The sequence below is a fragment of the Aulonocara stuartgranti genome, assembly GCF_965226115.1.
Source record: "Aulonocara stuartgranti genome assembly, chromosome: 2".
Lineage (NCBI taxonomy): Eukaryota > Metazoa > Chordata > Actinopteri > Cichliformes > Cichlidae > Aulonocara > Aulonocara stuartgranti.
In genome coordinates this window covers 34,316,061-34,437,956 of record NC_138940.1, presented here as the reverse complement: position 1 = coordinate 34,437,956, position 121,896 = coordinate 34,316,061, and the positions used below count along the sequence as shown (strand labels likewise).

At 40.6% G+C, this 121,896-nt stretch overlaps 7 protein-coding genes across 15 annotated transcripts in view; 3 read left to right on the top strand and 4 right to left on the bottom strand.

Annotated features, from left to right (window-relative positions):
* Positions 1-741: 741 nt before the first annotated feature.
* Positions 742-62,055, bottom strand: ccdc88b (coiled-coil domain containing 88B). 3 transcript variants are annotated; one of them, XM_082547348.1, is made up of 29 exons: positions 61,871-62,055; positions 61,658-61,743; positions 60,411-60,559; positions 58,567-58,675; positions 52,320-52,389; positions 52,057-52,115; positions 51,275-51,358; positions 50,312-50,452; positions 48,004-48,149; positions 47,618-47,699; positions 45,947-46,105; positions 43,608-43,754; positions 43,225-43,399; positions 42,880-42,995; positions 41,732-41,800; positions 37,097-37,807; positions 34,324-34,503; positions 31,260-31,600; positions 30,944-31,103; positions 28,773-29,144; positions 25,558-25,719; positions 24,337-24,614; positions 24,019-24,162; positions 20,761-20,947; positions 14,127-14,272; positions 6,519-6,626; positions 4,866-5,023; positions 1,248-1,589; positions 742-939 (listed from the first exon to the last, which is right to left on the bottom strand). In XM_082547348.1, exons 1-29 carry the CDS (start codon positions 61,917-61,919, stop codon positions 869-871), a joined length of 5,001 nt encoding a protein of 1,666 aa, XP_082403474.1. In that variant the 5' UTR covers positions 61,920-62,055; the 3' UTR covers positions 742-868. The 3 variants fall into 3 exon arrangements, with proteins under 3 accessions (XP_082403474.1, XP_082403475.1, XP_082403476.1); XM_082547349.1 differs by lacking the exons at positions 61,658-61,743; positions 61,871-62,055 and adding an exon at positions 60,692-60,792; XM_082547350.1 differs by lacking the exons at positions 60,411-60,559; positions 61,871-62,055 and having other exon boundaries at positions 61,658-61,703.
* Positions 62,056-63,937: 1,882 nt separating this feature from the next.
* On the bottom strand, positions 63,938-69,852 carry rom1b (retinal outer segment membrane protein 1b). Its single transcript, XM_082508640.1, has 5 exons — positions 69,058-69,852; positions 67,593-67,835; positions 67,163-67,350; positions 66,421-66,667; positions 63,938-65,176 (listed from the first exon to the last, which is right to left on the bottom strand). Exons 1-5 carry the CDS (start codon positions 69,202-69,204, stop codon positions 64,904-64,906), a joined length of 1,098 nt encoding a protein of 365 aa, XP_082364766.1. The 5' UTR covers positions 69,205-69,852; the 3' UTR covers positions 63,938-64,903.
* A 1,203-nt stretch (positions 69,853-71,055) lies between these two features.
* LOC309690822 (uncharacterized protein) lies at positions 71,056-89,784 on the bottom strand. The gene is made up of 7 exons (XM_082508203.1): positions 81,245-89,784; positions 79,524-81,078; positions 76,492-76,520; positions 75,821-75,949; positions 75,131-75,197; positions 74,922-75,029; positions 71,056-74,221 (listed from the first exon to the last, which is right to left on the bottom strand). The coding sequence occupies exons 1-7, from the start codon at positions 81,361-81,363 to the stop codon at positions 73,592-73,594; spliced, it is 2,637 nt and encodes an 878-aa protein (XP_082364329.1). The 5' UTR covers positions 81,364-89,784; the 3' UTR covers positions 71,056-73,591.
* A 2,030-nt stretch (positions 89,785-91,814) lies between these two features.
* On the top strand, positions 91,815-105,006 carry scyl1 (SCY1-like, kinase-like 1). Of its 2 annotated transcripts, XM_082510276.1 has the most exons (18): positions 91,815-92,009; positions 93,322-93,462; positions 94,814-94,936; positions 95,020-95,246; positions 95,324-95,414; positions 96,248-96,403; positions 96,618-96,776; positions 96,947-97,054; positions 98,800-98,913; positions 99,020-99,175; positions 99,287-99,475; positions 100,430-100,505; positions 100,705-100,914; positions 101,705-101,853; positions 101,959-102,033; positions 102,362-102,673; positions 103,110-103,188; positions 103,617-105,006. In XM_082510276.1, exons 1-18 carry the CDS (start codon positions 91,902-91,904, stop codon positions 103,739-103,741), a joined length of 2,598 nt encoding a protein of 865 aa, XP_082366402.1. In that variant the 5' UTR covers positions 91,815-91,901; the 3' UTR covers positions 103,742-105,006. The 2 variants fall into 2 exon arrangements, with proteins under 2 accessions (XP_082366402.1, XP_082366403.1); XM_082510277.1 differs by lacking the exon at positions 91,815-92,009 and having other exon boundaries at positions 93,399-93,462; positions 94,783-94,936.
* Positions 105,007-106,666: 1,660 nt separating this feature from the next.
* LOC309716757 (phospholipase A and acyltransferase 3-like) lies at positions 106,667-110,144 on the bottom strand. Its single transcript, XM_082550766.1, has 5 exons — positions 109,999-110,144; positions 109,467-109,539; positions 109,193-109,301; positions 108,702-108,970; positions 106,667-107,415 (listed from the first exon to the last, which is right to left on the bottom strand). The coding sequence occupies exons 2-5, from the start codon at positions 109,479-109,481 to the stop codon at positions 107,296-107,298; spliced, it is 513 nt and encodes a 170-aa protein (XP_082406892.1). The 5' UTR covers positions 109,482-109,539; positions 109,999-110,144; the 3' UTR covers positions 106,667-107,295.
* A 2,260-nt stretch (positions 110,145-112,404) lies between these two features.
* ints5 (integrator complex subunit 5) lies at positions 112,405-117,639 on the top strand. Its single transcript, XM_082556607.1, has 4 exons — positions 112,405-112,781; positions 114,009-114,261; positions 114,364-116,340; positions 116,525-117,639. Exons 1-4 carry the CDS (start codon positions 112,687-112,689, stop codon positions 117,230-117,232), a joined length of 3,033 nt encoding a protein of 1,010 aa, XP_082412733.1. The 5' UTR covers positions 112,405-112,686; the 3' UTR covers positions 117,233-117,639.
* A 510-nt stretch (positions 117,640-118,149) lies between these two features.
* Positions 118,150-121,896, top strand: part of ganabb (glucosidase II alpha subunit b) — a 15,359-nt gene continuing 11,612 nt past the window's right edge. Inside the window, exons 1-7 of one of the 6 annotated variants that reach the window (XM_082554933.1) lie at positions 118,903-119,130; positions 119,345-119,420; positions 119,654-119,755; positions 119,852-119,960; positions 120,299-120,426; positions 121,012-121,191; positions 121,357-121,422. In XM_082554933.1, coding sequence (XP_082411059.1) covers positions 119,655-119,755; positions 119,852-119,960; positions 120,299-120,426; positions 121,012-121,191; positions 121,357-121,422 — 584 coding nt within the window. In that variant the 5' untranslated portion in view covers positions 118,903-119,130; positions 119,345-119,420; position 119,654. The other 5 variants (XM_082554935.1, XM_082554931.1, XM_082554934.1 and 2 more) reach the window with 5 other exon arrangements.

The window sequence follows — 121,896 nt, the reverse complement described above, 5'->3', positions numbered from 1 at the left end:
ACGTTAACTCATGGACTGAACATACACACACACACACACAATGGACAACTGTACCCTCAAACACACAATAATAACATGGAGTGAACCACCACTCACAACCACTAGCACTTTATATAGCCTCTGTAGAAATTATCCACACCCTCACTTACCTTAACTGCACTACTGTATAGCTCTGTGTAAACAATCATTCTGTACATACGATAATTTTTAACCCTACAACTGTTTACAACTTGCATAGTTCCCATTTCTGTATAGCTGTATATCTCAGATTCCTGTAAAGTTATTTATTTCATATTCTGTATAGTTTTTCATATTTATATCCTGTTCATATCCTGTACATAGCTTGTACTCACTACAGCCTGTACATACTTATAGTTATAGAATATTCACAACATACTTCATACCGTGTACATTATAACATAATAGACCCATTTCTGTAATATACTTACATATCTATATTATTGCTAATATATATTGTAATATATCTATATCACTAAGCACTTCTGGATGGATGCAAACTGCATTTCGTTGCCCTGTACCTGTGCATGTGCAATGACAATAAAGTTGAATTCTATTCTATTCTATTCTATTCTTTGAATTAAAATGAAAAAGAAAACATTTTCACAATATTCAGCTTTTTTTTATAGGTGCACTAGATATATAGATGGTGTACAGTTAATTTTATTTATAGTATGTACTAAGGAGGGTGTTAATTGCTTCACAAATGAGTAAGATCTCAAATGACTGATTAAAGCATTTATTCATGTATTCAAAAATACTAGGAGGATCTTGTATTTAAAATATGCAGACACACAAGAAGAGGCATGAAAACGGTTTCCATGGAGCACATAATATAAAACATTTGTTATTAATTCAGCTGGGGGGAGTCTACACTTCTGTCTTGTGCCGTTGTGCAGTCGTCACTCGAGTGCTGATTATCTGGAAGACAAAAGAAAAAAAATACTAGGTCTACCTTTGAGGGATTTTAGTTGGTGTGGTGATTCTGTGCAGTTTATTTTTCTTTACAGTTGACTTTCATTTGGCTTAATGTTTTTCTTATTACCCCAAAGATGTGCTCGCAGCTCACTTGTTAACACAGGAGAAGTTTGAAAATATCCATCTGAACAAGCTGGTAAATGTTTTTCTTCCGAATAATCCCCTTTGTTACTTATTTACAGTTTTCCTTCTTAAAGAAAAAAAAGAAAACATGAACATGAATCTTTCTCAGCCCCCTTTCTCCTCCGCACCTTTCACTTCATCCTCCTCGGCGCTCTCCTGACCGGTCAACGGGGCGTCTGCTTCCTGAGATGCACTTCTCTCTCCCTCCCATAGGACGGCGGCGTTGTTCTGGCTGGAGCTTAGCCGCTGGCGTGGATGTGTCTTCTGGTCGCCGGGACTAAAAGACTGTGAAACTCCCGAGCCTGCTCTGGCCAATCCCAACCCCCAGCCGTGACGGGATCCCAGTTTACGACGGCCCCCGGAGCCAGCGCGCGTAGCTGGTGCGCCGGGAAGAGAGACCTCCGGGTCTGTCTGGGATGCAGATTTTCTCAGGGGAGAAGGAGAGACCGGAGCACTGCGAGGGTCTGGAACTGTATGAAAAGGATTCATAAACTATTATAAAGGAAACCTTAAACAAAATATAAGTTCACTGTTGCAGTTGATAATTTTATCGTTAATCATTCATTCAGAAATATTCATGTACAGGATCCTCTGCATTTGTGTTTAGCCAGATGAGCCCATTTACAGCACAAAGATAGAAGGTACATTTTTTTCTTTTCCAGTGCCAAAGCAGTTTCAGGGACTCAGGACAAATATAGGTTCGAGAAAAAAAAGAAAAGATAACTGTGGCTCAGGTGGTTGGCCTGTATTGCCATTAATGGCGAGGTTATTAGTTTGATTCTTTCCCTCCTCATGTCTAAGTGTCCTTGAGCCACACATTAAGCCTGTACAATCTGCAGCACTGCCAGCCATCAATCCATGAGTGTGAGACCGACAAGTGATGTGGACCTCTTTGGTTTGATACAGCAGAAAAGCAGAGAAAAATCAGTTCCTAACCCTTCATTTTAAACATTTATTTAGCAATTATCAAGCCACTATGTTACATGTATAAACAACTAAATGTGCATGCTCTATAGCAGGCATTTGTGGCATATATGTAAAATATTCTATTCATTTGAAATGTTAGTCTCTTTTAATAGTTAGTTGTCAACATGCCAATAATTGCAGAGCAGAATTGATTAAATCCTCCTGTTCAACATTTAACATCAACTGTATGCAAACATATAACGGCTGGTTTATAAAATATTACATAACACGTTCATTAACAACAATAACATTATTAATGATGTATGATTTTACACTTTTAAAATATAGCATCATAACAAATTTTGGAATTATTGATTTTAAACACTTAAATGTGTGCTCATGCCTGTTTTCAGCTACATTAGTGTCTATTCTAAGCTGTTTGTTACGTATTTTTATGCACTACTAATAAATACTTAACAGTGCCGCCGAGAACTCGAGCACATTTTCAGCGCTAACAATAACAATGAAAATGCATCATTTAGGACATTAGGCTGAAAAAATGCTGCATCTTATCTTGTTCAGACTGGAGTCGAGTTCGAGTTATTTTCAGCAGAATCAGAGCTCACAGAGTGGATGATATGATATTTTATGTGTAAACTAGCATATCTCTCTTGCTATATGTATATATTCTTAGGAATTGAAATGCGAGGTGTGATAAGAACGATATCAACAACAAGTTATAATGAGCACTTTCCAATATTGCCTAGAACTTTACGTTTTCTTAAAAGCAGGGGTTAAAGTCGGCAAGAGTGCATTCTGACACCTTCATAAATCAGTAATTAAATGTGATAGACAGTTTAATACAAAATACTATAAATCAAGTTAATTTTTCATGCTTCATCTAGCTGATGCTGTGGAGACAGTTAAGTACCGCCTGTAACATCATCTTTTTTTTCCTCTCTTTTCTTTGCTGTCTTGCATACACACTACGGATGTTAACAAAGCTGTTTGTCCCAGTATTTCAGCATCTAGCGCTTCTAAAGAGAGAAGCGAGCATAAACAGACTAACCTTTTTCTTGAAATGGCAGGTATTCAAAGAGCTCAACTAGTAAAATCCAAAACACCACTTGAGCTGTGCAGTGTGGTGCACAATGAACCTGCTAGCTAGAGTTGTTGTACTTCTCAGGGGGAAGAAAAATATCAGCTTTCTTCTCTGAGACAGAGAAGGTTAGACAAAGATGTAAGAAAGACAAGACAGGAGAGGAAGATGAGAGATCATTTTTAAAGGTAAGGACAGCTCTGCAAGTCTTCTCCATCTTTTGGCTGCTTCCTTTAGAGGATCATCTGCCGCCATCGCACCCTGTCCCTAGCATCCTCCTCTGTCACACCAACCCTCTGCATGTCCTTCACTACATCCATGAACCTCAGAGGAGATGGAGGTGTTTATGCAAACCAATTAAGTGATGATAATTCCATGTTAGTTAAAGTTTAAGCTGGACAGTAGTTTGCAGAGTTGGGGAAGACTGATGTCCAAGGTGACATTTACTTTACATCCTGGCTAGCATCAGAGACGCTACCTGAGAGATGAGGCACTGAAACAATTCAGAATTAAAATTTATTTAAATCATATATATATATATATATATATATATATATATATACTCACTGACCATCAATGTGAAAGTTAGTTAATTTATATAATGCTTCAAAATAAGTGCCTGCATCCAGGAGGAGTCTACTGGGAGTCATCAGTTTGAATTTAAGCTGATGATGTTCTTTAGTAACAATTTCACTATCATAGTGGGTTAGTGTTGGAAAGCAGCCACGGTGCTGCTTTAAAATCTGCTTATATACTGTAGAAATGTAGTTGGCTAAATCCACAGAGAGCAGTAAACCTCAGAGAAGCAGCAGCAAAGGTCAGCTGATCACAGCTTGTACACAAAAAACAAATCTACTAGAGCTCATAGTAAAAGTTAGTTGACTTTGACTCTGCTGCACTGCAATACTGAAGCTTAGGGTTCCCCCACCTGCCAAATACACCTGTTTAAAAGCATAAATGATATAATAAAAATATTCCTTTCTAGATAATCTAATGCACCTTTTTTTTTTAACAAAAGAGCTTAGCATTGATACAAGCCTGATCGTTGCAAGCATACTACTCCAAATCCAACCTGTCATGTTAAACAGCTGTGAATCAGTTAAATGTTTGTGGTAAACGTCACCCCAAACATATTAAACAGGAAGCAGTTTTGAGAAATGTCTTAGCTGGCTCTTCACTTCAGGGAGTTTTTCTGCTTTTCTCTGCTTGTTGTGTAGATGAAAGATCAAGTCTTTCTCTGGCATAAAAAGAGACGAGTTTAAGAAATCCAGGGGTTTACAGAAAACACACTGCAAGGGAAATAAAAATTAAGTGAGAGACAATGTTGGTATGTCAGAAAGAGAGAAAACACATCAAGAATGCAGGTTGAGGATTGAATCCCGGCTTTGAAAGCGTCTGCAGAGAGTTGTCTTTCTGACTCTCAGTCAGTAAATGCATAAAAAGCGAATGAAGCCTCACGAATCTCTTTCCTTTCAACATGTGGTTAGCAGAGAAAGCCAGCCTCTGTGAGTCTTGGCACTCTATGGGGAGAGATCTAAGGAGAAGAGAGTGGTATCAATGCCGACCACACTTGGTAGTCATGAGATGATTTGTATGCATGCCTGCAGGCTCGCTTGATGGGCTGAGCATGTGAGCATATCTTTGTGAAAACCAGTCAGCTGCTGTTTGTGTGTTTGTCGTTGTGCAGGAAGGGCAGGGGGGTATAGTGAGCTTGGTTCTGTGGGTGTGTGTGAGATCTCACCAGGCTGAGGTGCGTGTGTGTCTGATGTAAATTCAGCGCTGTCGGCCAGGTTTTCCACGCTGCCCGCGGCGGTGAAGAGGGCGCGTCCCTCTCTTCCTCCTCCTCCTCCCCGGGGTTTGATTAGCTTCTTCATCCTATCTGCAATCCAGTTAGATTTCCTACGAGGACACAGGGGACAGGGACCATTTACAAAGAGATGAGCTATGGGAGTGTTTGTGTGTGCATGCACTGCACACCCTGATTTTTCCAGAAACAATGGGAGGAAGCCAAGTGTCAGGGGTTTCATCTTGTTCACAAAATGCTTTTTGTGCCATGTATCGTTTATGCGCCAGGATTTCACCTGTAGAAGGTGCAACTGGAAACGCTATAATTAAAATGTCACCACCATAAAAAGGTGTAAAGGTACAGGAAGAGAATGGTCAGCTGTCAACATGTCTGGATGCCAAAATCCACCCCTGACAATATGATTCTGTATTCTTCTTCATTGGTTTTTAACTGACACATTTCTAAAACAATACTGACACAGTTACTATCAGATATGTTATCCATCTCAAGTTAGTGTTTTATTTTCCTGTAGTGATGGATTTTGTGATAAAAGGCTTTATCAGAATCATGCAACATAACACGGCAACACTTTAAAAATGTATACTTTAACAATATCAAATGGATCTTCACAAAACACTTGGCTCGCCACACACTTAATAAACAGTCAATGTAAAACAATGCAGTGCAGCTACTCTGCAACTAAGTCTAATTTTCTGCAATGTTCTGTTTTTGTTGGCACTGTGAGATGATCTGTGACACTGTGCCTTATCCGTTTGGAGACAACTATCAGAAGACGGTACGCTGTGTCAAAGGAAAAGACAGGATCAGCAACTACATTCAGACAGACTGTGGTACTTATACGATACTCAGCAGGTACAAGCGTGCCAAGAAGATATCTCCCAAACCCTTACATCACCACTAGTCTGAACTATTGAAGCCAGGATGGATCCATGGTTTCATATTGTTTACACATGAAAGTCATGGCAGAAACTGACTCCTCAGTCCAGGCAACGTTTTCCAGTCTTCTATTGTCCAGTTTTGGTGAGCCCGAGTAAACTGTAGCCTCATTTTTCTGTTCTACTTTCTGTTTTACTTAAAAAAGTGTCTTTAAGTGTACATTCATGCACGTAAATAAAGAGGATAAAAATATTAAAGTAGTGGAGTTTCCATATTTGTAACAGTGGCTGAACTGTCCCTAATAAAGTGTACGAATCCAGATTGTATTATGGCTTCCTTAAACTTAAACTACGAGTTTACAAAATGTGAATTTACTTAGGTTTAGTCTTTATTTCAGGGAACAGTTGAGAATTTAAAGTTAGTGTTTACTCTCCTTTAACTATTTTTTTGTCTCCGCTACCTCCTGAGGGATCTCTCAGGCTCTTTCACTGCAACTTTCTCTGCTGTGTTCGCCGGCTAATCACTAACGGTGCCCATCTTTTTTGTGTCTGGTGGGAATCTGACCTACACCTATCATATCCAACAGCTTCAACTGCCTTTCTACATGAAATCAATATCACTCACTCCTGTATTATATACTGCACGGGTGTAATTAACAAATACATTAGCAGCTTGGTGTATTGTACATGTAAACAAATTTATATAATGTACTTGGCCTTGCTGGCTGGGGATGGCATGCTGGGCTCGAGGACTCTGTACTGATCCATAATCTTCTCCACCAACTTCTGCTTCTCCCGTCGGAGCTCGCTCAGCTTCTCCCTGAAGGAAAACACACGAAGCATCAGAACAAAGCAGCTCAGAGGAAGCGGGAGGAAAATTTACACATCGTCGTGCATGCATAATCAGTGCAAGTTAATAGGATTATTCTGGTAGTGTGCACGAACGTGGCTGTTGGTGTGTGATTTAACTAACGCCTAAAATCCTCTTGTGAGTAATGGAGACTTCTGGAGCTCGTTTCTCTTTTTTTTTTTAACAAGCACATCAGATACGAGACTGTGTGTTGATGTTATTGCGACCCTGTTGAGCTGCGATGTGCTCAAGTATGAATCTGCTGGAAAAAACAGCTTGTATTCTCAAATCAGTCTCAAAAGCAGGAGTAATAGATGGAACATTTAGTCCAGCATCAAGGTATCGGGACAGTTTTAGCCTCCCAGTGTTCACGGTGCTGTTGATGGCTATTCAATCACTCCTTTAGCCCACCACTTTTTTCCAGACTGAAATTTTTCAACAGCTATTACAGAAATTATAATTCAGTTACAAAAAATATTAACTGAATTATAATTTAATAAAAATAAAATTGTGTCATGCAAAGCTTTATGATTATCTACTTCATTTGTTTACCAAATTGACAGCTGTGCTTCTTCCTCAGAATTTGTATTACGACTACAGTATTAAAACTATGAACTAAGATCGAGACTCTTGAAGGAGGTTTTAATTCATTTTATGAAAGCTTCTCAGTCATTTTTACGTGTTTTCTCACTCGATTCAAAACATTTCCTCCTGCACTCGTTTGAAGGGAGAACATCGTTTGACTACAGCACTGGCTCTCAAATACTTTGCACACCCTTTCAAAGTAAAGTATTTCAGGTGAGCAGAAAACAAATCAGTTAAGTGCGATGAGTCTTAAAAACCACTGCTCAGAGGTATGCATCAATATTTTTTTCTTTCATTTGAACACAACTGGACTTTTCACATGGACGAATATGTAACCTGCATTTTGAAAAATGATTTGCAATTGGCAGCAGGTCTGTAATAGGATTGGGTGTAAAAATTGTTTTTCTCCAGAGTTTCTCAAAAGCAAAGATGGGCAGAGGTCTGTAAAAAAAATCCATCATCAAATTATGGAACAATTTCAGAATAATGTTCCACATTGTAAAATTGTGAAGACTTTTAACATCACATCATCTACATGGAAGATCATCAAAAGAGAGAATCTGGAGAAATCTCTGTGTACAGGTGACAAGGTCCAAAATCATGTCTGTGATCTTTGGACCCTGAGCTGGAAGTCACTGCATGGGCTCAGGAACACTTTTGGAAATTGCTGTCTGTGAATAAATATGTGCCATCCCCAAATGCAAGTTAAAGCTCCATCACGAAAGAAGAAGTCATGTGTGAATTCTGAATCACTGCTTTGGGCAAAAGTTTATTTAAAATGGATTGAGGCCAAATGGGAAACTGTTCTGTGGTCTGGCTTGTTATCAGCACTCAATTCAAAAGCCTGCATCCGTGATGGTCTGCGGGGACATTAGTGCCTTTAAAATCGGCACCGCATCTGTAAAGGTACCATGAATGCTGAAAGATATATCCAGGTTTTAGTGCAACATATGCTCCCATCCAGATGACGTCTTTTCAGGAAAGGCCTTGCATACTTCAGAAAGACAGTGCTGCGGCGTGGCTGAAGAGAACTGAAAACATTGGGAGCTTCATGAAACACAAAATACAACAGAGAAGATCCAGGACTGTTGAGTAGCTAGAATCATACATCAGACAATATGGGACAACATTCCTCCCCCAAAATCCAGCAGCTGGTCTCCTCAGCTTCCAGATGTTACGCACTGCTGTCAGAAGAAGACAGGATGCTACCATCTGCCATCAAATTCAAAATGACCTTATTTTTTCCTAGACTTGTGCATTTTCTCAGTTTAAACATTTGATATGTTTTCAGTGTTCTGCTGTAAATAAAATATGAGATTTGCAGCTCATTCTGTTCTTTTATTTACTTTAAAAAGCATCCAAACCAAAGAGCCTTGCAACTTTTAGATCAACTTCATCCAAGTACTATTACTCTAAAATGAAATACAAAATAATAATAATAATAATAATAATAATAAAATTCTATTAGAATTTCATTTGTAATCATTGGTATAGTCATATTTGATCAAGGCTACAGTCAAACCTTTTGGAATAAAACACCGAAGGTCTGAAGGACACCTCTGCTTTTCCAGTTTGATGCCACTTAAATCTTTACAAAATAACAAAATTGGTGCGGTCACCCGACGGGTCAAAACTGCTGAGTTTTAAACTGACGGGGTGAACATTCACCAGCAAACAGCTGCTTTTAACAACACTAACATCCATTCAGGCTCATATTTCGGGCCACCTGGTGAATATAAATTCTGTGTTTCTTCTTCTCCCTTTTAACTCGCTCTTTAACTTCTGAGGGAAATATCTTTCAGCAGCTTTTCAGCAGCTAAACACGCCTGTCAAGACAGCTATCTCAGTTGTTTTTATCTTGCGCACTCTGCCTCAGTCCCAAGCCATTTCTCATTTCACCCAGGCTCATGCATTTCGTAGGAACTTTCCCTCCTGCCATTCTCCATCTACCAGATATTCGCAGACTTTCCACACCGGTCAAATCCACCCGACTCCTACATCCACCTGCTCCTGGGTCACCACTAGAATATATATACCAGTCCCCTTCCCCCAGTTTTCTGTTTGTTTTTTTGCAACATATCCCCTGAAATGGATCCTGTTCCCATACCACACATGATCTTTTCACAGCTACACATTTTCCGATCGGCTGGCAGGTGATACCTTGCCTTTTTTTTGCCTTGCCTTTGTTTACTTGTCTGGTCTGTGTTCCTGCTGCTAAATTGTAAGACGCAGCCAATTTCAGTAAAATCCTGGATACATACCACACAGCGGGTTTTTAGAGGGGTTTGTTTTTTAGAAAATACTTGCCTCTCGATGATTTCACCATTAAACAAAGGGGGAAACAGATACTAAATCCTTCCACTGAGCCGAGAGGAGCTGAAACATCTGATGACTCTGTTTGTCACAAAAACACATTTTATAAATACCTGACAAACTGTTTTAGTCATCACAGAAAAAGACTATCGTTTCAATCTGCAGTAATTTATATATTTATTTCTAATGTCTCTTTTATATCAAAGGAAGTTGGTTAAAAAAAAAAAAGCAAAGCTTTTATGTTGCCTCTGAAGGGAATAGGTTATCTTTAAACGTCTGCTTCTTCCCATCTTTTCACTTATTGTGTGGATGCCGAAAGGCACACTATTGTTTTCCTGTTTCTCTTTATTCTTTATCCTTTATTGTGTGGATGCCGAAAGGCATCCACACTATTGTTTTCCTGTTTCTCTTTATTCTTTATCCTTTATTATTCTTCAAGTTGCCACTTTCTTTGCCGCTTAACTACTCCCTCAGTTTTCAGCCGTTTTTCACCATTCAAACTCTAAACTGTTCAGTTCTTTCTCCTGATGCCTGCTATGACTTTTGGTAGTCATAACTTTTATACTTTTTCAGATATTAAGCTTTTTATGTCATTTTTTGGCCCATTTTGCTGAATAGGACCACATTATCAGTGTGATCACAAGTTTTGCTTGCTTGGCTGAGCCATGTTTTAGCTCAGTGAGATAAGCAGCCGTTCTCAGAGTAGGAGGCCCGGGTTCAAATCCAGGTTGTGGCAACATTTCTTTCACTTAACAGTTAAACTTTTTTAACTCTTTTCAACACAAATTTCAGCTTTTTCACCGCTTATCAGCACAATTTTCAGTTTTTTCTGATGTTTTCAGCACAAATCCAAGCTTTTTAAGCTGTTTTCAGCAAAAAACCTCTTTTCAGCAGAAATTCTGCTCATTCAACTCTTTTCAGCAGAAATTCTGCTGATTAAACTCTTTTCAGCAGAAATTCTTCTTATTCACCTCTTATCAGCACAATTCTCAGCCTCTTCTGCTCATTTCAGCACAATTATCAGTCTCTCCACCTCTTCTTTGTCAGAAAGATGTTGGCGCAGTGAGATGAGAACCTGCCTTGAGTACCAGAAGGGCCAGGTCCGAATCCTGCTCAGAGCAACATTCTTTGCTTTTTTTTTTTTCAATTTTTTCAGCTTTTTTCAGCAGACATCTTCAGCGTTAAGGCATCCACACAGCATTTTCGCAGGAAATGCAAATTTTTCTAGTTCTAAAATCCTTTTTGGTCATTTCAAATCAGGTTGTTTATATTTTCATTGAATCACTGTTCCTTTCCTTTCATATTTTTTTTATTGTACTGCTCCAATGTCATCATTTACTCAGTGAGCAACTAGCTTTGTTTAATTTATATTTTTATTCAAATGTTATGCTACGTACTGTTCCATATATACAGTTAAGTCCACACATTTTTGTACTTTTGCCTCTGTACACGAACACGGTGGATTTTAAATCAAACAGTCAATGTGTGATTGAAGTGGAAACTTTCAGCTTGAATTCAAGGGGTTTAACTAAAGTATTTCATTAACTGTGTAGAAATTACAGACATTTTTTAATACAAAGTCCCAACTCAACATGTTACTGGACAATTAATTGGCACGCAGTTTCATGGCCAGATGAGGCCTCTTCTCTTGTTACTCCATAGCAGATTAAGCAAGTAAATGATCAGGAAGTTATTTTAAGTGAACTTGCATTTGGTCTCTTTTCACTGGAATGCTCAATATGAGGGCCAACGAGATGTCTATATAAGTGAGGAAGGCCATCGCTCATCTCCAGGTTAAAAAACAAAATAAACCAATTAAAGATTGCTAAAACTTTGGACTACAAGAATGTAGTGGCTGAAAGGCCTGAAAAGCCACCACAGAAGTTGTCCTTCTACAGTTGAGATGACAGAAAACATCTGAAAGAGCCCGAATAGATCTTTAAAAAGTCTTTAGACAAACCAAGATTAACTTGTACCCGAATGATGGGAAAGAAAAGTATGGAGAACGAGAGACACAGCTCATGATCCAAAGCTCACCACATCGTCTGTAAAACATAGTCGAGGAGATGTTTTAGCACGGGCATGAATAGCTGCCAGTGGAAACAGATCACTACCGTCTACTGATGATGTGACTGCTGTGAGACTCAGCAGGATGAATTCTTGAGCGTACGGGGCTCTACTCTCTGCTCAGAGTCAGAGAAATGAGGTGAGCTTAACAGTGCAAATGGATGAGAGTTTCTCAAGGGAAAGCAAAGGGATACTCTTCAATCGCCAATTGAGTTATCTGATCTCAACCCAACAGAGCATGCCTTTAGTTATTAAATACAAAAGTGAATGCACAGAGACGAACAAACAATCCACGGCTTCTAGACTTTAGGGAGTCACTGACTGCAAAGGATAAATAAATAAATTATAAAGGGATAGATGTTTTACATGTGTGCAGCAACTTTAGGCCGGCTAAAGCAGCTTAAACAGGTATCAGCTGAGCCATCACCTGACCTGGTCTGGAGATCACAATAATGCTACACTAAAATATTTTATATCATTTTGTATAACGTACAACATCCACTTTTTTATTGCCCTGTACTGATACACTGCTACGTAGATAACTTAAAGTATTAATGCCACACACTTTGGCTCAGTAAAAGAGACTCAAACTATCACCAGAAATGCTTTGCATGATATATTTTTATGTTCTTATGTTTGTGAAAGTGATATTAAAAAAAACAGCAACATTAAAACAAAACCTTCTCAGCAAAATACTACTTACAGACTCTGCTGTGTGCCTGTTAGGCTTTACTGTGCTCACTGTTTGGGGGATTTTTAGCCTTTATTGACACAGAAAAGCTCAGAAAGAGAATAAGGGGGAAGTCACGCAGCAAATGACCTCGGGGAGGATTCAAACCCAGGCCTCTGTGACAGCCTTAGAGTGTACCTTAGCGCTTGTTTAACCTGGTGAACTATACGAGTGCCCCGGTGCTCTTACTGTTAATTCCAGTTGCTTTGAAAGTTGGATACAATTTCTATTTACTCCCAGGACTGAATGAAGTGAAATGCATGCATAGAGCCCTTCACTTCTTCCATCACACACACACACTGAAATCTGCTCTGTCCTGTAATTAGGTTGTAGATGTAATGTGATTTCATTCTGCTGCATAAAGAATTGTGTTGATTTTGGAAGGAAAACAATCTAAACTGATTTCTGTGAGTTTGCAAAGTGCATGGCTTTTTAACATTCACTTGTAAGAGCTGTTATGAGATGATGCAGACCTCGCGTGGCAGGGTGATGAACCAAAATATGCCGTGAAATGTTAACAACGAAATCTGTGCCCGAGATTTAACGAAAAAGGCTGAAAAAAGTCATCTTTTCACACACACAAGCCTGAACTGAAGGCACAAAAAGATGTAATTTGCAAGAACTTTGGTTCATTAGACTTAAAGACTGAAGCCAACTCTGCATGCTCACTATTAGTTCAGGATTATTCTCAAAGCAGTCTATTAGTCATTCAAAAGGAAGACTACTGAGGGCCACTGGACTGTGAAATTGTTGTCTTTGCAGTCTCAAACCTTTATAGAAGTGCTTTTATGTGCTTGATATGAATACAAACTCTGTTACAGCCTACAAACGTAAACAATAGCAGTAAACAAAAGGCATTCACTGCAACTTATTACATGAAGTTAACTCCATTAATAAGGTCAAACTTCTTCAGTGCACCTCTGCTTTCATTACTGCAAAGCTCCCATACCTTGAAAATACATTTTATGTGTTTTTTACATTAACTTTTTTTAAAAACATAAATTTAACAGATTTTAATGTTTGTTTCACTGCAGGTTTTTTTTTTTTTTTTTTGGTACCATGCTTATATACGTGACATGAATTTAACACTGTGTTTTCTGAAAATCTCGTAAACACAATAAATCAAGAAACATGCTATCTAAGATTTTCTAATGTATACAATAGACGTATTTACTAGAAGGCTGGGGGAAGCCAGTATTTTTAACATGTGTGAATGTAGCGACATCACAGGTAAGTGGTGCGGGCCCAAACCTCGAGCGTGTTAGTGATTTTCACTCATAGTTTACAAGCTGTTTTTTTTATCTCTTAATGTGTTTCGGTGCAAATCTACACAGCTGCATTTCTGTTAGCTGTTTACATCCGTTTGGTTCCCTTCGACTGTGCCGGATTCACTGTTAATCCTTTCTAGATACACTCTTACTTGCCACTTCATTAGTTACACCTTGCTAGCACTATTTTGGACCTTTTCAGAAATGCCTTAATTCTTTGTGGTGCAAATTTAACAAGGCGCTCAGAAGATTTCTGAGTTTTTGGTCCATACTGATGTGATAGCATCACACAGTTACTGCAGATTTATCGGTTGAACAGCTATATTTTCATTTTTTGGACCATTCTCTGTAAACCCCGCAGACCCTTGACCCTTGAGCAGTCTGTGAAATACTCAGACCAGACCGTCTGGCACCAACAATCATTCTACATTTGAAGTTAATTAAAGCGCCTAATAAAGGTGATGATACCTAAAGAACTGGCCATTGAGTGTGTGAGTATATACTTACTGGTATTCCCTTTGCTGTGAATAATGCTGGTCACGGCGCTCCAGGCTCTGCTCCAGTAAGGCACGATTCTCCCTCAAAAGACTCTGATTCTGCTCTGCTAAGTGTCGATTCTCTTCCTCCATGTTCCCCTTCAGCTGGGTCAACAACTGTACACAAGGCCATAAATGCGATCAAGAATAAATAGCTTGACAAGAACAGAATATACTACTTGTTCTGCAAAAGTAAGCATGCCAAATGATATAAACTATGTGTGAGGATGTGTGAGTCATAGAAAAAAGGCCTGCAGACAGAAAGGTACGGACAGTGCTTTGTTAGTCATACGGTTCAAGTGAACACAGTGAAACTGACAAAATGCATCCAACTAGATCATTAAAAATTAAACGCATTTTCATAGCTTATAGTTTTAATGCATGTATAACAGTCCTACAATGTCTCTGCCGGGACCTTTGTGTTGAAATCTGGTAGCTTGCAATGAATGAAAGAACTCCTACAAACCGCCATTAACCAAAACAAAGGTGTATCATCCAAATGCAGGTCTGAACTTTGTAATTAATAATTAATAACTTTACTATCATACCAGATTCTCTCTACATAACAGCCTGCCAGTCCCAGTTACTGTTGCAGCAGCCAAATCTGAACAGAGTCAGCAGAATAGACAAAAAGCACGATCCCACTCCCTTTAGTGCCAGAGTCAGTGCACACGTGGGCCTGATCAATTAACAAGAGTTTACATTGTAGGAATAAGAAAATAATAATGTCAAGACTGTCACTCTCATCAGTTTGACTACTGAGCATACCTTTGCCAAGCTTATCCCTTATTAAGATTAGCAGAATGGCTGATTTACCAGTGTGCAAAAAAAATTGAGGATAAGACAATAACGACAATGATTATCTGCCTTACTGCAACTGTGCACAATATTTCTGTTATTTCCAGCTTAGTTTATTTGACTATATTATAGTTTTAATACAAATATGTCTTCACAATGGGGTACTACTACTACTACTACTACTACTTCTACTGGCAAGATCAAAAGATAACGCAGACTCTTTTTAATTCTTACACCGTGTCATCATTTAACAAAAACTACGCCAAAATGCCGAACTTGTACATGAAAAATAAGTACACGCCTACTGCTTCCATAGGAACGCTGGGTCCTACCGAGAAGGAAAGACATCAGCAATGATCTAAGGGAATCAACTGTTGGTCAATCTGTGAATCTGTGATGGGTTATGAGGCCATTGACACACAACAAGTCCATTAATCTATAGTTAAAAGAGTATTCACAAATCTTCCCAGGAGTGAACAATCCAGCAAAGTCACCCCAAGATCAGGTAATGCAATGCAAAAATACAAAAACCCCTGAGAGGTTCATGACAGCACAATTAAAAAAAATGAATAACTGTTTGAAATGTCATCGGGGAAAAGCACTTTCTATCTAAAAAAAAAATGGCAGCACGACTCAGGTTTGCAGAGTTGCATCTGAACAACCCGCAAGACGTCTGGAGCATGTTTGTGGAGACATTTGTCCGCAACACCAAAAAAACCAAACACATCATATCAGCACAAGCACCTCATACCCACTGTTAAGCACAGTGGTAGAGGAGTGATGATTTGCACCTCGCAAACTCTTCTACAGCCCAATGTGAGGCCTTCTTTCCAACAGCTAGAGCTCGGAGCAAATTGGGTAATGCAGCAGTATAATGATCCCAAGCACAGCAGCTAATCTACAACAGAATGGCCAAAGAATAAAATAATCGAGGTGTCGCAATGACCCAGCCAAAGTCTAGCCCTCAATCTGACTGAAATCCTGTGGTGGTAAACAATTACTTCACTTATTCCAGCTAAAGGTGATTTCACAAGCTACTGAATCATAGGGTGTACTTGGTTTTTCACACACTGCTTCTTAATTTTGGCTTAGCTTTTGTTAAATTAAATATAGTAACAACGGCATCTGTGCCATAGTGATTAGATTGAAATAATTTTGGAACCTGATAAAAAGAGAACATTTTTTATGTCCTGATATGTAAAACCTTGAAAGAAGGTATACTTTATTTTTTTTACCATGTCTGATATATTCTCTGACATGTATCATATATCTCTGTGTCGGCAAGGATAAATTATTTAATCAAGCATTTTTGAAAAACATTTCCAGCCTTTTGAAAAGATCAGTATAATAACAGTACGATGCCACCAGAATAAAGATGTACCGGAAGGTAACAGGTGAGTGTTTTCAGTCTTACAGAATTCGGTACTGAGTGGTCTGAATCAATAAAAAAGGCAATGAAGAACCTTTTGTAAGAGCGTGGGTGTGGGTCAGCTGCCCCCCTTGAACTTCTATAAAACCTGCTGCCATTGGACCCATTTGGACATAAAAGCACATAAACAAAACATATCTGCAAGGAACTCTATACAAACCAAGGATTTAGCTGAATAGCATTTAACATTACTGAATGTCAGCTAAAAGAGACACAAAGAGATTTGATGATCCCGTAGGGACTGAACTGTCACGTCACTGGTCTCAAAAAATTGGTAAATGATAATTGCTTAACTGCTTCAAGAGGTCAGAGCTTTTCATTATCAACTGACTGAAAGGCAAATAACCACAAACCTCAAGAATCACCAGAAGAAGAAAGGAAGTTACAACAGCTTCTCTGTGGAGCTGTCTACACAGAAAAACGAGCATTAGTTAAGAGATCTAGTTAAGTGAAGATATTAAGCTTAGAAATTCCCAAAGAATGCTTTTAAACCACGTTATTAAATCCTACACTCTCAAACACTTATAACTATTAAGATCATAAAAAAAATTAATAAGAAGGTATGGCCACACATTTACTGGACACCTCTTATAATTTCCTATTTGTGAATCTGTTTCCAATTATTTTCTTCTCATAACCCCAGTCCTGTTCAGTCAAAGCCCATTAGTTAGCACAGCTGCTGCAACAAGTTAATTGTGGGTCCACAGACTCCAGGATGAACTTTGTTAATTTTTCTCTCCATATTACAGCGTAATGAGAAAACTGGACTTCTGCATCCCAGCATACAAACCTATCAACCTACTGTGGGGGGCAGAACAGGCGTTGACATGATTTAGTAAGATATAATCCTCACAATGATTATATAAAGAATGTCATTTGTGTGCGTTAATGCATTCATTTGTCATTTATGATAGGAACCTCGCTTTCACTCACACAAACAATCTTCAAATCCAGGAAGCCTCCAAAAACCCTCTTTACAGTACTGCACCATGCAAAATTCTTGAGTCACGCCTCAGTTTCTTTATATTTTCTTTGCAAGGAGCCAAAATTTCTTGTAATTTGTTAAAGTGGTCTTGAGCAATACTTCTTTAGGCTTTCTGAAGGTGTGTTTTTCACTTAGTTTTAATCCAGTTGTTGTACCTGATCATTTTCAGAGGACTGTTTTTTGTTTTTGTTGTTTTTTATGTAGACCCACTTAACTCTAACCATCATCATTCGAACATAACAAATGCACCAAGCAGTTTTGTGTCCATATATAACAGACAACTTAACAAAGAACCAATTTTGGATTGTAATTTTAGGCAATTTGTTACTAGCGGCATGCTGCAAAAGCACATAATTTGTTCCCATTTCTTTAGTTGAATCTATGAAAAATGCCAAAGATAACACAGACTGACAGGCACAAAATAGCATTTTTGCACCAACAAGGTGATTCCCAAAGAGCTGTTAGTTCAAAATGAGGCACGTCTCGCGTTGTGTGCACTGTGTCCTCAAATAATTCGAGGAAAATGGACAAGTGGAGGACAAAAGAAGACGTGTCAGACCTGAAATAAACGTACCTACATCTGAAAGTCATGTCCTTGAGAAAAAGGGGAAAAAATCCACCATGACACAGGACCAGGGATGTGTATCTGTTGATCCATTTACTGTTCACTGAAGCTCCATCAGAATCAGATTGCCTAAAGAAGATGGAGCTTTGTGGGCATTTATGCAAGGGGAAAGGCAGCGTTGACTTCATTAATTGCTTAAACAGTTAGCCCTGACAGTTAGCCCTGAAGTCAAATTACTCTGTAGCGAGCTGTAGCGAGCTTTTATTCTCTTCAGCCACATGAGCTGTCATCCACAAATCAAGCTGGCTTTTTTAAAAAGTGTGTATGAATGCATTAGCCTAAATACTCATGTGGGATATACTCTGTAATCAGTGAAGTCTAATGAAATATAGCAACCTGCAACCTTGTAAGATTGAAAGTTTTAATTCTTGTTGAGAACTGGTTCCCAGTAGTTCAGTTCCTTGTAATTGTTAGTCTGCTTACCTGTTGGTTTAATTTGCACTTGTGCTACAGTCAGCTGATTTCAGTTCATGTGGTTAGAGAAATTACTTTTATTTTTATTGCACACAAGGACAAGAGTGCGACAAGATTTCATCTGTATCCAGGACAGAAACAACTGCACTATAGTGCTAACACAACTTCAGCGCTTTGCAAACACCTGCACAGACAGCATGCTAACGCTAAGCTAGCCAAGAACCCAGAGTGATGTTAAAGCTGATTAAATGTTGACCCCACCCAGCAGCCAGACCCTGAAGTTCAACAGTCAGGCTCCAGCCTCCGTTTCTACCTGTTCATGTTTCTACAGTAGAATCACTGTGGCGATCGCTTTAAAGTATCTTTACTATGAGAAAGACTGTATGTCTGTCCTCATTAGGATAGGGATTTGTGTTGGTGTTTGGGGCTTTTGCTTCAGGTTTATATTGTTAACTGGTAATTATGAGACAATGCATTTCAGGTCATTTTATAAAAATATGCGAAATTTATGTAGAGCAGTGTAGCAAAAGACTTTCTCTTGGGAATATTTAAGTAACACACTGCATTACTTTTAAGAAAAGTGTTCTGTGTAATACATTATATGTGTAATACACAGATGTACACATACAGTACATACACATCTGTGTGTAAAACGCATGCGTAATGACCCCAACACTGATCACAATAAAGAAGGAAAATACCCCCAACATAAACAAACATTTCATGACACAGTATGCAATTAATTTGCGCACATTCAATGTCTTTAATGCTGTTTAACGGTTAATCTCAGAGCAGAACCAATGAGAATCAATTAGGTATCAAATCGATAAGTTGTATTGATAATGGAATCAGAATCTCTAAATTCCCATCCCTAATAGTTAGACGAGTTATTATCAAACACTGACAGCATATTCAGTGTTTTTGTCCACAGCAGGCATCAAATTTGGCTTGATTGTTATTACATATTTATATAGGGGAATCTACTGTATCCTGGGGCCACCAGCCACGAGCATCTTAGCACTTGAAGTGCTGGAGCGATCGGTCATGAAAATGATTCAATTTAAAGAGGAAACACCTCCCAACACAAAGTCTGAAATTCATTAACACATTATTGCTTTTTATTCATTGTCTGTTCTAATCTTTAATCTTTGTTGGCTGGGTGGAGTTACTTCACTGTTAGCTGCCCATTACTTCCCATAAACTCACATCAAAAGCAATATAAGCCACTGAACCATTAATTTACTGGTATGTGGATTTTGTAGCTGTTGACTTGTATCCAACCTTCATGCTAAGCTAAGCTTATCTGATTATTTATGGTCCCTTTCACCTCCAGCGCCGACCTGCCTCATCATTTTCCTCATCATTTAGCTCTCTCTCCTCTTACTTTCTGCCTACCACTCAGCATTGCATTGTCTGCAGAGGTGTGGCTGCGACTGGTCTCACCTGGCTCAATCATCAATCACTCTCCTTCTGCATTTAAACCCCTCTCTATCCAACCAGTCACGCCAGATCATTCTGCTGGCTGAGTGGTATTATTGTTCAAGCTCTCTAGTGTTTACTCGCTGTAGTCTCCTGAAGATTTCAAGTGTGGTTTTTTTTTTCCGTTTGGGATGACCCGTGGTTTTTTTCCCTCTGCTTCAGCAAGATCTCCTCCTGTGCACCACCACTGACCCTGTCTACATTTACTTATGTTTGCAATACCCTGCCTGCTGCCTCTCCCTCCCACAGACCCCCCTCTTGGCCCCTCAATTGACATTCTGTTTGCAGTTTCTTGAACTTGTCAATAAATCATTTAAGGAGATCCAGGAGTTGTCCTCCATTTTTGAGCAGTAACTTTAACAGCCAACATTATATTTAGATGAAGTAGTTTTTCATGAGGTTCCCTTTTTTTCAGCTGTCTGCTCTCCTCAAACTATTTTAACAATACTCAGTGATGGCTTGACAGCACTGCGCAGAAGGATAAAGCTGTTTAGAAGGCAAAAGATGCCCCTGCTTTTTATTAGCTACTTGGTATTCATTTACTGTTTGGACCAATGTATCACTTTTGTCTGATATGTCAAGCTGAAATTGGCTTTGTATCATGTATTAGAAATCAGTCAGCCATTGTTTCCCACTGATGATATGAGACATGCTCAACCCAGACTTGAACTATGTAAAATGCTCTCTAAAACTTGCAGTGAATTCCTAATAAATGTTGTTTAATTGCCCAGTGATGCTTTAGATGCATTTTCTTTTATTTCAAGAGGGTAATGTCTCAAATGTGAAGCACTTAATCCTATTTTGCATAGAGGGCACCAGTATCTGCTGTGTGTTGGTGTGTGTGTGTGGATGCATTTCTGTGTATCAGCTCATACCTGATACTGGCTGGTAAGCCGAGCGTTGCTGAGGTCCAGGCTTTGGTGTGTTTCCTTCAGGGCACTGAGCTCGCCCTCCAGCCGAGTCCTCTCCAGCTGGGAGGCGTTCAGCTCTGCCCTCAGCACCGAGCCCTGAGCCAGCAGCTCCGCCTGCGACGCCAACCACTCCTTCTGGTGGGCCTGCAGCCTGCAACATCGACACGCACGGCCACTGTTATGCGCTCTCGTAAAGTGCTTTGCGTCATTGTTTACTCTGTGATTGAAGATCACTGTGTTATTATCCAACACAAGGAATCTACACAAAGCCAGACAACAACAAACAGGTATTATCTCGGACAAAATGTTTAAAGAGTAAATTCATTCGGCGTTGTTTGAAAAAGGAGTAATCATCTCAGTATCATTGTGTAATGAGGACGGAAAGACTGCAATAAGATGAAAACATCACTGATGGGAAAATTATACATTATTCACATAATCATATTGGAGGTAAGTATTTTATACACATTAAAACTAATCAGTCACAGTCATATTAAAGTAGAAACTTCAAGTTCAGTTTCAAACTTTTTATATTACACACACTTTATTAGGTACACTTTGCTGATACTATGTTGGACCCTGTTTTGCCTCCAGAACTGCTTTAATTTTTAATCGCATGGATTCAACAAGGTGCTGGAAATATTCCTCAGAGATTCTGGTCCATATTGATATGATAGCATTACACAGTTTGTCTGCTGCACATCCCATTCCACTACAACCAAAAGTTGTTCTGTTTGGCCAAATGAATAAATGATAAAGGGGTGGACATGGTCAGCGTAACTCTCAGGTAGGCTGTTGTTTTTTTTAAAAAAATGCTCAGTTGGTATTAAGAAGAGGAAATACTTTTATGCTGTTCATGAAATTTTCTGACCCTCCCATCAACGTGGTGGATCAGAAATCCAGACTCATCAGAAGAGGCCACATTTTTCCAATCTTCTATTGTCCAATTCTGGCGCGCCTATGCAAATTGTAGCCTCAGTCTCCCGTTCTTACACGAGATCCAACTGACAGGAGAGGGTTCTAGTGTAGTCTTTTGTTTTTATAGCCCATCCTTCAGAAATGCTCTTCTATAAACCTTAGTTGTGATCAGTCGTTATTGGACAAACTTTTGTCTTCCTAAGTAGCTCATTCTCCTCTGACCTTAAGCATCAACAACATATTTTCACCTTGAACCTAGAACTGCTGCTCACTGGATATTTTCTTCTTTTTCTGACCTTTATGCAACCCTAAAAGCATGGTCCACCATGTTTTCAACGTGATTTCACACTTGTGTCTCTCCAAAGCGTGAAATGGATGCACACGTTGTGTAAGCTGCAGTACCAGCAGAGGTAGATATTTTATTTCAACCCAACGTGAAAATAATCACAGGAAAGCAATTAAACAGACATTACTAACACATTTACATGGAAAACATATCAGCCACCTAGCGTAATCATTTCTGGCACAGAAACACTCTGGAATATACTTCATACCTTCATACTTTGGTTACTTAAATCAATTATCTCCACCTGCTGGTACCACAACTTCTGCATGCGTATCCATTTCATGCTGTGATATCAAGTTGCTTTATTCACCCTTGAGATGGTTGTGTGGTCAAATCCCAGTAGATCAGCCACTTCTGATATACTCCAACAAGACGCCATGTTCAAAGTCACATAAATCACCATTCTTCCCCATCTGCTGCTCAGTTTGAAGTTCAGAAAGTAGTCTCGACTAAGTTCAAATACACTGACTTGCTGACATGATCAGCTGATTTTAACAAGCAGTTGAACAACTGTACCTAATAAAATGGCCAGCGAGTACAGTTCAGAAGCCAAATATAATTCAACTGCAAACAGAGAAAACAAAAGTGCTCACATTGGACAGTTTGACTACAGGAAAGGCACACATGGCTAAATTCCACATTGGGGATGTTCTGGTTTTTGCGCTACTAGCCAGTTATTAATTCCACCTGTGCTTTCCCCACTGTGACAATTCAAAATATTTACTGTGTAAAAAGGTGTTTTGAGACTCTGGAAATGAGTTTTTGGCCACTTAAGGGCAGAAGAAATAAGTTATGTTAGGTAAATACAACACTGGCATTTTAAAGCCACTTGTTAACTAACCACAGCCATGGAGCAACGTTATTCTTCATTTAAAGTTGTTCCTGTCCATCCGAGGAACTTTCCCTCTCTTTGAATTGTTATAACAACTCCTGGTTGGAATGTCTGATTCTTCCGTTCTAATATGTTTACCAGCTAGTCGCTAACCTTGCCCGCCTGCAGTTTGGCATCCTACTGAGCAGGTAGTGCACAATGTTTTCGAGAGATGTGCTTTCTGTTACAAATTCCAGTTATTGTTGAAATAAAAAAAGACGACAATAAGAGAGCTGAGGCTGAACCAAAACAGAAGACAGCCAGACAAGTAAACAATGAGCTGAAACTCACTTTGGAGCAGCAGAATCTGCAGGTTCATCACTACATCTGATTCGTCCCATCATTTAATATATTCCTCAAAAAATAGGTCATAGCCATTGTCAAGAAATTACTCAAACGACTGAAATGAATTGTTACATTACACACAAGTCTAATTTTAATCTATTTAATATTGTATTTTTTGTGTTTTGTACAGTATTTTTAGTTAAATGCTGTCTAAAAACCACCAAAGGAGGTTTTTGTTTCCCTGCTTTGCCAGCCACGTATTTGCAAGAAGCAGTCAGTAATCAATTGCATCAAAAAGATGATGATGGTTGATTAACTAATTATGTCACACAAGTATCTTATGATTGTGGCCATTATTATCATACTGTATATCAATCAGTCACTAAGAGAAAATATGATGAGAAGTGTTCAAAATGGTCTCGAAGTTCAGTAAGCCTGATCTGCGGCTTCAAAAGACACAAAATGTTTATAACGAAGGAAATGGTTTATTAAAAGGCTGCTCTTCATAAATGTACCTGTTGCGTATCTGCTTTTAGAAAGAAACTTGAAAAAAAATTATTATTATCTCTTTTTCTCTTTTTTTTTTTGCACTATAACTTCGTTTTTTCGTGCTCAGCCCAGAGGATTTAGATCTGGAACAAAAATGCATTCTGCGCATTATATAGTACATTTGCATTCAAATTGATTCTTGTATTGCTCGCTGTGCTTCATATAGACATTACTGCTGCTGCTGCTGCTCCTCGTATTCAAATGAACAAGAGTGCCGTGAAAGGATGATCAGATCCCCGACTGGATTTGTTACCTGTCATTGTCTTCTTTCAGCCTCTCCAGCTCTCGTTCTCTCTCCAGCCTCCTCTGGGCCTCCGTTTCCATCTTCTCTCTTTCCGTCTTCATCTCCCGCTCTCTCTCCTCCAGCTGGGTTTTGCCATCCAAGAGCTCCTTGTACCTAATATTTCAAGCACAGGATTTACCTTCAACAAAAGATGATGTGTGTCTTTCATAGATCAAGATGTTTTTGTGCATATTTAATTTTGGGGGAGAAGTCCTTTCAAACATGGAAAATATGTCACAAATCTTCAAAGTGAAGATTTCGTGTCTTTAAGTCAGTGAGTGTTTGTACCTGCCCTCCAGCTCTCGATGCTGGGCCTCCAGGCTGCGATTGTTGTTCCTCAGTTGAGAGTGCTTTTCCACCAGCTCCTCCAACTCCACCTCCTGACGCTGTTGCAACGCCGTCATCCTTTCGTGGTCCCGCCTCAGAGCATCCATTCTGGCCGCGGACTCCTCTCTCTCCCGCGCCCACACCTTTGACTCGGCCTCTAGGGTGGCACACCGTGCCTCGCTCTCACTGCAGCGTGCCAGCAGCACTGCATGCTGGGAGCTCAGTGACGCTTGCTCCACCTATGTTTGTGTGTATGTGTGTGTATGTGACAGAAAACAGAGAGACCATGTCTGTAATTTAGCAATTTCAAAAGGTTGAGCTGAAAACCAACAAGCTTGAAAGTTAGTTTATTAACCTTTTGCCATGGGTCTAAACAAGATATTATGTGTGCAGCACTGGGCGCTTAAAGAAATGGTTTGACATTTTGGTAGTTTTCACTTTCTTGCTGAGTTTTATAAATAGACTGATACCAAGTATAAAGCCAGAGCAATCACAAGCCAGTCAGCAGAATGAATTAAAAACACTCCGATTGGCCTCTGTTGTCTAAAAAACGGATCCTTTCCTGTATCCTCCATCGGATGAGATCATCAATCTGATAAAAACGGATCACAGAATCTGTTTAACTACCCGTTTCTTCACTGGAATATTTTCTCCATCTCTTATGAAGACATTCATCACAGCTGTCCTTTCTCTCTGAGCAACAAATTCCAATAAGAACAGTTTACAATAAATTTATGTCAGACACCGAGGCATTATGATCCCAAACCGGACAGTCTGACATAAAGGATCGCAGTAACCCTTTGATACAAGGATATTTAAGTGAGGGAGATAATCAAATAGGCTACAGCAGAATACTTAGTAAGCTTTAAAAAACCTGGTAGGTAGTTTTTGTCCTTTGGACAGGGCCAGATGGGCTGTTTCTTCTAGTTTTCTGCTCTTTAGCCAGTGCTATGCTATGACACTGGCACTGAGCCTGTCATCTTACTCCCCACATTAGAGGATATACAAATATGAAATAATGTCCAATAATTTAACAGGTCCCTGCGCACTTTACGTCAAAATTCATTGCACAAAGACTGAATGCGTTTCACTTTAGGAAGACAAAAGGTTTAAAAACAATGTGCGATTTTGAACAAATCAACTTCAGGCATAACCACGCTCTGTGTCTGTGTGTTAGGTCACCTGTAGTTGTGTGTTGAGCGTCTGCAGTCTGGTGCAGGAGTCCTGCAGGCTGAGCGAGTTCCGACGCAGAGCCTCCAGCTGCTCCTCAAGGTGCTTACAAGCCTCCTGGGACTGAGACAATCTCGTCAGCAAAGCCTCATGCTCTGCAGCCGCCACCGCTTTCTGAGGGGGAGAAAAATCTCTTCTTTCATTTTTATAATGTCTGTGCTACATTTGGCTCTGGAAACATCCATAATATTTGAACATGGGCAAACTCTGCCGCTGACCTTTTAAAGTGCTCTCAGTCAGGTAGCATCTTTATGCGACATTTGTGCCACTCTATAAACACAGAGATGAAATTCCTCCTGTGTCTGACATAAATGTTAAAAATTATATTTCATTAGTTCACATCTGTTGTTTACGCGAGATTTCTGTCAGTGCAATCTTTCCACAGGCTTTAATGGTCCAATCAGAAAATCTGCGAATTTATTGATGACACATGATTTGGTGCAGTCTGCTCTGATAAATAAAGGAATGTGTTGATTTGGCACAGAGGCGGGTAGTTTAGAAATGAAAAGAAAACCACCTTATAAATTGCTGTAAAATCTGGTGTATTTCCCAAAATTAAAATTAACTTGCTGCAAACAACAAGTCAGCTGTACTCCCCCTACGCTGCGATTTTATTTGAACATTTTATTTGCAAGTACTGGAAGAGCGACAACACATTTCATGTGTGCATCGTCTAGAGAGTCTAGAGCTCAGTTTTGGCGTGGGGTTGTTATTTTTCCCCCACTGTGGAGTCTTCATGTACTGCTGACTGACTCATAGTGCTACACAGGGGATTTCTACTTTTTATTACAGTCACTTTTAGATTCTTCTCCTACTTCATCATCCTACCTCTCTCCCTTCTGATGTCAGTGGCACAAAATAACTACACTCACTGGTCACTTTATTAGGTACACCTTGTTAGCACTGACTTAGACCCCTTTTTGTCTTCACTGCTTCCTTAATTCTTCATTGTACGGATTAAACAAGGTGCTGGAAATATTTCTATTAGATTTTGGCCCAAACTCGCATGATACACTTACACACGGTTGCTGCAGATTTCGCTAATTCTACCAAAAGGTTCTCTGCTGGATTGAGATATGGTTACAGTACAGTGAACTCAGTCATGTTCAAGAAACCAATTTGAGATGATCTGAGCTTTGTGACATGGTCCGTTATTCTCCTGGAAACAGCCATGAGGAGATGAGTGCACTATCATGATGAAGGAATGGACATGGTCAGCAATAATACTCAGATAGGAGTACTAAGGAGTTCAAAGTCTGGCAAGAAAATACCCTCTCACATCACATCCAGCCTGAACACAAGGAAGGATGGATCGATGCTTTCGTTTCATTTTAGCCTAATTCGAACCCTACCTTCCAAATGTTGGAGAACAAATCTGACACTCATCAGATGAAACAGCATTTTTCTCATTTCTATCATCAAATTTTGGTGGACCTGTGTGAACTGTTGCCTCTGTTTCCTGTTCTTAGATGACAGGAGCGGCACGCCGTGTGTTCTTGTGCTGCTGTAACCCATCTGCTTTAAGGTTGCGCCTTCAGCGATGCTTTTCTGCATACCTTGGTTGTAACATTTGATTATTTGTGTTACGGTTGGCTTCCTATCAGCTAGAAGCAGTCTGGCTGTTCTCCTCTGACCTCTGGCAGCAGCAAGGTATTTTCTCCTGCTGCTCACACGCGTCTTATTTCCTGTTTGTTTTCCTTGCCTGTTTGTCTTGTTTCTATTTGTGTGTGCCAGACATGGATTGTTATCTCCTGTTCTCCCAATCAGCGTGCAGATTGGTGGTTCATTTACTCATTAACCTGCACTTCAGGCCAACTCCACCACAGAGCTATTGTGGTAATTACATCAGGCCTTCATCTTCAGTTTAGCTTTTGTTCCCCGTGTTTGTTTACCAACTTCTCACCATTCAGCTTGGGCCAGCTTTCATTCTACAGCTACAGCCACCCTCACCTGCCCATCTGCTCTAACTGCCATGGTCACCATATTCATTCATCCTCTGCCAGCACAGCTCTCCCATGATTTTGCTCCACCTCATCCTCCTCACTTCTGCAACTTGTGTACCCCAATAAAGACTTGTTGAGTTAGTATATCAGAGGGTCTCGCTTCTTTGCTTCAGATTACAGTTGATCTTAATACTGCTATTGCATCAGTTTGTGAAATACAAAAACCAATGATTCTAGCTTGTGATGCTTTATGATAAACCTTGGTGTCATGCTTCACCAAAGAGTGATTTCTCATCTCAGCTTCTGATATGGTTTCATTTATAAGAAACCCAGGGGGCCAGAAAGGTGAGATTTAACCCTAATATTTCAAGAAAAGCAAAAAAAAGAAAAGAAAAAAGCTTAGAAGGAGGTAATACTTTTTTGTTTCTTCTCCCATGATGACAGGTCTACTCAGTTTTATTGTTTGACACTCGAGGGGGTGCCTACTCAGTTATGACCAAGCGTGTACGAACAGGTGAAAATGAGCTCCCACCTCCAGCAGCTACAGCCAGTAAGGGGTGAACATTAAAATGCTACTTTAACTTTAGTATTAACAATCCTGCACACTATATCACACACAGGAGCCATTTTCCTGCATAATTTCCACTTTTAATATTTTAGGACAGTGCAGCTATTAATTCTATTTACTTAAGTAGAGCATTCTTGCATTTTTAGATGTGAAGATGTCTTCATCCGCAATCGTTGTTTGTGCATTAATAAGTGTAAGTGGAACCAGGATGTAGCCCGGATCTGTTTGTGCCTTAGTTCATCTAGACTAATCTACTGTACAAAACCTGAAAGCACTGACGTAATAACGTTCTGAGTGAGAGCCACACCGGGTGAAATTTGTGACCTTGGCAATGCTGGAAGCGCCCCTCACAGCTTGATGTTAGAGAGTATGTGTGAGTGTGAGAGAGAGACAGTAAGAGCTTAAGCAGAAAAGCAGCAGAGGAGATAAGGAAGATTAACAGTAGCCGGGGTGACATTTTAAAACCGATGAGCAGAGATAAAGCACTAGTTTTGGAAATAAAGTGCTGCACTCTGGGAAGTGGCCCACTGTGAGCTGATCGTCCTCGAGAATCCCTAGAGCAAGAATTTCAACATAATATACATCATCTCCCTCACAGGGAAGACCGAGCCCCCACACCAACCCCCAAACACCCACTCACACATTCAAATACAGACCTCTTTTTCCAGCTCGATCACCCTCTCACTGAGATGCCTCTCTGCCTCCCCCATGAAATGATCGCGGGTCGTGGAAAGGTCACAACCTTTGGCAGCCTCGGGGCTTTGATCCAAAGGTGACATGTCTTGCTTGTCTGTCGATTCTGAATTTGAATTAGGCGCACTCTTCACTTGTGCACTTTCCCTCCTCGTCTCTAACTGCAGAGATTCACTTTTCTTTAGGAGTTGGGAGAGAGACTCTATTCTCTCCTGTGACTGGTGGAGATAATCTTTTGCCAACTGCCGCTCGGCTTCGGATCGCTGTAGTTTCTGGCTCAGGTGTGCCACTTCAGTGGCCAGTTTCTCAGAACGAGCCTGCTCACGGGTTAGATCCTGATAAGAGAGAGAAAGAAATAGTGAGAAAGTATAACGATTAAAATCTCTGGAACTTGCTGTAAACACCACAAAAAAAACTAATCTAAACAGCCTGTATTTGTATAGCGCTTTACACTACATTCAGTCATCCACCCATTCACACACAGGTGATGGCAAGCTACATTGTAGCCACAGCTGCCCTGGGGCGGACTGACAGAGGCGAGGCTGCCGGACACTGGCACCACCCTCTGACCACCACCAGTAGGCAACGGGTGAAGTGTCTTGTCCAAGGACACACCGACCCAGACTGTCAGAGCCGGGGCTCGAACCGGCAACCTTCCGATTACAAGACGATTTGCCAACTCTTGAGTCACGATCGCCCCGAAACCTACATACATGTTTCCCCACAAAGGTTTGTTTGACTCAGCAGTCCTTATGCACCCATGTATGTTCTCCTTAGCACACTCGTCCCCTTCGAGGGACAACCCAGTTCAAATCAATACAAAGTTGTTGATCGCAATGTAGTGATAAAACATTTCAGTCTTCATGGGATAAAGATGTCACCATCCATAGGACAACTGAGGTCAGAGTGGTTTGATATATATGGAAATAATGGCTTCGCGGTCTGTACACTGCAACCTAGCTCAACACCAACAGCACATTTTAGTGTTTGACAGTGCTCACAAGCATTATTATTAAAACACCAAATGAGGGATTATGTTGTGAACGTGTGGTGTTTCATCCCTCCAGACTTTAGTCTCTTGGGAAATCAATGCCAGAGAATATTAAAGCTGTTCTGTTCAATATGTGGTAATCCAACACCTTCCTAGGAAACTTTATGTTGGTTTTTCCTTTCATTTATCACCCATTTACACTACGTTCTTAGTCTGTGTGAGAACCAGTCCTCATGTGAGTAGTTTGATACTAGTTGTGGTCCTAGAGTGGTTCAATCTAATAACATTATATCATAATTAGTATAAGTTAGTAATTAGATAGCAAATTAGTAGGCAAATAACTAATATAAACAACAAGAACACACCACTAGAACATTGCCTAACAAGTGCTGAATCTTTGTTTTCTTAGAATGGATGGATAGATGGATAAAAATCTATCTATCTATCTATCTATCTAATAGATTTCAATTGTAAATTCATGTAAATGGGGTATCCTCTTCCCATCCTAAAGCTCATTATGGAGTTCCACAGGGATCCGCACTAGGACCAATTCTGTTTACATTATACAAGAATTATATATGACTTATTTTGAATTCACACCAGCTACTCTAACATAGAATAAAAGAATAAACAATATGGATCTAGAAATGAGTATAGTAATTCAGCTTAAAACATAATTGTTTATTTACTTACTGTATAAGATTTTGAGTTTTTCAGAATGTATTTATTTTTATAGCTTTTTCTAATGTTAGCAGAAAGCAGTCGACATCATTTTCTTCATTCTGTTGTGGCCACACAGTATATAAAATCCACACTCAAATGCAACTAAACAAACACTTTAAGTATGCATACTTCACTTTATGTTGTAGTAAATAAAGTGTTACTGTTTTCCTTTTTCCAGTTTTGAGCACCATTTCTATTTTCATTATGCTCTGTGCTGAGGGACCACAGTGTCCATCAACAGATAAAAAAAAATACAATTTGAATCTTCTGCATTTCTCATTATTTTTCCGGTGTGAACACACTGAATTCATTTCAGTAATAATAGTCATTTCCACTGCTGAGCTGCCTGTGAATTTTCCACCACATCCCTGCAGCAGTGCTTACCGTTAGGAACTAAAGTACCACGTCACACATACACACCTGGGACAGTGCGCTAATCTTGGCCTGTGCTTCTGCATACTGCTCCTGCAGCTGCTGTTTACCCTCTTCCATGCTGCTTAATCGAAAGCTGAGCTCTTTCTCCAGGTCCTGCAGCTGAGCGCAGAGCTCCTTGGACTCAGACAGCTGCTGACACACACGTCTACACGCACACCACAAACACATTTTAGACACTGGTTGCATAAGACAGAGTTGACATTAAAGATAAATGTACTGTTCAGCACAGTGCTGTCTCTGGTGCCTTATAAAGTTAACTGCATGATCAAGGTTAACTCCATGTCCTTAGGAGTGTGTGTACCTGTGTTCAGCATCCAGAGCACAGGCTCTCTGGTTGCTGTGCTCCAGGGCCAGGGTTGTGCTCTCCAGCTGCTGCCTCAGTCTCCCCGCTTCCCTCTCTCTCTGTCTGCCCTCCTTCCGTTGGCCATCCAGCTCTGACTGACACACCTCTTTCTCTTGCTCTAACCGTGAAGCCTCCAGCAGCGCCTGATCTCGTGCCCTGGCCAAAGATTCAGCCTCGAGGGTAGCCTCGCGGAGCTCTGCCTCCAGCTCCTCCTCGCGACGGCGTGAGGTCTCCAAACTGCGGCCCTGACGCTCCAACTCTGCTCTGAGAGTCTGAGTAGTGAGCTCTAACTGGTCACTCTGGCAAAAGAGAAAACACAAAGGATGATTTCGGTTCTTAACGCCCGCTTTAAATAAGTCCCCCATAATCACAGAGGAAAGTGCAACAGACAACACGAAAGCATGTGGCCAATAAAACAGGCAATAAACATAAAATTAACTTTATCAGAGTACAAAAATTAAACCACTGGCACAGTTTTGCATTTGGGTTGTTGATTCTACTACTTTTGTAGTTTTCATCCCTCGTGTTTTTTAGTGTTTTCCTCTTCACTTCTTTGTTTCTCTCTTTTTGTTTCTTGTTATTTTATAGTAACTTCCTGTTTAATTTTGGCAGTTGCTTTAGTCTAAGAGTCAGCTGTTATCTGTATGCCCTATTTAGTTTCCCCTGTGTTATTATAGTGAGTTGGTTTTCTGTGTATTTATAGTACCGTCTCTAGTTATTTGTCATGATGTCTGTTTTCCTTTCGGCATTGTTTGTTTTGGGCCAGGCCCCAGTGCACCTCACAAGTCCTCAAGTCAACCTGGGCTGGACCTTGTTTAAGTTTTGTGCCTTTTAATTGCACCTTGGGCACTTTATCTGCTCATACTCTGAGATCTTTGGTACCTGGTGGATTTCTGTAGCTCCCACAGCTTTCATTAGTCCCGCCTCCTGCTGTGTGCCCTGCTTTTAGGTCCTTGCATTTGATTGGATCAAAACAGCAATAATATATTTTAAAAATACAGCTCAAAAATAAGTAATTCAAAAGTTTTCAGACTATTAAAAACATTAAACATTAATTTACCCTGAAACCAAACTGCAGATTGAACTCTATATAAATAACAGGAACTGTTTGCTTATCTGTTAGATATTTCTACTGTATAAGCAATACTGTGGTCTATAATTATTTTCCTGAATGTTAAAATGCTCACCTTTAAATCCTGTTAGGGAAATTCACCTAATTTATTAAATCCTGTACTTTAGTGAAGAGGATGTATAAAGAGGGACGAAATAGAAATTACAAGGATGTCAAGAGTACTTTAAAGCACTTGAGTAAATGTACATTTTTTTGCCGCCTACGAGAATAACCATACTTCACATTACTGCACCCCTCCACATCATCAAACGTGGATGTAAACAATGCAATTCAGAAACACTTTCAAAGCCCTATAGAACAAACATATTGAGTAGATTTTTGTTATTTCCAAGACACAAAACAGCGTCCTCCAGATTGTGGACTAAATCTAATTACTTAGCAGAAAATCTGATCAATTTTTCCAGGATATATGAGGGTTTTTAAAAAAATAAATAAAAATGCTTTAAAACAAACCAGTTCAGTAAACGTACACAACGACAGGGAAGCAAAAGGGAGAACGAGGATGAGACGTGAGTTCCTATTTTGTTTTTACTTACACCTACAGCTGAAAGAAGTACACTTCATGATTCATTTAACATGCACTGTTTTATTCTCATGAATTCTGGCTCTCTGCTTCTCCTGCTGGTGGTCGGAATGTGAAGTCTACCTCGAATGTAGCTAGAATCCATTCTGTGTCATGGGCTAAAACATCAAATATTGAAATGAACAAATTTTTAGTTGCTGCTGACGTCTGGCTGGCTTACAACTTAAGTTATTTTATTCATAAACCAAGTGACAGCAGAGTACTTTCTCAGCTCTAACATTATGAGAGTGTGCTGTTAGATTTAGTGTTTAGAAATCAAAGGAATGAGGCACTGTTTTTTAAAGATGCATCTCTGGTTTGATGCGGTGTCGTGAGAAGTGTGGCAGATCGGTAGGAAAAGCCCATCCAGAGTTGCACTACTTTTTCATGCAAGCAACTAAATGTACACAAAACAGGTTTTTGGGATGCATCATAGCGGAAAACACTTGTTCTAACGTGCTGTTTCTTTACAATAGGTTGTCAATTATATGTTGTGTACAGTTAAAGAACATCCAGTCTTGGTTAAGAAAATTGTAGTTTATTAGCCAGAAGTAATTTTAGTAGACATTTAGGCCAAACAGCCACAAAAAAGACTGATGTTTTCACTTTCAAAAAACTGGGAGGGTGTCACCAAAGAACATTACCCCATCAGATGGAGGGTTATATACAGCGTTTTCTGAGTGGGAGGTATTTATGAATCCCTTTTAAGGTATTTCTTTAATGCTGACTTAGCAGTGCTCTTTTCCTTAGTTTGCAGTTTTTCTTATGTGTTGAAATTTTTACTGCAAATTGCACATTAAATTGCACCATATTCACAAAGACTTCAATGACCCAAAGTGGGCTGTCTGAAGAAGGTGGCTCTCAGTTGGGTTTCTGCTTGAATTTCCATCTGCAGAAATTCACTGAATAAGCCAAACCAAAACATTCACCTGCTTCCCTCCTCTGTGTGCAGATGAGATTTTTGTCAATATCTGAATACTGCAGTTCAAATCTGATTTGCTCGCTCAATATAAGGTGGATAAAAATGTTAACATGCATCTCCGACAGCTTAATAAAACTATTCCACTTCATGTTGAAGCCTCAGTCGTGCAGTAAGGGAATTTGCTTGCTGAAATACTGAAATTTATTGGTTAAGTGGAATCCAGATGGGATGTTTTTATTTAAGCAGACCACAGAGGTTGACTTTAAGAAAATTTTGAACTCTTCTGTTTTTTATCTGCCCTTCTTCTTCTATTTCCCTCTTAAGTCCAGTGTCATCTGCCATGTTCATGGGCATATTTGGCGTCTTTATATTGTGTGTGCAAGTCTGTGGCTGTGTACTCTCCAACCTTGCGTTGGGCGGAGCGCAAGGCGTCCAAGGAGCTGCGCAGCGTGTCTCTTTCTCTCTCGAGTGTAGCCCGCTCTCCCTCCAGAGTGGCGATGATTGTGGTCTGCATCCTGTGAAGCTCTGCTTGGCTTCGTAAGCGACACAACTCCTCCTCCATAACTAGACCCTCAGACTGAAGAACCTGAGAGAAAAGCAGTTAGAAACATCTGAAATCTCGATGTATAGCATGTGCATTTACTATTACTACAAAACATTCTTATATTTTTCCAGTAATTGAATGAGTCTTGTATATATATGATTTCTAGGAAAGAACTACAAACCTACAGCTTTAAAGGAAGTGTTGAGTAAATACATTTCCTAATAATTCCAGTTAACTGGCAAACAACACAAAGGGTCTGTTGTTGGTGCACTGCAGGTTTGATGAGTGTGCAAAAGCACAAACAATCCCAGATACTCTTGCAGCTTTGCGAGGCTTTACTCTGGCACACTGCTGCCCTGAGCAAAATGCAAAAATGCTCACAAAAGCAACCTGGTGAGCTTCAAGTTCCACCATGTTTGCAAATATTTTCCATCATGCATTTAATGTAAAGTACAGCTAAGTACAAAAATCACCTTTTTGTATGATAATCATGACAGTGTAGATCAGAAACTTACCAAAGAAATTAAAAATTTTCATCTGGCTGAACAAATTTTTATGACAATCAATATAAAAGCTGTTTTTGTAATAGATATTTTAGTTTGGAGTGAAGAGCCACGCCACTGTTATTGCTGAAAACAATTCTGATGTGTGAACTTTTTGAATCTTTGTTTCTGTTATTTACTGAGTTACTTTAATTGTAATGTATATAATCAGAGACAATATTATGAAAAGAAACTGAAAAACCAGAAAACTTGATACCAATTTTGTAGTAGGATGACTCCATGCAGCTCATACTTATAACCAAAAATAACCCAATAACTTAAGAGCAGTGTTGGTCAAGTTACTTGAAAAAAGTAATCAGTAACTAATTACCTATTACTTCCCCCAAAAAACAATCCCGTTACTTTACTGATTACTTATTTTCACAAGTAATTAATTACTTAGTTACTTAGTTACTTTTTAAAAACACGATTTACAACCTGAATAGGTGATAAAGCGATAGATCTTTCAGCCCAATTCTACTTTTTCTACATAATCCATCATACAAAATGTAATCAAATGGAAAAGTCTCTTTTTAAAACTTGTTTTATTAGTTTTAATCTTTTAACTTTATGCATCAAGCAAAAATTTAATTATATGCAACATTCTCTGACTGGAAGAAATTTGATTAAACATTTAAACCTATTTTCTGCACATTCCAGCAGATAAAATAATTTTTTTTGTGTGTGTTTACACTCACTCTTTCAAACAGATGCAAGTAAAACACAGCAGAAAATAAATGAAATCAAAGACTAGCGGTCCTTTTGCTCTATTTTCACCTGTAAAGCAGAAGTGGCGTAGGCGCAGGTGTGCCCTGGTGCAGGTGTGCTGCAGCGGTCAGTTGAAGAATCCGCGAGTTTCTCTGTGAGTTTCCCATTACGTCGTAGCGCACTCGGTGCTTGCTTGGAAGTTTAGGGATTTTTTTCGCTGTAAAAAGAAGTTTTCTTCCCACGCACAACGGACGCTAATGTTTTTGTCACTTTTTATGGAATCAAACTCAAAATAAGGTCAGTACTTCCACGCTTTAAACGCTGCACGCTCATACTCTCTCCCACAACCGATATATGATCCATTGTTTATCTGCACACAGCTGTTGTCACGAATGTCGCACTCGCTTACGTCACTGTCATGAGACATTCTCGCAAAAAAATCACGGTTTTAGTAACGCAGTAACGTAGCGTTCCTACGGGAAAGTAATGGTAATCTAATTACCGTTTTTGCAATAGTAATCCCTTACTTTACTCGTTACCTGAAAAAAGTAATCAGATTACAGTAACGCGTTCTCTGCTTAAGAGTGAGCTTTAAAAATCACCTTCACAGTCATTGGTTTGTGCCACTTTCAGCGCTCCGCTGCAGTCTGGATTGTTAGGTTTTGACCACTTGCAGTGAGACATCTGCAACTTCACCAAGAGCATCAAACTGACTCAGCGTTGCATGACGAGGATCTTCACTGGCGATAAGAAACTGGTCTCCGGCTACAACCCAGAGACCAAAGAGCACGGTTCAGTGGAAAAGTTCATTTTATTTAACATTTACAGTGCTGCGCTCCATACAGTTGTCCATCATCAAGGTCAGACTGTTAGTGCAGAGTTGCACTGTAACTGTAAGCGTGAACTTTCCCTGACTGTGACACGTTTAAAAGTGACGTCTTTCACAGTACATTGAAAACCCAGACTTTTTTCCTATATTTACCATTGTTTGTGCCCAATACATTTGTCACTTACGACTCTCCCTTAGAAAATGTGTTCTCTTTCTCAAGATGAAAGCTAAGATCCATCATGAGTCACAGATGTATTACTGCAAGTGGTCAGAGAGGGATTTCCAAGGAGCGATCTAAACATGTGCTTAGCCCTGAAAGCAGTTTATAGCTGCACAAGGAGTCGATCATTAAGTGGCTGGCAGTCAATTTTAAATCAGTTTCAGCTTTTGCTTTTTATGGGTGTTGTAGCGGGAACATTTGATGGCGCTTTGCACACAAGAAACACATTATAAACACAATTATACAATAATATAACGCCCACGTTTTCACTTGTTTCACCGACCATTAATATCTACTTTCTACAGTCTCCAACTTAACCACTACAGCCAGCCATACCTCTATCTGCCTGCGGGCCTCCACCAAACTTTCTCCGGCTTTCTTCAGACGCTGCAGCTCAGCCTCGACGAGTACCAGCCGCTGCTCAGCCTCCCAGGTTTTCTTGCTCTGCTCTCCCAGTTTAGAGCGCAAGTCCTGGGCCACGTTAATCTGTCTTTCGGCCTCCTCCTGGGCCTCCTGGAGTCGTTTTGTCAGAAGCTCCATATCAGGACTAGTCAGGGAACATACGGCCAGGTGTGTAGCTATAGTCTCTACTTTATCCTCAACTGATTGTTTCTGTATCTCTGAACTTATTGGTAATTCAGTCTTTTCTTTCTTCGGCTCACTTTCTTTTTCCTGTTTCTCCCTTTCTTTCTGCCCTCCCTCAGCCTCTCCTCTTCTATTGGTCTGGATCACCTCATTGCATGGTTCATCTTTTCCCATCTGAACATGAAGAATCTCTTCACCAACTCCTGCTTCACGGTGAGTCCCGATGACTTCTCCTCTTTTCTCCTTCTCCTCCATCATTTTAACCCTTCCTTCCCCCTCTCCCCTGCAGGATTCAGATCCCTGGATTCCTCTCACCACCTTGTTTCCCTCCCCCTCCTCTTCCACTCTGTCTGGCATCTTCATTCCTTCCTCCTTCCTCTTGTCTTCTAGGTGTTGAAGTTTGGTCACAAGCTTTTCCAGACGCTGTTTCAAAGTGGCATTTTCATTCTTCAAGTTTTGAAACTGAAAAGCATAATTGGAGAGAAATTTAAAGACATTTCAAAGCTTTGAAATATCCCTTTTTTGTCACTGTTTTCTTTCATGTGCTGACAGTGATTGAACTTGAATGCATGGTGGGTAAGAAAACTGAAATCAACCCCTTTTCCTCAGAATACATCCAGTTTCGATACAAAAGAAAAGACAATGAAGTAGGGAAAAACGAGAGAAGGACAGACAGGGAAATTACTGATCGATTTAAATTATCTTTGGTTATAACAACACAATATAAAAGCACTCCTCCACACAAATAACTACAGAAAACTCAGTATGCCTGAGATCCGTCACACAGCACCATTCGCAAATTCTAGTATAATGTTGTGAACTGAGTAACATTTAATTACCATATTTCATCTGAGGGAATGCAAAGCACAGCCTTCAAGTGTCTTTTACGTGTCATACTCAGATTGGTTGTTTTAATCGTAACACATTTACTATTTATTACTTAAAATATTAGTTTTTTTAAAAGTGTTAAAATAATGTCAAATCACACTGTCCACAATAATACAATAATACATTATAAAAAAGTTTTATCTTGTGACATCAGTGACAAATCAAGGCCATATGTTTATGGGACACACACAACACAAACCCAGAGAAGCCTGTGAACAATAAAAACCAATTCAAATTCAATTCTGTTTGATTTATGTGGTGCCAAATCACAGCAACAGTTGCCTCAAATTGCCCTATATTGTAAAGTAAAGAACTTACAATAATACAAAAAGAGAAAACCCCCAAAATTATATGACCCCCTATGAGCAGCGGCAGTGGGAAGGAAAAACTCCCTTTTAACAGGAAGAACCCTCCAGCACAACCAGGCTCAGGGAGAGACGGCCTTATGGCGCGACCGACTGGTAGGTGAGGGGAGGAAGACATGACAAAGACATGCTGTGGAAGAGAGCCAGAGATTAATAATAACTAATAAGGAGTGTGTCAGCCTCCGGTGATCATTTAATCAGAATTGAATCTTCACGCTACAAATTTGTTTCACTCTTTGTTGAAGAGGCTGAGTTACTTTAGTTACTGTTAAACACTCATAATAACACTACCTAGGCAACCTTTGTGTTTACATTTGACTTGTGCTGTTGCACTGTATATAATACTGTGTCACTACAGTTGCACTATAGTGCTGCTGCTGCTGGTACCTTGTTGTGACAACAATTTCACACATTAACTTAAGTCTGGTACCGCTGTCATCAGTGACAGTGCTTCACCGGAAAAGGAGGACAGAAAATACCCTTCATTTTGTTTGCACTGATAAATGTTGCCACCTACAAGTTATAATCACCGCTAAATGGTTGTTCAGTATATATAATTTTTTTTAAATAAATATCATTATCCCTTTTTATCATTATCCCTAAATATTGTATTATTATTCTAAGGATATAGCGTCTGCCCCCAGATTTCATTTGGTGGGAAACCCCAAAGCTATGCGGACACAGTTAAATGCAGTATTAACTGCAGTTAATTATGTTTCCCTTTGTTTAAGCTAACATTCATTCCTGCGTTTCTGTCATATTGGGCAGCAAACAATAACAACACAACATTTCACCACACTTTACTACTTAAATAACTAACAGTTAATGAGAACTATAGAACAATATTTCTATACTTTTAGCTCTCTTATGGTGTCCACCAGCTCCACCTGTCAGTCATCTGGTGTTGGGAGGCTAACATACACAGTATTTTTAAATCTTTTTCACTTGTTCCTGCTGCTGGTAGAGGCAGATGTAAGCTATGAGGCTGTTACGACCCGGCTCAAAAGCCGCAACATAAAAAAAAGGAGATGAATAACAGAGTGTGGGTGAGAAGAGGTTTCATCCTAAAATGGAAAACCAGGTTGGCTAAAATGGCTGGTGCCACCAAGGCAAAGACTAGTGCACTGCCGGAAAGCTTGCCTCAGGTATGCTTTTATCCACACCTGACTAGGTGTGGCCAATTAGCACCAGCTGAAAACACTGAGACGATTAAAAGCTGCAGAGGGACGTAACACCTCCTCCCTTAAAAGGGTTCCTCTAGGACCCTTACATTTATTAAAAGCCCCTCTGAAGCCTTCAGTTCCTTGACCCACAAACCTGGAATAAAAGTTAAAGCTAACAGAAGCACAGTGTTCACGTTATAGTTGGCATCTCTAAGCATGGATGGGCATGAGGATTTGAAGTTGCCACACTGAACAGACAAAAAGTAACATGTGACCAACACAAAGGAGCACAACAGTCAAACCCAAAATGATTACCTGATCTGCTACAACACAAAACCAAAAGTAGCAACAAATAATCACAACCAAGTGATCTGTTGTCTCCACCACACAAACAGTCACATACAAGTGGCCCTATACCACAACAAGTTACTTTAATCCAAAAAGTTCAGTAAATCAAGCGTACTAGTGACCAACCACAAAATGGAGAGCTATGGCCACACAATGATCACATCAAGGGTGGCTCAGCACCCCACAGTGTTATTGCCATCACCTGGCCAACAACACTCACAAGTGATCCAACAAAATAGCCATATTCCCCACAACACTAAAAGGTCACATCACAAAACACTCACCTCACAAGGATCTCATTAGCATCCATCAACACTGACATATGCACACACATGGCGTACACACAATGCCAACGAGTTTGGTGCCACTGATTTACTATGTGCAACTCCCAGCCTAAAACACTAAAAACAACAAAACCCTAACTTTACCTACCCTAGTCTTCAGTGGTGTACCAGGCTCGAGGCAACTTTAAAACGCAAACTCGAGAGCAGGCAGCAGACCAGAGATATAGTCTCCTACCAAACTCTGAAGCGTACCCCCACCCAGGATAGCCACCAAACACAATAAACTAAAACAATAAAGCAAAACAACAAACAAGTGCTTCGATGGAAGGGCAGCACAGCCACCCAGCTGAAACACACTTACTAAAGGGAGTTTGCACAATTACAGTGACCACCATCACTCACCCACTTAAAAGCAAAACAAACTGACATTCAGTCTCCACTAAAATGTCCAAATATCCCGGACGAGCCCCCACTTATGTTACGACCCGGCTCAAAAGCCGCAACATAAAAAAAAGGAGATGAATAACAGAGTGTGGGTGAGAAGAGGTTTCATCCTAAAATGGAAAACCAGGTTGGCTAAAATGGCTGGTGCCACCAAGGCAAAGACTAGTGCACTGCCGGAAAGCTTGCCTCAGGTATGCTTTTATCCACACCTGACTAGGTGTGGCCAATTAGCACCAGCTGAAAACACTGAGACGATTAAAAGCTGCAGAGGGACGTAACAGAGGCTGACAGCCAAAACAGTCAATTCTCAGGCTGGAGGATGGAAACAACGAGTAGAAATTTAAAAGAAAAAAAAAAACACTGAAGGAGGGTTGTAGAGTCTGCGAGCAATCCATTTCAAACACAAGTGAGCCATTATTTTTGTAAAAATGTCGAATACTGCAGCTAATTTTCTGCTGATGATAAATAAATAAAAACAAATTGATTCAGCACCAGAATTCTGCTCCACTACAACACAACGCTGCTCACACATGCTATGAATTTATTATATATGGCTACATAATACATGTGGCAGAGAAGGGTTTTTACATTGGCTAAAAAAGCAATATTACTTATAATAATAATAATAATAATAATAATAATAATAATAATAATGGATACTTTATTGATCCCCATGGGGAAATTACTTGTTTTTCTCTGCATTTGACCCATTCACTCAGTGAAGCAGTGGGCAGCCCACTAAGCAGGCGCCCGGGGAGCAGTGTGTAGGGACGGTACCTTGCATTAGCGTCAGAACAATTTACTACCAGTCAACAATGTGACGGTAAAAAAAAGAAAAGATGATTGTTAGAACAGTAACTGTTTGGTAAAGCCTTCAGTTTGCTCTGTGCTCACCTCCCTAAATGTTTCCTGATGTTTCATCTCCAGGCAGGCCAGCTCATCCTTTGCATCTGGAGAATCAGCCTGCAGCGAGGGGAGATGGGTCTTTAATGCCTTCATTTGTTGCATCCTGTTTTTCCAGCTTCATTTACATCTTTAACAACTTAGATATATTCAGAGATGGCAGGCCTGCTGGTATCGTAATTAAACATTCTTAATTAAAAAAAATTTTTCCCAACATAATGATCATATCAATAACAAGACACGCAAGGGAAATGGAAAACTATATATAAAACCTGATTTGCATGTTATCCAGTTGTCATTTCTCTTCTGTCTGTGTGCATTACCGTGACCACTCGAGCAAAGTTACATTGTTACAACTACAAAGTTAAAGCTGCTGATTAATGTAAATGTCAGCAATTCACACTGCTGCGCAACTCACCATGCAGATGACCTTCTGCAAACTGCAATCATCAATAAAAGGCTTTTCAGTATTTTTTAAATTGTGAGAAAAATCCTAGTAGCAGATTTCCATGAAATATCGGGATTTTAAGGATATATCACCCAGGTTCAAGCTGAGCATCAGAATGGGGAAGAAAGGTAATTTCACTGACTCTGAATGGGGAATGGCTGGTCTGAGTATTTCAGAAATTTTCCCACACAATCATTTCTAGGGTTTAACAAGAATGGTCTGAAAAAGATGAAATACCGAGGTCAGGGGAGATTTGCCAGACTGCTTCAGGGTAATATGAAGGCAACAGTAACTCAAATAAATCCTTGTTACAATCAACATATGCAGAAGAGCATCTCTGACTGCACATTACATTGAACATTGAGTCACACTAGGCTACAAATTGGAAACTGAGGTTACGGTTTGATCATGGGTTCACCAAAATTGGACAACAGAAGATTTGAAAAACTGTGGCAGCAATCAGGTGGTAGCATCAGAATTTGGTGTAAACATCATTTAAGCATGGGTCCTGCCTGCCTGCCTTGTATCAGGCTGGAGGCGGCAGAGGTGGGAGATATTTTCTTGGTACACTTTGGGCCCTTTTAGTATTAACTGATCATCATTTAAAAATTCACAGGCTGCCTGACTATTGTTATTGAGTAAGGTGACATTTTTCTCTATTAGTCACAACTTGCGACCTCTGAACTCTGACCTCCTGCTGGGCCTGCAGCTCCTCCAGTCGTCTTCTCAGCTCTGCGTTCTCCTGCTCCGCTCCCAGCAGCCGCAGCGTCGAAGCCTCGCCCACTTCCACGCTCAGGGGCTTCTGATCTGAGGCGCAGAGAGGAGGAAATAAAGAATAAAACAAGAAAAAGAAGAACAGAAGGAGGGAGTGAGGCAGATAGGTGGAGGAAAGAAACAGAGAAAAAGAGAAATGGATATATGAGCTCAATTACTGTTGATTAATAACCTGTGGGTAAGTATTACGTCAAAATATTTTCTCTTATCAGTTAATTAGCATGTCTTAAATGACAAGGTGCAGAGAGGCGGGTGCTCTGACCAATCACTTCACTCAGCTCCTCGTCGGACTCCAGCTCTGATTGGAGGAAACGCTGCGGAAGTGAAACAACCGGAGCAAGGACGCTGCCCCCGCTGCTGCTGTGCCTCAGGTCAGCCTCGAGGCTCATGTTCATCTCCAGCAGTTCATCAACTCGCTGCCTCTCAGTGTCCCGCTCCTAAGCACATATAGACACACACTCAATGATCACATGAGCAAGAGACTTCAATGGTCCTCCACACAACATGCATGGGGTTCTTTCATGAAATGCAACCTTTCTGTCAATAAAGAAAATATTAGAACAATCTGCAATCTTCAGTTCAATTATAAGCTCATTTGTACGGGATGGACAGAAATGCAAAAACGGCATCATAGTTTCCACCCACCGCTTCCACTTCCATGATTCTCTGACGCAGCACAAGATTGTCCCTCTCCAGCTCACGTAGGGAGGAGCAACGCGCCCGAGCGTCCGCCAGCTGCTCTTCTAGAAGCGTTTTGGTTTCCTGCAGTGCTGCGCACAGTTGCTGCTGCTCCTGCAGGGGGCACCAAACAGAGACGATTGAAACAACACGATGACGTGCTCACTGTTTTCGTTTCATGTATTCTGTCAAGTCTGGGGGGTTTTCTGAAGCAACTTCCTCTAATCTGTCATATCTATCAATGCTTTGCTCCCATTCAGTTCTCTACTGTCACTTAAGTGCACAAAGCAACTTTAAATGGTTTTAGCTGTCAGCTGAATGTATTTTCTATATAATTTCCCCTTATTATACAGTTCACAGTAAAGACACAGACAAGTCCTGCTGAGGGAGTCAGAGAGGCTGACGTACAGCTGAGAAGCAAACTGCAGACATTGCAAGTACTAAAATATGATCTCCAACTGTGATCGTAGCTCAAGAGTTGGCAGTTCATCTTGTAATCGGAAGGTTGCCGGTTCGAACCCCAGCTTGGACAGTTTTGGTCATTGTGTCCTTGGGCAAGACACTTCACCTACCGCCTACTGGTGTTGGCCAGAGGGGCCGATGGCGCGATATGGCATCCTCGCTTCTGTCAGTCTGCCCCAGGGCAGCTGTGGCTACAACTGTAGCTTGCCTCCACCAGTGTGTGAATGTGAGAGTGAATGAATAGTGGTGTTGTACAGCGCTTTGAGGTTCTCGAAAAGCGCTGTATAAATGCAATCCATTATTATTATTTTGGAGCTTGCATCCGGCTACTTTAGTACTTTTAGTACTCAGTCTGATGCTCTCCAATGTTAGAGTTGTAAACTGTTGTAAATTGTGACATTTATATTTTATTATGTTTTTGTTAGGCTGTATTAAGTGAATTTAAACTCAGAGTAGCAGCTTGATAATAACAGGAAACAGCAAGTTATTACAATCTAATTACCAAAGTAGTAGCCTAGTAATTACCTTGTAACAGCGGTGGTTATAACTGATGTATATTGTATTGAATTTTATGTAACTGTGTACTAAACAGGCCACATAAGCAAGACCAATTAGTATAGTAATATAATTTTAAAAATATTCATTTTTATATCCTCATACTCACAGTAGTTACTTCATAAAAAAAATAAGGTAATACTTATTAATATCTAAATCCACATTAATAACCTATTAAAGCAAAATTGAAAAATCAGACAACATGGTGATAAAATATATCTTTCAAAATGAAGGAAAATAAAATATAATATAATACTAAGTCACATTTTTAAGATTTGTTTTAGACTTTCTGTGTTTTTAGTGAGACAAGTTAGCAGTTTAACAAGACTATAAAAAGCTACAAGGTGTTAAACCAGAAATAATCACAAGCAAACTGTCAGCAAACCTCTCTAGCTGTCTTGCTGGTCCTTTTTTGGCCAACTCGGTGTAATTTTTAGCAGAATCCACACTTACGCAGATCGCTGCAAACAACTTGTGAGTACGATGTTGTCACTACTGATAAAAAACGCAAATAAAACCCAACATGTAATGAAACTAATTTGACCTTCCAAACTGATTTTTATTTTTATTTCTTTACACGTAAACATTCGGCACCTTTTCCTCCCGATTCTTTACAGCCGCACAACAGTTCATTTTGAATTTCTGGAAACGAGTTCTCGGCACACACACAACATTAGAAAAAAATCACCCTTCCGGCTAACATGAGCAGTCACACTGATATTGAATTTAAACAGGATGACTCAAAAAAGACAGGGAAGGTGACGGTGAGGACACTGCAAAGTGTTTCACAAGGATATGAGCACTTTTTTTTTTTGCCCTGAACAGTTATAGTACCTCGGAATAAATCTCATTTGGGTGTAAAAATTCCAATAACTGTAGCTGCTCTTTGTCAATGAAGCAGCTCCAGGCGGTAAATCCCAATGACATCACACAATATAATCTCATTCTCCGGCTTTGAGCTTTAGAGTTGTTCGTACTCACTCTTGATTGAAACCCTCAGGGCCGTGTGAGGGAATATATGGCTTTTGAGATTAAGTGGTACTTCTTTTAAAAAATAATAGCTACTCAAAGAGAAAGATTAAAAAAGGGATCTTCTTGATGTGACCTTCGCCAGTAATTTTTATATGACGGCCTTTGTCAAGCTTGTGTGTGTGTATCAAAGCAATGTGAAAATGACTTTGTCTTCCCTGCATAACATTTTTTTTAAACTATGTATTTTGTAGTGGAGATGTAGCTGTGTTGCTTGATTTCTCTATGGTGTGCGATGTGTGCTTGGTGTGTGTGTGTACCTTCAGTTGAGTGCGTGTGAGCTCCAGGCTGCGCAATCTGTGTTTACAGCTTTGAAGCTCAGTCTGGAGCTGCTCGGACCGTGCAGCTCGCTCTCGGGCACAGTCCAGCTCATCCCGCAGTGCACGCATGCCCCTCACATCACCCTGCAGAGAACGGTTCTGCATGCGCGCAGACACACACACACACACGGAGACACAGATACACAGATACATTCATACACCAGCTGGGATGAGGTCAAAGAAGGTTGTGAACAGATCAGGAATGCAGTAAAGCAAATGTTGACAAAGTCTGATACATGAGGAAGGAAATGTGTGCGTGTATACAATCCTGAAATGTACTCACAAGGATAGAAAAAAATTGAAAAGACCCATATGGAAAAGAGCAAGAGCTTTAACTTGCATGTATTATAGTTTCAAATAACATTTGCATGTCTTCTGCTATTTTTTACAATGAAAGTGGTCGAATTAACTGTGAATCACGTAAGCAATATGCTGTGTGAAATCAATGCAGAAAAGGTCATGTAGAAATAACTGGCTTGCAATAAGTCTCTTGATACTTATATAATTCAAAAGTTGAATAACTGATTTATATTTGGGCATTTTTTACACACAGCACGTAACTTCATTTAAACTACTGGAGAAATTACTCACATACTTATATTTAAGATACCCCTAATGTCCACTGTCATTATTTAAACATCATTCTAAGGTACTATTCAGGAGGACTGGCAAGAGTCAGGCCAGTTACTGGCCAGTTACCCATCTGTAAAACTGTTTCCTTGTAGAAATTATTCCCACACAGACATTAATCATTTAACAGTAAAATCACAGATTTAAATTGTAATTATCTTGAGCATTATCAACAACGCTTATGGCAAGGTGCTGCAGTGCTTAGCACTGTCACCTCACAGCAAGAAGCTTCCTGCTTTAAATTCACCAGCAGGCAGGAGCACTTTCTGTGTGGACTTCATGAGGGTTCTCTCTGGGTACTCCAGCTTCCTCCCACAGTCCAAACACATGCATGTTAGGTTAACTGAATAAAGAGCGGTATGACTGTGTGGTTAATTGTGGCTTGTAGTCTAAAACGCATTGATTTGTCACTAAGAGGTGAAAAGTAAAAATCCAACAACTCAAGTAATATTTTTTAAATGAACGTTGACTTTAAAAATTATATCATAGATGAGTCCTTACAGTGCACTTCTATATGTAAGACATATTTGCATAAGTAAATGATAATGACAAATGAAGAATGACAGTGATGTATGGAGTACACTTAGCACTGTGACAATGGAAAATGAAACTAAATGACTCGTCAGTGAGGGAACATTAAGACTGTATATGTATGATCATACCTGTAGTTTTGTTATGAGTCTAAACTTTCAAGTTCAGCTGAGACAGTAACAGCCACCTCTTTCAGGTCAAAGTGTATTTGAATGGAAAGAGCACAATCTAATTTACGGCAGAAAGATGTTTTTATTCAAGATCCAAAGGGTTTTGGGTGATTCTGCACTATTATGATTAGGCCCAGTGAGCAATAGTCTAGCTGTTGTCAAATTAGTAATGTTGTATGTGTGGTAAAAGAACAAAAGAAAACAAAACAAAAAAAGAAAGAGAAGAAGAAGTCTGCATGAGATTTCTGTCTGTGTGCTGACCACTATTCCATGTCTGTACCTCTTTTTGAAGCTTCTGAAGCTGTTCCTCCATGGTCTCAATCTCCTGCTTGTAATCCAGTATCTGATCACCTTTATCTTCCCTAGAAAACATATCAGCACCGCAAATGCAATTACACAGTTTTTCTAAAGGCTTTTTCTTTTCTTTTGACTTGTATCTGTGATAAAGTGGCAGATAGAAATATAATTAGAGAAGAAAACGCTGTAATATTCTGAAACCGTACAGGCGTTTAATAAGCTGTGTGCGCTGGATTATACCTGTGAGCATCTCATCTGATCCCGATTCATTGCTCAGGTTTGCAAATAATTTTCTCTGTCTTGACCTTTGTCACAACTTTTTAAGAATTCTCCTGACTTCTATCATCTCGAGCACACACACAGACTCACAGTTGTTGTTTAAGCCGGCGCAGTTTGGCCTTGCTGTCTGCCAGCTGGAGTAGCAGACCTTGGGATGACTCCTCATTGCGGCCAACCAAGTGCCCCGTCGTGGAATCAGACTGGGCCTCCCGCTCCCGACACAGCTCTGCTATCCTCTGGGAAGAAGAGAGAGAGAAAGATCAATGATGGATGTGGAAAAGGATACAAAGAACAGCTGAAAAGAAAGACGTGGGTTGAGGACTAAAGGCTCAGAAACACATTTCTGAGGATCTGTGAAGGTGAAAACAGTGAGCCGCACATGGCAACTAAATAAGTATGTGCTTCAGTAGATGCTAGCAAAGGTAAGATACTAGTGTTTTGCTGTGTATGCACTCTTTTTTTACAGAGTAAGGAGCTTGGGCTGCTGTGATGTCTTCAGATGTTTTAGACTGTTTGACGCTTTGTGATGTATAATTTAAGTCAGATCAGTGTAGCAGCAGAAAATTCACACAAGGGTTAAATGTAGCAGGTATTTTTGCAAAGGGGGTGTATTTTATAAACATTAATGCAGAATGACCTTTTTATTCCTGTAATTTTGCAAACCAGCACAGCAACAGAACATTTTGATCTTACGCAGTATTCACATAAAGGAGAGCACAGTGGGACAGGGTTTTATTAGGGCCGATTTAAATCTGTGGAATTTATTCGAAACAAAATTTAAGATCTTACGTTGCTTTGATCTCATATTAAGGTTGTAGGAAATGCCTTTTAATCCACTAGAAGCTTAAGACAGATCTCAGTTAAATATCACTGGATTCAAGGATTGAGAATGTGTTTGAGATCAGAAGGCAGGAACATGAAGTGGAATCAGAGGTGCATTTAGAAAGGACTGTGGGGTCTTTGCTATTTCAAAGAAGCAAAGTTACTACGCTCCTTACACTAGTTTTTTTTTTTTTTTAAATACTGTAGTCTGTTATCTCCAGCCTAACAGCATGCATTTCATTTTCCAATTCATTGTTACTTAAATCACATTAAAACCTTTGACCACAATGCCATTTCAATCCCACTGTGCACTAATGTTTTATGAATTTTAATTAGTTCTATGGGTGGTTCAGCAGAGATTTCACTGATACCACCTTTTGTTGGTTAAAAAGCAGAATTATTACAACTGTAGGATGTAATCCATAGCTACAAAATGTCTGGGCGGCATCTGGTGTGAAATGTTGATCCAACTTGAAACAATGGAGGAACTGATTCACTTGCTGAAACTGATTTAGTTAATTAACTTTTAATTTCTTCAGGAAAACACATTTTCAATTTCCTTCTTGTCACGTCGGCGTGATTGAAAACATCATAAATGTCCAATTTTTTCATTTTCATTCATTACAGTTCTCCAGCAAAGAATCAAACAACGGACAATGATGGTAAATTCACTTTAAGGCACAATAACGCTCACACTATGAAGTCCATACTCCCACTGCTTCCATCTGTCTGCACAGTTGAAGAGAGCAAAAGTGATGCAGTAATTTGGTGTTCTTTCCAATCAGCTATTATAGTCGTTATTAATTTCTGTCTTATTTGCTCATTTGCCCACTTGCCTAGATTTAGATGAGCTGCTCAACACTATCATGTCTGGTGTATGTAGCTACCACCAGCTACCAGTTAGCCTAGAATAGCCCTCAGAAACAGGAAGAACCGATGGCCTGACTCAGCTAAGGGGTTAAAAATTGACCTACTAATGTCCTACTTGTTATCGTGTTTCATTATCAGAATAAAGGTTCTATACAACTCTTCCAAGCTACCTCCCAGTGCACGATCGAATAAATGCTCAACTTTAGGTAACCTTGGTACTAGTTACACCTTTTTAATGTAAACTGCAAACTGCTACCAAACTAGAAATCTTAGAGCTTAATATCTGATCTGTTTTCTGATTTTTGTGACTACTCGTTCCTTGTTCATTGCGTTGTTCTGTCGCGTCTGTCTGGTTATCATGCTCTTGTGAAAGTTTCTTGGTTCCCTTTTTGTTGAAAGAAAAAATTAATCACAATCAGACTTCCTGTTTAAATTAAAAATGACAGTAGGCTTTGTGCTAGAATCATTTCGGGATGTGCTGCTTTGCAAATTCAGGAAGTCACAGATAATTTCACAGGTGCTGGTGGGAAGAATTAGTTATATTTATATTATAACAGGCTGTTTCATTCCCCATGAGTTTCTATTTAGCCTAACAGCTACTGGCTGCTTCTTGAGATTGGTATCAATGCTGTCATTTATCTTTTGGTTAAAAAAAACAGAGTGTCAAGTGTCAAGCTATTTCTTTAAGGCTTTGTGTATTGCATACCTCCAACTGTGTGTCTCTCTGTGCCAGCAGGCTTTGGATCTGTTTGGCCATGGAGCTAAACACCAGCTGCAAGTCTGCACCTTCAGTCTCCACTAGCTCCTCCCACTGAAGTGGCAGCACCACACGAGGATCCTGAGTTACCTGCAACGAGGACCATTTTTTAGGCCTCTATGACAAGATCAATACACATCTGGGACACCTGACACAAAATAGCTCAGGCACTGCGAGCGCTGTGTGAATACCAAGCATTTGTGTACAACGAAAAGGAAAAGAAAAATAAATTCTCACACGTCTATGTGTGAAAGCTGTAGGAAAATGCACTAAAAAAATTCACTAGTGCATGCAAAGCTAGTGATCATGTTGACAGGTTTAAAAATCTCCTCGGGTGTAAGCCATACAGAAGGAAAGCAGGGGGTGCATCCATTCACACAGAAAGAGCACCTCTCACCTCTGTGATTTGTTAGGCTGAAAAACCTGGGGAGAAAAAGGCTGGGAGGCAGCATGCTGTTACTGTAATTCAGTCACGCTGCTGTGCAAAATGTTGTTTTTGTAATTCCAGCAATTATTCATGGGGGGTGTTTTTTAAAAGAGGCAGTTTGGCCTTTCTTCCTTATTGGAGCGGATGGTGGACAGTGACAGGAAAAAAGATGAAGGAGAGACAATGATGTGACAGAGGGGGGGATTGGAGAGGTGGACATGGGAGGTGGAGGATCCAGCTTACAGTGGCAGCAAGGGGCACCCAGAGGTCCTTAAAAGGCTGCCAACAGAATGACAAGTAGCTCATTTTCACAACTCAGTTGAAGCACAAGGAGAAGGTATAACAGTTTCATTCTGTCTGCCTACAGGCCAGACAGTGAAGGGACTCTTTGCTTAATCATGTTTGGGAACAAAAATCCTCCAAGAATTTCTTGTTCTTTTTTAATGAGTGAGGGATTTGGTTTGATTAATTCTGCACTTACTTACCTGCTGAATACAACTGGCAATGCCAGCCTGGGTTTCAATGTCCAGGGACTGGATCTGCTGAATGAAGGTTTCCTTATTCTCGCACTGTAGACACAGGAAGAGATGGAGTCAGGTGTGCATGCTAGATCAAAATACCAAAAACTGTGTTCATAGGTATTCCTGGAATTGGACATGAGGGACGCTTATTAGAAGACAGCAGGGCAGTCTTTGGGTGGAGGACTCCTGGACGACTGTCCTTAGACTCAGACATTTTGTAAACTTGCACTGTTGAGCGGTCGGGCAAGATTAGCACGCCACTTTAACGTGAAGCCTGAAATTGGCTCTTGTACAAGGTTGCCAGGGTAACACAATACAAGGCTAAGATTGATGCCAGCGGAAACTCTAATGAAACAAACAAAAAAACCAAACAGTATTTGAGCGCAATGATCCTGAGCTGAAATTAGAAAAGGAAATTAATCAAGTTCCTCTGGAATGAGTTTATACAAAATAGTGCACAACAATCTGTCTTATTTTATCTTTTCCTAGAAGAATGTTACCTTCAGGCCTTTCTGGTAAAGTTTAAACAACAAATCTGTGTAGTTAAAAATATGAGAAAAATTAGTCCAAAGAGTTCAAGGTGTGCAGATATGCACATTACTTTGAACTGATTTTGGAGGAAAGAACATGTACAGTAAAGTGAAATTTATTGTGTCTGTCCTCCCTCTTTGTTTTTAAGTAACATGCACAATGCTGCTGTGGTCAGCTTTGACCAAAGCATGACGGTCATATGAGCGTGTGATCACCTGCACTGCACTTCCTAGTAAGAGTAGCAGCAGTCGCCTGAGCTCCTCCACGGCTGCCTCTGAGGACACAGAAATAACCGTCATCATCATCATTATCATCATTATCATCATCATCTTCACCCCCCCCAGCACCCTTCTCCTTATCATTATCACCTTAATGTGCTTCACAGATAGCTGAGATATAGACTCGAACATAAAGTATAATTACTTTCTTCCTGCTGAGAGAGATTGGCACTGATAGGATCGTGTTGTTATCTTTATACCTGTTAGGGGGTCCTGGCCCAGAATGGCAACATTTGGGAGAGACATGAGTATCAACTGCTGCAAGTCTTCCTGAAAAGGAAAAGAAATGTAAAGAGTTCAGCACATACACACACACACACACACACACACACACACACACACACACACACACACAAAAACACCTCAAGTAATCACCTGGACCGTCCTGTTCTTCTGCCCTCAGTTAGCCGAGATAAACAAAAGCGCAGGAACTGATTTGTTGTGTAAACAAATAAGAGATCCCTGATAAAACTGCACTGTTTTGTTCTTACACGCTGGTAAGATTTTGTACAATTTTAGTTTAATATATTTCACTGCATCTTGTTCTCTACTTATTCTCAATGTGTAATAGAATCAAAGAAAAACAATATGATGATAGCAGTGAATAAGAAACCTGCAGCTAAACCACTTAATACTACTGGCAACTACTGCTGACCTTTTGGGTATAACATATGGGTAATGTGGGTGATGTGACAGCAATGCAGACGCACTGACATAATCTCAAAGGTCACAAGTGACGTCATAAACAACCAGAACAAATTACTTGGAGCGAATCAATCCAAGTATTAGTACTTCCAACAAACCTGACTGGTACATGATCATAGCCATTATTCATTCACTTCAGCTTGTAACAGATATATTAGTATTAGTATTTACTCAGGAAGTCTTAAATGGTAAATGGCCTGTATTTGTAGAGCGCTTTTCTAGTCCCTAAGGACCCCAAAGAACTTTACACAACCAGTCATCCACACACTGGTGATGGCAAGCTACATTGTAGCTACAGCCACCCTGGGGCGCACTGACTATAATAAGTGTATATAAACATTTTTTTGTCAAAACTGACTTTTAACAGATTTAAGGAACAGTCTCCTTAGTGGATCTGCTATGACAAAAACAAATAGGTCCAGATCAATCACCGGAAACCGTTTACTGCTGGAAGCAGCTGCTTGTCTACATTTAGCAAACTCTTTATTACACAGACCTGTTCAATTTCTTTCTAAGAAAAAAATCTAATCAGCCAATTACATAGAAGCAATTCAGTATATTTAGAGATGTAGACATGGCCAGAGAGGACCTTCTGAATTTCAAACCGAGCAGCAGAATGGGTTGTTGATGCCGAATGGGCTGATCTGAATATCCACAATCATCCTGCCTTGTATGAACAGTTCAGGCTGGGGGTGCCGTAATAGTGTGGAGAATTTTTTCATGTTCCCTGTAGTCAAATGGCGCCTACAGTCACCAGATCTCAATCCTCAGCTGACAGTCACCAGACCTCAATCAGATCTCAATCAGCTGCACAGCTGACAACTCTGCAGCAACTGTGTGACGCTGTCATGTCAGTATGAACCAAAATCTCTCAAAGATGTTTTCAGCACCTTGTTGAATCTATGCCACAAAGAATTAAGGCAGCTCTGGAGGTAATAGGGGATCCAACCCAATACTGATAAGGTGTACCTAATGAAGTGACCACTGAATGTAATTTCAAGAGAAATTTCAATAATTTTGAGTTGCTTTAATAACAAGACAGCTTGGTTGATTTTCTTGTTAACAACAATTCTGATCACAGAGTGTTAATAATCAATTTTTAGAAGTTTTTTTTCCAAAATATTTGTTTAATGTGTGTCCTTATTGTCTAGATTATCTAAGATTAACTACAATTCAACTGATCAAAGCTGGACTCTTGATGCATGTTGTCATATTTGCTCTGCACTTTATTTTATTTATTTATGTATTTTTATTTCTCCACTGCCAAAAAGGGAAAACATTCCTAAAAAAAGAGAACATCTTTTCATTGCTGTCTTGATTATCTCAGCTGAGGGACTGTGCATCTTACAGAAAACCATTTAAAAATTTGAATTCACTAAAGCCATTAAATCTCTGGCTCATCATTTTGGACATTTCCTGCATGGTCCAAAGTATTTTTAATGCTTTTCAAATTCAGGAGATTCAGGACGAGCAGAAGGCCCACCAACACTGTGTTCATCTTGTTTCAGCGAGTCGTAATTTCTGCTTTGAGCTCTTGGACAAATCCCCTGGCAGACTCAAATGACGCTGAATCAAGCTGGACCACAGACGCCTCAGACATTTCCCGTCCAGAAACCTGGCTTCTCTGGCAGCAGAAAGAAATATCTGTCATGTGACCCCACAGCGCCTCCCTCCTCCTACATTGCCATCCAGTGCATCACTAGTGTAGAGGGTAATCATTACTGTTACTTTGCCACTTAATTTAGTTGGTCTTAAACTTAAGAAAAAGAAAAAAAAAGAGGAGAACAACTTCACCGTTAATTAAAAACATTTCTGTCAGAGAGCCACACACTGTTGCTGGCTAGCTCCTTTCCCAACTGCTCAGAAAGCCTGTTCACAACCTCCTCACATCCATCAGCGCAAAATCACAAGAGTACAGATGTAAGTCACAATTACAGCTCTCTCAGCTGCTTACTGTAATTTATAAACTGTATGGGGAGAAAGGCAGGGACTCCCTTTAGCAACTGGCATGTGCAGCAAACCTTATGTTTCTGCTCCTTCAGGGCGTTTAGGATATTAGCCACTGTAGCTCTGAGTTGGTCTTCGTGCAGCTCGTGGCTGATGATGCCAAACAGACTTCTGCAGGAGATTAGCCAGACTGATAATTATATAGAAGCGCCTTGTTGTTGTTGGCACAGTAATGTCTTTGCACGGGCAATTCCCTGCCGGGCAGTACGGCCAAGATACATACTGGGTTGTATTTTCTTGAATGCCTCCTGCACTTTATTTCATACATTATTATTTATAATGCAATACAAAGAAAGAGGTCAAGAATATGAAAAATGTGCAGAGATTTCCAGGGCAGTCACACTCAAAGTTCATTTCTTAAGTAAGTAGATTTTTCCACTAAAGCAAACGCCCAAAAAAAAAAGGAATTAGCTATATGGAGCAGTTCTGAAAGTGGGATAAAAGCATTCATCACACTGCTGGCTGCAGTTAAGAAGAGAATTAAGTTCCATCTGTAAGATCTTTTTCAAATCCCGCCTTTTTATTGTATGTTGTTTGGATTGGTGTTGGCTTTAATTTTTGCCACAGACTTCCTTTTATTATTTATTTATTTTTCCCCCTAATTTTAATTTTTTGGCTTTATGCAAAAACAGATTAGTAGAGACATCATTTATTGGATGCTCGGCAGCCGTAAAAATGTCACGGTTTACCAAGGAGAGAGATCTTTAAAATGTGGAGGGTCAATAAATTAGTAGTCAAGAGAAATTAACATTTAAAATCCCATTAACAGAAAGCTGGAGAGCAAGTGTCTCATTCAGTGGCAGTAAATGGAGTTTAAAAAAAAAAAAGAAGAAGAATAGATTAAGAAAGACAGAGGGAGAACAGAATACAGTCAGCTAGAGTAATATACATTAGCATATAATGAAATTAAACCAGTAGAATAGATGCAGCATAGCACTCATAAATTTTACAGTAGGTTATATGAGTCCATACAGTAGACGTGCACAGCCTCCACCCCCCCCCCCCACCCCCACCCCCCGTGTCGTCAACACAAATAACTCCGTTTCTATAGAAGACAAGCTGAGGTCACAGCAGATATCAAGCCCTGCCAAGCTGCACACTGTTTCTGTGGCTTAAGCTCTCCACACTCTTGCCATTGTATTGCACGCACTCTCTCACATAAACACACAGGCAGCATTAAACAGCACAAAAAAATATAATAATAATTCAGTGAGAAGTAAAGCTGTGACTGATGTGGAACTAAATGTCTGCAGAGACACTGGAGCCTATTCTGAGCACACCTGCTGAAATTCTAGTGCAATGTCGGCTGATGTGAGCGTCTCAATTATTTGGCAGTGTGCTGTGCTGCTAGGTGCTTTCAAGGGACATTAGTGAGTCACTGAAAATTAGGAAACGAAACCTCGTAGACTCGTGTTCTTCTGTTGTGTGACAAGCAAAACAGTGCATGTTCAGTCCATCTGACTCGTACTTCGGGATGGTTTCCTCGCTCAGAGCAGTAGCTTTCTGAATCATCCTCCGGGGGTTGGAAGAATTGTGTCATTTCCTCAAATGCCAACGGCGCATGTGAATGCACATTATGAAATGCATGATACTGTGGGCTATTTGATAGATTCTCAGTCTCCTTCCTTCCTCAACCTCTAACCACAGCAGCAGCTAAAAAATGCAGCTCACCACTCCTCCACTTTTTCTCACCCCATTTGCCTGATAATAAGCAAGGACACGTCGACTGCGGATGGAATATTCTCTGTTTCATCTTTTCTCTTGTGCTAATATGCTGCCTCCCTGTGCATACACTTCAAATTTTCCACAATACCCCCAAGCAATATATTGCTAGTGTTAAGAGTGATAGTTGAGCCTCATCTTGTCCTCTGTTTTTACTACCTTGCAGCTAGAAAACTGCTTCTCCGGCCCTCTGCCATCAACTCGTCTCCCTCGCCATTTGTGTGGCTGTGAGTCATGTTTTAGAAAGATATTCTAGCGCTTTCACAAGACTTTTTTTCTCGTAATGAGAAGCTGGGAGTCATTTTAGTCCATCCACAAAAGAAGCCATCACACTAGTGTTTATGAAAACTTTTTTTGTTCTTGAAATTCTAGAGAAATGATTGGGGCCATTCAAGATAGGAGCTGGACCATTTACAAATGACCGTGCAGCCTGTATCACTGTGTCACACGTTTGCCTCACTATCTCGGTGTAATGACTTGTCCTGCTGCTGAGATATTAATGCCACAGTTTCACAAGGTATCAAACCACCCAATTAAGCTTTGTTGAAGCATGTAGCTACAGAGATGAAACTTCCAGAAAAACAACTCAAAGAATTAGTTTGACATTTTGGGAAAAACATGTATTTATTTTCTTGCTGAGAGTCAGATGAGGCGATCGATACTGCTTTCATGTCTGCTTGCTAAAAGCTGCCGGGGTAAAGTTAGCACCAGAAAGAAAACAAGGTAAAGGGGAAAAAAGAAAGTACCAGCTCATTAACTGACATATTCGATTTTCTTAATCCCTATATGAAGACTGTTGCTTAGCTGGATGCTGGACTTTGAAAGCTTTATACAGCAAAAATAATTATGTGTTAGTAAACTTAAATTGCAGCAAAGACAGGTTTCCAGCCACTGTGATGAGCTCAGCTAACCAACAGCTGCTTTATTGCATCAAACTATCTTGCAATCAAAGTTGTTGCAATCATACATGCAACAACTATCTATTCAAACACAAACACGTTTAGAGTTAAGATTCCTGATTTTATAGCACAAGTGATAGCACTGTTTTGGTGCTTATTCATAAAGAACCTAAGATTGCAAAATAAAAATAAATTCATACCAAATGTCTTTTTTAGGCATTTACAGTTGCAAATCTTCTAACATTTTACCAGTTTAGATGAACTTTTATGCAACATTAGGAGGCTATACCATCCAGCTGCATCATCAGCATTTTGCAGTCATGCTTCTGCTGACCCGAGGCTTCCGCTAACACCTGAGGGAAATACCTGGTGCTCTAGATGTTAAATGCTCAGCTATGTTCACTGCCGAGTCTCTAACTGTGCCTGCTGTTTGAAGTTGAGCAGGTAGCGTATAAAGCCAGTTTATTAAAGCTTTCTGGCTGAAATCAGGTTCCTGTTGCCTCTGAAAACAGGCTAATAAAAAGCACAGTGAAGCAGAACGGTAAAGCTGTAGTAACAACGGGCGAAGAGACACTGTAGCTCGAGCGGCAGACGACAAACCTCACGGGGGTTCAGCATTGCAAGTGCTCATTTTTACACTGCAAGGAGCTGTTTGCTTTGTGGCAACCCAGCAGCAACTAATGAGCCAATATTTGAACATTTTTGTCCAGATAATTATGTCCAGAGCTTCACTGAGAAGACTACGCGATGCAGGTGTGGGGTTTGCTTTTGTTTTCTGAATACTGTGCAAAAAGTATTCATCTGTCCAAGTTCTAAAATTAAAAAGTGCACAAAATGCAGTTACATAAAAATATGAGCTAAAAACAAAACTGTGGTTGCCCTCATAGCTTTCAAAAATTTCTTTCTTTATCACAGCCATGCCTGAATGGACTATACCGTTAATGGGTTTCTTCTTGTTATAGTGGGAATGTGAAGCTCAGGAGAAGTCCTGTGCAGGCTCTGTTGCCTTTCAGTACATTGCCCTGATTTCAGTCTTGATGATTTGATCTAACAGAATCTCACCAACCTCCCCTCATCCCCACCCCCCTCTCTCACCACCATCACCCTTCCCTACCTGGTAGAAGGCTCGCAGGTGTCGATTTAAAATAGAAAAATTCTGGACTCTCAGCATGTGGTCATCTCTCTCGCTGTTGTACAGCCGCTCCACCTTGGGGTTTGGATCTCTGGGTGGACACACACAAAAAAACCACACACACACACAATTACACACAGTGGTTTACACACTGCAGCTTGATCAAACAGCCCAGCAACATTTCTCTCCAGATGAGAAATTCTTATGCAACAGTGCATTTAAGCAGAGTGAATAAAATTTTAATGAGGTCTGAGAAGCAGGCAGTGAGAATCCACATGCAATTATTTGTTGAAATAATGTGGCTTAGGTCGGGCCAAATTAATCAGCCATTGAGCAAATCCTGCCTAAGATCTTGTCTTGCCAGTTAATAGACAAAAGGTTTTCTCCTGCTGAAACTTGAACACGAAGATAAGGGAATCAGTGGAGATGGCTTATAGGATGGCATGATTGTAATTTGCTAGAAATTTCAGAACATTGTGCTTTAACACACACGCACTGCAAAACAACATGAGGTTATGAAACCGAGTGCGATAAATGTTACATCACTTTTCATGCAAAAGAAAAAGAACAATACCAAGTGTTTGCAACCATGTTAGCACCTCTCTGATGCTGTGCTGTGGCACACCATAAAGCATAAGGGAAAATGTTTACCAGTTAGCATGATAGGGTTCTTAAATTACCATCAAACACAAAGTGAGGGTTGGTATTTTGGGAGATATCTGCGCATAAATCAAAGAAAAACTACAAAGTGGATGCGAAAAGTGATGGTGCCGCATTAAATATCACAAAAATTAAGACTCACTCGAGTTTCTGTCCCTTGAGTCATGCTGTCAGTTAAACTAAGCTGAAGTATTTTAGTGCACAACATTAAACTGAGGAAATTATCTGCCTTTATTTAATAGCTGTATGGATGTAAAAGGGCTAGATGCAAATACCACACTGCCAATACGTCCCAGTGGTCACTCAAAACACTGCAACAAAAAAAAAAAAATCTACAGCCCTTAAATTATTCTCCTGTTGCCCTATTATATATTAATATAGTGTCCTCCTATTACTCTTTCTATTATTAATGTGACTGTTTATTTGTTTAAGTGACATCATTACAACGTACGAACTGTGCGGCCACGACCCAGAAGGAAACCAGGACATTAAAAAAGCTTCTGTGGTTTATGCAAAGTGCAAGAACCATTATAGAAGCAGGCAAGACTTCCAGGCATACAGATAAAGGTGTTGTTGATTTTTTTTTCCAGTTGTCAGTAATGTTACTGCAACAAAAAAAAAAAATCCCATCCATCCAAACAGGCATTTTCTCCATATTATAAAAAGAGAGGTGTAAAATTATTGGCAGGACACAGCTGCTCACAAGGTCACTTTGCACTCTTTCTATTATCCCACACACTGTCCATCACCTTAACTCACTTCACTTAAGTTACATAAGCATCTCAATCACCAGGCCACCAGGGTGCCCAATTTCAGTGCTTTTTAATGGCTTTCACTCAAAAAGCAAAAAAAAAAAAAAAGCTGCCATGGAGTTTAAGCAAAGAATGGGTTGTGTGTACATTTCAGTGTTTCAGATTGCCAATAAAAGCCACAGGCACTTTTTTTGCAACTAATTGCAAGGTTGAACGGTTTATATTTTCCATTTACAAATGAGAACTTGTGCTTTTATTATTTTACATTTATATTATTACATTTAAAAGCAGACTGACTGGGTAAAGTTTGCAAAAGTTTATCAAGTTATCTTTCCCCCCTCTCTAATAGTGACGTTTATTGCAGTGTCCACGGCTAGGAAGCAGTGAAAGTGAGAAAATGTTGATGAATCTTACATGACCCTCATGACCTCATTGAGGAAAATCCCATTGGTCAGCCTCAGGTAGCGGTCTCGGGCGCTCTGCGAAACAGAGTTCACTTCCATGTACTGGCTGTAGTGAGGTGCACCGTCCTCACTCTCTACCATATTCTCAAACAGCAGCACCTATGAGAGACAGATAGAGATGATCTTGTGTGGTGACCAAAGACAAGGAAGAACCGGCACAGGAGCAGAAAATAGACACAGAGATGGGCTAAGGGAAAATTTTCACACAGGAAGTCACTTGAGTCTGTGCACCTGTCCGAACAGGTGGGATCTGTGCGCTCACACTGGGAAGCACTTCACAGCGACAGCCAGCCAAGCAGGACTGCAGCCAAGGTTTCTCTCTCGCGCGCTTCTAAGACGACTTGTGCCAATGCAAACTGCAATATAATGAGTTTTATTCCCACCTGCACCTTCTAAAAACTGCACAGTAGGTAAACAAAGTAACAAGCCACAGTTGGTCTCAGCTGATGAGGTGATACAGAGGAGACTGAGATGCGGAGGATAACAACTGGGTTGGGTGGCAGGGGATCCCTTCAGGGTGAAAAATCTCATGTCAGTGAAAAAATGACCTGCTGAAGTGGTCCAAAGAAAAAAAACAAACCTCTTCCAAGACCTGTTGAACCTGACATCTGACCAGCCCCCTCTTTGGAAAGGGGAAACAACAGCCAATGAGAACATCCCTATAAGACTTAGTGATCACATTATCCAAGCAGAGATCATTAACCAGAAGGGGGAGACTTGGTGACTTGCCATGTTGAAACCCCAGCTGGGAATTCAGTGTGTTACAGCTGTAGTTGGTTTAAGAGAGAGCATACTCTATGACTATTTTGAAATCAGAAGCAGCCCAAGGACACGGAAGTGTCGAAGCTGGGAGAGAAAAAGTTGGTTATTAAGAGGCGAGGGAAGCTGCCAAAAGGAGAAGTGTTTGCTTTTCTGTACACAACAGAAAAAAGGCAGGGCCGAGGCTGTTTGTGTTATTTATTCAAGTTTTATATGTATTCTGACGAACGGAACTGGAAAACAGACTGGTCTAAAAAATTTCACAAGCTTTCTGACTTGAAATTATACAGACTTTACTACAGAGTTGGTCACCGGCTAAGTCGGATTTTGTAATTTTTTTCACAACGTTTTACACCCTCCTGTTTTATTCTCACCTCTGCGCCTCTATAAATGATGACCTTTTCTCTAACTCAAAGTGATAAATGATAAATGACGTACCCATTGCGCCAACGCACTTTCCATGAATTCCTCTATTATCTCCTTAATGTTGGACTCCATTGTTGTGGCACGAGGGCTGTGAAACACTACAGAAGACAGCTAATTAAAGAATATCACCAACGCGGTGTATGTAATGAATCAGAGACAGAGAATCCATCTTGCGTCAAGTGAAGTAGTTTGACATTTGTGCGGCCCTTCCTCCCCTCCCTCTACCTCGTTTGCTGTCTCTTCCTCTCTGACTGCGTGTGTCAGTCAGTTTCATTGCAAAACCACACCGGAATTTTTCAAAACGCACATGTTGAGGGTTTTTTTTTTAAAACACACCCTCAAAACTTCACACAACACACACAAACACGGAAATATTTTTCTTGAGTACCGCAAAACACTAGAGTGCAAAAAAGGGACATTAACTTCGCAGAGGTGAAATATTAGGCCTATTTCCTCCTCTGCGTATTTATGTGCACATTTACCTTAAATGTGTGTTTTTACGCCATTATTTGCCTCAGTATCGCCTTGTTTTGACCTTAGACATGACATGTTGATCTAATGTGTGTTAAAAATGAGAAGGCTTCCATTTGAAGTTGTCAGAGGTTTAGTGTCTCTAACGTTCACCGTGCGTTCAGCTGCGCTCCAAGCACTGTGCAATAGTGACCTCTGGTGCTTCAAAAGGAAAGTTCATGCTTTCACATATTATTAATTACATCATCAAAGGGGAAGTGGGCTTCCTTACTTTGAGCTAGCTGCTGTGTATAATGCATTGCAGTATTTTCCGTTCTATAGCTGTCTAAACCTGCGGTATAAGGCTTCATCTGTCAAGGCTTTGATGCAAGTAAATGGGCAGGGGCGTTCCTAGGATTTCTTTAGGTGGGTTGATCGAACGCAGAGCAGGGTGGGACCACAGGAAATCAGTATTTTTAAGCAGAAAATGAAACCATTAGTGCAGAAAACACGTGGCACAACTTTCAGGTCCATGTCCAGCCCTGTGTTCTACTTATTATGTGATTTATTACGTGAAAAGTGCTGCACAAGAATTTACATAGCTTTTTTCTTTCTTTCTTTCTTTTTACTGGATATTTGTTTTGCAAAGTGGAAAAACAGTAACTAAACTAAAAGTTAAGTAAAAACGTCCCTATTAGAAATTATATACTGTATACTGTAAAATGTTCTCATTATGTCTGCTCTTCAGATTCATGTAAATACTAGTTATAAATGTTTGTTTCTTAAATGCTGCAGCTCGATGTGATTTTAATTACTTGTGTATTGCTGATCAATAACAGTAGCATGCTCAATAATCCAGGTAAGAAAATCGCAGAAAGCTCATTCTGTTCATCTGGACGTTGCCTTTTCAGGAGGAGAAACATTTCGTCAGTCATTCTAGTGAGTTCTGATCTTTCCTTATAAGGCTGGCGAAGGCAGGCAGCTGAGACTTAAATAGAGCAGAAGCAGAAAGTAGCACAACATAGAAAATACATAGAAATACTACTTCTGTAAAGTACTTGAGTAAATGTACTAAGTTACATTCCCATTGATCCTATCTATGCATCTCATCTGATGGTGGTGGGCATTGTAGGACTTATAATACTCTAGTGCTTTTTCAGTTCTTTATTTATAAAGTGTCTGTTAAAATGATGGTGGTTGACTTTTTTTGTTTGTTTCTTTATGTTTTATCATTATTTCCTGAAGTGGCTGTTACATTTTCGAACTCAAGCTGTATTTGTCAACGGCGCAAGGTTTAGCCTGCTATAAAGAAGAGTGATGATTTGTTGTTCTTATTGTGCAATGCTTTATCAAAGCGTGACATGGAGAGTGGATGTGCATAATAGTGGATTCTTTGTGGGTTTTGCACACAGGCTTCAAAAAAAGATACCAAGGGAAAGATATCATTGAAAAGCTGCCAAAAGGAAGCTGTTAGAAGATGTATGTGATCTGAAGATATGTGCAAATCATTATTATCATAGTTTCTGTACAGTCTCACCCTTAATGGTCTGCACAAGGCTTCTTCTTTATGTAATTAGGGAAATTTTATAAGGCCTGATGAGCAAAAGGCAAATTTTAGAAATTTCTTTCCATGTATTTTAATAATGTATTAATTTTATGATCCAATTTAAGGTTTTATGATACACTTTCTTTGAAGGTCAGAGCTGAGAAATGGACTGTACGCTTCCTTTGTTAATCTCTGCTACACTTTTTTTTTTTTTTTGAAAAAGAAAACATTTATTTTTCTGCAGCCACTAAATGGATGCTTATATATTTGGAATCAAATAAGACATTCATGGAAAATAGTCTGTGATACAGTTTTATTTAGGAAGATTGAGCACACATTGGATATACCTGCAGCTTGGACAGATCACCATATTTGTATATATAAATATGTTTTGCCACAAAAAGGATTTATAGACTGTTAGTCTTTGTAAAATAGTTTCCAACATGTTGCATCAGTGTGCTGTTTATGCCAGAGTGTGTTCCTGTGTGCTGTCAGGGTGTGCTGACACTGCTTGTGCAGCAGTTCTGGGATTAACTCTGCCAGGATTATCAGATTGTTTCAGAGCTGCCAGAACAGACACGATGACAGCTTCATATAGGGCACCGCACACACATATGCACGCAAACACGCACACTTAATCCAACTCTCCTTGCTGGACTCAGATAACCCATTGTCATATTCAAACGTGCCTCTGTTTTAGGACATGTACAAAAGGAAGCCGACACTACAAAGCAGTTAAAAACTTCTACTTTTAATATATAATTCATGTGCATTGCCAGTTTAACAGGTTCCTAAGCATTTCATTGCAGATTAGTACAAACTACAGCCGTGGGAGTAATGTTACAGTGCACATGGGATGAACTTGTGAATCTGAGCCAAAAAATTGTTAAATATGTTTTCGTGTTTAAGCTAAACCTGTTTAAACTGACTTTTCTAGACACAACAAGATGTACTACACATCTCCTGAACAGATTCGTAGACGGTGACACATACATGATGTCCTGCACAGAGGAGATGTTTGTTTGGTGTCTGTGCAGGGCTTGATGAGATTCCCTGTGTGTTGCCCTGTTTTGGCCATGTGCGAGGGAGCTGCAGATGCTGCTTTTGGTGGTACATAAATCAAGCCTAATGTGTCAAAACCCAAATGGTGCCCTACTTGCCACCACCCAACTCACACAACCAAAACAAAAAAAAGCACTGACACATCCTCCCCCCTCCCATCTCTTCCCCCTGAGCTTGTGTTTTTAAAAACATTTCTCCCTTTAGCTGGCAGGGGAGGGAGTAGGGGAGGCTGCCTTCTCCGTGGTGTTATCAGCTGGCTTCTCTGCGTCTTCAGCCCCGGGGGATCCTTCGGCGGCCGAGGGGTCAACCTGTGCAAACTTCAAGATGTCGAGGACATTCGCTTTAACATCCTCAAAGGTCTCCTTCACACCCTTCTCCAGGAGATAACCCACACTTTCACCCTCGGGGTCCTCTAGAGCTGTGGCTCCCTCCACAGCTGTCTGCAAGTACCTCAGGCTCACCAGCACTGACATCTGCAGAGAAAGAAGCAATAAAGATACTGTGAAATCAGGGTGTAAAATCTGTGCTCGCAGACAGTTTTTATCACAAAACGAGATGGTCAAAGGGTTTCGTAAGCTCACAAAAAAAACGAATAGAGGCATCAACTTTAATAAATCACGTAATTTTAAAGCTGCTGGGTGATCACACTCTGAAGGACTTTTATTCTGTACAGCTGAAAAGCTTGTGTGGATGTATTCTGACAGCTTGTACTGTGTTATATATGTGAGAGACAGTTATACACATTTTTTCTGATTTTGAATTCACTGTGGAAGTATTATCAGCATTATTAATTTTTTTTTCTTTAGGATTGTAACCATAAACATGATTTCACTCAAAATATTTACACTTATTTTGGAGCGATGATGTTCATAAACCATATTGGGACTTAATTATTATCTCAGAAGGCGTGTTATGTTTATATTTTCTTTTTTTAAAACTGGAGAAATCATGAGGGGTTTTTTTTACTTCCAACCTTCATATTGGGTTTTGCAATCTGAAGCTTATTCAAAATCAAATCACTATAAAAGTTAAAAGTTCAATTAAATCTATCTGATCATTTTCATATAGTCTCTTAGACAAATTTTGTCCAGTTTTTTTCCCAAAAGTGTGAGATCCAGTTTTGACTGAAAATTTGCTGCAGACTTCAGGACAACAATGTAGTGGTGATGCAGGAGTACAAAATATTTTTAGTATTATCTCATGCTCCCTCTATCATTTTTTTTGTCTGCTGTTCAGATTCAGAACAGGTTTTGTTAAAGTAAAATATCTTAATACCTTGACATGCCAAAGTGGACTAGAAAAACCACGCCACTGGTCTGTTGCGGTTTAGACTGTGTGATTGGCTGGTTGGAGCGTATAACAGTGCTGTGTTGAACATATGAGAAAAGCTTCCTGTTACAGGCTTAGTTTGGCTATTTAAACATGTGCTGTCAATGCTGGCATTTTGCAAAGGAATGAAAGTGCATGTTTGATTAAAAGTTGGAAATCAATGTAAACCAGTGAGCTTTTCCCTTCTGTCGGTTGTCATGGCAGTGTGTGCGTCACTAGACAGTCATCATTTAAAATTCTGTTTTTTGCTTCTTCTTTCTTTGTGTGTCTGTGTGTGTGAGTGTACAGAATAATTTCAGCGCTCCTTTCTGAACTCAAAGAAGAATTATAGAATAGCATGACAATAATAGCATAAAACAGCTGTTTGGGTTTTCTTTTTATTATTCACCTGTATTAGGATGACTGACAGCACACCAGGGCCAGTTGAATTCATCATCTCCATGTAGTAGTCGGTCAGAGCCTGCCTACAGCCACGGCTGTACAGGTTGAGCTCTTCTGCTTGGTAGTCGTAGCTGTAGTGAGCGCTGTTATCTGTCAGGTGGTACTGCAGGCAGGGGCGTGGGGAGGCCGGGTTACAGCAGCTGAACGGAACGCCATCCAGCAGGTAACGGCCATCCACGTTACTCCTGATACGACTGTAAACAGATGAAGGAGAGAAAGCGTGAAAACCACGAAGAGTGACAGATTAAAAAACAGAGTCTAGTGAGACAAGAGCAAGAGGAAGAGAAGTGAGGAGATAAAGTCATCTTAAAACCAGTTAAAGGCCGACTTTTAGCTCAGAGCAGCCCCTCTATACAAGTGTCATCATGTCACAACCTCTCTGTTTGTTCATTCCTTTTCACTTCCCTATCTTTGACCAACCTTTCTCTGCTTGCTGTACCGCCAACCTTTTCATCGATGCCTATCATTCTCTTCAAAAGTAAAGGCCAGATCTATTTTTAATATAGTCTTCCTCTACCCTTAATATCATTTCTCTCCCTCTCTTTCTCTCTCTGACATATTGTTTGACCTTTCTGGATGTGAAATCTGCTTATCTCTCACTCATGTAGACCTCTATTTTCTTTGCTTCTCTTCGCTGTATACCCCTCATCATTTTTTCTCTTTCTTTCTGTGGATCATCATTCACTCACTCCTTGACGTCCTTGGAGGTGAAGTCCAGATATCTATTGCTGACCCACTGAACCTCAAACCAGTCCTTGAAGTTGTTGTTTCCACAGCAGCGGAACTCCATCTGCAGACGATCAATGGTCTCCTTTTGAAAACAGCGGCCGGGCACGTCTGTGTCCTTGTAGAAGCGGATCCCATTCCTCAGTCCCACCTGACATTGAAGAGAGAAAAGTGTAGGAAGGAGAAGGTGTTATCTTTAAAAGTCGTTGGCGTTTCAGAGCAGTTTGAGCTGGTTTTAAAAATAATGTTTGATTGTTGGTCAAATTGCTCTCCCATTTTGGCTTTGTCTACAGCAACTTATAGGGAAGCAGGCGTTTCCTAATGTTTTGCTTGACACTGGAGGTAAACTACTTATACCCTCCTTTTAATCTTTACCCAGCCCAGTGAACCCACCTTCAGGGACTCTTCCAGGCGTCCCTGCAGGGCATAGCTGAGCACCACCACAGCAAGAAGGAGACAACAGAGTAACATGGCTACAGCAAACCAGGCCATCAGGAGCAACTTCCAACGGGGGAAGCGGCTCGCATCCAGGGAGTCCTGACACACACGAGTGGCAACCCAGTTGGTGCCAATGGAGACCAGGCCCACCATCATCAGGATGTTGGGTACCATGTGGATCTCTGTGTTGTCCATCACCTCAAGAGAAGAAGAGCAAAGTCAAAGATAAAAGTTGGCACAACACTGGCAGTCAGCTGCAGGTCTCTTTGTCATTTCCTCCTCTCAATTTAGAAGGCAATAATCCTCTGTTCAATTATCCTTATCTAGTCTAAAATGACCTTGGCAGCCAAAAGATTCAATTAGCTGCAAAGTCTACATGGAAATATGATGATAAATTTAATCCATTGCTCGTGTTACTGCAGAAGTCAATTATGGACTGAGTTTATTATTGGCTGAGTTTGCAAAAGCCTGCCAGCCACAAAGCACCTTTGTCCAATTGTTGTTTTAAAATTACCATTAAAAAATACCTTACATTTACAGTCTGGTGGCTAACGTGATCCTGTAAAATCTGTCCAGCCAGCTTGGCTTTAGAACAAATAATCTCTCTAAATGAAATTGCAAAGAAATATTTTAAGCTCCATCTAGAATACTCAGTTTTCCCACTGAGTGCAGTAGAGGGCAAAACAGAGTACACAAATGAGGTATTTGTCTACAGATGATAAAGGAGGATTATGCTCTAATGAATCATTTGTTAGAGCCTTAGCTTCCTGATTCCATTTCATCGGTTGGAGAGCAAATATGTCTTCTGTTTTTTCCCAGCCATTCACCACCACCTTGGGAAAAATGATTACCTAAGATTAGCTAAGAGCACTTTTCACTTTAGATCAATAAATATGTGAAGGTCTCCTCTCATTGCAGCTTTCCTGTGAATATCAGTTCACTAAGTCTGTCTAATTGATCACTGATCCATTAAGACAAATGGCTACAGTGCTTAAACAAAATGCACAATCCACACACACACAAACAAACACACACACACACACACACACACACACACACACACACACACACACACACACACACACACACACACACATGATTTTCATGGGAAAAGTGCTGACATTACAAAGACGTTTTTCAGCCAACTCCACCTACATGACTTAACATGCATGAATGTGCATGTTTACACTTGCGTGTGGTGTGTTTGTATTTGTCGATTAAACGCTGAAGCTAAGTTTAAAAAAAAGTGACACAGCAGGCTCAGTAAACAACACTTAGCAAAGGCAGATGCCTGAGCATACAATCCTATATTTGTTCAACCTTTAATACATTCATGCACTAGACGTTAGCTCCACCTGGCCTTCTAGCTTGCATTGCTTCATGTGTGTGTTTGCATTCATGCAAGCATCGCTTTCTGTACCTCTGCCCTACGAAGCAGCTCTGTCTTAAGGTAAACACCAAGACAAAAGATGAAGGCCCCACTCATCACTGCCAGCCAGGACATCAGCCACAGGCCCTGGGCCAGACGAACTCGCCTCTGCTGGGTGAACGTAATTTTCAGCAGCATGGCTCACTATTATGCACAGGCCACCACAGAGAAAAGAGAAAAAAGAAAGAGAGGGGGAGCTGGATGGAGCAGAGCAAGTCTATTCTGGTCAAAACTGATGCTATCCAGAGGTGGCCAGCTGCATTTATGGAGACAAACCCATGGAGCTCAAAATACGGTGGACTCAGTGTTGTTGGATTGGTCAGTGGTCAGTCCAGGCCTGGTCGTTTGATTAGTTATTAGTGCGTTGAGCTCATCTAAGTTGTTCCAGGTGGAGGGGATAAGCAGGTATATCCCTGAGATGGTAGAGGACAAAGTCGACCTTAGAAGATAATCCAAAAACTTTCACTGGGTTGACGAAATGTCTCAAAAAGTTGTTTTTTCTTAAATAATCCAAATCCGTGCGGATGAGAAATGTGAGAAAAGTGGTTATTATTAAAGTATGGTGGAAAAATGATAATCCTTTTCACAAATATTACAGATGTTTCCCTCAAGCAAGTGGTCACAACGCCGCAGTCCCCCCTCCAAGCTGAAATCAGTGATTTCTTCCCCTTGATGCGATGTTGTCTTTTGATGGCGCCCCTCCGGGTCTGTGCATATGCGGCGCCCCCCTAAACCGCGGTACCCATGGTTGGAGGACACAGACAACTGGCCAAAGTCGAGAGTTTGGAACCGTAATCCTCACAGTAGAGTCCCTGGGATCCTATTAGAGCCCAGGAACCAATGGGAAAGCAGGCCAGTGTCTGATCAGCAAACTTATCTGATGGACTCATAGTATGGGAGGGTCTATTGAACTATTATGACAGGTGAATTTACCTGAAGCCCATCAACACAGGCTTGTAGGTCTGAGGAAATAAACACAGGAAATATGTATTACTGTTTACCTAAGAGCAAGAATACGGTGGGGTCCAGCAGTATGGAACAAAATCCAATTTACTGTCAGCATCACTCAGAGTTTTCACTCTATTACTGAGCCAAGGTATTTTATGCAGTTAGAGAAGAAAAAATCTAAGACATTTGGAATAGGCCCACACATATGAGGCTATACTTGAAATACAACTGGAACAAATGGTATAGTTTATCTTTTACAATGCTCTCAGTTTATGCACTAAAACCATTATTCTCATAATTAATTGTAACCTTAAATTTTGCATTTCCATTTAAACTGTTTGTGTGAAGTTAAATATAAGAAACCTGCAGCCATTAATGATTTTACATTACAGTGACAAAGCAACCCACGGTATAGTGTTATTTTAAAAAAAAACACTATACTGTGGGTTGCACTAAAATGCATGTAATGATCAGACGTAAGGCAGATTAGATATCTATTGATTAATGGACTGACTGAAATAAAGAGAATAGGGTTCCCAAAAGGATCCTCTATTCTTTTTTGAGGTAGGTTAGGTTAGCTGCTTCATGTGCAGTGAAAGTAAGACCAGAGTTATGTTTGCAGGGGATTATGAATATACTGCAATAGGGAGGGAGGTGGGACTGGATCAATAGGATTAAACTGCTATTATAAGTATTTATGACAACCTGAATCAGAGCTATAGTTAGGCTGAGGCTGGTGTCACATTATCAGCTCTTAAAGCACTAATAATTTTCTACAGCCCAATCAATATTAACGTTTGCAGCTATATTTCTGAATAGTGAGACAGATTGAAAGCCATTTAAAACTTACAAGCAAACCTGTTTAGCTTTCTAGCAACAAAGATTTTAATGTAGCTCAGATATGTCAGCAGCATACATGTAGCACTTTTCTTCAATTCAATTCAATTCAGTTCAGTTCAGTTCAATTCAATTTTATTTATACAGCACCAAATCACAACAACAGTTGCCTCAAGGTGCTTTACATTGTAAGGTATCTCTACAATAATACATACAGAAAAAACAAAACAAAATCATATCACCCCCTATGAGTAAGCACTTTGGCGACAGTGGGAAGGAAAAACTGCCTTTTAACAGGAAGAAAGCTCCAGCAGAACCAGGCTCAGGGAGGGGCGGGGCCATCTGCTGCGACCGGTTGGGGTGAGAGAAGGAAAACAGGATAAAGACGTGTTGTGGAAGAGAGGCAAGTATGATTCAATGCAGAGAGGTCTATTAACACATGAAGAAGAAATATTAAATATATCATGGGAACCCACCAGAAGCCTACACCTATTGCAGCATAACTAAGGGAGGATTCAGGGTCGCCTGATCCAGTCCTAACTATATGCTTTAGCAAAGAGGAAAGTTTTAAGCTTAATCTTAAAAGTAGAGACGGTGTTCATCTCCTGAATCGAAACAGGAAGCTGGTTCCATAGAAGAGGAGCCTGAAAGCTGAAGGCTCTGCCTCCCAGCCTGCAGTGCAAGAGCGAGGTGCTCAAATGGGGTGATATGGTACTATAAGGTCATTAGAATATGATGGGGCCTGATTATTTAAGACTTTGTATGTGAGGATTTTGAATTCAATTCTGGATTTAACAGGGAGCCAATGAAGAGAAACCAGTATAGGAGAAATATGCTTTCTATTTCTAGTCCCTGTCAGTACTCTTGCTGCAGCATTTGGGATTAACTGAAGGCTTCTCTAACTGAGCACTCAAAGTGCTTTTTAGTACAAGCCTCATTCACCCATTGAAGCACACACATTCAGATGCATTTCTGTTCCTTAAACTCTGATTTCAATGAATGCAACACGGAGTTCATTATCTTGCCCAAGGTCACTTTGACATGCAGGCTGGAGAAGCCGGGGATTAAAACACAACCTTCCAACTGTTTTTTGGGTTTTTTTGCTTGTTTGTTTGTTTGTTTGTTTGTTTGTTTGTTTGTTTGTTTGTTTGTTTTTTGCCATATAAAAACATGCCATATATTATTTGAATTTGACAACAAGAAAGTGAGGAAGAAATCATCAATAATGAACAAATGTTTGTAATCTGATTTACTGCATCAACAAAACTATCTTTATTGGTAGAATAGATACAAATACACAAAGAAGAAGTATTTTAATGACAAAAAGTAGAGAGAGATTTAGATTAAAACAACATTAATACCAGAAGAATGCTAAGCACAGAATTAAAGGAACACATCGATTCCAGGTGTACACATGCTGTTAAGCTTATCAACACCATCACAATAGCTGTCTTTGTATTTTAACTGTACACATTTGTCAGTTACATCAGCTTGAAAGGATTTTCCCGTGTCAACAATTCAATTCAATCCAATTTTATTCATATAGTGCCAAAGCACAACAACAGTTGCCTCAAGGCACTTTGCATTGTAAGGTAAAGACCTTGCAATAGTACAAAGAAAACATTTCTGAATCATAATATTTGACTTTCTTTTTATGATTTAAAGACCTTTACACTGAATCTCTGGATATTTACACAAACCAATCAATGCACAGTAAACTCAAAATAGTATTTTTCATTGTACACTTATTAATTTTAAGAGGTTTTCACATGAGGGCTATTTAGACTGTTTGAAAAATCCAAAGCAGTCCCTGAAGAGTTATTTTTACACAAATATATAGCAGAAACACGAACAACTGAGTCTGGTTGAATTATTATGAACAAATGTAGATTAAAACAGTCTCCAGTGACACTGATGGTACAATAACCTGCTGCTTTAAGAAAGAGATGCCTTGACTCGAGACTTAAGCGGGTTCCAAAAGGGCATTAGCTTCCTTAATCATGTTGTTTTCTCGATGTCACTCAAAGTCATTCACTGAATATAGTTTCATTGTTGACTCAGCAGAAGGCCTTGAGGTATCCGGCTTTTAAATTCCCAGTCTTTCACTGTTTTTTAAATTTGTTAAAAATGATCGCATTTGATCCCATCAGTGTCAATAATCTATTATCAGAGACAATTAAACACTTCTGTAGTCTGTATAAAGTGGGCAGCATGGTGACGAGGTGGTTAGCGAGAAGGTTCGACGTGCAATTAGTGGGGTTAGGTGAACTGGTGATTCTAAACTGGCCCTAGTTGTCTCTCTGTGTCAGTGCTACGTCAGACTGGTGACCTATCTGCTAGGAAAGGCTCCAGCTACCCCCATGACCTTTTGCCTGCACTATCAATTTGGAAGAAAACTAAAAGGTAAAAGAAAATAGACAGTAAATTAATACTATAGAACTTATACATAAAGCATATTTTTAATAAAATAAATGGTTATTTTGTTATTTTACTGCCATTTTTCTCCGTTTTTTATGTAGCTGTGGCTCTTTCTTTCTTTTTGTGTATGAAAATCTTCTGACTATTATGCAAAGGCCTCCTTTGTTGCCCACAGATAGCCTAAAATAACATAATGTTCAAGTTTTCTTAACCACAGCATTTTCAAAATACAGTATTTCCATCTGACAGATATTCATGAGACACATGAATAAATGCACATTTCGAAGCATTAAGATGAGCGTCCACTGTGCCTGTGGCATTTTCACTCTGTTACTTCTGCCCTACACTTCTGCCCACTCTGTTGCTCCTTCCTTTCACCAGCCTCCTTGTGTAACTGCAGGTGCTGCATGAAATCATCCAGGATCTGCTGGGCTGACACAGAGTTCACATCATCAGTGTCCTGCTCCAAAAGAGTTACCTTTAACTCTTCCTTCCCGGCCCAGTTATCACTAGCTACATGGCCCTGCCTGAGGTCTGGAAGGGTGTCAGCATGATTAGTGGCCAAAGAGGACTGCTGTTGGCTTTGGGGGTAGATAGGCTGTGGCCTGGCAGCATAACTGGCAGCCATTTTCTTATAGATAGCAGTGCTGATCTCAGCCACAGAGAAAGGCAGGCTGTGGCTTGGCTCATGCTGACCCGAGAGGCCGCACTCATTTCCTGTTGCTGGTACACTCTGTTTAAAGGGTGTGAAAGCTGTGACCCTCTGTGGACCTGCCTCTGGTTTAGTCAGCCAATCATGTGCTGCTTTGTCTGCTTTAGGAGGGTGGGGCTGGCCATCTGTTTGCTGAGAGGTGGCAGAATGGCTGTTTGCAGCAGAGGTTGTGAGAAACTTCTGTACAGCCTCAGCGGAATCAAAATGCTTCTCCAGTAGTTCCTTTATCAAGCATGGCACCTAAATTTAAGAAAAAATATGTATAAGTAAACATTACTCTTTACATTTCAAGATTTGAATGCATCTGCTTTCAAATCTAATTCTGTTGCTTTAGTAACTTTGAAATATTTGCTTCATAAACAGCATCACCTGAGTGCTTCATCATAGTCTCTGGCGCAACATAGCATCTTTCATTGGTTGCTATGCGTTATTTAGCATATTTCAAGGAACATTTAGCTGATTATGCATGTGCAAGTTGATGGACAGCTATGCTTCAGTACTTTGTTTGCACTGACTGGAGATCCAGATGAGTAATGTCTCCTAATATGCTACAAAACACTACAGGGAAACACACAAATATTATAGATAACATGTTGTGCTGCCACTCTAAAAATACATTTATTAGTGTACAGTGGCATACACATGGCACTTTGCGTGTTTACAGTATATAAATCACACTCAGTATCATGAGTTCCTCAAATAGACGACAAACTATAATGTCAGTTGTACTTTTGCCTGAGTTGAAAAATTAGTTTTGATATTTAACTCTCTAAAGTTGAAGATCTCTTACATTTTATGTTATTTCTGGTTATAATGAAATGATAAACATTCAGTATGTCCATAGGTTTGTCTGTAGGCATTTCGCATGAAACTCAGGGCCTGAGGCCTACTGAGTAGAGAGAAGTGTGCACTGATGTCCACTAGATGTCAGTGTGCTTACATTAATGTTCTCCAGGGCTGCAATGGTCCTGTGGGCGTCTTCCAGCTCTGAGCTCAGGTTGGACACACGATTAAGCAAGTACTTCCTTTCACTGCTCAAGCTCTCGGACTGCAAATGCAAAAAATAAGGGATAACATGCATGAAAGTCAAACGATGCGTTTCATTTTATAGATTATTATAGATTTTTTATAAATCTCCAGTTTTCTCACCGCTATGTGCAGGTGCTCCCCCAGCAAGTTATTGGCCTGCTTGGTCCCAGTATGTGTTTGCAGAAGGCTTCAAAACAAGAAGGAAAATATGTCATTCATCTATTTTCTGCACTAATAGAATTAATCCAAAATCCTTAAATTTTATTTTTAACACAGTGCATAAAGGCCCATTGTTAAACGTATTGCCTGCACCACTGCAATCTTTGAGTCAAGTCAATGGCAGCTGTTTGTCAAGACAAATGTCAACAACAAACTCTCCTAATAAACTTACAACAACTGACGCACAACTCGTGTGCAGCGTGAGGCGACCATTCACTCCAGCTGCAGCAGTCTGCTGAAGAATGTTTGTTATGTGCCTGACTGCCAGCAGCAGTTGTTTGGTTATAAATATGGGCCTAACAGAATCTGGGTGAGTGTGAAGACGCAGTTTATATGTCACTGAATTTCCACCCACGCAAGGAGGAGATCTGTGGCCTATGCTGTTCATCCAGAATGTTCCACTGATCAATAAATCTATAGCAAGTATTAAGTAAAGCCAGAGATTGAGTTCATTCAATAGTGGCTCTGGAATCAATATGTGTGCACACGCCCTCTTGTAGAGGCAAGCTCAGTATTTATTTATGGACATGAGTCAGAGAGTTTAAGCAATGCACAGCCATCATGTGTGTTTTGAATTCTGTTTAGCCTAACCTTTTGTATTTCTCCTTGACATGACTGAGCTCGTCTCTGGTCCTCTGCAGCTCTGCCTCCAAGCTCTCAATGCAAACCACTGTCTGCAGCAAGTTCTGGTGGAGATCGGCATTCTCCTCCTGCAGTGCCCTGAACACAGAGGAAGGATTAGAAATAGAGGGTCAGCATATGTTAATAATGAAGGTTATTTTGACTTTCAAAATTTAGGATTTAAGGAGGATTTAAAGTCCAGAATTTGCTGAGTGAATTATTTGGGATGTGTCAATTGTGCTTTTTAAATGAAATGTCAAAGATTTTAACATTATTAAGGTAAAAATAAATAAATAATCATCAACACAACGGTGACAGGTATTACTGCTGATATGACAATTAGGGTTTAGTTTTAAAAGTAGTTCTAAAAGGTATTCACAAAGGTTGTTAAATGTTGGTTTCCCTGGCACATAAACATACTATTGACGACATATAGTTATGTAAAAAGGTTTCATAATGACACTTCATCCTGTTTTAACAGGAATGTGTGTGTGGGGGGGGGAGCCCATTAGTGTGATCAATAAGCACTGATCCATAACCGGATAAAGAGAGACAACCGAACGAGCCAGAGAGAAAGGTGTGGAGATCTGCAGTCAAACATGACATGTGCAGAGAGAGATTATATAAATACAGACACTTACTGAAGATGGTCAGCCTCACACAGCACATCCTAAAAAAGGAATAGAACAAGTTTAAGGAGGAGGTGGCTGAGATCAGGCTGTAGATTCTCTGTAGACACAGGTATTTTTGTTTTGTACTGCAGAGTGTGTTAGTTTTTCCTTATTGTAATCTTTGTTGAATTCATAATTAAGTTTAAAATCCTTCTCCTCAAATACAAAATCTTGAATAATCAGGTCCTGTCAAATCTTAAAGACCTCATAGTACCCTATTATCCTGAGAGAGCTTACTTGTAGGTCCTAAAGTTTTCATAAGTAGAATGGGAGCAAGGCCTTCAGCTATCAGTCCCTTCTATTATAGAACTAGCTTTCAGATCAGGTGATCCTGAACCCTCACTTAGTTATGCTGCTATAGGGTTATGTTCCTGAGGGCTTCCCATAATGCATTGAGCATTTCTTCTTCACGCATTTCTTTTCACTCTCAGTATTGTTTATACACTGCTTCTGCATTTAATCATTAGCAATTATTAAAACTCTCTCCTATAGTTTACCTTTTGTCCTGGATCTCTCTGCTCGCTTCTTTTCCCCTAAACCCCAACCACTCACAGCAGAGGCTGTCCCTCCCTGAGCCTAGCTCTTCCAGAGGTTTCTTCCCGTTAAAATTGTGCTTTTTGTTTGTCACCATCACCAAGTGCTTGCTCAAAAAGGGCTGTGTGATTAATGAGGTTTCTTTGTAATATTGCAGGCTCTTTGCCTTACATTATAAAGCAGGTGACTTGAGGTGAGGTGACTGTTGTTGTGAATTGGAGCTACATATTAAAACTGCACTAAATTGAGCAATATGAGTGGTATTTCTCAGGGACAGGGTCCAAGATGTTTACAACATTTCATTGATAAAATACATGAATGCAAATATTTGACATACAGTTACATAAACATGCCAGTCTCAACAAACATATGAACTGGTACTACAGGGCAGTTTTCTACTCTAACCCTCATTCCCCAACCGCTCGTAGCAGATGGCTGCCCTTCCCTGAATCTGGTTCTGCTGGAAGTTCCTTGTTGTTACAGGGGAGTTTTTCCTTCCCACTGCCACCAAGTGTTTGTTCATATCTGATTGTGGGGGTTTTCTCTCCATTAATGTAGGGTTTTTACCTTACAATATAAAGCATTGTGAGGCAACTATTGCTGTGATTTTCTGCTATGTAAATAAAACTGAATTAAAATTATATTGACTGCATTCCTCATTTAATCTTTTTAATGCTCAAATGCTTTGATATAAATTCAAACTCTAGTGAATACATGAGGTGCAAATCATAGACACTTTGACATGCAGTTTGGAAGAGCTGGGGATCAGACCAACAACGTTCAAATTAGTAGACAACCTGCTGTACCTCCTGAGCCACAGCCACCCTTTTGTATGCAATAGTGCATCCTCGGGCACCTATAGACTATAGGTGCATTTTGTATATTTTCACTTTATTTTAATTGGTTTTGTATGTTGTATCAATTCAAATTGTTATTTCAAGGTTCAAGGTTCAAGGTTCTTTATTTGTCACATGCATAGTTATACAAGTATAACACACAGTGAAATGTAGCCTGACACGCTCCTCGACATGTGCAAAAATTGGGGGTGGGGGGGGGGGGGGTGTATATATATTTTTATATATATATATATATATATATATATATATATATACACATATAGTATATACACTGGGTGAATGTGCAGTAGTAGCAGTTGATTATTTTTAGAGTGTTTTTAGTTAGTTAGATATAATAATGTTTTTTGTAGCAGACTCCTTAGTCTGTAAAATATGCAGTGTGATTCAAACATTTCTTGTTTTGTAATCCAACACATTCAATGTAAAATGAAACTTGAAGGTGTGGAACAGCTTTCAGCTTCAGTTTCCAAATATGAAAACTCCCCAAGCACCTTGTCGGAAAACCAGAACTTCACCCGCATTGTTTCATTTGAATTCCAATTGGCTGGATGAGGTCACATCACTTTCCAAAAACAACATAATTTCTATAACTATTCTTTACTATTTATATTCATAGGTGCTGGAGCCCGGCACGGGCTATATACCCGGGTTGGGTCACCATTTCATTACTGAGGACAGCTCAATAATAAACTATTGAGCTGTGGTAGACCTGTGCCAGAAACATAATCGATTTGTTCTGTGAGGCTAAACCAGGATGTTCCCCTTTGTACACGTACGTATATGTGGATTCAATAAAACAAATAAACCAAATGAGACCAGAATCTATACTGTTACAGCATGGAAAAAGGCAAAATTATGCAAGGCTCTGTGTGTGTGTCTGTGTGTGTCTATTAAGAACGACTGGATTCTACCTTCTGTATTACTCACACATTTTCCCATGAGGGAACTATGCAGATTTGTCTTTGTGATTGTATGTAGTTACGTCCCTTCAGGTCACAGAGCAAACAAAGAATCGAAACTGATATATCAAGGAGTGTCAAATGAATTTTCCCCTAAAAGCACTCAACGTCATTTGCTGCAATGCTGGAGAATGACTCAGCTTGCAATGCGCAGTGCTTGACACCATCCCACACGCCCTGTGACTCAGCAGCAGTGCCTCATTCTGCAACATTCTGTTCTTTTAATACAGATATCATTGATTTGATGCAGTGTAATGTGCGTCACACTTTGTTCTTCAGCAGCCCATCAAAAAAGACATGATTAATAATAAAAAAGAAAATAATTTTAGTATTATATATTTATATAATGCTAAATAGAAAGGTGCTGGCTTTCTAACTAGAGCTTTGGCTCATTAGGACCCTTATATCTTATCATTTGATTCACAAATCCATCCACTGAAGACCACTGGCTTCTCCATCACATTGTTCATGATGGATCTTACTAGTTATACTAGTTAACTTTAACTTCAAAATGAAAACACATACACATAGCAATGGTATTAGCAGGGTATAATATTTTAAAGGTGGTGAATAACAGCTCATGATTGATTTGACTCTCTCTAAACTAATTTGTTTGTTGTCATTTTAGTGTATCAGCTTAAAGTGGACTTACCCTGTGCTGCTGAGAGTGCCCAGCATGTTGTGGCTGATGTCGACCACTCTGATCTGAGCTGTGGCTGGTAGCTGTGGAGGCTGTGTCCCTGGCCCTGGATGAATCTGATTTTGTGGATGAAGACTCAGATCCGACCCCTGCCTCTGCACCTTGGGCTGAAGTTGGAGGCGAGTTGCTCGGTTCTTGGTGACCAGAGTCTAGATAGGACTGTTGGTGGAAGTGCTGGTTATGTGGATGCTGGCTATGCTGCTGTTTTTGGTGGTGGTGGTGGTGGTGGTGGAGTTGTTTGGACTGACTGGTTTCAGGGCTGGTGCTAGTTTCATCGGTGAGGTGAGGGCCACCTCTGCCAAATCTGTCTCCTGATGTAGGCCTCCTGTCCTTACGGTTGCTTCCGTGCTGTGGGCTTTGGCTGGCAGAGTGCGGGTGGTGACGAGGCGGTGGGCTACCGTGGTGGTTCCTCATGGCACATGAAATCAGTTTGTCAGGATTGGAGCAGTCTGAGTGTTTTCGAGAACTACTAAAAGGTGCTTTCTCCTGTCTGCTGGCCAGTTTGGGATGCTGACCCGTCTTCTCCTCTGGGGCTTTTCTGGTTTTTTTTGGTGGGAGCTGAGGCTTAACTGGGTTAGATGTGGGGGCTGAGGCAGATGTTTTTGCAGGAGTTTTATTATTATTAACACCCAAGCTGGTGAGATACGATGGACTTATAACGCTCTTTGTAATCTCATCTAGAAACGCAGAGAACTGTAATTTCTCCTGCAGAAAATTGGCCCTGGCTTGCTCTGTATTAGCTTGAGTAATTTCTTTACCCTTCTGCCCAGGACGTTGTTCTTTAGCAACTCTTGGGGACAACACCTCCATTGATTTAGTCTTACGAATGTCAGTATCAGTCTCCTTCTTCTTGAGGATCCCTTTGCTGGGTAGCTGGTTTGAAGATACTGCTCTCTTGGGGGCACCGGAGACCCCTAAAAGAATGTTTTCCTCACTGAAAGCCAGACATCGGTTCAAACTAGCTGACTTATACAAAGGCCCATAGTTATTTTGCTTAGATTGTTCTCTTCCACCACTATCATTACTCTGAAAAAAGGCTTCATCGCTTCGACTGTGACCTCTGTCAAGAGCAGAAAAGCCAGTGTTCCCTCTTTGCTGTGAGCTTTCATGAAGCAGCTTGCCTTTTTTGCTGTGTTTGACGGTAGCGAAGACAATGGGCTCACTGCATTCATCTTCCCGGAAACCTATGCGCACATCTGGGATATTGGAGCAGGACAGAGAATGCTGTGGGCGCTCAGCATGGGAAAGAGTGAAAGGATCATTTGCGCTTGACTCTGTGTACCAGGAGGAAGAGGATGAGGATGAGAGGGAAGAAGAGGAAGCCCTTGAGAGAGTTACAGGGGTGTCATGGTCGTAAATGATCTCATCCTCTTCACTGTGGTGAAACTGACGGCGATAGTGAGCATCGTGGCGAGGGCTTTCATGGAGATAGTGACTGTGCTGATGGTGGCGAGGCTGTCCTCGGCTGTCATCTGTGTTCCTGTCAGTGTCATCAAACTTTGAGTACCTTCAAAACAGGGAAATTGTGTAAACTGACCATGTAAAAAGGGACTGTGCTTAGTATATTTTGTCTAAGGCTGCAGATGTTCGAGCTCAATAAACTTGCAGATTTAATCTTGCAAATAAATTTAGACTAAAACACAATTAGATATGTGTGGAAAAAGCCATCCTACCTGTGTGACTGAGTGTCTTGGCTATGGTGAAGGTGATGGTGGCGATGATGGTGGATTTTCCGTGGCTTGAGCTCATCCAGCTCAGCTGGGCTCTGAACCGGTTTAAAATACTTCTCCATGACCTCTCGCTTTCCTGGTGGTAGTCTGTCGATGGGGTTCTGGTTGGGATGACTGCACTGGTGGCGCTGAGGGTGATCCGTGTTGGTACTCTGCTCTTTTTCCTCTGTAAAGCTACAACTTATCTCTCGATGTCAGTTACAAAGAGCAATCTTACTGATGAATGCAATCATTCTGAAGATGAAAAATTACCAAAGCATGCAAATTAATTTCTAATCTAGCTAAAAAGAAGTTCAGTCCTTAAAAGTCTCTTTAGTAATTATATCTTCTGTTAAAGGACTTGCATGACTATGTTTGTCTTCCTCAGGGTCTGGCTGCAGACTAATGGAATCATGGCTTGTGTGCAGGACTGTATGAATTCCTAGGTGGTGTTTTGACTTTGCATCACTTCTGATGTGCTAACAGCTGGGTGCTCATTGAACAAACTGAAAGAGCATGACCTTTGTCCTCATTCACAGACAAATGAATCAAACCCTGTGGAACACAATCTATAACTGGGCTCATTTAAACCGCCAGTTTTTGTTCTTTTTTTCTGCTTTTTTGCAGAATGGGATTTGTCCATATGTTTGTTCTGCCCTGTGGGCCAATTTCAGGCATCTATCCTATTACAAAGTACCAATATTTATTATTACTTTGTTTTCACTATCATTCTTTTTATAAATATACAAAAAGCACATCTAAGGGTTAGATATCTAAGCTACTGAACTGCACAATGCTACCTCATTGATTTTAAGAGGTTTCCTGCAACCTTTCCACTGACTCCTTTGTAATTACATTCTCTAGGGATGAGCGGTATTGCAGGAAGTAGTGAGCAATTAGAAATTGTATCACACTATTTTTTATTGTGGCAGGCATCCACTTTAATTACTGTTGGTAATTTGGTTTGCTGTGTGTGACTGATGGGTTTTTCATCATCAGCTGCATTCCCCTTTATGTTCCTGTTCTTTATACAAAAGCTTGTTATTTGATTTTGTACAAACTCTGTTTCATCAAGATCAATATTGTGATCTAAAATGACACTGTTAGTTGAGGACTGACGTCTGCTCATTATAAAAATTTCACAGCTCATCCTCTAACACCCATATAACCTCCATTTCCACTGGCTTTCTGTTTATTTCCACAGTTTATTCTTCTGGGAGGGTCAGTCAAGTTAATCACATCAAGGTCCCGATCACCCTTTGGAAAAGCTTTGTTTTTCTTGATTATCACTTGAATGATAATGCAGGGGTTTTCAAATCGCTGCATTGCATTGACTGCACCCTTTGTAGCAACTCTGAAAGAGATCAATTCATTCGGATTCGGGAGGGGGCCTGAAAGTAGCCAGAGGACAGCTCCCCACTCTGGATTGTTGCTGATCAGTGGCTTGCCATCATAATAAACATAGCTGCTTAAGGGAAGTTGCCCAGACTTGATATAGCATTGATATAGTCAATGCTAAAAAGCAGTCCTGTTAATGTAAACACGTGTGAGGAATATGGTGATCCCATTGTTATCCGAGGTACGTGACTAACTGCACGCACCCTCTGCTGGTAAACATCGGGAACTACTGCTTGGATCTAGTAATTTTCCACCTTTCCTCCAGCAACACATTTTAAGGCTCTGGTTGTTTCTAGACGTTTCTGGATTTATCGCGTACACTTTTCAGCCTATAATAACATTAATGTCTGAATTAAAAATCAAGTTTAACATCGTACAAACTATGACGTGGAAATTCATGAACTGTGAAAGCACACTATACATTTGATTTAAAAAAAAGACTGTAAACACCATCAGCTTTTTACAGTAGCTTCTAAATCTTACACAAAAAGAAAACCTTTATTGTACATTGGACATCGAAGTTAAAGGAGATGAGCTAGCTGTTTTCTTTTGTTATTCAATAAAAAAAAAACAGCATGTCACTGCAGTAAAAAGCAAGTAGATCCGACAACTCCGCTACGTTCTAGTTTGATCCGGTTTGCGGGGCCTTGTTACAGCTAAAAAAAATATTAGTCCGCGCACCATTTCCCGTGACGTCAGCTGTTGTGACCGTTAGTTTTTAGTAGGATTATTAAAAAGGTTAATTTTTTGTTACAGTATACCTCGCTGTTTTGTCACTCGTGTGTTGGCAAATGGTGAAATTAAGTTTAAATTAACCAGAAACACCCAAACAACGTGTTATTTGCAACGATTATTAGAAGGCTTCTAAGAATAGAAATCTGAATTATTTGTGCCTCATTACCGAGTTCAACAGTACTGCGTTTATTCACGGACACTGGTTCGTGTGTTATTTTCAATCTATAGCTAAAATAAACAAATACATGGGTTTGTTTTTGTTTAAAAAAGGGGACTACTTAAGCGGATGAGTACCACATTTTCTTGTAGCCGTATCACTATAACAATATAAATAGCGCTGGTGACGCTGTTGCAACTTACACCGCGCTGACGCTTTTCCGTCTTGTGGTTGGGCGTTGCAGGTTGACCGTATCTTGTTTTTTCCTTTTTTGATCTTTTTAAGTTCGGGTTTTATTTTCGAAGCTGTATAGCCTTGCTCTATCTAGTCTAATGTTTGCGACAAGTTTAATTTTAGCGTCTTGAGCATTATTGATCATTATTTTAATGCAAGTACTTTAAATCTCTAGATGTAACGTGTTTTCGGTTTGTTAAACGCTTTTTAGTACTGCTTTATTGCAAATGATTAAGATTGTAGAAGATAAACACAAATTCTACTTAGTCAGATCAAAGGCCTTATTCTTGTTTTTTTGCCGAGGGCTGTTGAGCTAACGCTAGGCTTAGCCAGCCAAATGTATAAATTTGTGCTAGCATTGTCAGTTATTCCGCAACAGTTGTTTTTTTTTAGCTGTCATGTTTAGCGTTTGTCTAGCGGTTATCTTGCTTTTTAAAAATATATTCCAAGTAACCATTTTTGGTCATACTAACAGCAGTTGGCTCGAGATGGGAGCTGTAACGTAGAAACGTGTAAACGTCGTCTATTGGCTAATTCAATTAACGTCATGACGTAAGTAGACGGCAGTGGAAAAGGGAGTGGTCAGACTGACGGCCATTATCAGCCTTCACGTAGTGCTTTTCGAGAAGGTGTAGAAAGCTTTTAGCAACAAAATGGCAGAGGAACATTTTTCATACTTTTGAAATTAATAAGGCAGTGAAGTTAAGTGCCTTATTAGGTTCCTAAAGAGTACTGACTTTGCAATGTGGTCTCTAAGATTAGATCACAATGTAACTACAGTTGACGGAGTCTGTTAAATATTCGAAAATTCGTTTTTATTCCGAAGAAAGAAAATAAGGATGTCTTGTCGTGATCAGACGCAGATTATGAGGAGTGCTAGTAATTGTATTTAAAACGGAGGGTTTATGTAAGCTCGGAGGTGCTATCGAACTACGATAGACTAGACCAGCCTGTGTTTATTTAAAAAAAAAAAGCATCAGGAACAGATTAAGTAACAACAGCGTCAAAGAAGCAATGAAGACGTTTTTATTTTTGTTTGATAGCTGTTACTTGGATGAGGTCCTTACCTCTGTCTTTTCACTCTTATCCCATTGATCGGGGAAGCATTTTGCAATGCGAAGTTTTTTATTTAATTTCTTTTAATCGACATTTTTGCTCAGTTTCCATCAGTCATTAGACTTGAAGTTTCAAGCTATCAATTCTGCATTCAAAGAAAGAAGATAGCATAAGTCAAGTAATGCTGAAGAATGGAAGCTTATCTTAGAGCTCTAGTAGTAGCTCAAGCAATATCAAGTTCAGATTTATGGACTTCTTGAGAAGAGATTTAAAAAAAAAAAAAAAAAAAAGGTTCATCACTTAGAGAAGACAGAAGATTTTTTTTTCTTGGGGGGGGGGGGAGATGGACTGAGTTATCACGGGGAGGAATGGACTTAGTTATTAGATGAAGATCGAAGGACGGCTTGGAGCGAGGTCGCGGGACACGGGGAGGACCACAGAGGAGCCAGCCAGGCAGGACAGGACCAGAGGGCGTGGGAGGACCAGTGTGGAGCCAGGCAGGACAGGACCAGAGGGCGTGGGAGGACCAGTGTGGAGCCAGGCAGGACAGGACCAGAGGGGCGTGGAGGGGAGGAGCAGAGGGGGCCAAGAGAGCAGGAAGCATCAGGAGCTGTCGGCCAGTGTGTACGCCAGAGGGAGCCAGAAACGCAGGGCAGTGTAGAAGCGCAGTGACCAGCCCCGATGCCGATCCAGTGCTGAGAGGGTGGGACAAGGGCGTGCAGACTTCTAGCGTCACAAGTTTAAAGCGGGGCTTTGGTTTGTATACTGGGTAGAGGTATTTCTGTAACACTCAGTATTTGGTTTTTGTACTTTCCAGAAACATCTGTTGTCGAACAACTTCTCGCACAGCTCTCTCTTCCTCTTTTCAGGCAAGCCGTGTAAAGTGTTTTGTACCGTGGTCACCCCTCCTGTTGTGCGCTGAAATGTGTGGTGGTGTCTGCTGTGATGAATGCCTTGGTAGTGTGCTGACGAGGAGCGTCTTAATGGACTTCTCTACCCCCCTGCGATCACAAGTAGTTTCCACAAGCGGAGGGAGAGGCAGTCCTTTTGTTGTTCGATAGGTCTTCCCCCAGAGAAGTTTTCTGCATTGGAGTGTGAAAGTGGATGGTCTCCCATACGGCCAATTGTGTATTCGGCAACTCTTCGGTACTTCAGCTGCGCCTCTTTGGTACAGATCAGCTACATCTACCTCTTAAACCCAAGCTGTGAGTTAATGCATGGAATGTACATGTGGGTGTAACTATCCTGTACATTAACTCATCATTACATTTCATAAGTATACAGTAATGACTTCACTCAAAAGGGAATTTGCATTGAAATGGTAGTTGATCCTGGTGGGTAAATATTTTTGGCTTAAGGGGAGGGGTGGGATGGGGGGTTGTTAAAACTTGTTTGGAGTCTTTCTTTTTACAGGCCTGGCCCCCTAACGCGATCATCGACAGAATCCCCCCCCTTTCTAGCTGCTTGGTACAAGTTGAGCTCATCCTATATACAGTAGTGATATGGATCGAGATCATGCGCATCCACTGTGCTTAAACGAGATATAGAAAGGTATTTGGTGTTCACTGACTCAATTAGTTTTCCTCTCACTTTTATTTGGAATATGTTGTAAATGGGCTTCCATGAATTTTTTTTTTTTTTGGGAGGGGTGGGTTGTGGGGCGTTAATCCGTCTCTTCCTAGACTTCACAGCTCCACATTGCCCAGTGCACATGGCTTGAATAGGAAACATCCAGGCGCAAGCAACAAGATTCAACTGGACACTTAACAACGCAAGATAGCAACCTCAAAAGTAGTCTTCTGATGTAGTGAAGCTCCTTTCCCCCAGGGAGAGTGCGGTAATACTTCTCCTTACTAGAAGTCATTGTAATTCTGTACAGGCTTTACGTTGCTTTGTGGGTTGGGAGGGGGCTGTGTATTTTTTTTGACTCTTACAGATTAACTTTTAAGGCCCATCCTTCAAAAAGCTACGTCCAAGTCCATGCCTACAGTTAAGGAAGGAGTCCCTCATACTCAGGCCTGTGGTATTTTAAATGTTTCTTATGGCAAATGGCTTCAATCTTTTGTGAATTGTATTTGTAGTCTTAAAGTTGGGCTTGTTAAAGCAGTTGCTGTAATCCCAGTAGTGTCTTGTAGTTTTCTACAATGTTACTTTAATGCCAGTGTTGTAGTTTTCTACCATATTGTATTAGGGCAGGGGTGTTGTGGGGAGAGGCTTTTCTTTGCATTTTTTCAGTGTGCTGTGTCCTGTGTGCTTTCAATACCCAAGACCATCAGGAACTCCTAACTCATTGTATGTACAAGTTTCCTTGCGCATCGAGCATCACGTAAGGTGGCTAAATGTGATCATTTACTTTAACATTCATTATTTGGCTAATTGCCTTCATTGCAATTCCTTTGCAATTAGTTACTTTGCTTTGTATCGCCAATACAATGAGTGAACTATCTGTAAAGGATTTTCTTACTGCATAATAAATGCATAGCTTGTTGTGATTGAATACAGTTTTGGTATGCATTTGTTCTTTTTGGGGGGGCTTGTGTGGGGGAGCTTTTCTTGTGCTTTTTCAGGTATGACTAAAGCTTGGAGCTTTGTAGAGCACGGATGTGACCTGGGCTCGAATGACTTCTATTTCAAAGTGGAAAGTGAAGGCAGATAAGTTGAATCCATCAAATATTGATGTCGAAAAACAGAAAATTCTCAGCCCTATAGGGGTCACTTATCTTGACTGGACTTGCGTGTCCTCATTCTTGAAATGAAAGCAACTTGCTATACTTGACAGTAGAAATAGCACTGCTGTGCTTTCTTAACAAGTCACTTGTGATAACGGGAAGATTTGATGGACCTTCATTGATTCTGACATTATCTGCAGTAAAGCATTTGGGTAAGGATAACAATAGTCAGTTCTACGATACTGTGGGGAGGGGTATAGGGGTGTTTCTTTTCTGCCTCTTTGCTCTTACAGAACAATCCAAAGGAAGAAAGCAGTGTACCTAGGAGAACACAAGAATCACGCTGCGCTTTGAACTCCACCAACATGCAGTTTGAACAAAAGGAGTCAGGTTTTTGATGTTTACATATATTAGAGCATTTAGCCCTCAGCTGCTTGCCCTTGTGCAACTGTGCAAGTGGCAGGTTGGTCACCTTAGCAATCGCGCAACTGTGCGAAGTTTCAAAATTTAAGCAGCTGAGGAAAGCTGCGCATGGTGCGGCTTAATTTGGTCTGAAATGCAGCGCAAATGTGCTGCCTTAGTTTCTATTGTGTTGTGGTTGGGCGTATCCCTACACTTCTCTTCACAGAACTCACAGTGCAAGACTGGTTCAAGCACGAGTCAAGTCCTAACCCGGAGCATGTAGTAAGCTGTTGGCTTTACTTGTCAAAACTTCTGCAATGTTGTAGTTGACAAAATGACATCTTGGAACTGGCTTTATGTTAACCTCAAATCATCAGTAACAATGCTTTACTAGCTTATTCCTCTTTGGCCTTGGGGCCCTATTGCTTTGCATCTTACAACCATAAGATGAGTAGAACCCAAATCTTTTGAGTATTGTGTGGTGGGTGTGTTGTGTAGATCACTCTTTGTTTCAGATCATTCTCGTCTGTCCACTCCGATCTCGCCTGCCTCTGAATGCAAAGCCATCTGTGGAAGCTGTCAGCGATATGAGTGTGGCCCCTGAATGAAGTACCAATCCCCTGTGCGCTTGAGCTTAAATCTGAACCCCTGACGTCCTTCGCAGAAGCCCCCGCTCTCTGTGTTTGTGTGCCTTTTTCTTTCCCTTTGGTTTCTCAGGTCAAATTACCCCAAATTCTTAATTTTTCATCTGGGATGGCCTAACCTGTGATGGAACACTGAGAATCCAGTCACATTAAGATCAAGAGCTGCAAGCTTGTTTTCGCTAATACTGCATCACTTCAGTCTCGTGGGTGCTAAGTTAAGTAATTTCGGTTCCCTTGATTTTTCTTTAACATACCATGGCTTTAATGTGTAACTCAACATGTTGCATGCACATCAGCTATGCATAACATTTTATTTGTAAAACAATGTTCATAAAGTCGTTGTCAAACATTGCAGTAGTATTATGGTTAGGAGGGTCTGGGGGGGGGGGGCAAACACTCTTCTTTCTCCCTTTTTCAGATTTCTCATTCAGCTTAACTTGCTACTGAACCAGAGAACTTAAAGGTCTGCAGGGAGTCATTGGATCACTTGGTACTGCCAGCCTCTAGGGTTCATTTAATACATTGAAGAGCTGAGCATCAGAGGAAGAATAGCTGTGGTAAATGCTGCATCAGCTGTGGTAAACTACAACAATGTTGATAAATTCAATCTCCCATCATATTGGATGAGTCTTGGTACAAGTGTGGGGTTTGGGTGGTGGTGGGGGGGGGCTTAAATTGTCTGTCTTTTTTCCCATTGCAGCCATAAAATTGGCAAGAAAGCCTTCACTGTCAGTTGACCCGCGACTCGTGCTGAATTGCAGAGGGGAAAATCGCTTTGACAAGGGATTCTGGTATCGTGGTTTTATTATGGCTAAACGGATTTCGTGGAATAATACACCAATACAGTGTCGCTGTGGGGAATTTTGGGGATTGGGGAAACCAGACGTCTCTCTGTTCTAGTTTCAGCCTCGTGACCAAGAGAATCCCCGTGGTGACAGCATAATTAGCATCCAGGTGTCGGGTTTTCTTTTCCTGGAAGAACAAACTGTTTTGTTCTTCCAGGTTTTGCTTTTGCCCTAACTAGCAAAAACAAAAAGCAAAAGACTCCGGTGATGGCACTCCTGACTCTGTCGGGACGGGGTTCAATTCCCTGCGGTGTCTTGCTTTTTTAAAATAAGCTTTGTGGGGCTGAAAGTATATTTAATAACACTTCAACTTTAAAATGGCTTCCATAAAAGGACAATGTCTGGGTGGGGAAAATATTTGTATGGAAATGATCAATAAAACTTTAAAACAATGTCTCTGTTTTTGTCTCTGTTCTATCGATAATTACATCAATATTCTGTAAATGACTTGATGAGGTGGGCATAATGCATAAAGATTACTTGACATTGTATTCCGGCTGTCCTGTGATGATTAGCAACAGCTTTATAAACCTCATTTTGCAGTCTGTGTCCTGGACACGACCCTTCTTGAGGTCCATGTCACATGATAACAAATGGAAGAGGTGAGGTCAGGAAAGAAGACCTGAGGGGAGCAGGCATCCAACAAAAGTCATCCTTGCTCTGGATCCTCTTTAGTACAACAGCATAAAACAGTCCAGCTATTGCTGTATGTTTTGATCTCAGCTCTTCTATGAGATAACTATGCAGAGTATCATGAACAATAACAGCTAGCTCTAAAGTAGCATTTTGCTATACATGTATGTTATTTTTGGGGGAGGATGGGAGGGGGGGTTGTGGTGTTTTGTTTTTTTAATGACACTGAAGAGCAGGATGTCTGATCAAGCTTAAAAGAACATGAATAAGGAAAACTTATTTGTAGACTTCAGCTATATGTTTTGTTGTGGGAAGTGTCACAACCTCATCAGGCAAATGGCAATAAAGGAAAGCGATGTCAAACCTTAAACAGTTTATTTAATTAGTTGGATATGTGGGAATGTTTCATACAATGCGCAAACAAAGAAGTTCATATTGTATTCTTGGGTATTGTATTACTTGTGGCCTGTGACAAAACCAGTAGATTCAATGTTTCTTTCATTGAATCTACCAAAAGTAACAGTTTGAGAGATATAAAATATTATTTTTGCATTAACAAGGTATTATTTTAGGTTGCATCAGTTTACCCTTCCTGTTAAAAAGGTGTTTTTCCTTCCCACCATTGTTCGTAGCGGGACATCTGAAGTTTATATATATTGTAGAGTCTCTACATTACGATATAACGTGTATTGAAGTGACTGTTTTTGTGAATTGGTTCGTATACATAAAATGTAGTTTAAGAAAAACAACTCACAATGGTGTGAATTGTGTGTATCTTTAAAGTATTTTTGTAAAATGGACAAGTGGAGGACAAAAGAAGTAATCTCAAGCATAGAAACTATCCACATTAGATGAAGACTAAAGTCAAATTCTTAAGAAATAGGAAAAAAAAAATCCAGCAAAGTCCTAAAATTGGACTCTAGAGATCATCAGACCCTTCAGATGATTCATTCACCGTTTGATGAAGTCTCATCAACAGTGAGCACAGTGAGGGTCTACAGCCATCTGTAAAACACGGTGGAGGCAGCATACTGTACCTTGTTTGGAGAGAAATATAAGGAAACGAAGAGTGGCCCAAGACTTTTTGCACATTAATAATGTATTTGATCTATTTGTTCTGTTTTTAACAGATGAAGTTTATGGTCCTAGTCCTGTCTGAGCTGAAAAAGGTTCACTACGTTTACTTGCTCTCTTCACATTTACATTGCATCTAATAAAAAACAACACAAATTATCTTATAAAAATATATCAGAGACATATGCTGAGTAAGGATGTCAGCTTTGACTTTAGATTTTTTTTCATACTTATAAGATCTTAAAAGTCCAACTGACTTAGCAGTAGATGGCTCTGATTCTGACCAAGGAAATCAGCTTGGCATGGTCAATAACTTCCTTTAAGGCATGTCTAAGAACACATATTTTTATGGAAAAATTAACTTTATTGCCCTTCATATTTTTTAAGGATTTAATTAGTTTGATTGCCTTTGTGAAGCACGTTTTAATCTGTAATAGAGAAGTATTCATCGGAATTTATATTTTGCTACACATATTGCAACCGTTTTTTGGACAGGTGACGTTTTTTTAATCGACATTATTTTATTACTACCCAAAGTTCAGTTTGAGGCTTTAATTTGGTGAGAGAACGAGTGAGGGGAATTTATATATAATAAATTAAGTCTTTTATATATATTTTTTTTTCTCAAAAACCTGAGTAAGCTTAACTTCTTGTGGAACTAATAGGCCGAAAAGTCGTTTCTGCGGAGGCATTTAACATCCGTGCCAGTCGCTAGCTAGCACTGTGTAGTTCATCTGTCGCTGTGTGTTTGATGAAGTGCGGAGCTAAGGGGAGATGTGGTCCTTTTTCGCTAGGGATCCCGTGAAAGACTTTGCGTATGAACTTCTTCCAGACAGCCAGGAAAAGTCCGGAATATGGACTCTACACCGGGGAAAGCGAAAGGTAAAAGCGGCATCCCGCTGCTGCTGATGCACTAGCAGTCAGCGTTAGCTCGATCGGTTGTGGGGCCTGCCAATAAGCTGACAAGTCAGCTTTAGAGCTTGATTTAGCCTTCAGATTAAATGTCAGCTCTGTTAGCGTTTTTCGGGTGTTTTTCATTCATTCGTTCAGTCAGTCAGTCAGTCAGTCTTGGTAGTCTTTTTTTTTTCTTTTGCTTGGTCTGTCTGTCTGATAATTGTCGCTGACTAGCCTAGCTCAGGGTTTTTGTTTACCCCCAGAGGCAGACACGTATTTCTCGCCACGTCACCCGTTTTAGCCGAGTAACGGCTCTTATTTGAGCTGTTTTAAAGTTAATGCTTTATTTCAGGAATGAAAGATTCCGTCTTAACTGCAGACAGCACTGCATACAACCCACTGCTTCATTATTATCACCGAGAAGCGGAAAGCTATAATCTCAGTGTCATCATCTTCACCGCGGGCAGCCGAGCCCAAACTTCCTACTTTCGTCATCCTCAGTCACATTAAATGTCTTTTCAAAATTCTGTATACAGTATTGACAGTTACTTCTTACTGGTAATATTTTCTGCACGATGGCTACATTTATATCTATATTTAATACAGCACGGATGTAAGGCCACGATACTGTTCACATCAGTCCGATGAAATGGGAGTGTTGGTGTAAGTCAAGCTAGTACATAATTTACCCTAATTTCTGGAATTTTGATTGTAGGGTGAATGTAGATTTTTTTCCTATTATAATTGCTTAAATATAGCTATGATAATATTACCTGTAAATTTATAACACCAGTGAAATATTACAATGGAAGGAAAATGGGAGTAGTCTGTTTGAAGAGGATAGCTTCACTTCAGATTAATTTAGTTTTATTTGTATAGCACCAAATGACAACAACAGTGGCCTCAAGGGCTTTACACTGTAAGGTAAAGACCCTATGATATTAGAGAAAAAACCCAGCAGTCAGATGATCCCCTGTGTGCTGTACTTGGCTGTAGTGTGAAGTAAGAAATGTCCGGCAGAACCAGGCTAAGGGTGGGGCAGCAATCTGCCATGATCAGTTAAAGTTGAAGAAAAAGAGAAGAGAATGGATAAAGTAGAGTATAGAGAGAACAGGGCAAAACAGAAAATACTGGAGAGACACAAAATTAAATGGCATGCAAGTAGTAATGTCTGTTAGTAACATGCATACTCAAGTTGGAGTAAAATTTTAGACTTGGACTACAACCACAAAATATTGGCTTAATTAAGAGCAATGGAGTAATTATAACTGGCTGCTCTTACTCCAATCTTTCTCCTCAGACCACTGGAGAGCCAGTGTCTGTGTTTGTATACGAGGTGGCTCAGGGCACAGAGCAGCAGACCCAGCTCGCCAAGGCTGCCTTCAAGCGTATGAAGACCCTGCGTCACCCTAACATCCTGGCCTATGTTGATGGGTTGGAGGTATGTATTTTATTGTGACTTAAATTTAACAGAAACCACTTTGCTTTAAACACACTTTTCTTGATATTTAGAGCTGAGATTCCATGTTTTGCTGTAATTGTCATATAATTAGTTGTGTCTCATTTCTGTCATCTGCTCTTCTCTGCATATTAAACATTAAGACAGAGGTGAGTGGGAATAGGTTTCTGTGGGTTTATAGTAGTTTTATAGTAGTTATAGTGAGTGAAGTAGAATGAAACTCACAACACACCTGGCAGAACATCATGTTATTTAGCTCGTCATATTCCAGCCACAGAAATTCTTTTGTCCATGAAACCAAAAAAGCTGCACTTTTTTTTTTTTTTTTTTTTTGCTTCATAGTCTGATTTTTCATAACTTTTCCGTTTTGTGATCGGCTTTTCTTTGGCTGCCCCTTCTTCACCCTGACCTGTCTTATTTGGCTGAGCAGAACTAAAATACCGGCTTAAATCCTGCTGCTTTTACACACACACCTGCATAACGGTCAGCGATTCTCTGCGCGATCAACCTCTCACATGTTTAAGCTTGCTGCGGGAGATTTCACTTGTCATGTCTGAATAGTAAGCTAATGAGTGATAAGACGATGCCAGAGGAATTGGTGCGCAATTAATCGTCACTCACCAATCAGTGCTGCCGCTCTCTACACACCGTTCGCGTGATTGCAAAGTGAAAGCAAAAAACAAGAGCAAATTCTAACGCGATTTCAATATGTCACATATTGACAGTGGCTCATTGATGCTACATTTTCAAAAGAATGCAAAAGCACTGACATATATTTTCCTATGATAGCCCGACGGGCAGGGCTGAGATAGATTTTGGTAGCCCGACTAGAAAAATCGCTAGCCCTGGGATGTCGGGCTAGTGATTTTGCAAGCCCTGCAAGGAGTCTCTTGAGAGAAAACATCTTTCACAAAGACACCTGGCAATGAAAGTACACAATGGCAAGGTTGGAAAATGATACAATCAAGCAGAGGAAAAACAGTCAGTAGATAAAAATAGAGCATGTTGAAGAACTGGTGCATAATCAAATATCCAGCAAAGCAATGGTAATCGCTTTTTCTTCTAAAATATCTGTGATCTGAACTCTCCAATATTCAGTAAATTTAGTATTAATTTATAGCATGTTTTTAATAGAGATCTGATGGGAAAATGCTGTGATGTATAAATGTGCTGTGCATATGATAGATAAATGCAAAAACTGTTGTGGAGAAGCTGTTTTCCTATGTCAAGTTACTGTTTAATGCAGTGACATAGAATAGTTTTGAAGTATAGTTTTGCTTTTATTTTTTTTTCCTTTCTTAGTTGATTGATGAGCTTGGTGTGGTTGTTACAGACAGAGAAGAGCCTCTACCTGGTTACTGAGCAGGTTACACCCCTGGCAGCCCATCTGAAGGCACGGGCAGAGAAGGGTGGTGTTGGGGAACTGGAGATCTCATGGGGACTCCATCAGATAGTGGTAAGGACAGGAGAGTTGAGCTGTTTGTGGCATCTGTCCTCTATTAGTCGTCTCTCACCGTCTCTTCCTCTGTTTGCTTACAGAAAGCTCTGAGTTTTCTCATCAATGACTGCCATCTGCTCCATAACAACCTGGGCATATGGGCTGTTTTTGTGGATCGAGCTGGAGAGTGGAAGCTAGGAGCCCTCGACCATGTGGCCCCTGAGCAGGGAGACCCAAGTGGGGTCTCGCTCCCTGCACCAAAGGCAGTTTACCCAGACATGGAGAAATATGACCCACCAGAGATGTCTAACAGCAGTGGAGAGAAATGGTGACATTTAGAGAAAAACTACCTGATGCGCTTTGGCTGCACCCTTTTGCACTGACCTGTGTGTATTTTTGTTACAGGGCAGGAGAGGTGTGGCGACTAGGTTGCCTGATTTGGGAGGTGTTCAACGGGCCGCTGCCACGTACTTCTTCCCTCCGTTCCCTGGGAAAGGTTTGTGTCTTCAATTGCTGTTTATCCAAACACCTTATGATTAAATATTGTCCTTGCTCCTTGGAGTGCATGCTCTTATTTAAGAAAAATGCAGCTTTTAGGAATATTTAGATTATGATGGTTGTTGTTTAAAGGAAATTACATGATTCTGCTTATGTAAAGAATCAGCAACAATAGACTGAACATATAGTGGGATAGCAGGGCCCTTAAATAATACATATGTCATGGTTAAGATCAACTGGAGAGAAACCCAAGAATCTGATGGTCTAATATGAACCCGCGTTTGGTGCCACCAGGGAGAAAAAACTGTGAAAACAGGACGAAAGATAAACCACAGGAAAGAGGAAACAAAAGTTAATGGCTTGCAAACATGACTGGAGTGGAGAAGTGCTCAGTGCATCATGGGAAGCTCTCTAACAGTCTGAGCCTATAGCGGCATAAATAAGCGATAGTTCCGGGTCACCTGATCCAACCCTAATTTTAAGATTTTTCAAGAATTTATGTTTTAAGCCCAATCCTAAAGTAGAGAGCATGTTCTATGAGAGAGTGGCCTGATAGCTGAAGGCTCTGCATCCTGTGTGCTTTGAGTGCTCTGTCAGAATAGTGTGTTAATGAGGTCTTTAAAATATGAAGGGGCCTGCGAGGAGAAGCTCTTATGAAGGAAATGTGATCTCTCGTTGCGAGCTTTAGTCTTAGTGCTGTTGCTTCATAGGCTCACTGACAGCTGAAGATATATTTTTTTATTTTTTTTATTTTTTTTTGTCATATGAGAAAAAAAAAAAGGTATAAGTCAAGTTTATTGTTTTTTTTTTTCTTTCTTTCTGTTCCCACAGATCCCCAAGGTTCTGGTTCCCCATTACTGTGAGCTGGTTGGAGCCAACCCCCGGACTCGGCCAAACCCTGCCCGGTTTCTCCAGAACTGTAGAGCCCCAGGGGGATTCCTGAGTAGCAGCTTTGTGGAGAGCAACCTTTTCCTGGAAGAGATTCAGGTCTTACACAGACTTTTGTTTGTGTTACAACTACAATAAAAACATTCTAGTCAAGTCACAGCATGAAGTATTAAAACAGAGGTTGATATTAATCAAAATCCCAAACAGATTGATGGCATTTGGCTAAACAAGTTTAATCTGGACACCATGCCTCGCTTTAGTCCAATCATCTATTGCAGAAATTAGATGATCTCTTTAAAACGATCCTTTCTAGATCAAGGAGCCAGCCGAGAAGCAGCAGTTCTTCCAGGATCTGAGTGACAATCTCGATTCTTTCCCTGAAGACTTCTGTAAGCACAAAGTCCTGCCTCAGCTGCTCACCGCTTTTGAGTTTGGCAATGCAGGCGCTGTCGTCCTCACACCACTCTTTAAGGTAAATCCCAACTCCCGAGGCGACTTTAGACCCTAATTAGAAACAGACAGTGAAGCAGACAATAATCATCAGTAAAATCATTCTTGAGACAAGTTGAAAAATGACATGATTGTAGCTATATCTGTGCACTTCTTTTTCTTCCATCTCTCTCTCTTCCTCTGTTTTTCTAGGTGGGAAAATTTCTGTCAGCAGAAGAGTACCAGCAGAAAATCATCCCTGTCATTGTGAAAATGTTCTCCTCCACAGACCGAGCTATGAGGATACGACTTCTGCAGCAGGTGTGGAATATTCTTTTGGTTTCCTTGCAGAGGTAATTATGTGTAAGATTTTAAAAACAAGTTCTGCACAAAACAGTTTTGTTCTTTTTAAATATTGACGAGTTTCAGAGATTTTTCAGTGATTAGGGTGAATATTGCCGAGATGGTGTTCTTATTTATTTTACGTTTTTAATATAGAGTTCATATTTAATTTTATGGTATGTTATTTCTAGCATGGAAAGAGAAACATTGGTTAAAAGAACAGTAAAACATAACAAACAGTTGTTTAATCACATGCCTGTCCAGCTGTTTTTATCTCTGTATTAAATAGAGATGGACCGATCCGATATTACGTATCGGTATCGGTCCGATACTGACCTAAATTACTGGATCGGATATCGGAGAAAAATAAAAAGTGTAATCCGATCCATTAAATATCACGAAAGCACCTCACAAAACTTGCAACACGCCGTAACTCACCTCAGAACGTTAGCACGTCGGAGCAGTAGGCATCACGTGATAGAGCGGCTGTGGCATGCGGGACCTGTCGGTGGTCTGGATAGCATGTGGAGCTTCGCTAGCAACCTGGCATTTCATCTCCGACAAAGTTATCCCGAGAGAAGTAAAGCAAGTGTGTAAGTCCATCTCTGAATGTAAAGCATTCCTGCGTTAAGCTTAACAAGCGATATATGGAGCGACTGCCTCTTCTTGCTGCTACTTCAATCATGAAACTGCTTAACGATCAGCTGATCGGCTTTTCTGTCGCGAGTCCATCTCTCGTGTTTGTTTTTGGCCCACTTTGCACCAGAAAGAGGAAACCAGCGGCTGAACAACAGCAGCACGTTTAAGCTTGATCAGCTGTTGTTAGAATTTATTTAATATTACTTTCTACTCGAGGATCTTTTTCTACGTAGCTGACGTAACTGTGCAGGCGCGGATCTAGCAAAGTTTAGCCAGGGGGGCCGATAGGGCATTAACAGGGAAAAGGGGGCACAAAGACATACTTTTCTTTCTTATTCTCATTTAAAATGTCGAGCTTTTAATAAATAATTATCTGACACCCAAAGTTTTAATTTGATGTAAAATGAATAGAAGTCAATTACTGTATATAGTGACTATTAAGTCTAATATATATACCCTAGTAAGCTATAGTACTTTTTCCTTTGGGAAGGTACCATCTGTGCAGTCTGCAATTTTGTTGAAGAAAGATGTTGAATCTATTTAATATTTCTTGAAAAAGAATTGATTTCTGTGCATTTTTTTTCACACTGCATCAAATTAAGGTTGATTACGTCGATTAAGCATCATGAGGTGGAGCGTGAGGGGTGGTTCCCTATTTTTTATTTATTTATTTTTGTTGTTGCTGGGAGTTGGAACCCTATTAGTTAGGTTGCTTAATATTTATGCTAAGTACTCTTTAAAATACCAGAATAGGGAGGATGGTGTAGGTTTAAGTTTATTAGATTGATCAGTATTGCTGAACTATGAAACATTTTTTTTTTGCATACAGGTATAACAGAATAGCTTTAGTGTAGTTGTTGTTTTAAACTTGAGTATGAACTTATACAAAATGCAGCAAGATATTTAAAAAAAAACAGTTTTGTTGATTTAAAAGACACTATATCGGATTCATATCGGTATCGGCAGATATCCAAATTTATGATATCGGTATCGGACATAAAAAAGTGGTATCGTGCCATCTCTAGTATTAAAGAATAAAACCATTTATCTTTTACTCACCCTAACTCTGTCTCTGTCTTTCTCAGATGGAGCAGTTCATTCAGTATTTGAATGAGGCTGCAGTGAATTCCCAGATTTTCCCTCATGTTGTTCACGGCTTCACAGACACAAACCCTGCTATCAGGGAACAGACTGTGAAGGTAGTTTTCACAATTAAACACAAGCACAATATAACAGGCGTTATCTCATACATATAGTACATGACAGATAGCATCCTAAATATGCTCTCTTCCCCCTCCCCCCCAGTCTATGCTGCTGCTGGCTCCGAAGCTAAATGAGACCAACCTGAACCAGGAACTGATGCGTCACTTTGCCCGGCTCCAGGCTAGAGACGAACAAGGCCCAATCCGATGCAACACCACCGTCTGCCTGGGAAAAATCGCCTCCTACCTCAACGCTGGGGTAAGGCAGACCTGCATCACTGTGTAAAACTTAAAAAAAACAAACAAACAAAAAAACAGAAAGACTGAGATCAGTGCTCAGTAAAGAATTTAATTGTCTCGCTGTTCACAGACTCGACAGCGCGTTCTGATTTCTGCCTTCTCTCGAGCCACAAAGGACCCGTTCCCTGCGTCGCGCTCTGCTGGCGTGCTGGGCTTTGCGGCTACACACAACTACTACAGTGTAACGGAGATTGCTGCCCGTATCCTGCCCACCCTGTGTGCTGTTACTGTTGACCCCGATAAGAGCGTCAGGGATCAGGTAGGGCTGGGTGATGTGAGGAAAATCGAATATCACAATATATAGATAGAGCTATAGATAGATGTGTATATATATATGATTGCAGTATGTTCAAATAACCTTCAAAAACAAATGTTGTTTTTGGCCATATGTTGCCTACAATTGCACTGGTATACTCATTCAAATCAACCATTCAGTTTTTTTTTTTTTTTCTATACTTTGAATACAAAAAACCAGAATGAACTGAAATGTATTATTTTAACAATTTCTTTTTAACAAACATCAGTTGCACACGGAGGCTTTTCACAAATGGCTAATCATAGCAACAAAAAAGCAAGAATCAAGCAGGAATTCAAAATAAGACAAAATAAAACAAATGAATTTAAAAAGGTGCTCTTTTGTGCTTACAAGATAAAAAATGTGATGACCTGAAATTACAGAAACAAAAGTCTAGATAATGACTATAAAAACTCAGCGAGTCAGGTATTCGACTGCTGGAGATATGTGGTTTCATGGTTTCTCACAGCTTGTACTCTTGCGTTGGTTTGTAGTGTTCCTTAGTTTTACCTGTAACTATGCCAAGAATGTTTTAAATTTATTTGTAGTCTTTTTGATCCTCGATCTTACAGCTGTTTTGAAGACTTGCATGCAAACCAGCGGTTGATGCTGTGTACCAGCAGTGGTGGTGGAGTTATCAATCTTGCAGCATTTAACTAAAAATAAAATGTGCAAGAACATTTCAGTTAAATGACATTAAATTAAAAATAGACTTTAGAAAAAAATAACATTAGTTGAAACAATATTGTGCACAAAGCTAAAATACAAATATGGTTTTACGGTTTTAGATTTTGTTAATTCAGTCACATTTGTCAAACGACTAGTGCAAGAAGGGACTATTTGCTGAAACTGGGATGTCTACATGTCTTGGTGCTTGTTCTGAACCTCTAATTTTGCCTGTCTCTTTCTCCGTGTCAGGCATTCAAAGCCATAAAGAGTTTCCTTTCCAAACTAGAGACTGTGTCAGAAGACCCCAGCAAGCTAGCTGAGATCGGTATGTAACTATAAACTGCACTGGAAATCTTCCCTCAAACTAGAAACTCCATGCTGTGTAGTTGTTTCTTTACCATGAATAGAGTTTGAGAAAAAGAAACAAATAATCCTGTAACTATCTCAGATGGCTTTAATCAAATTAATAGACACATTTTATATGAAAACTTAAACGTAACAACTCTGTTTTGTGTATCCTGCAGAAAAGGACGTAGCATCGTCTGCTCAGCCTGCAGGTGCCTCGTCCAGTTGGGCTGGCTGGGCTGTGACAGGCATGAGCTCGCTCACTTCTAAGCTGATCCGCAATGCTCCAGGGACGGAGGGGGGTACAGGCACTGAGGGAGGCGGACCTGCCGCTAATGCCACCAGCCCCACTACTCCCCCTAGTGCCAGTGATGGAACAGCCGCAACAGGTGAGGTGGAACCACAGCACCCTGCCTTTTTTTAAAAAAAAAATAAAGATTTACATACACTAACATGCATATTTAATCTAAATAGAATCATCTAAAGAATCTCAACACTGGAATAAGTGTATGTGTCTATAATAGTGGGACTGCTGGTGCTGGGAGGTGTCAGCTTCCTTTTACAACACAAAGCCTTCATCTGTCAATACAGATCTAAGACTTTATTGACTGACCAACGCGTTTCAGCTTGTGACCTTCAGATGACCCTGATGAGGCCACAAGCCAAAATGCCTTGGTCAGTCAATAAAGTTGTTCCTCTTCCCTTTAGGTGTTGCTGGAGTCCCTGCATTGTGCTTTGATAGATCTGTAACTTCAGGCAAGTCAGTGGATCTCACAGAATAGAATAGAATTCATTGCACAAGTACAAGGCAACAAAATGATGTTTGCGTCCATCCAGAAGTGCTTTAGCAAAAATATAGATATATTACAGAATATAGATCTATTATAAATGTGTTACAATGTACACGGTACTATGTTATCAATTTACTATAGCTATAAGTATGTACAGGCTATAACTGTAGTGAGTGTACAAGCTATATGCAGGCTATGAACATGTATACTTATGGTTATAAATATGAAAAGCTATAGCAGATCCCCGCTTAGCAGTTTAAAACCTGTGTGTAGCAGCAGAATAACGGCCTCTGTATCCCAGTTACTATTCTTTAATTTATTAAGTGTTCCCACACAAATCAGTGCCTTGAATCAGTGTCTCACATTAAAACGTTTCTTTCAATCTCAGGTTCTCAAGACAAAAATCAACAAGCCTCCCTGACTCACCACGGTGCCTCTAGTCGTGCCAACCAATCACAGACTCTTGAAGTAAGAGACAACAATGATGAGCCTGTAGGAGACCGCTGGGATGAGGAGGAGGACTGGGGAAGTTTGGAGGTAGGGAGAAAATAGTTAGGATATGTATTGTGCATAAATGGAAGATTATGGTCTCACATAATTATAATTTGAAATCACATAAATTGACTGCACGTTTCCTCAAAGGAGCCAGAGAAAGCTCAGACTGAGCCCGATGACTGGAACACCGACTGGTCAGGAATGAGTTCATCCAAAAAGAAGGTCAGACGGAAGATGCTAAGCAATGCAGTTATTTGACAGTCATTCCTTTTGTGCTCATTCTACTTCCTCTAATGCTGTGAGCACTGCTGATATTGTTAGATTACTGTGAGTCATATTAAACTATTAATCCTCCTAGTATAGTGTGCTGACTTGAAAGGTTCCCATTTACCTGTAATATATACTTGTATATGTTATTGAAAACAAATGTTTAAAAAAAAATTCTCCACTGTAAAAACAAAAAAATAATTGGTCACATCTGGGGGTGTATGTAGATGTGGAAAAATCAGCTGCAGCTGGACTCATTTCAGTTTTCTTCGCTGTGACGCAGGCGAGCCGCTCATCCACCTCCATGGTGGTGAAAAAACAGAGCTCCGACTGGAGCTCAGGCTGGGACGCCGATGACAGCTGGTCCAACGAGAAAGAAGGTCAGGGTCAGAGCTCTGCAGGCGAGGAAGGCTGGGGGAACGACTGGGGGGAGGAGGAGACCGACACAAGCTCGGCCAATAAAACGCTGCCCCTGCCCGAAGGTGTGCGGTTAGCCAGCGAGTACAACTGGGACAGCACGACAAAGGGCGCCAGTCAAAATGATCTGTTCGCCAGCGTGTCCCAGAGAAACACAGCTGGCATGTCTGCTGCCACGGTGAGAGCGCAGTGAGCCAAAAATACAGAAGTTGGTTTTCAGATTTGAGAGAAAAAAACAACGGAGTGTTAAATGCACTTTTGATTATGGCTTGAAAGTCTTACATGTGTATTAGAGGGAACACCAAACTTTATCCGATTTCATTGAAATGGCATTTTAACAGAGCACACCATAAAGCTGCAGTCACATGATCAGCCCTCAGCATCATGGTGGGCTTTTTTCTTCTTCTTTTTTACCTTCAAAATAAAATCGCTGTTGTTTAAGAAAAGGGCATTAACAGATCTATCTATCGATTGAGATCAAGATCACTAAATATTATATTATTTATTTATTTTTAAAGAATTAAATTAGATTTTTTTTTCTTCAGTAATTGTACATTGGCTTGATTAGGTTTGAATAACAGAGAATTATGTTTGTGTTGTTTTCTCAACGATAGTCTGGAGATGGCTGGGGCGCAGAGCCAACAGGAGACTGGGGAGCTGAGGAGAGCTGGGAGTCGGTAGATGGAAGCCAGGGTAAGTCCAACAACGAGGTTACCTTAATCAGAAATGAGAACCTGGATTGGCCTGATTGTAGAGACTCCACTCAGTTCGTACCTCCTTTCAGTCGGGCATTTTTAGCGTTTCCTGTGAGGCTTCTAAAAATATAGACCTGCAGTAATAAATCACAGAGCTGCCCCTTTATTTTTAGCTTATTCAGTAAAGGACCAGTGAAAAATCCATCATATGTCTGTTCACAATTCATAAGAATGACACCTCCTAGATCATTAGTCTGATTTTAGTGAAATTTGCTCACAATGATCAGCTGATAGGTCTTTAGTCAAACTGCTCTCAGAGCCAAGGTCACATTTTTTTGTTTTACAGGCAGTAGCATGTGAATTGTGATCGATCATGTGCCTCCTGAGCTACGATGTCATTGACATTCTGGTTTTATTTTCACTTAGGTCTCAGCAAGGCAGAGCTGTCCAAAAAGAAACGCGAGGAGAGGAGGAAGGAACTGGAGGCGAAACGGGCGGAACGAAAAGCTGCTAAAGGTCCTCTCAAACTGGGCGCGCGCAAGCTGGACTGATGAGGACCTAACAGAGTGGCACAAAGCAGCAGATCTAGGTTCCACATTCCACAAGTTAAGGACCAGAAAGAAGTGGCAGCATTAAAGAAAACTGACAGTCGCTAAAATGGAGAAGGCAGAGGAGAACCTTTCCTCTGGACAACTTTTAGTTTGGGGATTTTCTGTCTTTGTTCCTCTAAAAAAAAAAAAAACTGACACAGATAAAAGATGGAGACGGAGAGGAAATCTGGAGAGCAGCACCCCCTGCAGCAGAGGCCTGAGCAGGTTTCAGACGATGTCCCCCTCATTATTTTTTATTCATGACTCCCACAGTTGCTCTTGTAAACTATATGTACATAACTGGTGCATCCTGTCTTAAAAAAATGACTTTTTTAGAAGAAAAAAACCCACAAATATATATATATATATATATATATATACGTAATAGAATTTTTCTTCACACATGTATTGTTGTGCTGAATGTTTTTCAGTACGTGAACACACACACACACACACACACACTGTGGTTTCGAATGTTTTAATTCAGTTACAGACTAAGAATAAGTTCATGCATGCACTGTGTATTGTGTGGCCTAACAAAAGGCTTCATGGCAAGAAATTAAAAACGTGCTGAATTTACTTTGCACATGCAACACTGTATTTTACAGAAGTGACCCGACAGGTAACACAGGTGACTGCTTAGAGATCTTTAAATGATAAACATGCACTTTGGAGGAGCTGGGACATAGAAAGATGCAAATCCGGTGGTTTTAGGGCAAAATCAGGTGAGTTTGTAGCCTTGTGGTGGAGGCTATGTGAAATCGTCTATAGTGCTTATGATCACCTTTTGGAATCACTTGTTTACCACCAAGTCATTTTAGGCAATATATGGTTTGGTATAGGTGAAGGAGAACCTTTTTATACTTTTGATTTTATTATTTGTGCCTTTAATTAATTGACGGGATCAATAACTCCACATTTAAACTGACACTTGAGAAGCGGACCTGGAACGCATTAAAGCGTACAGCGTGACCCTGTGTGGCCTGTCTGGGTCAGATATGGTATTTCTAGGTTTGGTCTTTCGAGCTAGACGTTTTATGGATGAGCCAGTTGACACAATCCGAACCCATCACCACTGGATCTAAAATCTGGGTTTTGGTTGTTCGGGTCCAGTTATGAAGAGGACTACGCTGCATTAGTCGAAAGAAATCCGGATGTTTTACTAAGAAAACAAATCATGTAGCATGTGAGCTATTCTGACGTATTAAATAAAGTTTCTTCTTCTATGCTTGTCTTCCTGTGTTTGAAGGTTAGTGAGTATGTTTGTATCTGTAATCTGAGTTCTGATAACACCTGCTGCTTTCTTTGTTAGCTCGTATAAAAGGGTCATTTCATATGAAATGAGTGAAACCTGAGAAAGGTTACCACCTGACTCCCACAGAATCACCTGATTTTTTTATTTTTATTTTTATTTTTTTTAAGCATACAATAACTTCAGTATGTTTAATGAGCCATGCAAAATTTTACTTTCCTGCCCTTGATGTATAAAGACTTTAGCACAGAATTTAATAATTTAATGTGTTATTTCCAATGGTTTTCTAACCCCCAGTAAATTCACAGCTGTAGGAGATAGCTGTGTGACATTTGTTATAAACAAGCTTCAAAACCTAAAGCCAACATCTTCAGAACAGTTTTTTTTTTTCTCTTGGCAGTAACTCGATCGCTAATCATTAAAGGCCTCCCACGGTAAGATAGAGGGATCGTGTGTATTAAAAGAACGACTAGATAGATGTTTAACACTACTGCATGATGTGAAAACACTGATTGCTGGACTATGTTGTCACTGGTGGGGATGGTGTTGCATATAAATATGATGTATATCAGTTTCAGTAGTTTAGTAACTGTGACATAGAGTAGCAGAAGCAAGCACTGTTACCCTGCATGTTTTATTTGTTTTCTGAAAATTTATGTGATAAAAGATAAAAAGATGGATTTTGATGAAAACTTTGAAGGGTCATATCACTATTTTTAATAGAGGTTAAACTGCATCTAGCCCTGTTCACAAGTGCTGGGGGGAAAGTGCTATAGTTTAAAAATCAGCTGATTCTGATGGGGCCAGGTGGGAGTCTGTTACAGATTTCATGTGGAGTGACATCCCTGTCACAGGTAAATTTTTAGTTAAACTAGACTGCAGAGCAAGACCTAAATAATTGTGAGAGACATCTGTTAGATCAAAATAGGGAGGCCAGATGCCAACAAGTTTAAATGTGGGGCAAAAGCTGCACTTCTGTGAGATAGTGGGGCACGTGGACGATGCTGACAGGTTCAGTTACTGTGTACAGGCCCAATATATTGTATCTCCACTTCTTTTGCTTAGGAAATGCTGCAGGTTTATGAGAAAGTTTGTGTATTCTTAAAGTCTTTATGTAGAGCTGCTGCTCTCACTGGTTTATCCATAGATGGCAAAGCTTTTTTGAGTCACAATCAACAATAACACACACACACACACACACACACACACACACACACACACACACACACACACACACACACGTCACTCCCCACCATATTTTCCTCTCTGTGCAAAACTGAAAAATAGCACAAAAAAGTGTCTCTTTCTCAGAAAATACCTCTGCTTCATTTTCTTCGTGGTCTTTTCCACTATATTCAAAATTTGCAGAGCTTGTAAGTGTCCCTGAAAGGTAAGATGTTAGTCAGTCAAGAACTAGTACAGATGTGGGAATTACAAATGCTGTGCAGTGATGTTTATCCTAGACATAGATCATAGACTTTTCCTTTGTGAAAGCTTCATTTGGTTTCAGGGATGAACAGAATTGGAAGTGCAAGAATGGTGCAGGGTGCCTTTGCAAAGACTTTAATGTAATAGGCTGTATTTAAGGGTCCAATGACAAGAATGCTATATCACACACACATTCCAGGCTATCATTGAGTCAAACAATTCATTTATTTAAAACTTGTTCAAACAGTGAAACACCAGAGGAACAGTGTAACACGATATATCTGTGAAATGTAGAAACATGTTGATCATGTAAGGTTTTTTGCTCTTTTTTTAAGAAATCCTACATAACCTAGCATAGAGACTCATTAGTTTAATATTGAGTATTCACTTATAGCACTTCCTATTTTCTCTCCCGATGTTTGATTATACCCATTTACTTTAAAACCATTTGTGAGTTTATAAAGTTATCATATATTATATAATCATAAATACCCTCCAACCGTCATCCCTCATGAGTCATTTCATTGATATGAAAACCACAGATTTCATCTTCTGAGGAAAAACTGTCAAACTTGTGCTGTATGTACAAATTTTAAACAACCCCAAAAATACAAACTAGCCAGCCTTACATCATTTCCCCCCCCCAAAAAACAAAACAAAAAGCAACATGAAGGACAGATAGGGGTGAAGCCGATCCCAATTTCCTGCTAAATCACACATAACTGCATGCAAGTTTGGCAGTGTTATTTATCTGCGACTGATTATGGCAGGCGCCAGTTAGGCTTTGCTGGTGATCTGCTAATCCAGACCCAAAACAAAAGAGGACGAAGGTTCATCACTGCGTTTCCTTGTTTTCGTTTTTGCTTCCTCCCAACCATCGTGCCAGCGCTAAAACACCCACACCCGCAGCCGCAGCCAAGCCTGCATACATGGCGACCTCTCCTGCCTTACGCACCTGCAAGGAAAACATACATCATTGCAGCTAACGTGATTTATTTTTTTTGTTGAAATTTATAAAGTAGCAAAAAAAATTTAAATCCCCAACACTGCCCAACTTTTAAAAAAAAAAATAACGATTTGAACTTTTAAAAGATTTTGGGCGGATTGGGTTTCAGTGAAAACATCTTCTAATTAAAAGATCATGACATTTATTTGTTCTTAGTGTCTGAAAGAAGCATTCCTGAAACAACACATCAGTGTTTATACTTAATGTACAAAGTTTGGAATAGGAGAAATCAAGTGGATGCAGAACTTGATTCAGTAAGAGCAGCTGACGCTCCTACTGAGCTTCACCTGCACTGGGAGCAGTTTAGAGTTTCACTTTCACTGCCTGTTAAGTTTCATTTTGACTCAGAGCCTTGTTCAGAAAAGGTAATGGGTGGACTTCAATGCACTTTAAGCAAATTCAACTAATCTTTGAAGGCTTTGTCTGTTTAGTTTCCAGGATCAGATACAATTTCACAATTTACACGTTTACTCACTGATGCTTAGATTTAAATATTAACTAAAGGTTGTAAAATCAGCATACACAGACCTGCCCTGCCATGTCCCAGGCCCCAAAAGTTTCCTCTTATCACTGTATGCAGCACGTTGACTCCACTGATATCATTCCGCCCTTTAAAAGCCCTTCCCACTGTTACCTCACTCTTTAGTTTCTTACATAATCCTTTACCTTGTTAAATATGTGGTGACATTTTGATGTTTCGGTGTTGTATGAAGCTGGAAAGCCTCTTGTACCCTGCTTTGAATCCCTAACAGACAAATAAATTAACTGATATTTAATTACAGCTAATTGCAACTGATTGAGCCATTCATCATTTAGAAGATGGCAAACCTCCAGAGCAAACAGGAGGGGTGGAGCAAGCAATGTTTGGTATGAGAGATAATTTCCCAGCTGGTGTCACAGAAGAATGAAAGGATTCAAAGTTATAGCTATGAATGAATCTTTAATCCCCATGTTTGTTTTAACCCTGGAGAACCCATGGGGTCAAATTTGACCCCATGGTTTCCCTAGTAAACCAGTGGGGTTGGCTCTGACCCCATGGGTTCTCCATGGTTAAGAAATGAACTATTTCTTCTGTAAATTTGTTCTGGCTTTTTCTGCTATTTTTTCCTTCTTCACTGAAGATTTCTATTGTTTGAAACTTACACCGCCCAGCCTCCGCCACCGCCTGTGTGTCAGTGCTTTGTCTCACTTCGTGTTTTTATAGTGACACAAAGGATTGACGTGGTTGGGCCTACCTGCCGGGACTCCGCCTTGCCGTAGCGCAGCTCATTGACAAAATGCTCGCAGTTTCTCCTGACGACGCAGTACGGCAGCACCTGGCCCACCAGCCTGCGGGCCTCCCTCACAATGTCACCAGGCGAGTGCGGCTCGTACTTCTTGTCCAGAGTGTTGCTGATTTTCCACTCGTCAGTTCCCACCACGTCCCACAGCCCATCTTTCTTCACCAATGCCTTCTCAGTTATGACAGACATCACGCTGCTGGAGCCGGCATCCGGGACCTCAGCTGGGGACAAAACCCACTCAGTTTACATGCTGAATATTGCAAGAGTTTGTGTTTTGAGTTGGCTGTACCCCAACAAATAATTTACATTCTGTTCTGTCCTGAAAACCCACATCACAGAATCTGCATGTGGCTTCTCAGATAAGCTGCCTTTTGTTTTCAGTGATGGGGTTTGGGGGAAGGAGTCCAGACAGTGTGTGTGTATATGTGTGTGGAGGGACTCACAGGGTGGTGCCAAGTGAACAACGAAGCCATCGCCAATGTACACAGCCCAGTGCTGGTAAGAGCCACGAAAGATCTCGATTAAATCCCCAGGCTCTGGCTTTTCGTCATACTTGGATTAGAAGAGAGGGGAAAAATGTTTGAATTTCCAAAAGAGTGTGTTTCTCAATAATTGCAGCACGTTTGACCCGATCACGCTGACTCGCTTTAAATAGAAATCAGCTTGATGTAATAAACAGCTCTGAGGCTATAAATGCCATCACATTCTTTTACTAACCAGTGTTGGGGCCATGTCAGCCTGTCTTTGGTCTGCGAACTTCCGATTTGTTGGACTTCCTGACGACTTTCAGCTGTAGGGATTAAAGATAAATAAATAAATAAAAGTACACATCAGATTTAAGCACACCACGTGATACATAATGAAAGTAAAAGACCGATAAATCTAATAACACTTTAAATATCTGTATGTTTTTGCACACCAAACCGGGCTAGATCCTTCCTGAGCTGAACAGCGCCCCTCTTAAAAACAGCTGCAGGATTGTTGATGTTCCTAATAAACTGGCACATTAGCATAACCTCTGCATAACCTCTTTCGTGGAAATAAACGCCAAAGAAGCGAATGTTAGAGAAAAGCTCGCACTTTTAGAGACTTATATATCAAAATAAGTCACAAAGAGTGTTTAAAAATCGCACACGAAGAAGATTAGCCAGAATTGGTCCGTGTTTGCATCACCCAAAAGCCATGAGGTAACACCATCATTCACGCGACCCTCAGCTGTGGGAGGTCTTTGATCGGGTTAATTCCTTACCTGCAGCGACCAGACTCTTCTTCTCCTTCTTCTGTTCTTATTGCGGTTGTCAAAACGATCTCGAACCCTTTCGTTTTGAAATGAGAGACGTCGCCGACGCAAACATCAAAAGCTCACTCGCGAGCGATCAGCTGATTCGTGCGCGTGCTCAGTGCCCTTCAAAATAAACGCGTGGCAGTATTTTATTTGTCTTTTTTAAGCGTCAGGTGATTTTTAAGATGACTTTTAAGATGACTGATTGTTTAAGCAAGGTGCAAGAATATTACAAGAAAACGCGTGAATATTTAATGATGTGATAAAATTAAGTGTGAAGGAATCAAGAGTCTGCTTTTGTTTCAGCTACAAATACCTACACTTTTTATTTTCTTTCTTTCATAAATGTGTGATTTTATCATGGGTAAATTTCATTTAAAATATTTAATTTATGTATAATTTATTCGCATTTATTTTGTTATTATTTATTTTTGTTAATATTATTTTTATTTTACCTTTTTTGGTCCGGCAGGTGCTTGACTTTAAAGTCTAATTTCAACAAATAACGACATTTTCTTTCTCTTAAATCGCCGGTTTATTATCCGCCACCCCCTCTCTTTCTTCTTTCCGTGATCAGTTATGATGGCCACGCGCAGAAAAACACGCAACTCAACCTTTAGAACCCCCAACACTTTCGGTTTAAATATAACTGAGAACTAAATCTTCACGAGGATTTTTTTTATTGCGTGACGACGTGACGACGTATGCTTGTTTGCTTCAGTAGGAAGTCAAAAATTGCTGGAGTTTATATTTGTACAGTTTAAATGTGGGGTGTCAAACAAGGGGATAGATCCGGCCCTTCTAAAGGTCCAGCCTGGCCCACTGGATGTCTTTACAATAAGCTTGGAGTTCTTGATGTGCTGATGGCAGGATTGTTAAACAGAAGGGAACTGTAGATATGTTTGAATGCTGTTTTTTCTTAATTAACACTGTCCATGTAAAGCCTGTCTGTCTTGTGAGCTGCAGATGGTGACATCCTTGTAATGACAGCAGACTAAAGTGAGAGTGGAAAAAAAAATGGTGAAATTATATATGTTTTTCTTGCCATGTTTCATGTTATTCATCATCTGATGGTCATTAAATGAGAAAAATGAGCAGATTTTTAATGGTTTTAGCTGTTTTTAAATGTTACTCTTCCAAAATGTATCCTTCGCATTTCAAAAAAAATTAGTCATGTATTTGTGTCTTGATGCATGCTCAGTCATCCAGGTAGGTAAACCCCAAAAGGTTGATTATGTTCATCTGAATGTAGCGTTTTCAATGGGAGAAACGTTTCATCACTCATCCGAGTGACTTCTGCAGTCTCAGCTGACTGCAGGAACTGACCTCACAGCCCACTGTTCGTCAGTGGTGCTAGTTGTGCTGTTTTCTCCATTTATGGATAATGTCTCTCAACGTGGTTCACTGCAGTCCCAAAGCTTTAAAATGGCTCTTAACCGGTTCCAGACTGATAGATGTCACTGACTGCTTCTCACACGTTCATAGGTTTCTTTAGATGGTGGGATGATGTGCTGCTTTTTGAAAGGAGCAATTACTTTTTCGCAGAGGGCCAAGTAGACTTTTTATGCCATTAAATCAAATCTTAATTTCCAAACTGCATTTTGAATTAATTTGGGTACTTATTTATTATTTAATATCAAAATTTATTGGATGATCCACAACATTTATGCCCATATGCAAAAAGAAATTAGGAAGGGAGCAAATACATTTTCACTGCACTGCCTGTCACCCTGTGAAAACTTTGGCAGCATCACGAAACTCTTTTTTATTTATTTTAACTACAAAAATCATCCTTATTCAATATAATTTTCTCCCCTGATGAACTTCACCCCACCTGGAGTGGCCTGTATTAAATTTAAATTCAACATGAATTGAAAACCAGGATCATAGAAGTCATCTAAATAAGTGGAATGACAGGGAATGAAATTTAAAAGTAGCAATGATGCTCCTATAGGTTGATATCCGAATATCAGCAAATAGGAAAACATTAACTGCTGGCAGCGGCTGATGTTGACTAATGTGTTTGTAATGAATATTTCACTGTATATTCGGCACAACTGGAGAATAAATACCACAATTTTTTCTCAGTTTTGTATTATTATTATTATTATGATCATTTTAAATATCTCTGCTTAAAAGCTTGTATTCCATTAGTAAAGTTAGATCATTAAGTCAGTACTGAAACACATAATAAAGGACACAGAATTAATATGTATCATTTTAAAAGTTAATGTTATTAATTTGTTGTTGTTGTTGTTGTTGTTTTTACCTAAAATATAATTATTAATTTACAAAAACTACGTACTATGATGATGAACTTTTCCTTCATTTTTTTCTCTCCCATGTCCCTTGCGGGGCTCCGTAACGTACTATGTAATAATCAGGCGAGCTAATTTGATTTTTCTTTGCTTTATCTCTGTCGAGTAGAAAGCAGCAGTAGCAGAAATAGACATGACCACTGGGTGTCGCCAAAGACTTCCGCGGTCCGCTTGACGTTTCCTTTTTCTAACAGCGAAGAACTCCCAACTTCCGGCTTCGGAGCGCCCTTTCGTTGTATTTTGTCCTGAAATTTGGTTGCGAAGGCAACAAAAAAGCTGCCATAATCGCTCAAGTCGAAGCCCCACGGCCGAGAGGTGGATTCGCTGTGATGTTTTGATGTTTACCGACCGAGCGATGTCTGTGGTGTTTGACGGGAGCCCGCTGAAAGCGATGCAGAGCTCACACACTCACACACCGCAGACTGCCCTGAGGTGAGTGGCAGATATGACACAAGAAGTGCATCCGCAAGATTAAGTCCCACAGCACACGTCTCCTGCTCGGGGTTAACTGTATGAAGAGCAGTGGGGCATACATTTATATTTCTGTGCATGATTAAAGTTAGTGCTTTAATCCTAGAGTGCATGCTTTCACCTTAAAGAAGACAAAACACAGTAAACACCTAAATTTGATTTGATCACTTTGATTAGTTTAAAGTCGTATCAAGCTTATGTTTTTACTTATCAGTGAAATAACAAAATATTTTTCATTACGAATACTTTCTGTGCGAGGTTAAAAAAAAAGATTACTTCACTGGATCAAAATTAATCTGCTGCTTTTCTAGTAATAGTTAAGTGTTTTTTCCTTGATGTGACAACAGTTCTTTGGCTGTCTTTTCTTTTAAATGACTAATCAATTAATTAATTGATGAAATAATTATCAGAAGAGTTATGATCAATATAACCTCAACAAGGGCTCAGATTGGGCCATATAAGCTTGAATGGTTCACATATAGTTAAAATGGGACCACAGTCTAAAGTATGTTGGATGGCACGTGACTGATACTTGGCCAACTAATGTTGTTAACGCTGTAAACCTGGACACTTCTTGGTTTCATTATATTTATTAAATTCTACTTTTAGGACAAAGAGAATACTAACAAATTAAAGATAGAAATTATTGTTATTTTGATCATCACATGATCAATATTATTTTAAACATTTAAAAAAAATCCAGATTTAGAATCTCGATTTTTAATCTAGAGCTCATAAAATAACAAGTGAATGCCTACAAAAGCCCAAACTGACGACCATCAACTAATAGTTTTGTTTGACTTGAACATAATTTGTTCATAATGTTATAAAACAAAGAACAGCAGGACATACTGGCATTTCTTCAGTGTTGTCATTGGTCAGTTCTCCACACGTAGTTGAGCTTAAATCAAAAGCCCAAGCTTCTACATTTTAATAATAACACCAAACAGTTACTTGCTAGCTTTGCCACTTGTAGTTCTTATATATGTTGTGGAAGGAAGTTTTGTCACAGGATGTCACTTTTGGTTCTGTAAGGCCTTAATGGGTGTTGTTCACAACTTCTTCATATATTCACACAGAATATGTTAGCAGTGATGTATTCTTAGATCATTATGGCCGTCCTTATCATTTTTAGCTTGTTGGTGAGACACCACTCACTTTCCTCATGTCTACTTTCTCCTTCTCTAGTACCCAGGAACTGTCTCAGGAGATCAAGTCCTTCATCAGTGGCGTTGACACCGTTCAGGGCCGGAAGCTTAGCGTCCGAGAACATGCTCGATGCGCTGTGCGCCTGCTGCGCTCAGTCCCGGCCTGTCGTGGGGCGGTCTTGGAGCATCTGCGAGGCGTGTACGATGAGCATGTGTCCGCCTTCCTGCACAACCTAGAGACGGAGAGTAATGCCAGCACTGGGGTCAGCTCCAACCTGGAGGACATTATACAGGTGTGACTACAAAAATACACCATCATAAAATAAATATGCACATATTGAAGCTAAAAAAGATTTTTAAAGGTAAATTTGTTTTATTATTTCTTTTGTCTGTAGGAGATTCACGCCGTGCTGTCAGAGTTCATCCGTCTCAACCCCCGAGCCTGGGCCCCTCTAGTGTCCACCTGGGCTGTGGATTTACTGGGCCAGCTGAGCAGCAAGCATGCTGGGCGCCGTGTCGCCCCCCACTCCTCCAGCCTCAACGAGCTGCTTCAGCTCTGGATGTCTTGTGCTGCCACTCGATCTCTCATGGAAGCCTACTCTCAGTGTCTGGCTGCAATGCTGGCCTGGTGCCCCGATGCCTGTGTCGATGCTCTTTTGGACACTTCAGTTCAGCACTCCCCTCATTTTGACTGGGTGGTGGCTCACATTGGGTCTGCCTTCCCCGGTACCATCATCAGCCGAGTGATGGCATGTGGACTGAAGGACTTCTGCTCTCATGGTGCTAAGGACCAAGGGCTGCTTGTAATGGGAGTGGATAAAGGCAGCAGAGTGCCAAAGATCGGCTCAGTGGTGGGAATCCTTGGACACCTCGCCGCTCACCACTCCGACAGCATCCGGAAAGAGCTGCTGAGGATGTTCCAGGAGAGTCTCAATCCGTCGAGCCCTCTATCTCCAACCTCATCTTCAACATCCTGGGAAAGCTCCCCTCAGCTTCGTCGTGCTGCGGTGCCGTTTCTCCTGCAGCTGGCAGCAATGTCCCCAAACCTTTTTGGTCCTGTGTCTGCAGAGCTCGTCGAGTTGTTGCGCCCCCCTGTTCTGCTCCAGCTACAGGCCGTGCTGCAGGGCCTCCCCAGAGAGGAACTGGATAACATGCTGGGCCTGGTTGTGCATCTCATTAGCCAGAGCCCTTCGGGAGGGGCCCGGGTACTCAGATTTCTGGCAGACACTGCGACCCCAGCTTCAGTCATTATCTCAGGCCCAACTCCCTCACCTCACGAAGGAGTCCGAGAAGGTTGCGACCGCCTCCTGCAGATGCTGCTCCTGCATCTCCACAAGTTAGTATTCAACCGCACTGATGGAGTTGAGGTCAACCCCCATCACTCTGCTTCCTCACAGCCCCAGAGGGTCATCCCGTTCTTGGAGGAGCTGCAGTCTCACATTGGTCAGCTGTGTGCTGAGACGCTGCGACTGGAGAGGAAGCGTCATCTCTGGCTGCACCAGCTGCTATGTCTGCTCTCAGTTTATGGGGGTCCCAGCACAGCAACTGAGGCCCTCTGCCAGCTGCTCACTCAGGCCCGCAATCCAGAGGAGTTGGCTCTGGCCTGGCAGCTCCACACCACGCTCTCCTCTTGCATGGCAGGCCTCATTCCTGCTGCCATTGCACGTAGCGTGGCGCAGATCCACACGCACACTCTGGGGCCTCGGCAGCTTAGGCAGCTGCTGCTCAACCTGGCTGCAGCCATCCAGAGTCAGGACGAGGAGAGAAGAGGAGCAACAGGTGCTCAGTCCTCCATGGTGGTCCAGGTGGGCTCGGCGGTCTCAGGACACCTCCATGATTTCTGCCCACTTCTTCTCCACGGTGACCCAGCTGTATCTCACGCTGCAGTACGCCTCCTGTCCTGCAGCCCGCTCCCTCGCACCTGCTCCCCAGCACAGCTGCTCCAACTCTCTCGCGCTGCCGTCACTCATTTCTTCCAGGCTCTGCGAAGGAGAGGAGGAGGAGGGAAGGCAGGGAGAGATGGAGGGCAGGCAGGTGAAGCAGTGAACTGCTCCGTTCTTCTACTGTCCCGTTTTGCCGCATACTCTCCTCTTACGCTCAAATCAGTGCTTCAGCAGCTGGTTGAAGGAGCGCTACATAAAGGCAACACTGACCTATTTGGAGGGCAGATCGCAGACATGTCTGGCGCCCCTGTGCCTTCCCCATCTGTGTCGCCTGATGTTGGAGCCTCTTTGCTGGACGTCAACTGTCGGTTTGGTACCACCGTTAATTTTTCAAGTAGTGTGTGGTCTGTGTTTCACGCAGGTGTGATTGGCAAGGGACTAAAGGCTCGCACCATCATACAGCTGCCTGATCCATCCTTAGTCATACAGGTGAGTGTTTAAAGATTGCAGAGCAGTTAAAACTATAAATAGACTAAGGAAGTGGGGTTTTTTTATGTATTTTTACTGTAAGTTGTGCATAAAAATTATTCGTCCATGTGACTCCTATGAAATGTTCAAACAGAGGAAATAAATCTGTAATAATGTGCATGTTTTCGTCCTCTTTTCTCTGTAGAACATTCAGATTCTGCTGGCAGTTATTGTCAAGTGTTGCAGCTCCTCCGGTCTGAACGGCTCACGATCACCGTCTGACCCCGATGAGCCGCCACCCATCAACGCGGAGGCAGCCAAGGTTGTTGCAGTCACAATAGTGGAAAACGTCTGTCCCGACGTGGCCAATAGCGAGTTATCCTGGCCCCCAGAAGAGCACGCCCGCACCACAGTGGAGAGAGACATCCACATTCGGCGCTGCTTTGAGGCCCACCCTGTGCTCTTCCCTCTGCTTCAGGTCGTTGCGGCTGGACGACCGGCTCTCTGCTACTGCTCAGCGGTGCTCCGAGGCCTCCTGGCCACTCTGTTGGCCCACTGGGAGGCATCTCGCGAGGCATCATCCACAGACTCCCCATGGCACCTCCAGGCTTCCTGCCTCTTGGTGTCCTGCATGGGAGAAGGCCAGCTCCTGCCACCCGTCCTGGCCAACGTCCACGAAGCTTTCCCTCACCTGACTCCCTTCGAGGTGAGGCTGCTGCTGCTGGCTGTGTGGGAGTACGTAAGGGGGAATGGGCCCATGCCCCAGAAGTTTGTCTTCAGCTCGGAGAAGGGCATGTTCTGCAGAGATTTCTCACGGGACGGCGACGTAGCAAGATACGTGGCGCCGATCCACAGCGTGCTACATAAAAACATTGACAGACTGGGGCACCTGTGCTGGCGATTCCAGCTCTGAGGAGTGACGGGGAATAAATAGACTGTAAAATGGAGGGATTACTGTGTTACGGTCCAAGAGCGGACCCCAGAGTTTCAGTCACTGTAGTTCACTACCATATCAGTAGAGGCTTGTGCGCGTGCATACCTTTTTGTACCGTTTTTAGACTTGATACATTTCTAACTGGTGAGAAACACAAATGGCACATGTGTACATAGTGTGCATACAGAATCTGGGATGTAATGTGTTTTAATGTGTCATTTTGGTTCCAAAAATACATTAACTGCTAAATCATTTACAGACTGTTTTGTATAATTTTCACATTGTTTGTGTTCTATAATGGAAACACAACTTTGCTTTCTTGTTGTGTACATGACCTCTTCTTTCAGCTACTTTTCAAAAAATAAACCTTTTGTTCCAGAATTTGACTTAACTTGAGGGTTCCTCGTTGTTGTGATCGTCAGAAAGTTGTATTATTAACAGTTTACAGGCTCTTTTTGTGTTTGAGCTTCGCTAATTTTGATTAAATGTTAAAACAAAAAAAATAACTTGCAAAGAAAGGTTAAGACACTCTAAATAAGGTAAAACAAAAAGACGATTATCAAATCATCAATCCTGGACTTTACAATAGTCTTAAAGTTGTCTTTGAATAACTTTGATTCTACAATTTACAGATAATCTGTATTTCACAAAAAAGAAAAGGTGGATGAAGTGGAGGTAGTCAGTGGAAGCTAGCCATAATATATATGTGTGTGTGTGTGAATGGGAGGGAGACAGGTGGAGTGATCAAGGTGGATGAGTTTAAACACCTGGGCTAAACCATCCAAAGCAATGGGCAGTGCACAAGAGAAGAAAAGACAGATTTGTGGCAGAAGGATGACAGAAAGAGTGAAAGGGAAAGTTTACAAGATGGTAGTGAGATCGCAAAAAAGACAGAGGAGGTGGAGCTGGAGGTGGTAGATGATAAGATTTCCATGAGGGGTGATCAGGATGGACAAAATTAGAAGTGAGTAGATCAGAGGAACAGCTCTATGGAGATTAAAAGGGTGAGATAGTTTGTCGCAGGGGGAATGTATTGAGCAAAGGAAGTTAAAGATAGAGACCATAGTGAAGGTTCATGGATGTAGGGAAGGATTACATGCTGAGGATGGAGGCTGATAATCTGTGGCGATCCCGAAAGGGAGCAGCCGATAGAAGAAAAACCGGACCACTGACATGAGGTCCAGAGGGGAAAACACGCCTAAATCATGGACGAGCATTGATCTTTAAGGCGATTACGTCCATTTGTGTTCCGTGTGTGTGTGTGTATACATCTGCCGATCGTTATGATTTATAGCACGGCTGTAGTACAGTTGCACGCATCGGATTGGCTGGAAATGAATCCGGTGGGACAAAGACTCCCATTTGTGCACTTCACTGACTGGAGCCTGGCGATGACGTGTCCGTGCCTGAGAGGATACATTCATACGTTCATCCTCTCTTTACAGCCAGAAAAATAACATAAAGATTAAAAAACATACTCTTTACAGTGTTAACCGCCACATATTGACCTGCTATTTGAAAAACACGCGTAAATATTAGCGCAGTTGCTGAGTATCCTATTTCTTAACGATCTTTGTTGCGGAGTGATTGGGGGCGGAGTCAAGAGGCCGCATAATCAAGATGGCCACCTTCACTGCAAGGTAGGACAAAGCAGTTCCGTTGTTTCATCGCCAATTTATTCTTTTTTTCGAAATATTATCAGTGCGCGGGAGGACAGAGTTTATCATCGTAGTTGCACATCGTATAAGCGTGAAAGCAAACTCACTGTTTCGGGGTTTAACTGCCGCAAAGTCGGAAAATTAATGCGGGAAAAATTCGATATCCCCCTCAATTGAATTGAATTGGATTAGCGACTTGACAGGCTGGCTCTTAGTAAGGTTAGCACCTTATCTTGATCCGGATTGCTTAACGATAACACTGCTGTCAGACAACGGGTGCATTAGTGCGTGTGTAAAAATGTAGACGTTTATTTAATGTTAAATTAAAAATTCTTAGCGGTTTCCTGTTGTATTTTTTCCGTCTTGAGCACTCTCTAGCTATCCCGCTTAGCTGATTGCGTTAGCTTTTACTGCCTCTTTTCCTTGTCGGCAGTCTGAACACATCCCCTCATCGGGATTTTTACAGTAGGGCTGGGAATGAGTCTTTAATTGCAGGACCAGCGTCTGAGGTGAGGACAATGGGGTGCTTCTTGTTAATATGCGCACCGTGTGCTGGGTGAGGAAATGGGTAATTGTATAGCTGCCTGTCACATCGTTTTAGCACCATAGAGACCAAAGTCCGTCTGTGTGTGCTGTCTGTTACCCAACTCCTGTACTGTAGTTTGGTTAGCTCTGCCAGGCGTTGCATCCAAATGTGATTGCACGCTGAAGCTAATGTTCTTGTCTTTGCTTCCCATTACAGGATGGCGCCTCTCTTGGTAGTCGGGCTGGCTTTGTGCCTCAGCGGGACTTGGGCTGTGGACAAAGGCAATTTCAAGACCTGTGAGCAGAGTGCTTTCTGCAAGTGAGTTCCCAAAAGACAAACTGCTCATGAATAAAGCGGCACATAATTGCAGAGGTTTATAACTGGTGTCGGCTCTTGGTTTGAAATGTTAAACAGGCGTCAGCGAGCTTTGAAGCCTGGAGAGTCTCCTTATCGAGCCCTGCTGGAGACCATGGAGCTGACCAACACCAGACTCACCCTGCAGCTCATCAATGACAACAACAAGGTAGATTACAGAAAGGGGACAACAAACATTTGCACAATCTGTAAAATATGATTTCTCTATATTTCTTTTTTACTTGTTTTTATTGCTTTTATCTTTATTTATCGCATTAATAACTGAATTATTAGGCTAACAAATCACTTTTCCCTTGTTTTTATGTTTTTGAACTATCAGCTGAAATAAAAAATGTAAATCCCATTTTCCAGGGTAACCTCTTTGTTATGTGAAATCATAGTGACCCATTGCTAAACCCAGTGTTTTCCTGTGCTGTGTTTGTAGAAAATGAGGCACCTGCCTTTGCTTCTCACTGTTCTCATTCTCACTTTGTGCTTGTGTCGCAGGTGCGTCTGTTGCTCGAGCTCTACCGCCTCCAGGGAAACATAACGAGGGTGAAGATTAACGAGCTTAAGCCTCTGAAACCTCGCTATGAAGTCCCAGACGTGCTCATCAGGGAGCCTACCACAGAGCCGTGAGTGTCCTGTGAGGGTTTCATGGGTGGGTGGAGGTTTTGATGTTGGGAGTCAAGCCGAAAACACAAGAACAGGAGGGATACTTATTTCAAAGGATCTTTAAATAGGCAGAGCAACAGAAAATATTTCATGATAACATCAGCTTTTTTAAAGGTTAGGTAAAGTGAGGGTGTGAATTCTGAAATTTCTACTTTGACAAAGATCCGTTAATAAAAGGGATGCCTCTTTTATTAAGGCAACACACACTCAGATGTCACTTAGGAATTATAAGATGAAGAATCTCTCAGATTTTCCTTGTTAAATGAAAGAAAACCCATCATATGGTTCATGGCTTCTCTGCACCTCCTGACTGTGAAGGTGTCAGGTGAGTGAGAACTGAAACTTTGAATAGAAATTCTTCCAGTAAAACAAAAACTTGTAACTGTTTCAGATAATTTCTTCTCTGTCTTACAGCTTATATAAGTATGAAGTTATGATTAATGAGATGATAATAAAAACTATTCAATTTAAGTTCCTGACCTTGCATTTCTTCATCAAAACTAAATCCTCACTTCACATTTCGCTCTCTCTCTTTTTCCTTTCAGCCTGTCTGTCTTGTCTCAGGACGAGAATGGTGTGGTGCTGTCCCTGGGGGTGGAGTCTCAGAGAGTCATTATTAGCGCCCGGCCCTTCCGACTGGACATCATGGAAGGAAGCGACGTGCTGATGTCTCTGAACTCACGCGGCCTGCTGGCCTTTGAGCACCTGAGGATGCGCAAGGACACGTGAGAAACCCACGCATGCACACACATTTACAAATGCCAGCCCTCTCTTTGAATCCACGTCGTCACTCCGTGGATGATTTCTGTTTTTGTTCCCATGATATGGTTTGTTTTTTTGAGTATTGTCTCTGACTCGTTGTTCTGTCCTCTTCTCCCCTATCATCCTAGTTTCTCCTATAAAGTAACTAGCACAGTGGCTAGCGTGTGGGATAATATCAAGAGGGTATTCTCTAGGTAAAGACCCTTAAGATTTGTGTGTATTCTGTCCCATGTGCTAATGCTGCCAGTAGTGACATAAAATTTAGGCCCACACATCATATCAACTGCTGTATTTACCCTCAAATAAATGTGATGGAGAGAGAGGGTGTGGGTGAGTGTGTGCATGGTGTTGTTTGATTTTTATTTAGATTAAGGGATCATTCCAGCCCTTCCTCTTAGCATAGCTGTGATAGACCGTCTTTACAATGACCATCAGAAGACCCAGAGAGATTATCTGGCAGTGTCTGCTTTAGGCCTTTTAGTTACTGTCTGCGTAAATCAATGTTTTGTCAGATCAACGTTTGATTAACTGTACTCCTTTAGTATTGCTCTAGCAGCTCGTCTGATAAATTCATCTAACACCGCAACTGCATGACTGACTGGATTTCTCAATCTGTTCTTTTGAATGAATGATTCAGATTTTCACTCTTGCTTAATTTATGGTCAGAG

Excerpts from the sequence above, each read along its gene's own strand:
- ccdc88b (XM_082547348.1), bottom strand. The coding sequence starts at position 61,919 with ATGAAACTGACTGACACACGCAGTCAGAGAGGAAGAGACAGCAAACGA. Across the intron at positions 43,400-43,607 it reads GAATCATGGAAGTGGAAGCG|GAGCGGGACACTGAGAGGCA; the intron begins GTGGGTGGAAAC and ends ATATGTGCTTAG. Across the intron at positions 34,504-37,096 it reads AGGCCCGCAGGCAGATAGAG|GTTCTTCAGTCTGAGGGTCT; the intron begins GTATGGCTGGCT and ends CTTTTCTCTCAG.
- rom1b (XM_082508640.1), bottom strand. The coding sequence starts at position 69,204 with ATGCTGCTGAAAATTACGTTCACCCAGCAGAGGCGAGTTCGTCTGGCC. Across the intron at positions 67,351-67,592 it reads GCCTGGAAGAGTCCCTGAAG|GTGGGACTGAGGAATGGGAT; the intron begins GTGGGTTCACTG and ends CTTCAATGTCAG. Across the intron at positions 65,177-66,420 it reads TGTCAGTCATCCTAATACAG|ATGTCAGTGCTGGTGAGCCT; the intron begins GTGAATAATAAA and ends CTTTCTCTGCAG.
- LOC309690822 (XM_082508203.1), bottom strand. The coding sequence starts at position 81,363 with ATGGAGAAGTATTTTAAACCGGTTCAGAGCCCAGCTGAGCTGGATGAG. Across the intron at positions 81,079-81,244 it reads CAAGACACTCAGTCACACAG|GTACTCAAAGTTTGATGACA; the intron begins GTAGGATGGCTT and ends CCTGTTTTGAAG. Across the intron at positions 74,222-74,921 it reads CAGCCCTGGAGAACATTAAT|GTGCCATGCTTGATAAAGGA; the intron begins GTAAGCACACTG and ends TCTTAAATTTAG.
- scyl1 (XM_082510276.1), top strand. The coding sequence starts at position 91,902 with ATGTGGTCCTTTTTCGCTAGGGATCCCGTGAAAGACTTTGCGTATGAA. Across the intron at positions 95,415-96,247 it reads CCCTCCGTTCCCTGGGAAAG|ATCCCCAAGGTTCTGGTTCC; the intron begins GTTTGTGTCTTC and ends CTGTTCCCACAG. Across the intron at positions 100,506-100,704 it reads CAGCAAGCTAGCTGAGATCG|AAAAGGACGTAGCATCGTCT; the intron begins GTATGTAACTAT and ends TGTATCCTGCAG.
- LOC309716757 (XM_082550766.1), bottom strand. Across the intron at positions 108,971-109,192 it reads TGTTCACTTGGCACCACCCT|CTGAGGTCCCGGATGCCGGC; the intron begins GTGAGTCCCTCC and ends TTTTGTCCCCAG. Across the intron at positions 107,416-108,701 it reads GCAAGGCGGAGTCCCGGCAG|GTGCGTAAGGCAGGAGAGGT; the intron begins GTAGGCCCAACC and ends TTTTCCTTGCAG.
- ints5 (XM_082556607.1), top strand. The coding sequence starts at position 112,687 with ATGTTTACCGACCGAGCGATGTCTGTGGTGTTTGACGGGAGCCCGCTG. Across the intron at positions 112,782-114,008 it reads ACACCGCAGACTGCCCTGAG|TACCCAGGAACTGTCTCAGG; the intron begins GTGAGTGGCAGA and ends CTCCTTCTCTAG. Across the intron at positions 116,341-116,524 it reads ATCCATCCTTAGTCATACAG|AACATTCAGATTCTGCTGGC; the intron begins GTGAGTGTTTAA and ends TTTTCTCTGTAG.